At 40.8% G+C, this 144,179-nt stretch overlaps 8 protein-coding genes, 2 non-coding genes and 2 pseudogenes across 20 annotated transcripts; 7 read left to right on the forward strand and 5 right to left on the reverse strand.

Annotated features, from left to right (window-relative positions):
- Positions 1 to 16,837: 16,837 nt before the first annotated feature.
- Positions 16,838 to 20,233, forward strand: LOC106607348 (lysine-specific demethylase 8-like; annotated as a pseudogene).
- A 529-nt stretch (positions 20,234 to 20,762) lies between these two features.
- On the reverse strand, positions 20,763 to 28,607 carry LOC106607347 (non-structural maintenance of chromosomes element 1 homolog). The gene is made up of 8 exons (XR_006770230.1): positions 28,467 to 28,607; positions 22,993 to 23,125; positions 22,644 to 22,765; positions 22,468 to 22,545; positions 22,161 to 22,302; positions 21,936 to 22,052; positions 21,463 to 21,589; positions 20,763 to 21,268 (listed from the first exon to the last, which is right to left on the reverse strand). It is a non-coding gene; the product is annotated as a non-structural maintenance of chromosomes element 1 homolog (transcript).
- A 255-nt stretch (positions 28,608 to 28,862) lies between these two features.
- LOC106607345 (uncharacterized) lies at positions 28,863 to 33,290 on the forward strand (annotated as a pseudogene).
- Positions 33,291 to 36,019: 2,729 nt separating this feature from the next.
- LOC106607346 (UNC93-like protein MFSD11) lies at positions 36,020 to 45,240 on the reverse strand. Its single transcript, XM_014204232.2, has 13 exons — positions 44,750 to 45,240; positions 43,709 to 43,764; positions 43,440 to 43,547; positions 43,216 to 43,295; positions 41,131 to 41,227; positions 40,961 to 41,019; positions 40,622 to 40,769; positions 40,379 to 40,428; positions 40,150 to 40,215; positions 39,941 to 40,066; positions 39,664 to 39,838; positions 39,389 to 39,524; positions 36,020 to 37,371 (listed from the first exon to the last, which is right to left on the reverse strand). Exons 1-13 carry the CDS (start codon positions 44,837 to 44,839, stop codon positions 37,216 to 37,218), a joined length of 1,347 nt encoding a protein of 448 aa, XP_014059707.1. The 5' UTR covers positions 44,840 to 45,240; the 3' UTR covers positions 36,020 to 37,215.
- Positions 45,241 to 45,246: 6 nt separating this feature from the next.
- On the forward strand, positions 45,247 to 48,520 carry LOC100194516 (protein LOC562437-like). 4 transcript variants are annotated; one of them, XM_045719432.1, is made up of 7 exons: positions 45,247 to 45,400; positions 46,203 to 46,490; positions 46,596 to 46,804; positions 46,934 to 46,999; positions 47,720 to 47,825; positions 47,914 to 48,050; positions 48,151 to 48,520. In XM_045719432.1, the coding sequence occupies exons 1-6, from the start codon at positions 45,385 to 45,387 to the stop codon at positions 48,042 to 48,044; spliced, it is 816 nt and encodes a 271-aa protein (XP_045575388.1). In that variant the 5' UTR covers positions 45,247 to 45,384; the 3' UTR covers positions 48,045 to 48,050; positions 48,151 to 48,520.
- Positions 48,521 to 55,331: 6,811 nt separating this feature from the next.
- On the forward strand, positions 55,332 to 75,852 carry mslna (mesothelin a). Of its 4 annotated transcripts, none has more exons than XM_045720534.1 (55): positions 55,332 to 55,438; positions 56,232 to 56,320; positions 56,503 to 56,528; positions 56,809 to 56,837; positions 56,952 to 57,009; positions 57,120 to 57,248; positions 57,381 to 57,580; positions 57,678 to 57,781; positions 57,903 to 58,015; positions 58,152 to 58,367; positions 58,776 to 58,850; positions 58,952 to 59,214; positions 60,554 to 60,650; positions 61,492 to 61,626; positions 61,728 to 61,930; positions 62,079 to 62,182; positions 62,294 to 62,409; positions 62,557 to 62,724; positions 62,819 to 62,850; positions 62,949 to 63,046; positions 63,147 to 63,175; positions 63,322 to 63,346; positions 63,443 to 63,470; positions 63,558 to 63,645; positions 63,792 to 63,938; positions 64,249 to 64,460; positions 64,551 to 64,675; positions 64,820 to 64,938; positions 65,031 to 65,186; positions 65,279 to 65,487; positions 65,642 to 65,727; positions 66,261 to 66,388; positions 66,486 to 66,611; positions 66,745 to 66,935; positions 67,056 to 67,150; positions 67,404 to 67,537; positions 67,632 to 67,756; positions 67,963 to 68,080; positions 68,255 to 68,467; positions 68,612 to 68,782; positions 68,964 to 69,119; positions 69,251 to 69,300; positions 69,480 to 69,612; positions 69,893 to 69,975; positions 70,138 to 70,267; positions 70,354 to 70,544; positions 70,676 to 70,766; positions 73,278 to 73,401; positions 73,501 to 73,694; positions 73,807 to 73,962; positions 74,090 to 74,223; positions 74,447 to 74,598; positions 74,753 to 74,847; positions 74,956 to 75,169; positions 75,422 to 75,852. In XM_045720534.1, exons 2-55 carry the CDS (start codon positions 56,251 to 56,253, stop codon positions 75,493 to 75,495), a joined length of 6,738 nt encoding a protein of 2,245 aa, XP_045576490.1. In that variant the 5' UTR covers positions 55,332 to 55,438; positions 56,232 to 56,250; the 3' UTR covers positions 75,496 to 75,852. The 4 variants fall into 4 exon arrangements, with proteins under 4 accessions (XP_045576490.1, XP_045576491.1, XP_014059706.2 ...); XM_045720535.1 differs by having other exon boundaries at positions 55,349 to 55,433; XM_014204231.2 differs by having other exon boundaries at positions 55,350 to 55,438; positions 56,236 to 56,320.
- A 453-nt stretch (positions 75,853 to 76,305) lies between these two features.
- Positions 76,306 to 77,653, forward strand: LOC106607343 (recQ-mediated genome instability protein 2). The gene is made up of 2 exons (XM_014204229.2): positions 76,306 to 76,670; positions 76,762 to 77,653. The coding sequence occupies exons 1-2, from the start codon at positions 76,379 to 76,381 to the stop codon at positions 76,911 to 76,913; spliced, it is 444 nt and encodes a 147-aa protein (XP_014059704.1). The 5' UTR covers positions 76,306 to 76,378; the 3' UTR covers positions 76,914 to 77,653.
- On the forward strand, positions 76,778 to 85,432 carry snn (stannin). 3 transcript variants are annotated; one of them, XM_045719492.1, is made up of 2 exons: positions 76,778 to 76,928; positions 81,746 to 84,171. In XM_045719492.1, the coding sequence occupies exon 2, from the start codon at positions 81,857 to 81,859 to the stop codon at positions 82,118 to 82,120; it is 264 nt and encodes an 87-aa protein (XP_045575448.1). In that variant the 5' UTR covers positions 76,778 to 76,928; positions 81,746 to 81,856; the 3' UTR covers positions 82,121 to 84,171.
- Positions 77,521 to 80,805, reverse strand: litaf (lipopolysaccharide-induced TNF factor). 3 transcript variants are annotated; one of them, XM_014204227.2, is made up of 4 exons: positions 80,682 to 80,805; positions 79,141 to 79,345; positions 78,658 to 78,814; positions 77,521 to 78,545 (listed from the first exon to the last, which is right to left on the reverse strand). In XM_014204227.2, exons 2-4 carry the CDS (start codon positions 79,337 to 79,339, stop codon positions 78,437 to 78,439), a joined length of 465 nt encoding a protein of 154 aa, XP_014059702.1. In that variant the 5' UTR covers positions 79,340 to 79,345; positions 80,682 to 80,805; the 3' UTR covers positions 77,521 to 78,436. The 3 variants fall into 3 exon arrangements, with proteins under 3 accessions (XP_014059702.1, XP_014059703.1, XP_045576493.1); XM_014204228.2 differs by having other exon boundaries at positions 79,141 to 79,341; positions 80,682 to 80,794; XM_045720537.1 differs by having other exon boundaries at positions 80,526 to 80,701.
- A 17,625-nt stretch (positions 85,433 to 103,057) lies between the features above and the next one.
- LOC106607341 (zinc finger CCCH domain-containing protein 7A) lies at positions 103,058 to 113,993 on the reverse strand. Its single transcript, XM_045720538.1, is given in 24 exon segments — positions 103,058 to 103,826; positions 103,933 to 104,096; positions 104,211 to 104,344; positions 104,460 to 104,568; positions 104,717 to 104,822; positions 104,913 to 105,049; positions 105,178 to 105,251; positions 105,584 to 105,765; positions 106,150 to 106,250; positions 107,031 to 107,236; positions 107,358 to 107,516; positions 107,844 to 107,988; positions 108,119 to 108,150; positions 108,551 to 108,797; positions 108,969 to 109,295; positions 109,297 to 109,340; positions 111,362 to 111,398; positions 111,516 to 111,569; positions 111,658 to 111,738; positions 111,845 to 112,003; positions 112,108 to 112,311; positions 112,412 to 112,451; positions 112,805 to 112,900; positions 113,801 to 113,993. Coding segments are annotated over 23 exon segments (3,000 nt in total). The 5' UTR covers positions 112,873 to 112,900; positions 113,801 to 113,993; the 3' UTR covers positions 103,058 to 103,636.
- A 1,719-nt stretch (positions 113,994 to 115,712) lies between these two features.
- LOC106607234 (phospholipase A2) lies at positions 115,713 to 117,584 on the forward strand. The gene is made up of 4 exons (XM_014203985.2): positions 115,713 to 115,727; positions 115,889 to 116,043; positions 116,785 to 116,891; positions 117,407 to 117,584. The coding sequence occupies exons 1-4, from the start codon at positions 115,713 to 115,715 to the stop codon at positions 117,553 to 117,555; spliced, it is 426 nt and encodes a 141-aa protein (XP_014059460.1). The 3' UTR covers positions 117,556 to 117,584.
- Positions 117,585 to 143,998: 26,414 nt separating this feature from the next.
- On the reverse strand, positions 143,999 to 144,070 carry trnat-cgu (transfer RNA threonine (anticodon CGU)). The gene has a single exon. It is a non-coding gene; the product is annotated as a tRNA-Thr (tRNA).
- Positions 144,071 to 144,179: the final 109 nt, after the last annotated feature.

Genomic DNA, 144,179 nt, shown 5'->3' on the forward strand with positions numbered 1-144,179 from the left:
TGGTGTAGGAGCTGGACGTGGACATCGAGTGGGCATTACGCACAGAGCCAGTCCCCCCCAGTGTCCAGCTGGGCGCCTGTAAGTTCCGTCTGCTGTCCACGACCGTTTGATCTATTGGGCCCACTCGTCACCCTCTGGTCATCCTGGCATCGGTCGGACAGTGCGTTGCCTTAGTGGGAAGTACTGGTGGTCCACCTTGGCCAAGGACGTGAGGGTTTATGTTTCCTTCTGCTCGGTGTGCGCCCAGTGCAAGGCTCCCAGGCACCTGCCCAGAGGGATGTTACAACCCCTACCCGTTCCACAACGGCCGTGGTCGCACCTGTCGGTGGACTTCTTGACGGATCTTCCTCCCTCACAGGGCAACACCACGATCCTGGTCGTTGTGGATCGGTTTTCTAAGTCCTGCCATCTCCTCCCTTTGCCCGGTCTCCCTACGGCCCTACAGACTGTGGAGGCCCTATTCACTCATGTCGTCCGGCACTACGGGGTGCCTGAGGACATAGTCTCTGATCGGGGTCCCCAGTTCACGTCCAGGGTCTGGAGAGCGTTCATGGAACATCTGGGGGTCTCAGTCAGCCTCACCTCAGGTTTTCACCCCGAGAGTAATGGGCAGGTGGAGAGAGTAAACCAGGATGTGGGAAGGTTTCTGCGGTCATATTGCCTGGAATGACTGAGGGAGTGGGCGGCATTCATCCCCTGGGCAGAGATGGCCCAAAACTCACTCCGCCACTCCTCCCCTAACCTCTCTCCCTTCCAGTGCATACTGGGGTATCAGCCGGTTCTGGCACCTTGGCATCAGAGCCAGATCGAAGCTCCTGCGGTGGACGAATGGTTTAAACGCTCGGAGGAGACCTGGGACGCCACCCATGTGCACCTGCAACAGGCCGTGAGGCGGCAGAAGGCGAGCGCCGACCGCCACCGCAGTAAGGCCCCGGTGTTCGCACTGGGGGACCAGGTCTGGTTCTCGACCCGAAACCTGCCCCTTCGCCTGCCCTGCAGGAAGCTGGGTCCACGGTTTGTGGGGCCATTCAAAGTCCTGAGGAGACTGAAAGAGGTATGCTACAGGTTACAGCTTCCCCAAGATTACCGTATTAATCCCTCGTTCCATGTGTCTCTCCTCAGGCCGGTGGTGGTTGGTCCACTCCAGGAGTCTGAGGTGCGGGAGGTTCCTCCGCCCCCTCTGGACATCGAGGGGGCCCCGGTGTATGCTGTTCGAGCCATCCGGGACTCGAGGCGTTGGGCGAGGGGCCTTCAGTACCTCGTGGAGTGGGAGGGGTACAGTCCAGAGGAGATGCTGGGTGCCGGTGGAGGACGTCGTGGACCCTTCGTTGCTGCGGGAGTTCCACCGTCTCCATCCGGATCGCCCTGCACCTCGTCCTCCGGGTCGTCCCCGAGGTCGGTGTTTGCGCGCCAAGGGGGGGGTACTGTCACGACTTCCGCCGAAGTCGGTCCCTCTCCATGTTTGGGCGGCGTTCGGCGGTCGATGTCATCGGCCTTCTAGCCATCGCAGATCCACTTTTCATTTTCCATTTGCTTTGTCTTTGTCTTACACACCTGGTTTCAATCCCCCAATTACTTGTTCATTATTTAATCCTCTGTTCCCCCATGTTTGTTTGTGAGTAATTGTTTGTCTTGTATACGGTCCGTTATTGTGGGCTCGGTATATTGTGTTGTATTTGTGAATACCTGAGTAAATACGTTGATTACTCATATCTGCTGTCCTTCGCCTGACTCTCTACACCAGCTACACACAGGCCGATTACACTCCTACTGCTTTATAGAACCCTTTGTCTGAGAATGAAGCTGTCTCCATTGGTGAACCAGTTACATCACCAATGTCAAAATACCATCTCAATTAAATGTTTCAATGGACAGACAGCCTTGCCGTGTGACTGCCCGAGGCTACTCTCCACTAAAGTAGACAGAAGAAAATAATTAAATGGTTTGGGCTTTGATTTCAGAGGAAGTGTAAGAAGCTTTTGGGCAACTGCAGTTCTTCAGCCAGTTCAATTATGACTCTGCCTCTTTTTCCAGAGACTGTCTAAGATTTGCACAATATTTGTTGCATAATTAGCCATGTAGGCTAATATGACAAAGCATGTTCTTTCATCTCCACTTTTTTATAAAGTTTTTTATAATGGACTGGTTGTTTATATGGATTGGTAAAACATATGGTCTTGCAGATAGATCTAGGAGGGAGAGGAACATCCAATGTTTTGTCATTTTTGGTAAAACGTAGGGGGAAGGAAAGCAAAAGCATGAAGTTCTTAGTCTGACTGATTCATTATTACTGTCCAAATGCCATTTTTCGTAACAGGAAAGTATCATAATTTACAATATGGAAGACTAGATTTAAAACAATTTTCATAACACCTTCAGTTTCCAAGGTTACCACAGAGGCAGCTCTATTATTTAGAGTCCTGTGGGGACACCATTTGTGTTACAGAGGAAAATCCACACATATGGTGTAAGAGAATATGTGCCTTTTACATTTTGGTCTTTACTTCAAAAACATTATTCGCTTTGTCATTTGTTTGTATCGTGTTAAGATGGAGTCGTCCAGAACGCAATATTCAGAGAACAAGTGAAAACAGAGGATAATCAAAGGATCCTTATGCAAACATCTGACTGTAATGTGAAGATCAAAGGTCTCATGAAGTCAGAGGGCCTGAGCAAAATCTTTTACGTTCAATGCCATCTCAGTCCCATATGAGCACTCACTGATCAAGGAAGTATGGGGGAGAGAGATTAAAGACATTTGAAATAAATTACTACTCTGTTTTGTCCAATGCACGTTAAAGCACCTCTCTCTGCCAAAGAAAAATAACAAAAGGGGCTTTTATGTAATGTATTTAAATAATGATCTAGTGGCATGACAGGTGTATGGAAATGATTTATTGTAATGGGAATAAAATGGATGCAAATTATGTTCTTAAAGTCAGGAAGCGTCACTGTCCAACAGGCTTAAGTGAGCAGAGTGGCAATGAGGGGGAGGCTCATTGCTAAGCGAGGATAGAGTAGAAATCATCAAGCTACTCCTTAGATCTCCTAAATCAATAGCAAGCGATGGCATACACTTGTCGGGGTTCTGCACAGCCTTGAACGATGGAAGTGCAGCACCTACAGTATCGCACACGGTTCCAACTGAAAGCTAGACTCTCTTCTGCCACTATGTATCCTCCTCTTTCCCCTCTGAAATGACCTGGCAGTTGGTGGTGGCAGAAACAGAGGCAGGTCACAGGTGCCAGAGAAATTATCAATCTCCTACTCCCATAGAAAACAAGTGTGAACGTTTACCCTCCCACGAGTGCAGAGAGGACTGTGCGTATGCACCCACCCAGGGCATTAGATTGTACTGGTACTGGAGCGAAGAATAGACTCTACACAAGCAAAGGTGACTGCTGACCTAGTTTGAGACTAGGCCCAAGTCTCAAGGTCACACTTCCTCCCACACATCCTGAAGGTTTTGTTTGTTCACAAGCTGCCCAAAGCCATTCTTATACTCAGGTGAACACAAGGAAGTGTGTTTTTCTATACACTTTAGGATCATTCTATATAGATAACAGCAACACCTACAGACTACTTTGGGTTTCTGTTGTGGTAGTCATCTTGAGAAGAATGTACTGCAGTCAAAAGAAGCTCTCAGAATTTAAAAGGGAGCTTCTATTTGTCTGTGCGGATATCTTATCACCTCAAATAATCAGTTAAATTCTGAATGGACCCCAGGACAATTATCTTTCTGACCTCGTATTCAAAATGGAATAAATCCTCTTATCAATGTGAACATTCACTTTGTGTTGCTTTCAAAATAGCTGTTTCCAGCTGCTCAGAGTCCTTCAAGGAACCAAGATCAGTATCCTTTTGATACCAAATATGGTCACAACAATGTGCTGGGAACTTATATAAAGAGCATGTTTTCTCCATGTAGCATGTGACATAGTCAATAAACACAAAAAGCGATCTAAACATGATTTTAAAAACTTTTTTTGGTTTTTGCTTACTAATGTGCTTAGCAGTAATAATACAGTAGACACTCATGGGATGACTAGCAGTTTGCTGCCACACTACTGCCCTCTACTGGAAAAGAAGCCTCTTACAGTGTGAAATACCATTTGGAAATGGTGGGAAAATACTTGAAAGAATTTGTTTTAAAAAATGCTGGTACTGAGAATTTGGAGATAAAACCTTGAGGTTCCTTTGAAACAAACTGACAGAATAACACTCAAGATTTAATGCACAGTGTGCCTTATTCCATCTTGTGTATGAGCTATTCTATATCCACACGATCAGCTATATAAATGCCTTATCATCCCAACACACCAACACAACGGTAGGGAGGGAATCTGAACACGTGTCAACATAATGAACACACAGGAGGTCTCTTCCATTCTGAGGTCTATAAAACAAGAGGCTACTCATTTTAATGAAAGCGTCTCCACGAACGGGAGTCAATTTGTATCCCTGGTTGAGTGCACGTTCCATAATCGAATCATTACTTCATTAATTAAGATATATTAAAGAATATCTAATTGTAACTGCTATCCACAGTCCATTATTCTGATATATGATGAGATATATGATGTCATCAACTTTATTAGAATTTTTACTGTCGGCTGGATCTAGGTCTCGATGTCATTGTCCTTTTGTTTCGGTTTTAGGGTTTTGGTTGTCTCTTTCCAGAGGAACGATGGCTTAAGAGTGCACCGGTGACCCACTTTGTATTTACAAAAACAGAACTAAATACATCTGTGGGTTCCACATTACAAAATGTTTTCGTTTGCACACTTATGTCACATTCTCTTTTTTCTCTCTGTCTAAAAACCAAAGAAAATCAGAATGCTAGATGGTGCCCAGTCTTCATATATACTACGCCTATTATATGAGTAGCATCAAAGCCAGCTTAAACTTTCCCTACCACTCACCACTAACTGTCCCTTGTGGATATGTCCTGCTGTTAGAATGAGTAGGTGAATCCTGCCACTACTTCCATTTCCCTCCCTTCAGGCCTCACTAGCCAATTGCCAGGAGGGCCATTCCCACTTTTCCCCCACACAGACAGCTGTCTAAAAACATTCATCATATCCAATAAGACAAGCAGCCACAAAAACATCATGTTCTATCTCTCTATACGTCCTTGTTAGAAAGAGAAATACATTTCTCTTTGGCAGAAATATTGAATACACTAAATAATCCTATTGACAAGGACTAACCTACAATACCGCCCCATTGGCTTTCGTGTCATTGGCTCATTGGCTTTTTGCATCTCTAACACCATCAGCGACATACAGATGCCACCTATACTTGATCATTCAAACCACTGATTCAGGCTGTAGAGAGACATGAGACGATTGCTCCCTCTGTCTACCCTGAAACAGCTGTTTTAGCTCTAATTAAAGGGAAGTAGCAGGTGTCACCTGAGCCCCTACTGTGGGGCCACACCTGGTTGCATTAATTTGATCCAAAGTGGTTTAGACGGACTGCCTGCACTGTGGCGTCTCACATTAGGCCACGGGAACTGAGCACCTGCCTGGATTGAGCTGAGCAACAGCACTACAGCTCTGCTCTACAGTGTGGAGGCATGCCAAACTGGCGGAAGTGTGTCTTCTCAATGACCCCAGGGACGGTTCAGTCATTTCTGCCACCACAGCTGAGAAGTGGCAACATCTGTAAATTAACAAGCTTTTGATGCGGACCTGTGGTCACTTTGAGATAAGGGCTGGCTGTACCCAAGATAATTGCCTTGTGTTCGGAAAGCGCCTGAGGTTGAACTACCTGCTTGTTTTAGGCCTTCTTATGATTTCACAGGACATTTAACTTTATACCTCTCATTTGTTACATCTTCAAGGCATTTACAAATGTCCATTAAGAGTATCCATGAAGCGTAGGAGGAACCCTAAACCTCAAACGGCTTGATGCATGCATAAATTGTCTTTGTGATGCTCAGAGATACTGCAGTGGTCAGTAGTTATATTGACGTGGCAGCTAGGGAGTAGAACACAGCCCCCTGGGGAGTTGCTTCACTGAGCCAATACATTTTTGTACTGCATGTGCATTACACGAGCCTTAAAGAAATATAAACTACAAACTAGCCCACAGTTTTCAATTTAGCCAGGAACAGACTTATCAATGCTATATTGTACTGTCTCTTTGACAACCCAATCTGCGACGTACAATTTGACATTTACATCATCCAGGTATGCTCCCATTTCAGTTTGATTGGCTGCTGCCTGAGGTAACACTGTGTTTTCTGTTGTACCCGTTTCTTTTTAGCAAAACAATACATTAATTTCATGAGCCAACAGGCTAAGACTGGCAGCTTGTTTAGAGCTAAACAGTGTTTAATTGGATTCTGATCCACGGCAACACCACCGCAGGGTTAATTCATTCCATAATTTTTTTCAGAGAACCAGGAGTGTAATGGGAGGTGATTTCATCCCTACGATGGGGCCTTCGTGGTTTAGTGTTGCAGGCCCCTGGGAATGTTCTGTTGACAGTCACGCTCCACGCTCCACGCTGCCCTGATGCCCTGACTGGCTGGGGTCCTGGCATCCCTCATAATGTCACCAGCATCGCTTATGCTGCTAATGCTGCTGCTGCTGCTGCAATGGAGAGACAAGCCTAGTGTTGCAGGGATTAACCCACAGTGAGTCCAGCAATTGTCCGTAATACTTTCCGGCTCTATGGTGGCAGCTAACATGCTAAAGGGACTGTTCATCACAAAGTCAATGTATGGGATTTGAAATGTGGTGCTATAGTGCTAGTAGCAAGGTCACTTGGTTGACTGTAATCTTGAGGATTATGATGATAATAATCTATGACAAGATTATGTAAATGTAATTACAGTTTAGCTTTTCTGGGGGGGTCTTTTTCTACCCCAAGTTGTTTTCCACAGCTGGTAGAGAGACACTAGAGGTAACTATAAACGATAGTTTTACACTACTACGGAGTGTCCTAACTGCCACTAACAGTTGGAGCAATATTGCATTAGAGATTGGAGGTTGTTTATCAAAATGTGTTGATCCAGAATAGATAAGCAGTGTATGTTGTTGAGTGACACCAGCTAGCGAGTCCCTGGGCATAACAGACACGTTGGGATCTCTCAGCCCTCTCTCTACTGCATGAACCAGGAAAAGGTCAGAGACCCCTGCCGAAAAGGACCTGGCAAAACGGCCAGCAGGTGATGTCAGCTTTGACAGCCCAGGGAGAAATAGTGTTGCTGGGCCTCTGGCATTCACTGCACCCCCCCCCCTCCTCCCCCCCACATACAGTACACACCCCTCACCCCCACAGAGTGATACACATCTGAATAATACATTGCTCTCTCCTGCAGCGACACCCCCACCTCGGACAGACCCAGAGATAAACAAACATGGCATCTACATCACAGTGTGAGCCATGTCTCTCCCACAGCACCTCATGCAAGAATACACACACACACACTCTCACTGCATGCCCAGCTGAGGCCAAGTGTATGTTTCCTCATCATGTTCCAATGATGCATGGACTCACACAGGGACTTTGACCGTGCTACCCCAGCCCATTATCAGCCTGAAAACGTCATGGCACATTTTTGCAAAAAAGTAAAATGTGACCGTAGCTGACGTTTTTCTCAAAGAATTGCAGTCAATTGGAAAACATGAGAGTCAGAGGGTTGACGTTTATCTCAATACATTGGGTTCAATGGGAAAAGATGAGTGTCACCAATTGAATCGTATGTCAATAAATTGCAGTCAATGGGAAAAGATGAGTGTCACAGTGTTGATGACTAATTGAATAAATTGCATTCAATGGGGCAAGATTAGTATCACAATATGGACGCATAGAGAAATGCATCACAGAGATGATACCCTCCTCTCTCTTTTTCTCCCTCCCAACCTCCCTCCCTCCCTCCTTCACCTCTATCCCTTCTTCACAGAAACTAAGAGCCTTGTTATGAATTCTTGAATGAATTCTGAAGAGGATATTGGTCCCCCAAAAATGTATTGACTTGAAACTTGAAACTGTCTGTCTGCCTGTATACCTGCCTAACTGCATGCCTGTCTGTGTCTGCCTGTATGTCTGTCTGTTTACAGGAAGTGACTTAATTGGGGGTCATAGGGGTGGTTTCAGAGAGTAAAAAAGATTTAATCTTCCAACATTTTACATATTTGTGACCGGGGGACTGTCATGATCCGGCATATAAAATTTTAAGTCAATCGACCCAAAAGCATAAAAAAAGCAGTTATAGAAACTAAGAGCCTGTCTGTCTGTGTCTGTTTGTCGGTCTGTGTCTGCCTGTCCGTCTGTCGCCCTGTCTGTGGGAGAGAGGAGGGAGAGAGAGAGATGAGAAGAGACAAGAAGAGAAGAGAAGGGGGAGGCAGGGAAAGAAGGCGGGACAGAAAATGGAGGGGGAGGAGAGAAAGAAAAGGGGGAGAGTGAGAGAAGGGAGGGAAGAGAGTCAAAAGACAGACAGAGGTGGGAGAGAGGAGGAGGATGAGAAGAGCGGGAGGGAGGGAAATAAGGAAGGAGAGAGAATGAAGGGGGAGAGGAGGAGAGAAAAGAGAGTGAGTGAGGGAGGGAGGGAGGGAGGGAGGGAGGGAGGGAGGGAGGGAGGGAGGGAGGGAGGGAGGGAGGGAGGGAGGGAGGGAGGGAGGGAGGGAGGGAGGGAGAGAGAGAGACATAGATAGAGAGGGTGAGAGAGGGTGTAGGGTGGATAAAGAGGCGGTAGAGAGAGAGAGAGAGACATGAGATAAACAAGAAAAGCGTCAACCTTGTGACACTCATCTTTTCCCATTGACTGCAATGTACTGAGAAAAACGTCTACCCTGTGACACTCATCTTTTCCCATTGACTGCAATGTACTGAGAAAAACATCTACCCTATGACACTCATCTTTTCCATTGACTGCAATGTACTGAGAAAAACGTCACTTACTGTGACAAATTACCTTTTTGCAAAAACGTGCCAGTAGGACATTTTCCTATGATATCATGTTGGCTACCCAGCAGCAGATAGCAGCTGATATCTGAGATCAGACTTTCACATCTTTGGAAATAAAAGGTGGGAAATGTGGAATAGGGTATGGGAAATATGCTATCCTTGATTTGTTGAGAATAGAATGTGGTCTATAACTCAGAAGAAGTCATTATTTTATGGAATCCTTTCCAAACAAACCTGTGGTGCATTGGAATGCCCGCACAAAAACCAGGAGAGTGGGGAAACGCAGAGAGCAAAAAGCATTTATGGGGTACTAAAATCTTGCTTCCACTCCAGTAGGTGAATAATGGCGTGAGCTCCCAGAATTCAGGCTGTTTACATAGCGAGCTAGTGAATAGAAATGCGTGAAACATTTCACAGTCCCTTGTGATTCTTAGAAGAACTGGCTGCCTTGTTTTCCATCTGCTTTACATACGGGAACAGCTCCACGGTTTGCTCTGAGATTATTTGAATTTCATGGGGTGTCTGACAGGTAACAACAGTGCTGTGTCTATAGATTATTTTGAGGTCTGTGACAGGAGATTTCCTCTTGTGTTTGTTCAGGTTTCCCCAAAACCATATTATAATGGGATCTGAGAACTCAAATATCCTCGGATCAGATCAAAGAGACATGCCTATAATTATTTTGTAGCTTTTTTCATTAGCCGAACGAACACATACAAAGATACCAACCAAATATCAATCTGACTCTTCTACTGTACACTACATGACCAGATGTATGTGGACATCTGCTTGTCGAACATCTCATTCCAAAATCATGGGCATTAATAGGGAGTTGGTCACCCCTTTGCTGCTATAACAGCCTTCACTCTTCATGGAAGGCTATCCACTAGCATTAGATGGGTCGGACACTGATGTTGGGCGATTAGGCCTGGCTCGCAGTTGGCATTCCAATTCATCCCAAAGGTGTTTGATGGGGTTGAGGTCAGGGCGCTGTGCAGGCCAGTCAAGTTCTTCCACACCGATCTCTGTATGGATCTGATTTTGTGCACGGGGGCATTGTCATGCTGAAACATGAAAGAGCCTTCCCCAAACGGCACATAATTGCCTAGAATATCATTGTATGCTGTAGCATTAAGATTTACCTTCACTGGAACTAAGGGGCCTAGCCCGAACCATGAAAAACCGCCCCAGACCATTATTCCTCCTCCACCAAACTTTATAGTTGGCACTATGCATTCAAACAGGTAGTGTTCTCCTGGCATCAGCCAAACCCAGATTTGTCCGTCAGACTGCCAGATAGTGAGGTGTGATTCATCACTCCAGAGAACGAATTTCCACTGCTCCAGAGTCGAGCTGTACACCACTCCAGCCGACGCTTGGCATTGCGCATGGGGATCTTAGGCTTGTGTGCGGCTGCTCGTCCATGGAAACCCATTTCATGAAGGTCCTGACGAACAGTTCTTGTGACGACATTGCTTCCAGAGGCAGTTTGGAACTCGGTAGTGAGTGTTGCAACCGAGGACAGATGATTTCTACTCGCTACGCGCCTCAGCACTCGGTGGTCCTGTTCTGTGAACTTGTGTGGCCTACCACTTCGCGGCTGAGCCGTTGTTGCTCTTAGACGTTTCCATTTCACAATAACAGCCCTTACAGTTGACCGGGGCAGCTCTAGCAGAGCAGAAATTTGATGGACTGACTTGTTGGAAAGGTGGCATCCTATGACGGCGCCACATTGAAAGTCACTGAGCTCTTCAGTAAGGCCATTCTACTGCCAGTGTTTGTCTATGGAGATTTCATGGCTGTGTGCTCAATTTTATAAACCTGTCAGCAACGGGTGTGGCTGAAATAGCCAAATTCACTCATTTGAAGGAGTGTCCACATACTTTTGTATATATAGTCTATATTTACGTTTATGTTGGAGCACCTGCTGGGATGATCCCCCATTTGGTATAATACCTTGTGTTGTTCTCTACCATGAATTATTTTATACATATTATAATAATCAGAGCATGAAAGAAATCATGTCTGAAGAAAATTGATGCAAAAATATGCATTGCCATTGCATCCAAATAGGTATTGTTGTATTTATCTTCAGCCTATGTTTAGCAAGCAATTGTAATGAAAGAGTGATAGAGGGAAGCGAAAACAAATTGTTCAGCATTTCACGTACTAATGACTTCACCATCAATTCCCATGGGTGAGACTTTCATCCAGCATGTCAAACCAACGAGATGATTCTATGGATGAAATCACGCTGTGCAACACACACCCTGAAGCACAAGCTTTCCCTTTCAAAGACACACAGCGCCATGGAGAAGGAGTTTTAACACACAGGTTGAAGGTGTTCTGTATCTCTACAAGGATTCTGCCTACAGCTACAGGCCCCATAGAGTTGCCGGGATAGAGCTGCATGTTCTGTTTGTCAGTGTGTCCAAAATCCTTGATGGAGTGTCTTGTCCTTTCAATATTGTTAACATGTTTATCATTATGATTGACTCAATCGCTGTGCTTTCGAAACGACAGGACTTTGGCACATATATATTGACCAAGGTCGTCTCAGCAGGTGTGTTGAAGTTCAGCTTGAGGATACAGGGGGAGGGAGAGGCTCTCTGACACACTTCTTTTCTACAATGTGCGTCACTACATTAGAGCTTTTACTCTACTAATATTAGATTGTTTGATTTTCTTGTCATCTGGTGCCCTTTCCACCATAATGAGACCGAACTCTCATTTAGCATGTTTATTCAATAGAGCTACGAAACTATGCTCCTGGCCTCCTCACACACACACAATCCTTCACAGATCATCTAACTGCGTTCCCATCGCCAGTCTCAGGCAGCTGGCCCATTTCCATCTAATAGTCAGACTAATCGCCAAGGGAGGAATTACCACTAAATTAAGGACTAAACAAATGTTCTAATTTATGGAAGGCTGTAAATGGATGAGCCAAGCTGAGGCTATCCTCCCTATTGTGTTGTCAATATTTGTTGAATTTTGTGCTGCTCCATACCAGTTAAATGAGACTTTATGGGCATTGATCGAGGGAGTCTGATGAAATAGCATATTCTGAGGAAATACACTGTGCTTAAAGTCGTCCTCCATTCTAATTTTCACCTCATTTAAAATCTGATTTACTTAACAAAAGGTTGTCCAAGTATGACATAGCACAGCTGGAGGGTCCGGCCTTTCCTCTTTTGTTCTCTATTGCTCTTCTATTGTTCCTTAAGCAAAAGGGAGGCCGATGACATCACATCTGACCATTAAACCAACTCTTTGAATGCCCTACTCCCAGAAGTTTGCAGTTGTGTCTAAAAAATATAGTTTATCTCATTGTTTTTACCCTTTAGTTTGTGTACTTTACTGTATACTTGGGATATCGCTTTTCAACAGAAAATCGCTGGAGGATATATTTAAGCATGGGTCTGTTGACTCAGTCTCTGATGTTAATTGGAATATAATAGCAGTGGGGTAGAGGGGAATTGATCTAATCTGCATCATATTTTTCTGTGTTGTCTTATCATGTACTTTGTACTTGAAGCATTTATGCACATCATTAGATTAAAACAATATTGTGTATTTGTCTCAAACTTCCCTTGTGAATAGAGAATGACATCAACATTTACCTAATCTGCAGATCATTAGCCATCACAAACAATGAAGACATGAACCACACAAAGTTCTATTCATTTCGCTTTTGGAAATTGTATAGTAATTTCAAGGTGTAGTAAAGAAAAGCATGTATTAAATAAACACTGATAATGGTTCTATTTTAGTAGCAGGTCATATAACCTGGGCACAGGAGGTTGGTGGCACCTTAATTGGGGAGGACAGGGTCGTGGTAATGGCTGGAGCAGAAGAGGTGGAATGGTATCAAATACATGGTTTCCATGTGTTTGATGCCATTTCATTCACTCCATTCCAGCCATTATTATAAGCCATCCTCCCTTCAGCAGCCTCCTGTGAATGCCATGACTGGCGTTTCTCCTAAACCAGTCACCCATGCAATGTCGGGCTCTTCGTTTCCTAAACAGTCTGGTAAAGCCAGACAATGAATAATCAATTAACTAACAAAAGTGTTTACGGTGTTAAACTATTTTCAATTTGCTTCAGTCCACTGAACATGCTACAGTTTGCGCAGGCTATCCAGCCAAATCAAGCCTGGCTGCAACAGTCCAAATAAAATCGATGCGACATTGATAGATTGATCTTGTGAGGCTAGAGCTCTGGGAGGTCGTGAGCAGATGTGACGGGGTAAGAGAGCCATGGGTTGGCTGGGTTTACACAGTGTGGGTGTACTGTGACAAGATGTCACCAACAGGACATTTCTTTCATGAAGTTCAGTTTTTGTAAAGGGAAAACCTTCCATTTTTCACTGTCATCCTCGCTTTTATTTGCAAACTATGACACTTGAAATTAAGGAATATTAATATACAATTATATTACTATTGCATGGAATTAAATGGCATTTAAAATAATGCAAAACTAATTCAATTTAAAATCCCAAATGAAATCCCATGCGCGGATGCTCCTCGTCTTCATGAATGACTTGGTCAAAAAAGCAACCAAATAACTAGGGATTTACAATGATGGCAAAATTTGGAGAAAGTTTGGGATTAAGTGTGTTAAAATCTTCCTAGAAGTAATGGGTTGAAGGAGGGATGTGTCAGAATGCTGCCTTTCGTCACTTTAGCAAACCTCTATTCATATTAAAAATGTAATTTAACATGCTTTTAAAATTATATATTGGTGCACAATTTCTACTTAAAATATCAAAGGGCCACAAAAGGCACTCTTTTTGTGGAACGACCCTACTTACTTTTTAAAAACATAATAATTTTCGTTCCTATGTAGAATATAAGGCTTCCACAAGAGCTGTCTTTTTTGGGGATGGTTTTCCATGACATGCCACAGTCCTTCATCTCCTTCTCCACAGTTCATTGTCAGGTATCCTTTGCTTCAGAATAAGAATATGATTTCAACCTATGTCATATAGTCATCAATGAAATTGCCTAAATATTCAGAGTTTTAATACTCATTAAATATTCAGAGATGCTGTTGGATGGGGTGACAAGATAAAGAACCAAGATGCCTTCTGACCTGTCACTTGTCCTGCTGCTGCCAGACGGCGCTATTATTCCTAACGTCTTTTGGCATTTGCCTATGGCCACTCTCCACTGGGCGTAAAAATCAAATGTTTCCGGGTTTAAGCGATTAGTCATGTACAAGTCAGCTGTTTGTTCACCCGCAATTGCTAATAACCCACCTGCAACTGCCTGACTATATGTGATAAAGTGAAAATCTGAAGCCCGCACCAGACCCAAACCCGCAAATATAAAAAATGCTCTGTAGCTTACAGCCAGAGATTTTAGAAAGATTTTTTGACAAGAGGGTGTGTGGGGTAAACAGTGGTGTAAAGTACTTTAAAGTACTACTTGTGTAATTTCATAGTTTTGATGTCTCCACTATTATTCTTCAATGTAGAAAATAGTACAAAATTAAGAAAAACCCTTGAATGAGAATCCCTTGAATGTGTTCAAACCTTTGACTGATACTGTATATTTATTAACTAATTTATACTGAACAAACATATAAATGTAACACGTAAAGTGTTGGTGGCATGTTTCATGAGCTGAAATAAAAGATCCCAGAAATTGTCCATATGTACAAAAAGCTTTTGTGCACAAATGTGTTTACATCCCTGTTAGTGAGCAATTCTCCTTTGCCAAGATAATCCATCCACCTGACAGGTGTGGCATATCAAGAAGCTGATTAAACATTACACAGGTGCACTTTGTGCTGGGGACAGTAAAATGCTACTCTAAAATGTGTAGTTTTGTCACAACACAATGCCACAGATGTCTCAAGTTTTGAGGGATTATGCAATTGGCATGCTGACTGTAGGAATGTCCACCAGAGCAGCTGTTGCCAGAGAATGTAATGTTAATTTCTCTACCATAAAACGCCTCCAATGTCGTATTAGATACGTTGTTTTAGAAAATTTGGCAGTACGTCCAATTGGCCTCACAACCGCAGACCACAACATTTTGGTAGGCTATTTGTTAATAATAAACTTGTCTATAATTAGATGTAGCTTCTCTTCTGTCATTACTTGTTGCCCGCCGTAGAAGACTAAATAAACCCTTGCTCATCAGATACTATGTTCAGATACTATGCCTAGTCCACATCGATAGAATGAATCAGTGGGCATATAATACGAATGTCTAGCAACCCAAAGGTTTCGAGTTCAAATCTCATCAATGCAAACGTCTAGCAACCCAATGGTTTGAAGTTCCAATCTCATCACAGACAACTTTAGCTAATTAGCAACTTTGCAACTACTTACTACTTTTTTGCAAATTTGCAAATTTGTAACATATAATACGATTTGTAATTCTTAAGAGGATAACATATCATACGAAATGGATGATGAACATCCACAAATGAATACATACAATACGAAACGTAACATGTCATACTAATTGGAGTGTGTCAGATTTACGTACAGAATGATACAAAATAATCTGAGACAAGGTTGCTTCTGACTGTTGAATTTGTATAGTGCCTCACAATCATCACACATAACATTGTTCTGGCACACCCGTCTCTTTATTTTAAATTCTCCATTTTGTAGCTTTTCTCTTATTGAATTAATCTCCGACATTGTCCTTTTTGCCTCATTGGATGGACATTAACTATTTGTGCCCAAGTTCCCAAAAGCATTTGGCAATTGATGTGTATTTGGCGATTGCCTACAGTTACGCCCTAAAGCTTGAGCTTAAGCACTAATGCCAGATAAAATTAAAGGAGAGAAAAAATGAAGGCCCTAGATATGAATTGCACAAGAATGATACATTTATGGATTTTTTTATGCATAGTTTTCTCTTTATTCAACCCGCACCTGCATCACCACCAGGGATACAGTCAAATATATTTAAGCAATAAGGCATGAGGTTGTATATGGCCAATATACCACGACTAAGGGCTGTTTTTAGGCACGTTCTTAGCCGTGGTATATTGGCCATATACCACAAAACTGTTAAAGTTGCGTCAATTCGTTTCTGGTATCAGAACAAAATAGTCAGCACATAGTAACTTCTGATTTAGCTGTACTTTAATTAATGCAAACACGTGTATGGTAAATATGTCGTTCGTATACGGTCTCTCTGTGACACCTCGCAGGGCAGACAGAAGAAGAGAGCGTCACATTCTATTGTTCTCTCTTTTATACTCTGACAGAGATAGTTCCCGCTCAATGCTGGCCTGTCAGAGGGAGGAGGAGCGTGGTTTAAACTTGCGCCTCCTATCGTCGGCGTGCAGGCTGGTCCCAGCCTAGTGACGCACTTCCTGTCGCCGGGTGTCGTTCTTCCTGTCTTCAACAGTTGATTTATCCGTATTTTATATACTTAATATTGTAGCATAGCTTCCCCGGTATATTATAAAGGTTATGCATACAAATAGCCAGTTCAACCCTAACAAAACCCAGGGGTGCCTTATTGCTATTATAAACTGGTTACCAACATAATTAGAGCAGTAAAAATAAATGTTTTGTCATACCCATGGTATACTGTCTGATATACAACAGTTGTCAGCCAATCAGCATTCAGGGCTCGAACCACCGAGTTTATAATTATAACTAACCATTGTTCTATGGTGATGGGAGAATCTGGGGTAAGTTACAGTACAGCATTTTCAACCTAAATTTCGTTTCCCCGTAAAAACGAATGCGGGGACAGGCGTCTTTTTATGTATATTTTAAACCTGCTAAATTAGGTTAGCCAATGGCAAATTACAAATACATAAAGAATAATAGCGCCATTTGGCGGCTGCAGGGCTACTATGTCACTAGTCAGCACAGCTGAAGAATACAAATTGTCCACTCTTCAGACAGGAGCTGGCAGGATAGATGTATTTTGCTTAATAACGTTGTTTTTTACGAAAAATGTGCTTCATGTGCAAAATAATGTGATATTACTGTTTGCATGATCGAACCCTATCATTACGTCGACAAGGAACATAAATAATGTATTCGTTTTCTACACGGAGCTCTTTTATTGCAACACCAGCGTCTACACATGTCAACAACGGTAACTAAAAGTGTTTTGTGCAATATCCAAATTACTAGACCGTTTACTATTTATTTGTCCACATTTTATAATCTCATTCTCGGGGTATTAAAGAGAACATGTGCCCAGTGATGATACGTTTGCTTGGGGAAGAGCCAAACAGTATTTCATTAGATATCTGATCCATTGTAACAATATTTGGGGATAGGGGTCTTTTTTTTCTTGCTCTTACCAGACTCGAGGTGCAGGGGTCTCGCTCCCTGAAAATCTCTGTCTCTTCAAATTTAATTCAGTGACATCATGTCACACTTGAGGAAGGATATGGAAAATTGTGGTTTTAATAGAAGTCTTGTGTATTCATTATAGTTAACAGGTAGCAAAGGCTTTGCAGGTAGGCAGCCCCCAGCTAGCTAAGTGTATGGTTATAACATTAGTGGTTTTCAGACCAGATTGATTGTGCACTGTACCTTTTGATTGGGTCTAACAGTTCTCTCTATTCCACAGCACTAGTCTATGGCAGAACTGTGGTCAGCTATCTCTGCTGCTTTGCCCGTGACAGAGGCAGAATTTCCACTTGACTTCAGTGAAAAGGTTGAGCCCTGTGTGGTGGATGTGCTGAAACGTTGCAGGCAGCAGCTGTACACCGGGAGCGGTCGATGGAGGCAAAACGCTCAGATCATCTTGGACTTTTCCTGGGAGAAGCTCAACACAGGAACGTGGCGTGATGTGGACAAGGAGTGGTGTTTGTATTCATATGGCTGCTTGTTCAAAGTAGCTGCCTTATGCCGCGATGATGCCTCACCAGCTACAGTGCAGGAGGTCATACTGACGTGTGACTTGGGCCTGCTCATGGGGGCAGCCATCATGGACAATATTTTACAAACCATTGTAAGGATCCTGCAAAATGAAATTGGGAAGAGGCACTCCAATGAGAAGGATCCTAGTGAAGGAGTTAGTGCCAAGGTGGATTTCATATCTTATACTGTGTATGTTGTGGCCTCTTGCTTTATAACCAGTCTATGTGAGCCTGTGTCATATCCCTTTTGTTTTTTCTCATAATTTTCTTAAAGGCTAGTAGGCTATTTTATTTTGCATATTGCTTATTCTCCAAGTCAAACTGTGTGTTGTTAGTTTATGCTATGTTTAAATTATGCTATGTTTAAATTCTTCCCAACAGAAAATGAAGGTTGACTCTGTGTCAGTGCCTGTGGTCAAGCAGGCTCTGGCAGTACCAAGGATACTCTGTCCATCATTGGAGAGCTTCATGAAAGATTACTTGGATCCCCAAAAGCCAGTCATATTAGGGGGTATCATAGATCACTGGCCAGCCTTCAAAAACCACCCTTGGAGGTACCTTTTTCTTTATTTTGTGTCCTTCTCTAGTCCCTTGCCCTTACCTTCTCATAGTCCCCTAGACACCTCTGTTGATTTTGTTTTCTCCCTTTGCAAAACATAGAATACCTGCAAACTGTTGCTGGTTGTCAGACTACCTGTTGAAGTGGGCTCAAGATATACCGATGAGGAATGGTCACAGACACTCCTTACGGTCAATGAATTCATCGATCGCTATATTGTGAAAGTAAGTACTTCCTCATGAAAAATATTGCCCCAAGGATAGACTCTTTTCACTCAATGCCTAATCCTGCTCTCTCTCACTCACATTAGGACACATCAAGTTTGGGATATCTTGCTCAGCACCAGCTATTTGATCAGGTTGGTCATTGCCCTGTCCTGTTTTGTACATAACAGATTTTGGTGAGGATGTCAGTGTTGATTATATACATAACAAAAATATAAACACAACATGTAAAGTGATGGTTTCATGAGCTGAAACAAAAGATCCCAGAAATGTTTCTCTCAAATGTTCTGCAGCAATTTGTTTACATCCCTCTTAGTGAGCATTTCTCCTTTGCCAAGATAATCCATCCACCTGATAGGTGTGGCATATCAAGAAACTGATTAAACAGCATGATCATTACAGGTGTACCTTGTGCTGGGGACAAAGGGTCACTCTAAAATGTGCAGTTTTGTCACAACACAATGCCACAGATGTCTCATGTTTTGAGGGAACGTGCAATTGGCAATGCTCCCCAGTGGGTGGGCCTATGGCATCCTAGGCCCACCCATGGCTGCACCCCTGCCATCCTAGGCCCACCCATGGCTGCACCCCTGCCCAGTCATGTGAAATCCATAGATTAGGGCCTAATGAATTTATTTCAATTGACTTATTTCCTATATGATCTGTAAATTAGTAAAATCGTTGAAATTGTTGCGGTTATATTTTTGTTCACTATAAGACTAAATTACAACGTATATTTTACTGGAAATGTAGGATACAGGCTTCTATAATCCTTGCCTCCATTGTTGTATTGTACAAAATACATTTAAAGCGTACAAGTTTTTCAGTTACAAAAACAGTATTTTGTTCAATGTACTCTTCTCCAAGGTCCCCGAGCTGAAAGACAACATCCGTATCCCTGACTACTGTTGTCTTGGTGAGGGAGATGACGATGACATCACGATCAATGCTTGGTTTGGGCCAGGAGGTACAGTGTCCCCCTCTTCATCAGGATCCTCAACAGAACTTCCTGGCTCAGGTGAGTCCAACACATCCAGCGAGTAGGATCAGACTCGCAGCAATTTGGACCCTGCATTTTTTCCAATCATAATTTGGTGACTGCATGGTTTCCCTATTGTGTAACAGGTGGTTGGGAGAAAGTACATTTGTCTGTATTCCCCTGAGGACACTGAGAAACTCTACCCTCACCAATTGCAGCTCCCACACAACACGTCAGGTTAAAATTCAATTTTAAATCTCTTCATGCACCAGGTCTATGATCTTAAAAACAATCTAGCATATAAGTGCTCTACCTAAGCTGTTAGTGCTGCATACTTTGAATGGGAGAAATTAGTAAAGTGTTTGCCATTTAAACACAAAGCTTTCTTTAATGCAGGTGGAGAGCCCAGACATGGTGCGATTCCCAGAGTTTGTGAAGGCTTCCTACCTAGAGTGTGTGTTGCAGCCTGGGGAGGTCTTGTTCATCCCAGTCAAGCACTGGCATTACGTGCGTTCTTTGGAGCTGAGCTTTCCTGTGAGCTTCTGGTGGTCATGACCCATGATGAGGGATCCAGATTCAGGTTGCTTTTAGTCAGAATTTTAGTTATTGCAGTGGTCTTGTAAAATGCTAGTCCTGTGCTCACGTATGTTGTGACTTAGGGCTGAATGTTATTTTCTTAAACAATCATTAACATGTCTGTCCTTTCATTGCTTCAGCACTCTGAGCCTCGCCCACCAAATGGCTTTAAAAACACCTGATTCTATGAACAAATTCATGGTTAAGTGTCAATGGTAATTCAAAAAGGAATAAGGTTGGAAACAAGTCTCAATTTACATAGTTCGCAACTTAAAGGCAATTCATATTGAAGAATTATGGGAAATCTGCTCAACTCAATTAACTTGAGTAGAGGAAAATAGCATATCACTATAGCTATTTTACATAATTAAAAGTATCCCACCTCATATCCATGACAAAGGAAAGCCAGTTGTGTTCAATCTGTCAACACTTGAATGTGATTATGGCACACATTGAATGCCAAGCTAGCTGCATGATTGGCGCTTGCTTCCACTCATTACTAAATTAAATGAAGGAGCAGTTAATGTATGCTCATTTCCTACTGCATATAAAATATGGAGTTGTTACCCATTTAATTTGATAGGGTATGCTTTTTCAAATTAGCATATTTAATTGTTCCCAAATTATTCCTGCAGATACTCAAAGATTAGGTAATTTCCATAATTTATTCAAATAAGGCAGTACTATTCTAATTTAACAACCTAATGAACCACAGGCACAAATTATGTAAACACAGCTTTCCATTTAAACTGCCTGAAAGAATGATTGAAGTAGTTGCCACACTTCCCAGAATTGCTCCCCTAGAAAGTAACTTAATAAAATTAAGATAATCAAGTTAGAGTGGAGCTCACGGGAGACCGTTGACGATTCAATGAAAGATGTTCTCCTGAAAGAATCTAACATCTGATATACAATTATAAAAACGGTTTTTCAACATTCAAACTTAACTCAATTTATCTGTACGATAAACTGTACATTTGAATGAAGGCAAAACATTGTACTGAAAGTTCTGACAGCTATACATGCATCCGTGAGGTTATGACCTCTTGGTCCTCCGGGTCTGAGCTGTAGAGCGAGGAGTGGGGGTGGGGGCCGTGTTCTCTTTGGCTGCTGACTGAGTCTCGCTCTGAGAGGACGGAGGTCTATACACATCTATAGGGAAGAGGAGGGAAAATGAAATCATATGAATGACTAGATAAGGTAGGTAAATATGTTTATTCTTCGTCTGAGTCGAAACAGATGAAAGTGATATGTATACACAGACCTTTATACAAACTATGATAGTCTATACAATCTATCATGGTACCACTTGTGTTGCAATTCTTTGATCAGTGTAACATTATTACCTGGGATCTCATGTGGCCAGAAGTCCTCACAGGCAGGGCATCGTGGATCAGTCCTTCCTTTGAAGTATCTGGCGACACAAGGGGTGTGGATTTTGATGCCACATGTAGGATTTTCACACATCTGGCACTGAGAGGTAAAAAAGACCAGATTATTACAAAAATGAAGCATGAAACCAAATGCTTTGCCTAGAAAGCCAGGCTATATCAGTGGTGTCAATCCCATTTAAAATTCAGTCAACATATTTTGAGTAGCAACTACACCATTCACGAGAAGCATATCCAACAAAACATTACACATGCAACATTAAAATCTTCCTTTGAGCAGAGGATTGAGAAAAGGGAGTTTGGGAATCTGACAAAAAGCAGATGTTCCACCAATTTGGATTTGACACGGGGTCCAATTTAGCTAGCAGGAGGAATACATTAGATGCAACTTATTTACTGTAATTTAAATTGAAGTTGTATCACTTTACCTGCAAGGCCACATTGTGACAGATGTGGCAGACCTTGACCTGGTCTTGATACAACAACCGAATATATTGCTCCATCTCCATTATACATCGAGTGGAGAGAGAGTAGTCACCATTTTTCTGAAGAAAAGACAAAACACAGATTGCAAGTCAATCAGTGGCACAAGAAAGTGAGAGCGCACAAGAAGCAATAACTGCATGCCTAGAATGGGTCTTCAGAGACAGCACCTCATTCAGCCACTTATCCTGAACAAGCCTGTTCAGTACATGTTCAGTTTCTCTTTAGCTTCTTTGTCTGGAGGCTGTCGGCACAGTTAAGAATGTCTGTGGAAGAGGCGGTTCCATTGTCAGAGTCCACAATCAGGTCCATCTAAAAAAAAATATATATATATATATATATATATATATATATATATATATATATATATATTACAAAAATAAGAACATGCCAGTTATTACAGAGATATTCAAATGTTATTTAATTCTTAAGTCTTATTGTCAGTCATTTACCATTTACTAAAAACAGCATACTCACTGTTTTTCGGAATAATTCTAACTCGTTGTCTGCGTAATCAGTTGACATCCTGGTCACATCAGTTTCAGCCATGTTCACCTGGACAGGAGAAGATGTCAACAGGAAAAATAAGAGCAGTTCATGATGGTTGTAGTAGTAAAAGAGCTTTGTGAATGAATTTTATTAGTGTCACTGACCAAAGCATGGTACTGAAGACCATCCTCCTCAGACATCCCTTTTCTGATCTGCATGAACATAGGCTGCAGCTGGGCATTGATAACCTCGATGAATTCATCAAGTTTATCATGAGCATAGTGTGCTGTATAAAAAAGGGGTACATGCGAGTGGCCCTCAACAAAAACATTTTGGGCCAGTTTCTCAGACCTATTCCTGGACCTAAAGGCACTTTCAATAGAGAATCTCTATTGTGTCTAAACTGGACCTTTGAGTTTAAGGGTTTACCATACAGAAACTTTGCTGACACAAAATAAACAGTAGAGGACCGGAGGCAAAATAGTTTGAAGTATGCAGCTATGCTGTTCTTACCACCGTGTGTCTCACAGCAATGCCGGTGGAGAGCCCTTGCCTTGGCACCATCAATGATCCCATTGACCATCATGGTTTGCAGGAACCTTTTATGGCTTTCTCCCAGTGGTGGAGCCATAGTGCAAGGAAAGCCCTAGAAAACATTCAACAACTATTTTGAATAAGCAGCATTTGAGAGTGTGAGATTCCATTGGACCTCACACAATGTGGTTGACCAAGAATTGCTAGTGCCTGGGCACACACATCAACAAGCCAATTTGCCTCTGCATTATAGGCTGACATTACCTCACAGATAAGTGGTTAGCTACACTGAACAAAAATATAAAACGCAACATGTAAAGTGTTGGTCCCATGTTTCATGATGAGCTGAAATAAAAGATCCCAGAAATGTTCCATACGCACAAAGCATATTTCTTTCAAATGTTGTGCCAAAATTTGTTTACATCCCTGTTAGTGAGCATTTCTCCTTTGCCAAGACAATCCAACTGACAAGTGTCGCATATCAAAAAGCGGATTAAACAGCATGATCATTACACAGGTGCACCTTCTGCTGGGGACAATAAAAGACTACTCTAAAATATGCAGTTGTGTCACAACACAATGCCACAGATGTCTCAAGTTCTGAGGGAGCGTGCAATTGGCATGTCGCAATGTCCACCTGAGCTTTTGCCAGAGTATTTAATGTTAATTTCTGTACCATAAGCCGCTTACCATGTCGTTTTAGAGAATTTGGCAGTACGTCCAACCGGCCTGACAACTGCAGAGTGCAGACCGTGTGTATGGCATCGTGTGGGTGAGCGGTCAACGTTGTGAACAGAATGCTCCATGGTCGGTTATGGTATGCGCAGGCATAAGCTACTAACAACAAACCAAATTGCTATCAATAAAATGCAATCGTAATGCACAGAGAGATGAGAGCCTGAGGCCCATTGTCGTGCCATTCATCCATCGCCTCATGTTTCAGCATGATAATGCACGGCCCCATGTCGCAAGGATCTGTACACAATTCCTGGAAGCTGGAAATGTCCCAGTTCTTCCATGGCCTGCATACTCAGACATGTCACCCATTGAGCATGTTTGGGATGCTCTGGATCGACATCTACAACAGCTTGTTCCAGTTCCTGCCAATATCCAACAACTTTACACAGCCATTGAGAGTGGGACAACATTCCACAGGCCACAATCAACAGCCTGATCAACTCTATGTGAAGAAGACATGTCACACTACATGAGGCAAAATGGTGGTCCCACCAGATACTAACCGGTTTTCTGATCCACACGCCAACAGATGCACGTGTATTCCCAGTAGAGGTCGACCGATTAATCGGAATGGCCGATTTAATTAGGGCCGATTTCACGCTTTCATAACAATCAGTATTTTTGGCCACCGATTTGCCGATTTTTTTTTACTCCTTTATTTAACTAGGCAAGTCAGATTAAGAACACATTCTTATTTTCAATGACGGCCTAGGAACGGGGGTTAACTGCCTTGTTCAGGGGGGATTCGGGGTAGTCCAACACTAACCACCTGCCTTACATTGCACTTCACGGGAAGCCTGCATGGCAGGCTGACTACCTGTTACGCGAGGGCAGCAAGAAGCCAAGGTAAGTTGCTAGCTAGCATTAAACTTATCTTATAAAAAAGTATCAATCTTAACATAATCACTAGTTAACTACACATGGTTGATATTACTAGTTTATCTAACGTGTCCTGCGTTGCATATAATCGATGCGGTGCCTATAATTTCTCATCGAATCACAGCCTACTTCGACAAACGGGTGATGATTTAACAAGCGCATTTGCAAAAAATGCACTGTCGTTGCACCAATGTACCTAACCATAAACATCAATGCCTTTCTTTAAAATCAATACACAAGTATATATTTTTAAACCTGCATATTTAGTTAATATTGCCTGCTAACATGAAATTGTGTCACTGCTCTTGCGTTCATTGCCTGGCTCGTTGCGAACTAATTTGCCAGAATTTACGTAATTATGACATACCATTGAAGGTTGTGCAATGTAACAGGAATATTTAGACTTAGGGATGCCACCCGTTAGATAAAATACGGACTGATTCCGTATTTCACTGAAAGAAAAAAAAACGTTTTGTTTTTGAGATGATAGTTTCCAGATTCGACCATATTAATGATTTAAGGCTCATATGTGTGTTTATTATATTATAATTAAGTCTATGATTTGATATAGCAGTCTGACTGAGCGGTGGTAGGCAGCAGCAGGCTCGTAAGCCTTCATTCAAACAGCACTTTCGTGCGTTTTGCCAGCAGCTCTTCACAATGCATTGCGCTGTTTATGACTTCAAGCCTGTCAACTCCCAAGATTAGGCTGGTGTAACCGATGTGAAATGGCTAGCTAGTTAGCGCGCTAATAGCGTTTCAAACGTCACTCGCTCTGAGACTTGGAGTAGTTGTTCCCCTTGCTCTACATGGGTAACGCTGCTTCGAGGGTGGCTGGTGACTTTCCACTTTGTTAGGTTACAGCCTTATTCTAAAATAGATTAAATCGTTTTCCCCCCCACTCAATCTACACACAATACCCCATAATGACAATGCAAAAACAGGTTTAGACATTTTTGCTAATTTATTTTTAAAAATTATAATAATAATAATAATATCACATTTGCATAAGTATTCAGATCCTTTACTCAGTACTTTGTTGAAGCACCTTTGGCAGTGATTACGGCCTCAAATCAAATTTTATTTGTCACATGCGCCGAATACAACAGGTGTAGACCTTACAGTTAAATGCTTACTTACAAGCCCTTAACCAACAATGCAGTTTTAAGAAAATAAGTGTCTTCTTGGGTATGACGCTACAAGCTTGGCACATCTGTATTTCTGGAGTTATTCCCATTCTTCTCTGCAGATCCTTTCAAGCTCCATCAGGCTATTTTCAGGTCTCTCCAGAGATGTTCGATCGGGTTCAAGTCCGGGCTCTGACTGGGCCACTTAAGGACATTCAGAAACTTGTCCCGAAGCCACTTCTGCATTGTCTTGGCTGTGTGCTTAGGGTTGTTGTCCTGTTGGAAGGTGAACCTTTGCTCCAGTCTGAGCGCTCTGGAGCCGGTTTTCATTGAGGATCTCTGTACTTTGCTCCATTCACCTTTTCCTCAATCCTGACTAGTCTCCCAGTCCCTGCCACTGAAAAACATCCCCACAGCATGATGCTGCCACCACGCTTCACTGCAGGGATGGTGCCAGGTTTCCTCCAGACTTGAAGCCTGGAATTCAGGCCAAAGAGTTCAATCTTGGTTTCATCAGCCCAGAGAATCTTGTTTCTCATGGTCTGAGTGTCTTTTGGTGCCTTTTTTCAAACTCCAAGCGGGCTGTCATGTGCCTTTTACTGAGGAGTGGCTTCTGTCTGGCCACTCTACCATAAAGGCCTGATCGGTGGAGTGCTGCAGAGATGGTTGTCCTTCTGGAAGGTTCTCCCATCAGAGTGACCATCGGGTTCTTGGTCACCTCCCTGACCAAGGCTCTTCTCCCCCCGATTGCTCAGTTTGGCCAGGCGGCCAGCTCTAGGAAGAGTCTCGGTGGTTCCAAACTTCTTCCATTTAAGAATGATGGAGGCCACTGTGTTCTTGGGGACCTTCAATGCTGCAGAAATCTGTTGGTACCCTTCCCCAGATCTGTGCCTCGACACAATCCTGTCTTGGAGCTCTACGGACAATTCCTTCGACCTCATGGCTTGTTTTTTACTCTGACATGCACTGTCAACTGTGGGACCTTATAGACAGGTGTGTGCCTTTCCAAATCATGTCCAATCAATTGAATTTACCACAGGTGGACTCCAAATTAAGTTGTAGAAACAGCTCAAGGATGTCTCAAGGATGTTTCACCCACCACCCACCAACCCCTCTTTTACGCTACTGCTACTCTCTGTTCATCATATATGCATAGTCAATTTAACCATATCTACATGTACATACTACCTCAAATCAGCACGACTAACCGGTGTCTGTTGGTAGCATCGCTACTTTTATAGCCTCGCTACTGTTGTTTTATTTCTTTACTTACCTGTTGTTCACCTAACACCTTTTTTGCACTATCGGTTAGAGCCTGTAAGTAAGCATTTCACTGTAAGGTCTACGACCTGTTGTATTCGGCGCACGTGACAAATAAACTTTGATTTGATGATCAATGGAAACAGGATGCACAAGCTCAATTTCAAGTCTCATAGCAAAGGGTCTGAATACATGTGTAAATAAGGTATCTGTTTAACTTTAATACATTTGCTAAAATTTCTAAAAACCTGTTTTTGCTGCGTCATTATGAAGTATTGTGTGTAGATTACTAAGGATTTGTATTTATTTAATCTATTGTATAACAAGCCTGTAACGTAACAAAATGTGGAAAAGGTCAAGGGGTCTGAATACTTTCCCATGGCACTTTATGCATAGATTGCATATTGATTACGATGACCATGTTACATGCACACCTATATCCCATTATTATACAGGATACTCAAGTATTCTGTTTTTGAGTTGACGCAGATAAACATCATATCCTGTTTACAATAAACCCCAAAAACCGTGTGTTGCAGTTATGGCAAACCCCGATAAGCATATCACAGGCATGTTATGTTAGACGGGATACTGTGGCATGTAAACATCTTATCCCGTTTACTGTAGTTTTTTTGCGCAAGATAAGTTTTGCATATCATTGGTGTTGTGTGTTGCGATTTATCTGATTGTTAAATAAATCACTTCAAAAAGTACGCTACTTGTGCAGTTCGATCCGCCATAATAATTAATTTAGCTGATACATTGAAATACTGTCTACCTGCATAACAGTGTCGAAGATATCATATTACACATGCATTGCATTTTCTAAAGAGATGAAAGAAATCATTTCTCCACTCCTGTTCGAGACAAAATGAACATTTGTTGTACCATTAAGAAATGCATAATTCTGCCTGAGTTATAATATATTAAGCTATAGTACATGTGAGAGGTTATAGGCCTACAGTCAGTGTCCATATCAGTTACTATTCAATTTAATCCGTGTGAATTTAAAGGAGGAATATATTGAGCGGGATATCAAAGGTGTAACGTTATGTAAACAACTTATCCTGAATAATACTGGGATATGAGCTACTATCCTGAATACTGATAAACGTGCTTATATAGGGGTTGTTAGCAAACTGTCTGGAGACGTTCTGACAGTATTTCTTGTTTTTTTATTATTTGTGTAGTTGTTTGACATTTTTACTTCACTGTTAGGAACTAGTAACACAAGCATATCGCTGCATCCACGATAACATCTGCTACTGTGTACGGCAACGCGACCAATAAAATTTGATTTGGCTAGTCAGTCAACGTTAGCCAACTAGCCAACGATAGCTAACCAGCAGTAACAACAAGTCAGCAAATGTTCCGGCCAAAATAGACCAGCACCAGCGTATAGCAAAAACAAATAGTTAACAACTTTAAAACAACAGCATCCCCACTCACCAGGCAAGTCAGTCCTCGCTCTATGTTGTTATGCTGGTTCTTCTACTTCTGTCAAACGTTAGCTGGCTAGCTTTGTTTACGCGGGTTGTGAGTGAGACTTGCACGGGCATACCTCTTCCTCTGTAGTTACGTTAACGGTGTTTCTGGAAAACCACCTTGAAGCCAAGGTGCTACCGCCCCCAAGCGGACTGGTAGTGTAAACATAGTACAGTAGCTATGGTTTAGATTGGAAACTCAGTGGCTCAGGGTTCCATGTCTTTATCTGCAAACGGACTTCCCGGCAATAGATCAATTTGCAAAAATATTGCAATTTTATTAAGATGTCATTGTTGGAATTTGAAGTTGGTAATCAACCATAAAACAAAAACAAAGCGTGATATGGTCGTACAAGGGGGACGACTTTCCCATGAAAGGTGTGTCCTGTTGGAACTATAATTTCCAGTAAGCAATTCGTAGTCGTTAAAACCGCAGCTATTTCTATTCGTGTAAAGTGACAAATGATTGTTATCACTGTAGATCGTATGAAGATTATATACTGTATTATAGATTCCTTTTTTGTTTGTTTGTTCTTTTAAAGGAATGAGTACTTCCTCAAAATTATAATCTATCATTGTGAGGGTGAGTGACTTTCTATTTGCTATATCTGTATGTAATCAAGGGAATCTAGTGGGAAAGTTAGGTCTATTATCAAAAGCAACAATTGTAGACCCACAAAAGTAAAGTAAAGATACCTTATTAGAAAATGACTCAATTAAAAGTGAAAGTTACCCAGTTAAATACTTCTTGAGCAAAATTCTTAAAGTATTTGGTTTTAAATATACTTAAGTATCAAAATGAAATGTAATTGCTAAAATATACTTAAGTATCAAAAGTTAAAGTTAAAGTACAAATAATACAAAATTCCTTATATTAAACAAACCAGACAGCACAATTTAAATGTATGGATAGCCAGGGGCACACTACAACACTCAGACATAATTTACAAACAAAGCAATTGTGTTTAGTGAGTCCACCAGCTCAGATGCAGTAGGGATAACCAGGGATGTTCTCTTGATAAGTGTGTGAATTGGACCATTTTCTGTCCTGCTAAGCATTTAAAATGTAATGAGTACTTTTGGGTGTAAGGGAAAATGTATGGAGTAAAAAGTACATTATTTTCTTCAGGAATGTAGTGGAGTAAAAGTTTTAAAGAAATGTAAAGTAGAGTACAGACACCCCAAAAAACTACTTAAGTAGTACTTTAAAGTATTTTTACTTAAGTAATTTACACCACTGTTATAATCACTTACTGTTTCACATTTAGGCTAACATGTAGCCTATTGTAATGTGCAGGAATTTAAACACTAACCGTAAACAAGCATTTCGCTACACTCGCATTAACATCTGCATGTGACCAATAAAATTTGATTTGAAACATTTTCTCTTTCTGATTTCAGATTGAACTATACTGTGTGGTTTACTCTCAAGTATTCAGCAACAATGTTTCTATTGCTTATTATAGTCACAAACCTTGGGACTTTGATAGCTGATGATGGTAAGCAGTCTTTTTTATTTAGCCTATAAACATGTAAGTATATTTAACCACAGTATTTTTACCTGATCATGATTAACATTTGACAAGCTTTTTGTTTGTTAATTACTTGTAGCAATGAGTGACGGAAATCTTCAATGCTTCAACGACTATGACAAAAGTATGGTTTGCCATTTTACAACTGACAAGTCTAAGTGTGCTGAATACAACATGACATTGAAATTATTGGGCGCACAAAATAGGTAAGTGTATGATTGTTAAAGTTTTTCTATTGTCGATGTTAATCTCACCAGGAAGTCATATTTTATTTCAAAACTGAATAATTTTTTTACTTATTTCCCAGAGGCAAGAATGATTGTACTTTCAAGGAAAAGGAGCGGTCCAATGATGTTTCCAAATGTGGATGCTCTATTGATCAAATGCACCTTATTATTGGGGAGGAGTTTAAAGCAACACTTTGGAAATCTGGGAAACGCCTAAATTCCAAAGTCCTCTGTATCAAATGCAGCAGTGAGTTGCATCTACATATGCAGATTGCTATTTGAAAATTACTGTTATAAAGAATATTGCATTAAATTAAACCATGCTTTAATTGATTGATATGTCAAACCATACCTATCGTTGCCCTGTACAGTAAAACCCAAAACCCCCACCATCCAAGATGTGAAACCAACAGAAAATGGGAATTTCCTGGTCAAATGGAGGACAAACTACCCTGATAATGCACTGTTTCCTAAGGTCTTGGTTGCCGAATTGAGCTACAGAAAGAAAGGAGAAACAGATGAGGTAAAGGAGGGTGATATGATAAATCCCTCATATTACATCATTCCCCTGTTTGCTATCACATCACAAAGACAACTTTCCCTCTAGCCCTTTCCTTTGTTCCTACAGGTGTCCAGAAATGAATCAACAACTTCCCATGAATTACTTGGCAGAGACTTGGAGCCAAACACCATTTATGCTCTGAAGGTCAGAACCTATACTGACTGGAGCGGCCATTTCAGTGACTGGAGTGAAGAGTTGGAATTCACTAACCGTAAGTGATTAAATGAGATTTATCATCCATGGGTTTTCAAACCTTAATTTCACTTTCACCTTGTAGCTCATTGTATATTCTTCTCTGCTCCACAGCTGCATCATCTCGGAAAGTGCTCCAGATTGTCATTGTTTTCAGCTGCATTGCTGTTATCATCATCACAAGTGCTTTGTTTTGGTGCAGTGTTAGGTAAGTTGTCCTGACATGTCTGTAGGTGACAGTATGTCTGTTTCCTTAAACATTTATCATACAGCTTCAAATTGGCCCTATAGGCTTTCAAATCCTCCTATTTCCCCCCTCTGCAGACTCAAAACCAAGTTGTGGGATAATATTCCTAAATGTTCAAACTCAGACCTTTTGTATATGGTTCCAGGAGTACCTAAGGTGAGGCTCTATCTCCAATTATAAACTGGGTGGTTTGAGCCCTGAATGCTGATTGTCTGTATACCACGTATACCATGGGTATGACAACTAAAATATTTGTACTGTTCTAATTACGTTGCTAACCAGTTTATAATATCAATAAGGCACCTCAGCGGTTTGTGGTATATGGCCAAAATACCACAACTAAGGGCTGTGTCCAGGCACTCCACATTGCGTTGTGCATAAGAACAGCCCTTAGCCATATTGGTCATATACCACACCTCCTCAGGCCTTATTGCTTAAATATTATATGTTTAAATAAACTGTAAACCTTCATAACTTTCCTACTGTAATTCCTTCCATTTGTGTATTTGCATTTAGTGATGTTTGTTCTCCACCACAGGTATTGTCTCCTCCCAAAATACTTTTATCCTCCATCTATGTTGATTCTTTGAAAATGGACACTGAAGGAAAAACACGGTGAGCATATTGATGCAATATAAACATAGCAAAATTAAAAAGATGTCTTCGTGTTCAGTCCTATTCGCGTTGGCATTCAAGTCCTTGCAATGAAAATAAGCTTTAATTCACTGTAAATTGCCCGCTTGTCTTTTCCCTACAGGACAAACCCCTCGACAGTAGATGGGAGCAGTTATGCCCAGACATGTTCAAAGAGCCCGGAGCCTAGTAATGTGCAGATCATTAGTCATCTTCAAGAGGCCCTGAGCAAAGTCTTTCCCAGCCTTGTTCCTTTGGACGGGAATCCTCAGTCATTGCTTTTAGCCCCTCCTATGACAGATGATGGTACAGAAATTAACTGCCCTGAGTCAAATCGAGACATTGGTGTGTGTTCATCTGACTACAATCATCTGACTAAAAAACATTTCATGGGTGAGTCTGGAGGCTCTTGTGGGTTGTTTTGTTTCAACAATATTACCTACTCCCCCTCAGTGCCCCTCAACTCCCTTCAAGAGTTAACAACAAGCAAGACATCCTCATTTCCTATGCAGCCTCTGCTCTTTTGTAACTCCTACCATTCTGGTGAGGCTGAAGTGCTGAAAAATGGCCATCCACAGCTGTTTCTTGGTACTGGTCAACAAGACCTTAACTTGTCCACTAACTGTGCACCCCTCTTGCAAACCGACTTTTCATATCACCCGTGTGATGGCGCCAGTGATGATTCAGAGACTACCACATCAGCAGAGGACACCAGTCTGATCTACGGCTCTAATGACAGCAATGTGTCCAAACCTCACAATGCTATCAGTGTCGTGGCTGGATATCAGAACTTCAGTGAGGCGGTCGGTAAGGACAATGAGAGAGGAACTGATGCCTTCATGGATGTGCCACTGCCACTTAAGGGTTTCCAGGATGTGGACAGTAGCGAGCCACTGATTTACGATGTGGATCCGTTACCACAGCCTGCCTGACCCTGGATGCAGCCTCCCCCCGAGTGATGGCGATTATCAGACTTTACAGAGCCTGGGACAAAATAGCCCAGATCAGTGTGTTTCAGACAAACTGCTGAACAAGTGTCTGGAGACTGAGATCCCTCAAAGCTCCATGGGGAACATGCCTCTAAATGTCATACCCAACTCACAGGGAGGACAATGTCCGATACCTGGAAGTCCCTTTCTTACTGCTTTCTGTTCAGACCAAGCCATGCAAATAGACAATGACAGCGCTTATCATTGTGTGTAATTATAAGACACTTTTGCACTTCACTTTACAATTTATTTTATTTTGGGGACTTGAGCTCATATATATGTTTTTTCTATATTATACAAACAGTTTGAATACCATTCTGCCATGAAAATGCTGTAGCCTCATGTCCAGAAATGTTCCACATTTTTGGATGTACAGCTTCTGTAAATTAACATTTGTGTGTGGGGAACTGCAACAGTTAATTGTTGAAGAGATATAACATGTCTTGTCTTTGCCTCATCTGTCTGAAACAGGTTGTTCAACATCTGGGATGTAAAAAAATAAGGGTGTGTACTTCAGTTGAAATACTGAGCAATAACTGTCACGTCCTGACCATAGTAAGATGTTATTTTCTATGGTAGAGTAGGTCAGGGTGTGACAGGGGGTGTTTTGTGTTTTTCTATGTTTTGTATATCTGTTTAGGTTCTAGTTTTTCTATTTCTATGTTGTTTTTTGGGGGATGATCTCCAATTAGAGGCAGCTGGTCCTCGTTGTCTCTAATTGGAGATCCTACTTAAGTAGTTTTTTTTTTTTTTTCCCACCTGTGTTGGTGAGTAGTTGTCTTCTGTTTAGTTTATATACCTGACAGAACTGTGCGCTTTTGTTTTTCTCTTTGTTATTTTTCCTTTAGTGTTTTGAGTTATAATAAATATTCATCATAAGCAATCAACACGCTGCACTTTGGTCCCCTCTCTACGACAGCCGTTACAATAACATCTAGATTACACATCAAGGTCGTCAAACTAGTCTCCAGCCTCTAAAAGTTACTTCTCTTCTAATGGCTTCCCAAAATAGTCAGACAGTTTCATTGCATCTGATGCTTGATAGACAAAATAGTGATAACTTGCAAACACTGAGGTTGAATTTCTAAAGAAAAGGGGTAGGCCTACTTCCTTATTGCACTGTTTATTGAAACAAGTACATTGCAGCTTCCATGGAAATACACACCCAAAGTAGAGCCAGCCTCTGATGTCATAGATGTGTTGCGAATCAGGTTAAACAAAAAAATTGGCTTGGTTTAGGGTTATTTTCTGAGGATGAAGTTCATGTTTTGTAGTGTTTATTGTAGAAAACATAAACACTTTTTCCCCTTCAAAGCTCTTCGCTTAACTAGTGAAGCTTGAGTAAAGATTACCTGACTAGTGACACACATAGCGATGGTTTATCATGCAGAAACTTGTGAGGCGTTTGCCACAGTTTAATAACCATCAATAATAGTATATGGTTGGAATGACTGAGGCATTCAGCATAATTTCTTTCACAGTATTGTGGTGGTTTTGTGACAGGCTGGTTTTGAACAAAGGCCAAGATAGAAGTGTAGAGACACCGGAGGGGATTGTGAAAGGCCATTTTCACAGAGCCACAGGTCTGCTATGCCAACTTGTCACGCTTATATTGAGCAAGAATGCAGGAATGCATGGTGGCATTCATAGCTATGTCATACTTCAAATGCTTTGGACAGGCAATGCAAGTGATGGAAATTACTTTTCACAGGCTTCATTGCAAAATTGAATTTTGTTGAGGATAAAAAGGCAGCTCAAAGGTTGTCTTGAAAATGTGTCATGGGCACCACTTTCTGTCATTGTCATTTAATAGCTCAAATACCTATGTACTTCTCTGCGTTGCAGGTATGTTAAGCGTCGGTCCAGTTAGTGTTAGAAATACCAGGTGAGCACTTGTAGATTCCAGTAGCTAATGTACATTTCAGGACTTATACCACACATTCTTCTTTATGTTTGTATGCAAAGGATCAAGTTGCACAATTGACTAGGAAATAGCACAAAGGAAGAACACTTTAGAATTCTGATTATAATGCAATCAATACTCAATTACCTGTGAAGTACTGTGGGACCTCTGGTGCCCTCACTGGTCCAACGCTTCTCTAAGGCTCCTCATCCACCTCTATGATTTATGGGCCCTGCTCTTGAACCTTGCTTTGAAAACAAATGAACTGCAGTGATCAACATTAAAATGTCCTTTTTAGAGGGAGAAAATATACATCACTTTTATGGGGTACTAACAATTAAATCACTTTTAGCTTTCTATCTAAATTGTTGCAAGTGTAATAAAATGGTTGACATAGATGCATTTTAAGGTGAGCATTTGTAATGGAACATATTTTAGGCTGAAAGTCTGCATCACCTTTAGCAATATGTACCCAGTGGTGTAAAGTACTACTTTAGTAGTTTTTTGAGGTATCTGTAGTTTACTATTTATATTTTACTATTTATACTTTACTATTTATATTTTTGTCAACTTTTACTTCTACTACACTACATTCCTAAAGAAAATAATGTACTTTCTACTCCATACATTTTCCCTGACACCCAAGAGTACATTTTGAATGCTTAGCAGGACAGGAAAATAGTCTAATTCACACACTTAAAGAGAAAATCCCTGGTCATCCCTACTGCATCTTATCTAGCGGACTCACTAAACACAAATGCTTTGTTTGTAAATTATGTCTGAGTGTTGGAATGTGCCCCTGGCTAACCGTAAAGTTGAAAACCGTGCTGTCTGGTTTGCTTAATATAAGGAATTTGAAATGGTTTATACTTTTATTTTTGATACCTAAATATATTTTAGCAATTACATTTACTTTTGGTGACTTTCACTTGAGTCATTTTATATTAAGGAATCTTTACTTTTACTCAAGTATGACAATTAGGTACTTTTTCCACCACTGTATGTACCACACATTTACTATGATGTACAGGACCAGAAAGGACTTGCAATAGAAAACAGCACACCCAACCTATTGCCATGGTAGGAAAAAAAGAGAAGTGCATTAAAATGCGGATGCTAATGTCTCTGCTTGGACTGAGTTAACATATCGGTTTCCTGCATCTAAGAAAAGGAGAACCGCAACAGTATAGGTGCTACCTGACAGTCTTTAGAAAGGAATAGTTGTAATAGGAGTTGAATTAGAGTGCTTTTTATTGTATGATCAACATAACCGTGTTTCCTTCATTCTAATCTAAATTGAGGCCTACTGTGGTATTTTAGCACCATCTCCTGAGCATAATGTGTATTGCATGTTGATGTCCCACACAATAACCTCTGATATTGAATGTGCAATCTAGAACTTCAATTCCCAGTAAAAAAATCAATTGTTGCACTTGCCCAGTGACGTCTACCAACACTTTGGAAGACACAAACCAAGAAGAGGTACAAGTAAGCGCACTAGTTGATTTACATTTTTAAAATCTGATTGTGTTTGTACCTTCTCATTACCACAGAGGACAGGAACTCATATTGCAAATAGGTTACTTATACCTAATCTTTTTTTTGTTGAAGTTTACAATAGACATTCGCTTTATTTATAACAAATACAAACCACCAAAACATTAACAGGCACTTAGTATGCATGACTGACAACATATTGATATGTAAAATATAAAAAATGGAAGTAAAAGGATACCATAAATGTTAATGCTTATGGATGTATTTTCTAACTACTCTACTACATGCCATGGGTACAGAAAATAAGTTGTACAGTAATTGTATTATTATAAGGCAATATTGGTTTTTTTAAATCACTGGATAGCTCTTGTAAGCTTTGGCATGGTGGATGTTGAGAATTGTCATAGATTAGGTTGGAACAATTTTGTCTGTCTATACACATTTCAACACAGCATTACATTTTCCGGTATACATCAATATCGTTTCCCATACATAGCTAGCGTGTTTTTGTCACTAACAACATATTTTCTCAAACTGTAAGATCATTCAATAAGCCTCAATATGAACATTTCTTCTGTTTCGTATGCATCTTAAATTCTAACAAACATCTAAAAACAATTCCATCAAGTTACGAAATGTATGACGTATTATAACACAACCACAGAATTTGCAACAATGAGACTATCTTAAATAACAACCCTGAGAGCAACGCATAAAGACAGCTAATACATCATGTGAGTGGTTACGACATATTACACATACACAATCCTATTGTAAAAGTTTAAAAATTACATTTAATCATGATATAATTAGTGTGTTGTGCAAGATAAGTTAAAGCTAAGACCTTGAAGGTGCAAAGTATCTTTCCTGTTAAAAAACCTAAAAATGTAAGTCTGACACACATGACTGTGCCAGTGTTGAAATGACAGGTCCTAATACTCTTGTTGTAGGTCTACAGAGAAGTTCTGTATTCTTTCCACCATGAAGAAGCAGAGTGTTCCAGTGAAGCCCAGGATGACCATAATAAGCAGTTGCCATGTCAACAGCAAGTAGCCACTGTAGAAGAAGGCAACTGCTGCAAAAATGGACTGGCAAAGGAAAGAAGAAAACATTGAACATTGAAAGTAATACAAAGAGTTGACTTTGTGTTACTACTGTCACAGTAATGTCTGAATTGTATCTTAGATTGTGAGTTCTTACAGAATTCTAATGTAATAAACTAATGCATGTTTATGTGGCTAAATAGACCGACACAAGAAGGCCTTCAATCGTCCTTCCCTCTAGTTATTCTTACAGTATAACCACACAAGGGATACACTACCGGTCAAAAGTTTTAGAACACCTACTCATTCAAGGGTTTTTCTTTATTTTTACTGTTTTATATATTGTAGAATAATAGTGAAGACATCAAAACTATGAAATAACACATATGGAATCTTGTAGTTACCAAAAAAATGTTAAACAAATCTTAATATATTTTATATTTGAGATTCTTCAAATAGGCACCCTTTTCCTTGATGACAGCTTTGCACACTCTTGGCATTCTCTCAACCAGCTCACCTGGAATACTTTTCGAAAAGTCTTGAAGGAGTTCCCACATATGCTGAGCACTTGTTGGCTGCTTTTCCTTCATTCTGCGGGTTGACTCATCCCAAACCATCTCAATTGGATTGAGGTCAGGGGATTGTGGAGGTCAGGTCATCTAATGTAGCACTCCATCACTCTCCTTTTTGGTAGACTAGCACTTACACAGCCTGGAGGTGTGTTGGGTTATTGTCCTGTTGAAAAATCAATGACAGTCCCACTAAGCCCCAACCAGATGGGATGGCGTACCGCTGCAGAATGCTGTGGTAGCCATGCTGGTTAAGTGTACCTTGAATTCTAAATAAATCACGGACAGTGTCACCAGCAAAGCACCCCCAGACCATAACACTTCCTCCTCCATGCTTTACGATGGGAAATACACATGCGGAGATCATCCGTTCACCCACACCGCGTCTCACAAAGACACGCCTGTTGGAACCAAAAATCTACAATTTGGACTCCAGACCAAAGGACAAATTCCCACTGGTCTAATGTCCATTGCTCATGTTTCTTGGCCCAAGCAAGTCTCTTCTTCTTATTGGTGTCCATTAGTAGTGGTTTCTTTGCAGCAATTCGACCATGAAGGCCTGATTCACAAAGTCTCCTCTGAACTGTTGATGTTGAGGTGTCGGTTACTTGAACTCTGAAGAATTTATTTGGGCTGCAATTTCTGAGGCTGGTAATTCTAATGAACTTATTCTCTGCAGCAGAGGTAACTCTGGGTCTTCTGTTCCTTTGGCGGTCCTCATGAGAGCCAGTTTCATCATAGCACTTGATGGTTTTTGCAACTGCAGTGAAGCAACTTTCAAAGTACTTGAAATGTTCCGTATTGACTGAACTTCATGTCTTAAAGTAATGATGGACAGTTGTTTCTCTTTTGAGCTGTTCTTGCCATAATATGGATTTGGTCTTTTTTTAAATTGTATTTATTTATTTTGATTTCACCTTTATTTAACCAGGTTGAGAACAAGTTCTCTTTTACCAAATAGGGCTATCTTCTGTATACCCACTTACCTTGTCACAACACAAATGATTGGCTCAAACACATTAAGAAGGAAAGAAATTCCACAAATAACTTTTAAGAAGGCAAACCTGTTAATTGAAATGCATTCCAGGTGATTACCTCATGAAGCTGGTTGAGAGAATGCCAAGTGTGTGCGCAAAACTGTCATCACTGCAAAGGGTGGCTATTTGAAGAATCTGAAATATAAACTATATATTTTGATTTGTTTCACACTTTTTTGGTTACTACATGATTCCATGTGTTATTTCATAGTTTTGATGTCTTCACTATTATTCTACAATGTGGAAAATAGTAAAAATAAAGAAAAACCCTTGAATGAGTAGCTGTTCTAAAACTTTTGACCGGTAGTGTACATCAGCCTACGCATACCTAAACAACAGCCATAAGTTATTAATTAACTATACTGCAATGAACTACACCCAGCTCACCACTGAGTCAGTTGCTGGTACATATGTTTTAGTAAACGATCAGCTGTATAAAGCTCTCTCGGGGGTTACCTGGATGAATTTGAAGATGGCAAAAGCAGGCGCGCTTTGCTCAGCATAAACACGCCCCAAGATGCTGTACAGTTGAGTGTTGAAACAGCTGTCACCGAGTCCAAGCAGGAAACTACACAGCAATGCGATGGAGATACTAGGAAACAGATAGGAGACGCTCAACTGTGAGGGGGTTACAACAGGTCGTTTTCAACTGACATGATTTCTGATTAATATAAAAACAATATACAGCCCTGCTTTTATTGTTTTTTAAAACATTTATATTAAAACAATACCTTGGTGTCAGATATGGCTTGTTTAGTGTGCTAGTTTTTAAAACCACAGGGGCATCATCTGGGATGTTGAGGTAGATCAAGTAGAAAGCGACAAAATGGACGACCATCCCTAGGAAGACCACAGATGTCCGTCTGAATCGGTTGTTCTTACATACTAGTCCAAAGACGCCTCCACCTGACAAATCACATCAGATTACTGTCAAACTACTTCCTTGTTAGATAGTAACACCAACATAAGAGTGATGGGTAAAAGTTACACTGGGCAACACAAACCTACCAACTATCTCTCCAATCCCCACCACGATTCCGGAGATCCCAATCAAGCCTTTAGCTGCCGCTCCAAACTCTGTTGTTGCCCCGATACATGTCCCATACACACCACTGTAGAATGATAGCTCCAGACCTACGATGACAACACACTGCTAAAAACACTATTCCTCTGAGGGAAATGTCTGGACTTTTGGTTGTGCAGTACAATCTACTTACCACTGTATGCCATGCAACAGCTCAGGAGCAATATGGTTTTGGTTTTGAGCAGTTGCCGGATTGTCCCTGAAGAGAAGGAGACACACAAGGAATACCTTTGGATGACTAACAGGATAGTAAACAGTGAAACAACATAAACGAAGTAACAGAGGTGTCCTTAAACCCAAAGAAATAGATCAGTGATTGATTGTATAATAACAAATGTGCCTGTGAAGCTACATTAACTTACTGAATTCTGACTTTGCATCTTGTACTGCAGAGTTGGCTCTTTGCTTATACCTGCCAAACATTAAGATGGAAAATTATGAAATTAGCAAGACAAATACATGATTTATTTTCAATACTGTGATATTCAAATTCATAGCAGAATGAATAACCACCATTTAAAACAGAGACACCAACGCAGTGCCATGGATTCCCATCGGAATAAGGGTACAGTGAGAGAGTACTGTCAATAAATTAGAAAACTTACATCATGCGAGATGAGAGCAAAGGCTGGCCTTCCTCCTCATTGAGCATCTCCTCCTCTGTTGGAAGAGTCTTTCTCAGAGCCAGGAAGCTGAGTGTTCCCAGCACTGAGGTAACCAGCAGACCTATAAAGATAGTCTTTCTGCTCCTATCTGAGGGACATCAAGAACAAAGGAAACAGTGTCAAACAGATAACATACACCATTACTAAGTAGGGCGACAATTTTGGAAGGACATATGAGTCATATCCAAAATGAAAACAAAGATGCAATTGCAATTTTCCATTAATGTTAGCTCTATTTTCTCTATATTTTCCCATTGGATGATCTTCACAGGCACATACCTGATATTTCTGTCCTTCCATTCCAATCAAAATAAATGTAAAGATTGCCAAATAACATGCTGAAAAAGAAAACAATGTGTTACAATTACACCTTCTGCTCTAGGCCACCAAATAATGGAAATGACTGCCATTATTATATAGCCTACCATTAATATATACTATTAATATACCTGCACTGTAAAAGGGCCCAAAACATCCCTGTGTTTCTATTGATGGTGGAAGCATCAGAGTTCTCCACAAGGAAGTGTCCTTGGGCTGTCCAAAGCACTGATGAAAGGGATACAAAGAGTGTGTGAGTGAGAGAGGCTGATTAGGAACTGCAGGTGTAATGAATAGAGATGGTTGCTATTTAATGACATTTGAATAGATCAAAATGCATTATCGGGGAACTATTCAGGGAAAATGTGTCCATTTTATTTAGCACAAACTAACATCAAACAATTCAGTTCATCTGCCCTAAGAATTCTCATTTAGCTCTCCCATTTGTAAAATGTTTGCTTTGCTTGCGATCAGAGATAATGAACATAACCCCAGCATTTCCCTTTTATGTAAATCATTAACAAGCTCCATTTCAGACATCATAACCATGGTAACCTTTGTCCAATGCTCAGCAACTGACAAGACAGACTCAATACTCTTTACCATGCATACAGGACATATGCTTCTTCTTGATTTGATCTTCCGTACCCATATTGATAACTGTTTATAATACTGTGTAATTACTATGGCATTTGATCTTCTTACAATTTTCAAATCATTAATCCGACAGCAAAAAAAATGGGTAAACTCAGTTTACAAATTTGTTAGGAATGAATGGCATGCATAAGAGAATAGCAGACTCCAGAGGCATGGAGAGAATTTTGGATTGGATTAGGCATATGCACAAAGAGGTGAAACATACACTACGTGACCAAAAGTATGTAGACACCTGCTCGTTGAACATTTCATTCCAAAATCATGGGCATTAATACGGAGTTGGTCCTTCCTTTGCAGCTATAACAGCCTCCACTCACTAACAGCCTCCACTCAGGGAAGGCTTTCCACTAGATGTTGAGACATTGCTGCGGGGACTTGCTTCCATTCAGCCACAAGAGCATTAGTGAGGTTGGGCGCGATTAGGCCTGGCTAACAGTCAGCATTCCAATTCCTCCCAAAGGTGTTCGTTGCAGTTGAGGTCAGGGCTCTGTGCAGGCCAGTCAAGTTCTTCCACACCGATCTCAACAAACCATTTCTGTATGGACCTCGCTTTGTGCACAGGGGCATTGTCATGCTGAATTAGGAAAGTACCTTCCCCAAACTGTTGCCACAAAGTTGGAAGCACAGAATTGTCTAGAATGTCATTGTATGATGTAGCGTTAAGAATTCTCTTCAAGTAAATGGTCTAGCCAGAACCATGAAAAACAGCCCCAGACCATTATTCCTCCTCCACCAAACTTTGCACTATGCATTCGGGCAGGTAGTGTTCTCTCGGCATCCGCCAAACCCAGATTCGTCCGTCAGACTGTCATATGGTGATGCGTGATTAATCACTCCAGAGAACTCGTTTCCACTGCTTTCCACTGCTGTCCAATGGCAGTGAGCTTTACACCACTCCAGCCGACACTTGGCATTGCACATGGTGATCTTAGGCTTGTGTGTGGCTGCTCGGCCATGGAAACCCATTTCATGAAGCTCCCGAAAGAGCAGTTCTTGTGCTGATGTTGCAACCAGAGTTTGGAAGTCGGTAGTGAGTGTTTCAAGCAAGGATGATTTTTACGCACTACGTGCTTCAGCACTCGGCAGTCCCGTTCTGTGAGCTTGTGTGCCCTACCACTTTGCGGCTGAGCCGTTGTTTCTCGTAGACGTTTCCACTTCAGAATAACAGCACTTACAGGGCAGAAATTTGAAGAACTAACTTGTTGGAAAGGTGGCATCCTATGACGGTGCCATGTTGAGTCACTGAGCTCTTCAGTAATGCGATTCTATTGACAATGTGTCTCTATGGAGACTGCATGGCTGTGTGCTCGATTTTATACACCTGTCAGCAACGGGTGTGGCTGAAATAGACTGATCTACTAATTTGAAGGGGTTTCCAAATACAGTCCTTTGTATATATAGTGTATATGACTTTATACCAAACTAGCATGTAAATCATGAGAGTTCAATGTAAAAACATATCTGTACCAATATGTAATGATGTGAATGATTCTGTAGTCGGGGAATGTTAACCAGATACCAGAGGGAACAAAGGAGAGATCCCATGAAACCGGACTTACTGGCTGCTCCTATGCCGATTAGTACTGAGGTGAAGTAAAAGGACCATGTTGATGGGGTGATGAATACAGCTACGTAACCACTATGAAAAAGAATGGAACCATAACAAACAACAGCACATGACCTTGTTATAACTAGACAACTACTTCAGACAGAAATGTCAATCAACTACTCATCTGCAAATAGGGGGGGGGGGGGTAATTCCTTTAGAATTCTTGATACTCACCTGTAAAGAATTCCACTGAAAAACATTGTAAACTGTGGTCCAATTATTGCAACAACAGTTGGAGCTAACAAATTTGAAAACGAAAAAATTCCATAGATGATTCCAAGGCTGTTGTACAAGGAGAGAAAGAAAACAGTACAGAAGGAAAAAGTTTACTATCTGGTATAAGGGTCAATGATTCTGAAAGACGCACATTATCTCCCCCACTCTTTTCGCTGGGATAATGTGGTTTTCAAATATTTAGCCAATGGTAACACCATCCAACTCACCTGTGATAACCACTTCCAGTGAAGGTATCATTGTCCAGGCCTTTAACTATGGTTTGCTATAAAATAGAGGAGAAATGGGATATTAATATGAGCATTTGAACATAGAAAATATGTTCTCAAAAATTGCTGCCACCACTACCAATGTGCCCTGTAGATATTGACCTTTACATTTATTAACTTGAGTAATTCCTTTGCCATGACAATCTATTGACTGATGAAGAAATTGGAAACACAAGATGCGCCTGGCCCAGGACTCCTCCAACAATGCACCACTGACATGGCTACTGAGGACGTCATGTGAGCTGGAAAATGCACAGGAAAATAAACTGATGCAATTTATCATGGGGTAAAAGTCCTTAAACTTGAGAGTCAAAGGCAATGGACTTGAAAAAAGCAAAGCATAACTGCAAAATGACAACAATTCCAATCAAATTTTAGTGGTCGCATTCCCATATTTAGCAGATGTTATTGTGGGTGTAGCGAAATGCTTGCGTTCCTAGCTCCAGCATTGCAGTAATAACTAACATTTCACAACAATACACACAGATCTAAAAGTAAAAGAATGGGATTAAGACATATATAAATATTGATGTATCATGAATGATAAACAATTATGACATGTCTAATGTAACCAGTTTTTTTTTATATCAAACAGCTACCAACTTTAGATAGCAGTTATCAATGGGTAACTAGTCTCAAGCCCATAGTCTCAAGTTAAATTGACTACTTAGCAAACAAAACAACTGATCAGTCAATATATTACAAACATGTCAAATGACAACAGATATTATATTTCTGATTTATTATGAGTATGTAGCCTACATGACATGTAATTTGAAGGGGAGAGGTCAAACAGCTGTCAATTTCAGATAAATTAGCTAGCTCGGGTAGTTGCTAGTATCTGTAATATTATTTTGTAGGTGTGAATTTTCTCCAGTGATATTGACTCTAGCAAACAAAACAAATTACCAGTCAATATAGTTTGCCTAAGTAACGACTTCAGCTAAGGTCACACAAGTGAAAGTGTGTTCTTTGACTTACTTCAATGTTTCCACAGGTGGTGAAGGCAGTGAAAATGAACAGAAATCCTAGTCCCAGAATGACAACGTTGTAAATCCTGAGGTCTGCCATGATTATATTATTCTTGCACCACCTCTTGGTAGATGTCCCAGGTCGCTACACAGCACTCAATGCAATGAGATAAGATTATTCCAACAGTTACACTTCTTGCGTCGACCAGACATTTCTGAGATGGCTAAGCAAATACAAAAAGCATAGAATATAGCTAGAGACCCCCACGCCTTTGTTGGACAAGCACTTTTCGGCTACTCTTCTTCAAAAGTCCATATGGTAACTTTTCTTCCGCACGCTCTCTCTGTCAATAAGTTATCAGCACGAGCCAATTCAACGTAACCCTACTATTAGCACATTTGGTAGATTGTTGTAGTTAGTAGGCTATGTATCTAATAGCTAGCGAGCAAAGTTTCTCGTGACAGCATACAATACGACCAAGCTTTATGTCGTTGTTGTGAGGGGGGGGCAATGACTTTCATTAGAAACCAAGCATACAGTTGAGATTTATCAAACGCTTTACAGGCAATGGAAGCCCCGTAGGACCAATACACGTCAGCGCGTACGTTTCCCAGCAGTCTCACTTCATATTGTACACAATCATCATGGCGACCCAGGATGGTAGGTTTTGAAAAAAATATAATGCTATGCTTTCCCACATATCTATGCGGTGCAATTTAGCAATTTTCAATTCATTAATTTAGGCATTTAATTGTATTTCTGGCGTTGATGCAAATTCAACATGTCAATGGGATTTAAAATCATATTTTCTTCATAATCCAATGTTCGCCCGGTTATCCTGGTCACTGGCTAGCTGTTAGCCAACCATATTTAGCTAGCTAACGTTAGCTCTTTCGATTTTGTTACATAGCCAAAATAACTAGAGCTACTGTTACATAAGTTGTAATTTGATTCTAGAAACCTAGGGCAAATGTAATAATTGTAGCTATCACTATGTTATTTTGTAGCTATCGACATTAGGTATATTAGGCATTTATAAGCTAGAAAGTTATATTAAATAGCTACCCAACTATCTGACTGCAAATGTAGCTTGGATGTGTCAGCTAACTTAGCTAGCTAGCATGACTAGGTAGCTAGCAAGTTAGCGCTATTTGCAAATAAGCTACAGTAGCTCGCTAACAGCCACGTGAGATGTCAGACTTAGCTAACGTGGCTAAACGACCCACAGAATACCAAATAGGTCAACCAGCCAGTTGCTTGCAGCTGCTTTGTCATAACAAACGAACTGCATGATGCCATACTTGCTAGTTATTACTTGGCTGAGAAGACTTAATGTGACAAACTATTCCCAGACATTGAGTTTTGACCAACTCTATGGCTTTGACATAGCTGTGCCTGGCTGAGAATTCTTGTGGAGTTGAGAATTCTCAGTTAAGCTATGCCTTTCATAATCCTTTCATAGGAAGTGAAGAAGTCGTAATGGAAACTGAAGCCACGTTGAAAGAGCCACAACCACTGTGTGAAAATGTTGGCAAAGGGAATGCTGAAGTATTGGAAACTGTGTCTCGGACAGATAATGCCGGGGAAAGCTCTTCAACTCAGGACCCTACTGTCAGCAATGGAGATGACAGTGATGAAGGAAAGGAGATGGTGGATCTAAAGATTATTTGGAACAAGAATAAGTATGATCTCAAAATTCCGTTAGATGGCACTGGAGCCAAACTGAAAGAGCGAATCCATTCACTCACTGGTAAGTAGTTGTTTAGGCTTGCGTACTAACTACTTGGATATGTATAACAGTCACAGAGTTGATTAATGTCTCTCAACCACTCTCTTTTTCTCTCTCTGTTAATAGGTCTTCCACCTGCTATGCAGAAAGTGATGTACAAAGGCCTGCTACCAGAAGATAAGACGCTACGTGAAATTAAAGTTACAAATGGTGCAAAGATAATGGTGGTTGGATCTACAATAAATGATGTACTAGCTGTAAATACTCCAAAAGAGGTTATTCAGCAGGAAGTTAAAGCTGAAGAAAACAAAAAGGAACCTTTGTGTCGGCAAAAAGTAGGACTTTTCAACGTCTTTTGAGTTCCATATTTGTAAATAAACAACTTATTTGAACAAGGTATAGTCACAGGTTATGATATTTTTTATTCAACTGTGAACTTAAAATAATAATGTATTGAATTTCAGCAACACAGAAAGGTGTTGGACAAAGGCAAACCAGAGGACATAATGCCATCTGTTAAAGGATCAAAGGTGAGTATTTTCAACAAAACCCTAATGATGGTTGGGAAAGTATGCTTTTAATGGTTGTTTTACACTGAGTATACCAAGCATTAGGAACACCTTCCTAATGTTGTTGCAGCCCCCGTCCCTTGCCCCCAGAACACCCTCAATTCCTTGGGGAATGGACTCTCAAGGTGTCCACAGGGATGCTGGCCCATGTTGACTCCAATGATTCCCACAGTTGTCAAGTTGGTTGGATGTCCTTTGGGTAGTGGAATATTCTTGATACACACGGGAAACTGAGTGTGAAAAACCCAGCAGCGTTGCAGTTCTTTACACAAACCGGTGCGCCTGGCACCTACTACCATACCCCATTCAAAGGCACTTCAATCTTTTGTCTTGCCTATTCACCCTCTGAATGGCACACACACAATCCATTTCTCAATTGTCTCAAGACATAAAAATCCTTCTTTAACCTGTCCTCCCTTTCATCTACACTGAATTTAAGTAGATTTAACAAGTGACATCATTAAGGGATCTTAGCTTTCACCTGGTCATTATATGTCATGGAAAAAGCAGGTGTTCCTAATGTTTTGTATACTCAGTGTATATTGCCCTGTTTATGTATTTTTCTCACAGATATTTCCACTGGAACACTATCACGGTCAGGAGCTTGGAGATGGGTCATTGTGAATTACTTCCTTGTTCTTCCACTAATGATCAGCAAGTGATCTCTCATTTGTTACACAGGAACGCTTACCAACAGTGCCTCTAGCCGGAATGTACAACAAATCTGGTGGAAAAGTTCGTCTCACCTTCAAACTGGAACAAGATCAACTGTGGATTGGAACTAAAGGTGAGCTGACCCCCTGGTTTGGTTGGATTGTGTATAAGGAAAACGTGTTATGGCAATCACCCTTATCTGTGTATATTCTCTCCTACAGAGAGGACAGAGAAAATCCCAATGGGCTCCATCAAACATGTGGTGACTGAACCCATTGAAGGCCATGAGGATTATCACATGATGGTAACACGTTTCCTTACTACAAACTGCACAAGCCAGATTGGCAGTTGATGTAATGTATGTTTTTTTTTCCATAAACACATACATTAATTTGTCAAAAGTAGCTATCTTACTCTCATTTATGGTGCAATTAATTTTCTGTCATTCACTTTCCTAGGCGTTTCAGTTGGGTCCAACAGAAGCCTCTCAGTATTGGGTCTACTGGGTGCCAGTTCAGTTTGTTGATGCAATCAAAGACACAGTCCTTGGAAAGTGGCAGTATTTCTAATGTTCCTCTATTATTGACATTGAAGAACTGTGATCTAGAACAGGAACATATGAAAATGAGGATCTGGAGACGACAAGAAGTCCTAAGGAACTTAACATTGAAGCATATTAGAGAAGAAAACTGAAGGATGCCTAAGGACTAATCATATTATTTGGGGTTTCAAGTGCACTATGAGGCAGCATCATATTCCTCAGCCCAGTTCATCATTCATTTTTTTGCGCAAACCCAAGGGAAAACAATAAAACTAAATGTACATAGATTGCTGATGCATTTCTCAGTTATTCTTAAAGTAATAAAATGTGTTTTAAAAAAAACAAAAAGCTGCACTAGTATGGTAGCCTATGTTTATTTATTCTATGGATCAACATAAGCAAACTTGCCAAAGTTGAATACAGTTTCTAATGGTCTCAAGATATTGGTTTACCTGTAGTCATGATAAATGTTCACGTTAACAGAAATTATTGAAACATCTAATGGAATTTATGAAGATTCCCTCAGCAGAAATAGATCACTATATAACTTAAAGTAGTAAGCAACTTACTCATGTAAGTTTTGCTATTTACAATCATCATTTATAGTTGGGGGATTTCTGTTGATTATTTTAAAAGAAGGGTGGGCGCTGTGGTATGGTGTGGAATAGTCTCACAAATGATTCAGAACATGTTTCTATTCAGCATCAGGCCAGACATTGAGCATTACTGCAATCCAGTGTCATGCTATCATGAAGCCTCTGTCACATGCAAAGGGAATTAGTATAATCACATCGTTTAGATCAGGGATGGGCAACTGATGGGGGCCACAAAAAATCTGAACTCATGAGGGGCCGCAGTTGCTCATGAGTCCCCCCATCACCACATTAGCAGCCTCCCTCTTGACAGCGGATATGTCATTTTGCTTTAGAGTTTATTTAGTACAATTCTACACATTTTGCGATGGGGTATAGAGAAAGTGTTGCTGTTTTAAAGCAAGTTTGCTGTAATTCTACACATTTTGTCATGTTTCAGAGAGAAGATCTTGCAATTATATAACACATTTTATATAATTATACAGATTTTGCCCTGGGGCAAAGAGGAAAACTTGCTGTAATGTTCTGTAATTCTACACATTTGCCATAGGGTGGACAGAGATAAATGTTTTTAAAATGATATCTGAGTAAGACTGACTAACAAAATCAATGGGGGCCTCCCGGACGGTAAATCGACCATGATTACTAAGTTTAGATACTGTAGCTGGCCGCTAGACTAATTTACCAATCCAAAGATGTTTCGCTGAAATGGGCTATGTGAGTGACTATCAGTGACTGACATAACAAGAGAAAAACTGCTAATACTCAACCAAATTTTAAAATTGTACTTTGTGTATTCTACTATTCTAGCTTGCAACAGTAACTGAGACATCCACTGAATCAAAAATTAAAAATACATTTGATCCGAGGGCCCATCCCTGGTTTAGATGCACTATGATGTTCCTACAGGAGAGGGCCACAATGTCATACTTTTACATTTCTTGTTCATTGCAATATCAACTGCCATGGGTATAATTTTTCAGAAATGCAAAGGCCTTAATGTATTTATATACAGGTAAGAACTAGTAACTGCAACATTCATATACATTGTTTTATTAATTTAAAGTATTTAATAAGTATACAAACACTGAAAAGCATACAAAGTCCAAAGCCTAAAAATTTATTTTTTTCAAATCTGCAAAAAATGTACAAACACTTTAAAAGCAAATAACTGAAATAGGTTGTTTGGGACTGGCATTGTAGTGATATTAACTGGTTATACCTTTGCCACTAATAAGGTCATCAACTGAGCAGATATTGAACTAAATGTCAATTAAGCAACCAGCTCATAAGAACATATCAGTGTTGTCTGGCATTAAAATATATATCATATTGCAACCATCTCTTGGAGTAGTCAGAGAACCGTCAATTCAAACATTGTACTCGACATACAATTATGATGCGTATAATGATAATATTACAATGGTTACAGTTGTTATAATAATACTTCCGTTTCCAGTCTATGAATATAAAGTAATTTTTATTGACATCGACATGGCTAGAGAAAGACCTGACCCTTTAACCCAGGTGGCTCCAAGTTTCCAGTAAAGATCATCACCCTTTGGTATACTCTGTAATTTTAGTGACATTTTGCTGGCCTCTCAATGGGTTATTATTCATCCTTGGTTGTATCTCCTCAGACCTTATTAATATAAAAAATCACCTAAGTGGTCAACAAATGCAGTCCAGTAGTCTTACACATTTTTGTAATAATGGTTAAATCTGATTGCGCAAACAGCCCTCTCTTGTCAGTATATTTGCGACATCGTACACCCTGGTTTAATGGCTCTTTCAAACTACCAAACATTGTAATGTAGAATCTCTGAAACATGGTCAATGATGTTTTGTTATATTAGCTATACAGTAGTGAATAAATGATACTGAAAAAATATATCAACGCAACATGCAACAATTTCAAATATTTTACTGAGTTACAGGTTGAAATAAATTGAAATTGAAATTGAAATAAATTCATAGATTTCACATGACTGGGGAATACAGATATGCATCTGTTGGATGTCTTAAAGGCATGACTATGGGCCTCAAGATCTCGGCACAGTATCTCTGTGCATTCAAATTGCCATCAATAGAATGCAATTTTGTTTGTTGTCTGTAGCGTATGCCTGCCCGTACCATAACCCCACCGTCACCATGGGGCACTCTGTTCACAACATTGACATCCGCAAACCGCTCGCCAACACGACACCATACACGTCGTCTGCGGTTCTGAGGCCGGTTGGATGTACTGCAAAATTCTCTAAAACAATGTTGGAGGCGTCTTATGGTAGAGAAATGAACATACAATTCTCTGGCAACAGCTCTGGTGGACATTTCTGCAGTCAGCATGCCAATTCCATCCTCCCTCAAAACGTGAGACGTGTGGCATTGTATTGTGTAACAAAACTGCACATTTTACAGTGGGTTTTTAATGTCCCCAGCACAAGGTGCACTTGTGTAATGTTCATGCTGTTTAAACAGCTTCTTGATGTGCCACACCTGTCAGGTGGATTGATTATCTTGTCAAGAGAGAAATGCTTACTAACAGGGATGTAAACAAATACGTGCACAAAATTTGAGAGAAATACGCTTTTTGTGTGTATGGAAAATTTCGGAGATCTTTTATTTCAGCCCATGAAACATATGACCAACACTTTACATGTTGCGCTTATATTTTTGTTCAGTGTAGTTAAAAAATGGCCCCAAACCACTACAGGCAGCAGTGTTAGCAGCACGTATTCGACAGTCAATGGTTGCCTAACTAGTGTGTACCATAATCCATTATCAATAGTCTCCCTCTTTTTACAGGCCAAAGAGTACCATCCAATATGCCACGTTACAAACCTCGTATGTTGTCTAAGTGAGAGACTCTGTACCAGGTTTTTTTTAATGTGTTATGAGGAAAAAGCTACAACAATTTTGAGCATGTTGATTTTCCTCAGGTAAACCAATATTTTTTTTTTTACAAAGGAAATGTACTTCTGTTCGTGTTATTCATTTATGGTTACTACTTAAAGTATGTTGATTGAGCTTCACTGCTTGAAATGTAAAGGAATAAAAACGATAATTGTTTACATTTATGATGTTTTGTAATTCTTAGTTTAAAAATGGTCTAAGTGGGATGCCATTGGCTAGGGGCATTTCTTATGCCATGTCCTATAGAGATCATGCACACTGAAAGGTGATCTAATCAGTATTTCAAAAAGTTTATTGTAAGACTTTCACCACAAAGATACGCTTGTTCAAGTTAATATGAGACAGTAGAGCAGTGGCCTTTAATGGGTAACGTCTAGACATAAAATATTTAAAAGTTTAACATTAGATGCAACGTCTTTTATAACAGGTTTTTGTTTGTCACTGGTTTCCACCCTAAAGAAGAATGTTGTTTAAGGACACGGTCGGGTCAGGAAGTGACCTCATGAAACATTCTTTCCATCTCGTTACCTGACAGGACACACCCTTGTTTCCTTTTCTTAACCAAAAAGAATGAAGATTTGATTTGATGATATGATCGACTACTGTAGCTACATCTGGCTTGACTAGTTTGAAAGGCACTATTATATACCAAATTGAATGCTCAAGTGTTTATTTTACAACACTCTTCTCAGACCACATACTTTCACATGATAAATGGAAACCAGCCAGCCCAATGTCTATTTTGTATGTAACTATGTTTCAGCATGAGGTGTTTTACCATTGCACATTTTGTTATGGAGACTGCACATACTCAATGATAGTTACAGTGTCATAGAAAGTATCCACCCTTCTTACCCAGTTGTCACATGTTCAGTGGCTTACAGCCTGGGCTTTCAATGCATTTCAATTATATACATTTCCCAATGAACTACTCAACCTAGAAATGATTGAAAATGTGTTGTTTTTTTAAACAAACTTGCATGGTAGTGGTTAATTCAGATTTTTACTTAATCATCACGTTCACCAGTCTCATTACAATAAGTAAATGTTTTTTTTGTGTTTAATAATCATTTCTAAGGAGACTGTAATGCATAACAACAACAAAAATGTTTTACGCATAACCTTGACTATCAGTGAGACAGTCTTGCATTTCTCATGAAGATTGTTATGAGATTATCACAATGTCCTAGACCTACACCAAGTAGCATGACCTCTCCTCCTAGATGCACATTTTCTGATAGCTTCATCAGAGACACCTTACCTAACCTAACCCACTTTTGTCTAAGGACGTAATCCTTCTCAACCAACAAACATACAGCAGTAGCCTATTGTATTTTGTGAATGTTGTCAACCATTTAAATCTATGTCAACCTTTTTAATGAATATCCTTCTAGCTTTTGGAACTGCCACCTTGACAGAATACACTTTTACTAATGTCTAGGTCCCTAGACTGATGTGTTGCGCATAACTTGAAATTCCAACAGTTAGAACATTGGAAGATGTTTGAGGCACGATATTGTGTAACCAAAGTGGTGACATTAATGACTATCTAGTCTAAATCGTTTTGCGATAAACATATTACTGTAAAATAGTGTAATCGTTCATCCCAATAAGGGTCTTAGTGCATATGTCCTATTCAAGCTCCATGGGTCCTAAATCATGTTCTCTGGTACTGTAACTTGAGTTTTAGTGTCACATTCTTGTGTGACGTTCACAACCTGCATGGTATTGTTCATAGTTTTATAAAGTACAAGAACTTGATAATCTGTAATCACTTACTTAACAACCCTCTTACAAATAGGGTCTTGCAATGCATTGTTTTCTCTCACCAAGGATAAAGCATTGTTTGATTGTGTTTCTTGATCCAGTTTGTTCAAGTTTATTCCTATAATTGTCATTCACAATCACATTGTTTTCATTTCAAGTACCTACTGGAACTTAGTGTACTGTACACATTACCTACACATTACCTTGGATTGACATAGTTTTCTATTTACTTATAAGTTCCCAGTATATTTGTCACGCTCTGACCTAGGAGAGCTGTGTTTTCTCTGTTTAGCTAGGCCAGGGTGTGATAGGTGGGTGGGCATTCTATGTTTTGTTTTCTATGTTTTGGCCGGGTATGGTTTCCAATCAGAGGCAGGTGTCTATCGTTGTCTCTGATTGGAAGCCATACTTAGGCAGCCTGTTTTTCCTTTGTGTTTTGTGGGTAGTTATTTTCCGTTTAGTTGTAAAGTACCTGACGGAACTGTCTGCTGTCATTTTTTGGTTTAATTTGTAAGTGTTCATTCTTCTTTAAAACTACAAGATGAACATATTCCACGCTGCACCTTGGTCTACTCATTATGACGCCTGTGACAATATTTGTTACAGAATGCCCCTTGAAACCGCCCAAGTTAACCCACTAAACCACCTTCGGCAAAAGAAGGCAAAGAAGATTAGCGGGAAAATGACATGTCAATAATGAGCAGTAAAGCAGTGTCAATTCAAAGTGATGTTGGCTCTGTATTTATTATGTAGAAGCTGAAGACGAACACTCAACAAATGTTAATGAGGTACACAATAACAGATCATCAACTTAGAAAAATGTTAAGAAAGTAACACAATCTATAATATTCCTAGATGTTCTGTCTATTACATAACTGAACCACTGTTTTGGCACAGAGTGCCTTCGGCAGTGTCATAAAGGGCCAGTCATACAATTAAATAAAAACTAGGCTTTATAGAGTGTACACATGTCTTTATTTTTGGCCTTGTATTTGTTTCGTATAAATATACCCTAGCCTAGAGAGAAAAGAGATGCTGTGTTGTTGGATCAATATTTACATTTTATTTACATATTACAAATTCATTATCATTTTATTGTATTATACTGTATTCACTGAGTGTACAAAATATTAGGAACATCTTCTTAATATTAAGTTGCACCCCCTTTTGCACTCAAAACAGCCTCAATTTGTCGGGGCATGGACTCTACAAAGTGTTGAAAGCATTCCACAGGGATGCTGGCCCATTTTGACAATGCTTCCTACAGTTGTGTCAAGTTAGCTTGATGTCCTTTCGGTGGTGGACAATTCTTGATACACACCGGAAACTGTTGATTATGAAAAACCCAGCAGTGTTGCAGTTCTTGACACACTCAAACCGGTGCCTGGCACCTACTACCATACCCCATTCAAAGACACTTAAATATTTTGTCTTGCCCATTCACCCTCTGAATGGCACACATACACAATCCATGTCTCAATTGTCTCAAGACTTAAAACTACTTCCTTAACATGTCTCTTCCCCTTCATCTACACTGATTGAAGTGGATTTAACAAGTGACATCAATAAGGGATCATAGCTTTCACCTGGATTCACCTGGTCAGTCTATGTCATGAAAAAAGCAGGTGTTCCTAATGTTTTGTACACTCAGTGTACATGTATGCAAAAACATGTACTGGAAGAATTACTTTTTGAATCCTTTTGTCAGTTTATTTATCCAGATTTATATAACTTTATATTGGTATAGCTTGTTTGTCAACTTTGGTTGTCCTTAAATCCAAGTGAAATCTCATCTTAATCTGTGTTTTATGTTGCTTGTTGTTCACACCCTTCCCCACCCTTTTTGAGAAATGTTCCCTGTGGGTGTCTCATATGTCACCACTTATCCATTCTCGCTCAGTGGTACCTCACATCGTCAGCCAGTTAGGTCAGGTGAGCCCTTCATTGTCCTTTTACTATTGTGAATAAGATAAAATGTTTATTAAAAACTTAAAGGATTCAGTTTTCACTTTGCAAATGATGAATAGATGGATGAACATAAGGATTTATTCTTGAAAGAGATTAGTATTGCCAAATGATTGTATGTAATTTATTTTGACATATTTTCCATACCTATAATAATGTTTCATATTAGCTGTAACTGATAGTCAAAGGCTTTTCCCCTGGATATGATTAATGAGAATACATGCCTGGAGATGGAGATGGAGTTACCCTGTCGTTACAGTGAACTCTTATTACTGTCATCTTTATATAGGAATACTTCAAATCATTTTCGGTCTCAGGAAATTGTCTTTGAATTATTAAATAACTTTTAGACAAAGCTTTGGTTACTTATTTGTTTTTGAACACACACAAGATGCCCTTGAAAACAGATTACTGTTTTAGAGGCTGCATGGGTGGCATTGTACTGTTATCACAACAGGTGACCATACTATCGCTAAGTGGGTGAAAAAGGACAAAAAGACAATGAGAATAGAAATAGCTAGCAAAGCTTCTTTTCAATGACTTGCACAAATCAAGAGATTCTCATGTAAGATCTATGTCAATATTCAGCAACAGTACAACAATTTAACATGTATTTAATCTCTGTAAGGTGTCCGTTTTATTACGGCTTTTTGAATCTCTCTGCGCCTCTATCATTGGTTGTGGTATAGTATGGGAAGAAACACGGTGAATTAGGTGTGAATCTGTTGTGACATTATCATGACTGTCTTTTTACATAAAGGTAGTTCTTGGATGAACCAATGACTTGTGGTGCCAAAATGAGGCATCATGGGTATTGTCTTGCCCTCACCTTAGCTGTCCTGGGATCAGGTGGGTAAACGTCCTTCTCTCCCATTGTTAACTTTGTTCTTAATTGATCTAAAACATGCATACAAGACTTTTTCTGACACGCTTAACATCAGAATCAAAGGCTAGCACTCAATGTTACACTTAAAACAGAGCCATGTTGCCTACTGTTTCATGCTTTCATTTGAATGTTCTGTTTATTTTAGGTTTCTTCACCGTTGGGTCAGCCCAGGTAACATACATTATTTTCTAGACACAATAACAGGATTTTCAAGATCTTAAACAGTTGGTAATGGAAAAATACACTAGCTCTTGTTCCTAAAAATAAAACAGGTTTTGCTAAGAGCCTCTCAATTGATGAATGATGGGGTCAGTTGTCAAGAATGTGCTTATTGTGGTGTACTTAGTCATCGAAAACCAGTTTGATTGTGACATTTTGATTCAATCCATGTGATAAGGTCAATATGTTTCAAGCTATGCTAATATCACAATGTCTTTTTTTTTTACTCAAGTGTATTACATTGTGCGATGGGGGAAATAGGTAAGTTAAATAAAATTGGGAATGATTCTTGTTTCATTGCCACTGTGGTCATGTAACACTGATTAGACAGGGGGCTAAGAGATTGATTTAACTTGCTATCTATGTAATCAATAGCACCCATGGAAACTCCACCGGTGGAATGTGTAACAGGACTGAGGGTTCGTGTGCTCCCGTGAGTTTCCCCCCTAAATGTTACACTTCAATATAAATCCCCAAATACCTCACTGAAAATTGCTAAACAAGAGATTAATATTTGCATCTCTGTATCTATATATTTTTTAGTTTTCAAATGCTACATTTGACAGCTTCCTAAGCTGTGCTGGGCTGAGGAGGATTAACAACACCCAGGAGCACATTGACAGGCTCAAAGAAGTTATGGACGTGGCCTTTCAATTCTACTCAGACTCCACGGTATAGTACAACAAGAGAGACACATTTGATCAACAGTTTCATGGGGAAATTGACAAAATACCTTGAATGTGTAATGAAAGCATGAAGTGGACTTTGTGCTTTATGCTGACATCACTGTTATTTCCCATACAGAGTTTGAGCAGGGATCTGCAGCCCATCCTGGAGCTGATCAACGGGCTCAGCTTCAATGCTTCAAAGCCCAGGTTCCACGACGTCAACTTCACCAGAGTGTGGTTCCAGCTCAAGCTCAGGCCACGCCTGGCCTCTGTCACCGAAAGCCTCCTCGCCTGTCTCAGCACCAGCGACCTCACCTGCCAGACCTACCAGGCTCTGTGAGTTTCCCATTTTCCCAGTGATCCTTTGGTGTGTTTCCGATACTAACCACCGTTATGGAGGATGTTGATTTGTTGTTGTTTTGATCATTTTTAGTGTGAATGAATTGGATATGAATATCCTGAGTATGGACCCTCAACGCCAACGGATAGTCTACACGTCCTTCATGCGCAGGTTTCTAGAGAGAAATGATACAGCAGGTAAGCTATTTATTTAATTATGAATAGATATTGTCACTGAATATATTGGAATTGCTGACATTTTGATGAATGTGGTAATCTGTAGGATGTGATTGAGAGTTCTGTTTGTGTTCTGAAAAAGGATGCCTCGTCCATGGGAACAGCAGTGAGCAGTGGCTGATGCGGAACTTCGGATCCTTCTCTACGTTGGTTGACTATGAAGACTTCTTTGCACTGAATATTCATTTCAGTGGTGTAAGTGTTTAACGTTATGGGGGCTCTTAATAAAGCAGGGACTGTAATGTCGGGAAGATACAAGATGTCATTAAGATGTTATAGGATGGTACAGGAAGTTCATGACCAATCAAGACCAATGTTCTCTCTCCCACAGCTATCAGTCCTGGCACTGCTGAGCCCGGAACAGAAGGCTGAGTTGGTTCTTCACCCCAGAAATGGAGACCTGGACATTGGCACCATCAGCCTGGTCTTCCAGAGTCTGCTTGGGCCTCTAATAAACAATGCTTACCTGAATCAGTCAATGTACAATGCAACAATGATGTCCAACATGACTGCTGGCAATGCCACAGGACCACATGAACTTGATAGAGTGGGTTATGTGTTTTTTTAAAGTTATTTTTTTTTAAACTTGGATCCCCATTAGCTTTTGCAGAAGCATCAGCTACCCTCCCTGGGGTCCACAAAAAAAAAACACAAAACATGACAAGTAACAAAACACTGATAGACAAGGACAGTCACACATATTTCAAATACGAGGATATAGAAACAATACAACAAAAAAATAATGTGTGTGTTAGTGAGTCTCTGTGCGTGTGTTTATCGGTCTCTTTTCTGGGGTGGCAGGTAGCCTAGCGGCCTTTGAGCAAGGCACTTAACCCTAATTGTTCTGAATAAGAGCGTCTGCTAAATGTTAATGTCAAACATGGCTATTTATTTTGCTGTCATCAACTCCATGTACAGTATGAGCCAACTAATGATTACAAATCTGTGGTTGCAGACTCTAAACGACTTCCTGTCATTCCTGAGGCCCTTGGGTAGTTTCATCACGACTTTGGTGGGCAGCATTCAAGCGGTATGTGTTGTCTTTTACAATCTCACAAGTATGAACAAATGATTTCCTTTCCTTTTCCTTTTCCAATCTGAAACTATGTACTATGTACTGTCTCCCCACAGAGGAATGTGAGCTCTGAGAGACAGCATGTTCTGGCCCAGGCAGTAGTGAACTGGATCCTGGGAGAGCTGGCTGGACACATCTCACCCAACTTCACACTGACAAATGAGACCATCCCTAGCCAGACTCCCTCTCTCAGCAACTTCAACATCACCAGCCTTAAGGACTGGTTTCAGCATGTGGTCCTCCCTGCCCTGAACCGCTTCCAGCTCAACAACCAGACTCAGATCCCACACAACCTTACTGCTGTCTTCAACCAAGTCTTGTGAGTTGAATAAATATTTTACGTTATTAGCCTTGTGGACTTTGTAGACTTTGTCTAGTTCAGGTATTCCCAAACTGGGGTACACATACCCCCAGGGGTACGCACAATGCCGTCAGGGGTACGCCAAATAAAAATGTGATTCACCTTTAAAAAAAAAATGTTTTTTTTTCCAACGGGGCTATACATTTGGGTGAATTTTTTTCTCTCGTCTGAGTTTCCTCGTTTCACTGCCGAAAATAAAATGAAGCCATCTAGTGTTCAGCAAAATAACAACACAATGTTAAATACAGGTAGCCTAGTCAAATAATTAACATCCAATCACATTAACTGTTACACTCTCATTCCATTAACGGTCCGTATGTAGCCAAACTTAGCTGATGTTCATGCTGGTATCTGTACTGATGGCGCAAAAGCCATGACAGGGAGACATAGGGGAGTGGTAACGCACGTGCAAGCAGTTGCTCCCTACGCTACTTGGGTACACTGCAGCATCCACCGAGAGGCTCTTGCTGCCAAGGGAACGCCTGACAGCTTGAAAGACGTTTTGGACACTACAGTGAAAATGGTTAACTTTGTTAAAGCAAGGCCCGTGAACGCTCGTGTATTTTCTGCACTATGCAATGATATGGGCAGCGACCATGTAACACTTTTACAACATATAGAAGTGCGCTGGTTATCAAGGGGCAAAGTATTGACACGTTTTTTTGAATTGAGAGACGAGCTTAAAGTTTTCTTTACTGACCATAATTTTCACTTGTCTGACCGCTTGCATGATGACAAGTTTTTCACACGACTGGCCTATCTGGGTGATGTTTTTTCTCGGCTGAATGATCTGAATCTGGGATTACAGGGACTCTCCGCAACTATATTCAATGTGTGGGACAGAATTGAAGCTATGATTAAGAAGTTGGAGCTCTTTTCTGTCTGCATTAACAAGGACAACACACATGTCTTTCCATCATTGTATGATTTTTATTGTGCAAATGAACTCAAGCTTACGGACAATGTCAAATGTGAAATAGCGAAGCACCTGAGTGAGTTAAGAGCTCTTTGTCACTTCCCATGAGCCGGGTTGTGACAAAAACTCACACTCATTCTTATGTTTAATAAATGTATCGTATAGTTTGTGTGTGGCAGGCTTACAATGATGGCAAAAAACAACATTTGAGAGTGCACTGACCCTGGTGCTAGAGGGGGTACGCAGCTGGAGGTTGAATGTTTGAAGGGGTACGGGACTATAAAACATTTGGGAACCACTGGTCTAGTTGATTGCGATCATTTGAATATGATCATTTGTAATATTTTGCACTAAATGTTATGCCTCTATATTATTTTTCAGCTCATTAAATCCTCCAATGGGTTCTAACTCTTCCATGTATTCAATGGTTGGTCCCATGGATGTCTGTCACATTGGCAACAATGATGATATGTGCTCGGTGAGTTTTATTTGCCACTATGTTCACCTTGGTTAAGTCCTCATGATCTCTTATTCAATATGGGATCACTATCTAGAGAAGGCTTTGTGGTGCATAGCCAAAGTATTTCAACAATCTAGACTGTTCCGACAAAAACATTTCAACCGAATACACTGACGTCAAGTAGGCCACTCCTAGATGATAAGCATCATTTTTCCTAATGCTATGATTATGGGTTTTTGTTCTTTCATTGTTGCTTATTATCTTAAAGGTAGTCTCAGCGATATGACGTAGGTGCACAAATTAAACAGCATAGACTCTTCAAAAAAAGGTGCTATCTAGAACCTAATAGGGTTATTCTGCTGTCCCCATAGGAGAACCCTTTGAAGAACTTTTTTTGATTCCAGGTAGAAAGCTTTTGGTTCCAGGTAGAAGCCTTTTGGGTTCATTGTGGAACCCTTTCCACAGAACACAAAATACTTCTACCTGGAACCAAAAAGAGCTATCATATGGGGAGAGCCAAATAACCCTTTTGGAACCCTTTTTTCTAAGAGTGTAGTAGGTCAATTTGCACAACAACTAAGGGTGTTGAAGCGCAAAGCTCAACTCCCCACATGTTTTGGTCCCGTACCTACGGGGCTCTAACAGCGTGAAGCAAATCCATGTACATGCAAAGACACTGTGTGAGACTGTGTGGGAGCGAAGTCTTGCATCTCACTCATCATCTGCAGTACTGCTCGTAGCAACATCATTTTGCTGAGTCTAACTTTAACTTTAAAATGTTCTTGCACTGGGGACTTCCAATTCCAAAATCCTTTTAAATTGTATTGACTTCATGATGACATGTCTTCTTCTGTCACAGGTATCCCATGCAGCAGAAAACCTGGCTGTGGTCCTGAGATGTGTGCCCCATTCTAACCTGAGCCTCACTGGAGAAAATCTGAAACTATTGGTCACAGAGCTATCCAAGACACTGACAGGACCACAAACAATGATGGTAAGAATACTTTATTTTCAATCATCAGAGATTCAATTAAAGTCAAGACAAATGTCATGTTACTGTGACATTTGACTCATTGTGAAATCCTTCCCTTTTAGAATGGCAGTTTGAGTTGGCCCAACCGCACAGACTTGTTTGGCCAGCTATCGACAGATGGCTTCAGTGCTGAGAACCTTGGTGATGAGAACTTCATCCGCTTCTGGTTCCTGATCAGACTGCGGCCCCTCCTACCTTCAGTGTCAGAGGAGTACCTATCCTGCCTCAGCACTAGAGACTTCAGCTGTCAAGCCTACCAAGCCCTGTATGTACAACACAAAGACAACTACAAATACATTTTTCAGTTCATAGACATACATGTTTCATAATTTTCTTCAATAGGAATGTTACATATCCTATTGATAATACCAAAAGTGTGTATTCTGAAATCCTGATTTTCTCATTACTTACAGTGTCATGGGGCTGAGTGATCACATCTCATCAATGGATGAGATGAGACAGAAACTGGTCTACACACGCTTCATTCACCCATTCCTCTCACAACACAGATATTCAGGTTTTTATTTTGATATGGCAATTTGTTTAATTTAGGACTGATTTTGTATGTCTTTTTTCAAATAATGCATTGGACTCAGCTAATACGATACATTGCATACTTTTCTTTCAGATATGATGGGATGTCCTTCAAATGGGAGTTTGGATTCAATTAAGAGATATTTTGGGAGTTTTTCAATTTTCGCACCGCTACAGCACTTCTTTGATTTGCACAGAAACTTTTCTGCAGTAAGCATTTACATGACATTCTGCCAAATCAGAATATTTCTAGAACTGGACGTCTTTAAGGGATCAGGAACATGCTACGTGATTAGGTCTTTGTAGCACAATATTCATCAGTATTACAATGACATGTGTGTCTCCTCTCTCTATCAGCTGGAGGCCCTGCCAGCTCTCTCTCCAAAGCAGATAGCAGAACTGGTGCTGATGCCCCACACTCCACCTCCACAGAGAGATGACATCATCAACAGAGTCTTTGACCACCTCCACAACGACACCAGACTCAGAGACTTCCTCCATGACCTGCAGATGCTAATAAGAGGGGTACTGTCGCTACTTTAAGCACACTTTAAATGATATATTTGTTTGGGCATATTTAAGTTTTACTAAACTCCTTCTGATTTTTGTTTTCTCACAGGCTAACCTTGAGTGTGAGTCTTTCACAAGCATGTAAGTATCAGGAATGTTTGTGACAAAAATAACACCCACAATGTCCACGTTTGCATGTTAGCAGAGTTAATATCATCTGTTTTTATTGCTCATCAAAGATTCAACAGGCTGGACAGGGCTGCTACATCTGCCCCATCTGATTTGGGACCAGTCATCCGAGACACACAGGACTCCGTAATGGATGCTGCTCCTCCGGGTGAGTCAGAATTTAGATATGATTATGTGATTGTGAGCTGTGACTCAATGTAGTATTTTTCCATGTCCTGACATCTATTGTTGGTTTTGTCTTACATCAGGTTGCAACGTCGTTCCCTTTAAGTCTGGGGTGAGAAATGTCAACGATCTCATTATATTATCATTATGTTTCAATGAAATAATTTGTATTCTTCAACAATAAATGTACTATGGTCCAAATGAAATATACATAATTGAATTCTATGAGATTGACATTATTCCTGTTCTTTCCACCAGTGCTCTATGACCCCCCCGGTCAATGGTGAGGCAGTGTTTTGAACACCATATCAGATTTTGTTTGATTATTAACTTACAACTCAGAACGTTGATAGTAATTCATATTAATCTCCTATTGCAGAGAGCCACATCTGTGCTGGAGTGAATACGTGAGTGCTACCGCTTACCCTATAGAATAGCCGTAACAAATTTAAAGACACAGTTTATTCATGCATGTCTTGTTTCCCTTCTCACAGAACTAATCTGGAAAACTGCATTGCTGGCACGAATATGACCCATATGCTCTGCAACTTTACCATCCAACATTATGCTTGCCTACCTCAGGTTTGACACTAGTCTACGTTGTGTGTCAACATTCTACATGCAACATGCAACATGCTTGATTTGATTGATTACATTTTTGAGGTGGTGATTGAATTGATTTCCAAAAATGAATGTCCTAATGTATGTGTTTCTTTGTGGCCTCTCAGCGTACCCAGCTAAAACCAGAGCAACTCTCTGAGATCCTGCAATGCAAACTGTCAGGCAACATGACCTATCCCAAAAAAATGTGGAAGTTGTTCTTCACCAAATATTCTGCAATTCTTGATGAGGCTCTTCACAGGTTTTCAAACATGGTAAAAAAAAACTCAAAAAGAAAGGAGGACCATGGCACTCTTCATATACTTAATTAAAATGCCTTTATTTGTATCCATGTTCAATGGAAACAAAGTTTAAAAACTCTGATGTGTTTCGGCTGCATGGCCTTTGTCAGGGAGTACAAAGATATGATAACACTTTTGAACAGCTTCTTTTGAAACATATTCTTTAAGAGTTTCTTGAATTTGTACTCTTTAAAAAAAATATATAATGTCAGAAGATTGTGGGTAAAAGTCTTTATCCAAGAGAACATCTTGTGAGTTGTCTTTGTGTTGTCTTTATGTTCAGTCTTACCAGCCAAGCAGCCCATCCATCTCTCTGGTGCTAGATGTATTTGGGGAGGTAGTAGTTGACCAGTTTAGTCAGCACGACCTGAGAAGCCCAAACCACACCCGCAAGTGGTTCCTGACGAATCTCCGACCCTTCCTCCTGCAAGCCTCCAGAGAGTTCCTGTCCTGTCTTAGCACCAAGAACTTCACTTGTGGGACCTACCAGATTTTGTATGTGAAAACATACATTTTATTTCAGTGTGGTTGACTATTTGCCCTCTCTTGATCTAGTACTTCAATGTGGTGTCTTTGCCTTCGCAGAGTGGAAGCTCTAGGTCGTCAACCAGCTAACCCTAACCCAGCTAACTCAGCTATGGACAGACAAAGACAGCTTCTGATCTACACTGATTTTATTGAGCCCTTCTTGAAGCGCAATGACACTGAAGGTACATTTAAATAATTCGGTAACGTCAATGATACCTGAAAATGTAATTTTACTAAGCATGGCGAAGACAAAGGAATTGTAATCAGTTAGGATAGAAAGACTGCTATTTTTCTCCAACCTTTGAAAATATTTTTTATTGTTTCAGACCCCAACTGTGTCAACAACTCAAACAACAGCACTGACTGGCTTAAAAAGTACTTTGGGCTGTTTGTTGGTTTTGCACCCCTAGAAGAACTCAAACGACTGCATGGAAACTTCTCAGTGGTTGGTTCATGATCTTGACCTTTTGAACTTACTGATTCATCTAAGAGTCATTTGTAACCAGTTTGAATCCATGTTCTTATTTCACTGTGTAGGTGGATGTCCTGCCTATGCTGAGCCCCAGGCAGCTGGGGGAGGTGGCCTCCACCCCTGGTCAGCTCAGAAACCCTGGAGATGTCCACATGATACTGATTCATGTGCTTCCCAGAGATCTGGGCGAGTTCTTTGACATCGTTTCTCCAGCTGTTGAGGTATGGATGAGTGATGGTCAATTCTTATACCACTGTCTTATTCCCTATATACCTTTGCTTAGTGCAATCCCTTCATTTGCTTCTGTCTTCAGGGTCTTCACCTTCCGGTGGATGTGCGTCAGGTGCTCCTCCAGCAGGTGTTTGACAATGCCAACCTATCAGATCCCTCCATCAAAGACCCTGAGGTGCTGGTATGGCTGGGCCAGAGACTCCGCCCACTTTTACCCAACCTGACAGAGGAGCATGTGGCCCCCCTCTTCAACATCGTCAGACACAGAGACTGCAACATCAGCCAAAAAACGTAAGATCAACACAGTGTATTATAGAAACACTAATAATTCCCAATAATGTGATGCATGTTTGCAACTGACCGTCGTGTACAGTACATTACTGCTCTTAGTTGTGCTTGACAATGCATATCAATGGGTGCTCTTTCTGGTTTCTGTCACCTACAGAGTGGCGTTGCTGAACTCTATCCTACCATCGCTGTCCAATGGCACACAGGCTGCTGTCCAGCATCAAATAATGATGTCTCTCAGAGGTATTCACCTAGTCATCATCTCCAATGGTGTAAAGTACTTAAGTAAAAATACTTGAAAGTACTACTTATGTCGTTTTTTGGGGTAACTGTACTTGACTTCACTATTTTTCTAAAGAAAATTATGTACTTTTTTTATGTCATCATATCATGCAAAACTCATCATGTTTGCCTGCTTGAACGGCAATAGCTCAGATGCACACGAAAACATGAAATGATCCCAGGAATCAATAAACAAAGTTCAAGAGATGCACAAAAATGATATAACATTTAAAATGGGTGAATCTTTTCAGACAGCTGGGTGATACAACAACATATTACAATCGTAGCAAGTACATCTTTCCTCAACAAAGTACGGGTTACCAGTAACAGTAGTAGTATCTCACTTTACTTTTCATGATCCTTCTCTATAATTTTAAATGCATGATAATATAGAATAATGGGTTTTATATACCATGGTCTGAGGGCTGCAGTTTTGGGCTTAGTGCTGGACCAAATGAGGAATGAGTTAATTTACAGTATCTCATTGTTTGCAGAATCAACTCCACTACGTTGCTATAGGAACAACAGCTTCTTCATGTTCCTGAGACAATCCTTCCTCAACTTTACATTCCCAAAGTTGACCAACTTCCTCTCCCTTATCCCACCACACCGGGAATCTGAGGTACAGTACATTGAACTTGTTTCAGCTACACTTCAACCTTTGGAAAGTGTGTTCTGGCCTAGAGTCACTGTGTATCCTATGCTATCTGTGTTTCCAGCTGCTCAACACCATGCATCCCTCAGAGCTCGGCACCTTCCTCAGGAAGCCAGAGGTGGTGGACAACAAGACTAAGCTCTGCACAATCTTCCGAAACTACAAAAAAACTCCTGAGTTCTTGGAAACCGTAAGGATTGCTGATTGTGGTCACCATTTTCAAGCACTCACTGAGTATCCCTTTCTTAGGATTTACTGAAAGAAAAACCTCTTAAATGGTGCGTTCTCTCAGTCCTTTGACTTTGATCATTATCTGTCTATAGGAGAATCTTCCGGATGATGTGAAGCGTCCAGTCCTGCCCTGCGTCTGGCCTTTGGCTCTGGCCACTGATGACAAGGCTGAGGTTGACCGCTGGTTTGACAACAGACTGAGTAACTACTTGAAGTTCCTCAACAGAGACCTGCTCCAGTCCTCTGACACACTCAACGCCTCCTGCTTACCCTTCAGGAGACTGTAAGCTACCACACTGGAAACACCTTACATTTGCTGATGCTATTACACAGAAATATCTACATCATTTAACGTCAATAAAAGGAAGAAAAGTTTGATGACTGTCTGCTGTGGTTTTCACAGTGTGTCTCTACTGGGATTCAATCTCACTTTCAATGGCTCAGCCATAACTCAAGATGATGCGTACAACACCATAAAGACCTACCTCAACACAGGAAGTGAGTGTTTTAGTACTGACTACTGATTACTCCAGTTTACATTATACATATATTTATTATTGCACTTTACACATTGTATGAATGGATATTTTTCAACATAAGGTCTGTTACCAAAGAATATGCATAAATTATGCTTCATGACAGATATTCTCCAAGGATGTATGCCTTTTATTAAAGCGGCATACAATGGCAGCATAAATTATTTCTCACATCAAATACATTAAACACATATTTATTGATTTCTGACTTGTAGGTTCAGCAGCACCCAAGTGTTATAGTCCCACTGACCCAAATCTCAACTCCACCGCCTGGTTCCTTAACTACATTGGTGTGTTCATCACCTTTGTGACCATTGAAGACTTCAACACGTTTGGCTCAGAGTCAACGGTAAGCCCATGCACCTGCCTGTTTTGATGAAGGGGCATCATATATTACCAAAAATATATAACCAAAGGTTTATCTTATTGTTTGTTTTTTACAGCTACAACTATTTGCCGTGAACCCTGTCAACATTGAGTTGTTCAATTTCGCTGGAGCTCCTCAAAATCTGACTAAACGCTTTACTGAGCTTATCTTCCTGCAGAACTCCAACTTCCTCGCACAAACGTGAGTTTTGAACAGTAGCCACTAAAATCATTGGTTTTATGTTACTAACTTACTTTATTTCTTGCATTTATGTCAAGGGAATGATAACAGACAACATTCTACATTGACTGAATGACACTATGGGGAAATTGGGCATGGCATTCTAATCCAAGATAGTGTTACTAAGTGTTTTATTTCATATTTTTGTTTTATTCCCCTATCTTTAGGCTTCCACCACACTTACAATGTTTTGTCCCAGCCTCAGCTTACTCTAAACTCAATGAATCAGAGAGTGTGGTTGTCCTGGGCAACCTGAAGCAATCCTGTACTAACGTGGACTCTGAGGTGAGCACCATCAGGATTTATCTCCATTTTTTTTACATCTTAACCTTAGACCTGTGTTTTGAACACATGGAAATGAAATGTTACAGTATGAGCCATTATTTCCATGTGATCACAATCCATTGATTGGTTAAATGATACTGTTACCTAATCTTCGCTGATGTCATTTCCTTCCAGATTTCTTCCGCACTGGCATCGAATATCCAAATTGTCAGTCTGGGATCAATCACGGCCTTGGGCCCGCAGGTCACAAGTCTGACCACTGGACAGATCACTAAAGCCCCACCCAGTGTGATTTTACAATCCCTGAGTACTCTGAGCAGTGTTTCTGGATGGAACTTTGGACAGTCCTTGTCCATCATACAAATTCTCATCACCCAAAACTTCCAGGTTATTCACTTCTTAATAGGTTTATTGCTGGTGGCCTATTGGTTGTGAGCATCATTCACAACCATGATTCATGCTTTTAACCATTCCATCCTCTCTACTTCCAATGTAGAGGATATTTCATCATTTAATGTTCTCTTTCTTCAGATAAGCAATAGCAACAGTCTAATAAACCTGGGCTCTTTAGTGGGAGGTCTTCCTACCCAAACACTCACCGCAATACCCGCGCAGCAGGTTCTAACAACATCCGCCAACCCAACATTTGTTACCAACATGCTGACTGCTCCAACAATTGTGCAACAGATCTATGTTAATAAGGTTTGTACTTGGCTAGCTAACAGTAGCTAGACTAACTGATGTGAAAGTAGGCGTTATGAATTTCCCTCCCAATATTTCTACACGCCTCATTTAAATGTGTCATGAAAAAAATCAAGGGTAATCGATCATAATAACAGTATTCATTTTGAAATGTTGACACGTTTTTGTATTACTTATTCAGATCATCGCAATCAACATGAAACCAACAGAGCTGATAGTCAATGTCCCAGATGAAATGGCAACCGAAATTCCCAGGAATCTACTGAATTTCCCAACTACTGGAAATCAAACACTCACTGCTCTGAACATCAACAAGAAAAAATGGAAACCTCAGCAGGTATTGAGGGGTTTGTAGTATTCTAAAGCTGTGTAGACCTTCAACATTTATACGATTATACAGTGGTGAACATGTGTATTATACGTCTATAAATGTTTCTGCACCTCTGTTTCTCTCTGTTTCATTTATAGGCTGTGCTGTTCTTTGATACAGTAGTAAATGGATTGAATAACCCTGATGAGTAAGTGTAACAGTGTTTAGAGAATGTTGGTCCTGACCAATAGTTGAGCAGAAATCATACATGTATCATTTTCACATGGGGATACATTTTTATTATGTACTTGAACAAAAAGTGGTTATGATGACATTTATAGTTCATGTATTAACTCTAATGAATGTACTGCATTGATTTCTTTGTAGCCTTTCTGAGTATGTGCTTCAAGGATTCACTTGCTCTCGTGTCCAGACTTTCACCAAAACAAAAATTCAACGTCTCATCGGAGCTTGCAGACGTAGGGCCGGTCGAAGAAAGGTGGTTCTCAAGGAGACACAGGTGAATATTAAAAATACAACTTTTTCTACATAAACTAAAGGGCCCTACTCAATCAAAACCGGTAGCCAGACCTCCAGATTACATTGTTAATGTGCCTGTATGAATTATAACTGTTTCTATTTATTTTTCATGGCTACATGAATCCAAGCATGTATTCTCTCAGCACAAGAATGACTATATTTTCTGGAAACCTAGTAACAAGTTGTGATTGAATATGTTTCTCTGTTTTCAAGGAGCTTATTTTACAGACATATGAGAAAGTAACATTTTTTTTTTACAGCTAACTTGCATGTGGAACAACATCAAAGGTGAAAGTCCTCAAGATTTTGACAACTATCCATCAGATATGTTGCTGTATTACAGGTAAGTTGGTCCTGTCACTGACATTGTAAAATACATTGTAAATGACGGTAACTAATGTTAGATTAACTATTTACTGTTAGTTTATTACGCTGACATAACCAAATGAAAATGCCATATAAATGAACCATAAAGACAATCTAAACTGTTTGTATCTTTCTCCAGCTACACCAACATACAACAGACCAACTGCAGATCCTACTTCATTGAAACAGGAAGAGCAGACTTCTCTGTCCTGTCCAGCACATTGGATGGAAGAAAGGTTGATCTACTGAACAATGCCAAAAAGTGCCTGGTGAGTTATGTATTCAAGACGAAAGACACAAGTTTCTGACTGAATGTTTAAAAGCAGTGATTATGACGACATTTGATTTATTCCAGAACATCAAAGGGACACAGCTCAGTCGAGATAATGTTGAGGTCCTGGGCAACATGGCATGTACTCTGGATGAGAACTACATTCAGAGCTCTGACTCTTACATCCTGGAGAAACTAAAGAACTGCAATGACTTCTCAGATCAGCAGATTACAGCTATGGAGACTGTTATCTGCAGTGGCAACACCACATATGGGTATGTCACATTGCTGATATCGGCGCTGTGCTGATTTGTATTCGTGTAGATACACAAAAAAAGGAAAAATCAATGCATTTTTGTCTATTGATTTTTTCTTAATCAGTCTGTCTTTATTCTTATCTTTTCAGAAACCCAAGCACATGGACTGAAAAAACTCTAGAGCAGCTTGACATTCTTCCACTGTACTTAACAGAGAACTTCTGGAAACACATCAGCACGGTATACTATACATGACAATTGCGTAGCACTTTGACAATGTGTTGTATTCAAATCAAATCAAATTGTATGTGTCACAAGCGCAGAATATAAAATCAATCACATTTATTTATAAAGCCCTTCTTACATCAGCTGATGTCACAAAGTGCTGTACCTGAAACCCAGCCTAAAACCCCAAACAGCAAGCAATGCAGGTGTAGAAGCACGGTGGCTAGGAAAAACTCCCTAGAATACAACAGGTGTAGAAGCACGGTGGCTAGGAAAAACTCCCTAGAATACAACATGTGTAGAAGCACGGTGGCTAGGAAAAACTCCCTAGAATACAATAGGTACCTTACCGTGAAATGCTTACTTACAAGCCCTTAACCAATAATGCAGTTTTAAGAAAATAGAGTTAAGAAAATGTTTACTAAATAACTAAAGAAATTAAAAAAATGTATGTAACACAAAATAACAATAATGAATATACATGGGGTACCAGTACCGAGTCAATGTGCGGGGGTACAGATTAGTCGAGGTAATTTTTACATGTACAGTAGGGGGGGGAAGTATTTGATCCCCTGCTGATTTTGTACGTTTGCCCACTGACAAGGAAAGGATCAGTCTATAATTTTAATGGTAGGTTTATTTGAACAGTGAGAGACAGAATAACAACAAGAATATCCAGAAAAACGCATGTCAAAAATGTTATAAATTCATTTGCATTTTAATGAGGGAAATAAGTATTTGACCCCCTCTCAATCAAAAAGATTTCTGGCTCCCAGGTGTCTTTTATACAGGAAACGAGCTGAGATTAGGAGCACACTCTCAAAGGGAGTGCTCCTAACCGCAGCTTGTTACCTGTAAAAAAGACACCTGTCCACAGAAGCAATCAATCAGATTCCAAACTCTCGACCATGGCCAAGACCAAAGAGCTCTCCAAGGATGTCAGGGACAAGATTGTAGACCTACACAAGGCTGGAATGGGCTACAAGACCATCGCCAAGCAGCTTGGTGAGAAGGTGACAACAGTTGGTGCGATTATTCGCAAATGGAAGAAACACAAAAGAACTGTCAATCTCCCTCGGCCTGGGGCTCCATGCAAGATCTCACCTCGTGGAGTTGCAATGATCATGAGAACGGTGAGGAATCAGCCAAGAACTACACGGGAGGATCTTGTCAATGATCTCAAGGCAGCTGGGACCATAGTCACCAAGAAAACAATTGGTAACACACTACGCCGTGAAGGACTGAAATCCTGCAGCGCCCGCAAGGTCCCCCTGCTCAAGAATACATATACAGGCCTGTCTGAAGTCTGCCAATGAATATCTGAATGACTCAGAGGACAACTGGTGAAAGTGTTGTGGTCAGATGAGACCAAAATGGAGCTCTTTGACATCAACTCAACTCGCCGTGTTTGGAGGAGGAGGAATGTTGCCTATGACCCCAAGAACACCATCTCCACCGTCAAACATGGAGGTGGAAACATTATGCTTTGGGGGTGTTTTTCTGCTAAGGGGACAGGACAACTTCACCGCATCAAAGGGACGATGGACGGGGCCATGTACCGTCAAATCTTGGGTGAAAACCTCCTTCCCTCAGCCAGGGCATTGAAAATGGGTCGCATGACAATGACCCCAAACACATAGCCAAGGCAACAAAGGAGTGGCTCAAGAAGGAGCACATTAAGGTCCTGGAGTGGCCTAGCCAGTCTCTAGACCTTAATCCCATAGAAAATCTGTGGAGGGAGCTGAAGGTTTGAGTTGCCAAATGTCAGCCTCGAAACCTTAATGACTTGGAGAAGATCTGCAAAGAGGAGTGGGACAAAATCCCTCCTGAGATGTGTGCAAACCAGGTGGCCAACTACAAGAAACGTCTGACCTCTGTGACTGCCAACAAGGGTTTTGCCACCAAGTACTAAGTCATGTTTTGCAGAGTGGTCAAATACTTATTTCCCTCATTAAAATGCAAATCATTTTATAACATTTTTTACATGCGTTTTTCTGGATTTTTTTGTTGTTATTCTGTCTCTCACTGTTCAAATAAACCTACTATTAAAATTATAGACTGATCATTTCTTTGTAAGTGGGCAAACGTACAAAATCAGCAGGGGATCAAATACTTTCCCCCCCACTGTAGGTAGGGGTAAAGTGACTATGCATAGATAATAAACAGAGAGTAGCAGCAGTGTAGTCCGGGTGGCCATTTGATTAATTGTTCAGCAGACTTATGGCTTGGGGGTAGAAGCTGGTAAGGAGCCTTTTGGACCTAGACTTGGCTCTCCGGTACCGCTTGCCGTGCGGTAGCAGAGAGAACAGTCTATAACTTGGGTGACTGGAGTCTTTGACAATTTTTGGGGCCTTCGTCTGACACCGCCTAGTATATAGGCCCTGGATGGCAGGAAGCTCCCCTATCTTTTAAATGACATAATTTGAGTGACATCATTTGAGATTGTTACCCATCAAAATTGGAAAAGCTCTCATTTACCTAATATGCGTTTCTTATTCTTAATGTGTTCTCTTTTGACTGAAACAGAGGAATAAAAGCACGTTCCTGAAGAAATTCATGAAAAGACTACGTGCAAACAAGACAATGAAGAGGAAACTGAAGAAGCTGTTCAAAGAATGCACCATGTCTTTGAGATCCAAACGAAGCACTGGTAGGTTTAAATAATATCTGGTCAATTCTGTGGTTTTAATAGTGGAGGCTCCTTTATGACATGAATGATCACATTTCTTTTCAATACTTGTCTATTTAGTAAATGCATGTCCAGACTCCCTTGGCAACATTACTCAAGTGACCATAAGCAATGACGCGTTCCCCTTTGGGTATGAGACCACCACGTTCAACCACTGTCTGAGCGCCCAAGTAGTAATGGACAATCTGGCCAGCCTGACTGAGAAGGTAGATGATGATGACATGCAAAAGGTCATTTTGGAGAAGCTACACCAGGTATAAAACTTTACTGACACAAAACAGGAAATCACAACGGATTTCAAACTCACAGGTTGCCAAGAGGTGGTCATTCAGTAACAGCTCTTTATGGTGTGGTCTTGTCCACTAGGCGTACCCCAAAGGTCTCTCAGACCAGCAGGTTCAGGTGCTTGGGTCGGTGTCTCGCGTGGCTTCCATGGAGCAGATTAACAAGTGGAACATCACTACAGTGGACACACTAGCAGCACTGATGGACAATGGCAATGGAGAATGGGACTCCGCCAAAGTAGGGATATTTAACTTTACATCAACAATGTCTTAAAATGGTGTTTAAAAAAAACAACATGATAAACATTTTGCTTCTAAAAGGTGTGCATGTAAATGTATCTTTCATCTTCCTTTTTCCATTTCAGGCCAAAGTTATTGTCACCAAGTTCTTAAGTGCTGGCAATTCGCTTGGTGCCTCTGAACTGAATTCAATTGGAGGGCCTAATCTGTGCGCACTGGACCTCAGTGTGTTGCAAGGCATCAGAAATGACAGTCTCCGGTAAGATCATCTACAGATCTTGCTGTGTGAGAGAGTTACCTTGTGGTCGAGTCATGCAAGTCACTCCACTTCACATGTATCTTTGTTGTGCTCTTGCAGTGGTTGACTTCAACAGAGTATCCAGGCCTAAACGCTCCTTAAATCATGTTGGAACATTTTCATCTGCTTTTTTTGTTTGCGTGTTCATAGTTAGTGTTTTTCTTGTGCCTTCTGAACACAACAGAGATGCAGATGCTCTGGAAATCACTAGCTGTTCCTCAGCGCATAAGAAGGCCTTCTTTGCAGTAGCTGAGATCGCCTTTCCTATCAACTTCGTCCAAACCCGCGCCACTGCAGATCAACTAACATCCTACCAGCTCATTCAGACATACCTGGGTAAGGGTTCCATTTTCTGCATACATACAGAAAAACTATGGACATCCTGTAATAAATGTGATTTAAAAGATTTAGTTCACTCGGGTTGTGACATTAGAGAACACTTGTGCCACCCCAGTCCTCATTCTCACCAAGTTTGTTGCCCTTTTTTTAGGAGGTGCCAATATCACCTACATACGGAGTCTGTCTAGGGTCAATATTAGCATGGACATCAACACTTTTATTGGTTTGGATTCAGCTGTCGTCCAGGTATGTGCTCATCCCGTAACCATACCATTCATCAATGACCTGTGATGGCAGTGACTCATATTCATTGTCATCTATCATTTTTTTCTGTAATTCTCTGCCTCTAAATAGGCTCTTAGTGTGAGTGAAGTGTCTGGACTCCTCGGCTCCAACCTAAATGACCTGAAAACCTTTGAGAATAACACTGTAGTGCAGAACTGGGTCTCAAAGCAGTTACAGTCTGAGCTTGACAAGCTGGGTATCGGTCTGACCGGAGGAAGGGTGGATTCAAACACCACCCCCATGATAATAAATACTGCCACCACCATCACCAATACAACTTCCGGTAAGGTGTCAAACGCTGCATTAATGGTTAGCATGCTTCGCCAGTGCTAAATCCATTTTAAAATGTGATTCCATTAGAACGTGTACAAATAATTTGGTTGCAAGGAGGGAAATTAGTTATCTGTAATGTACCGTAAACATAATTTTACTTATAATGTATAGGAATGTGTTTGGGAACAGACAGTAACAGTAATGACAGAAGACATGCAGATCTTAACCTTGTTTTTCTGTTCTCTCTCTCCTTATCTTTTAGGCCAGAGCAGAGGCACATATCCAGCTCCTCTGCTTTTCCTGTTTGGTCTCTTGTTCATTGCAGTGCAAATGTAGATTCTAACATTGCAATAGAAGCATTATAATGTAGACCAGGTTACATAACTTTCATATCAAGTTATAATATTACATCTATTTTTGTAATATATTTTTAAAGAAGACATTAAAGCTGACATTATATTTGACAGCCAAATGAGTGCAGTATGCAATAAATATGCCATATAATATAGTGTTTTATCAACTCCATTGCTCCAATTGTATTTTCTATTGGTTAATCATTAATATGAATATATCTACTGTAGGTTATTTATCAACTACTTAATTTTTTTTATTTTTACATATATATATATGATTTTTGGTTATTTCATTTTGTATGTTGGGAATGTGAAAGAAATACACATTAATATGAGGGTGTTCTGTTGTTTTTTTTATTTTATTTTTTATTTCACCTTTATTTAACCAGGTAGGCCAGTTGAGAACAAGTTCTCATTTACAACTGCGACCTGGCCAAGATAAAGCAAATCAGTGCGACACAAACAACAACACAGAGTTACACATGGAATAAACAAACATACAGTCAATAACATAATAGAAAAAGTCTATATACAGTGTGTGCAAATGGCGTAAGGAGGTAAGGCAATAAATAGGCCACAGTAGCGAAGTGTGTTTTACTAAGGGCCACTTTAACCTGTCAGAAATGCTTTTCTCAAAGAAAGGGAGAAAGATGTGACTTTTCAATTCAAATGAAAAAGTGTCCAATTTGATTTTCTAGTTTTATATTTGCATTTATATTTGTCATTATTATTTACACAAGTCTATATATAAACAATATACAAAAGACAAATGTTGAAATCAACATCCCGGATATTGGTCACAATTACGTCAGACGAAATATTTTTTTTATAACGAACTCGTTTGAAAGTGTTCACTCGCAGATGGCATGGACACCGGACAAATTTCCGTAGAAAATAAGAAAAGTCCTCCTATCAAAGTTCTTTCTAGCCAACTCCGAGAGGGAAAAGATAACCGATTGAATGGCAAGCTCGAATTTAATATAAAAAGACTAGGACAATGGAAAAACACTGCACTTGTAGGCTCTGTGGTTTGGATGCAAGGGACAATACTGGAAGTTCGGTCTGATCACAACACGGTGCTTCTTTTGGACGAGACAGGGACATTCGTTGTCAATGGCGTCAACAACATTCCTAAGGGCAAACCATGCCTACTTCAGGGTGAGATTCACTTTTATTTTCCTTCTAGCTGCAGCTAAAATATGTACAACATTTAACAAAACCCTTGATTTGTTACCCCGATTTTACACAGGTAACTATGTAATGGTGATGGGGATGATCCAGGCCCTCTCTCCAGAACCTGTCCTGCGCGCGGTAAAGATGGCAGACCTCTCTGAACGCGCTGCGATTCACAGAAGAATGTGGAAGTTGGAGGTGGAAGACCTTCAGCAAACGCTCACGTAGAAAGAAGCATAAGCAGTATGTTGCCATCAATGCCTGTTTGTTTTCATTCATAATTTTTTGTAAAATGTAAATACTGCTACTGGTTTTTAGCGGTTTCTGGCCTGCCTGATATTTCATTGCCAAAGGTAATGGATCATAGCATAGAAGTACGTGCCCAACACCGTTTATGATAGAAAGTGCATTATATTGTAATGAAACTGCAGGGAGCAGGTGTCGACCCTCGACCTTCTAAGCCCGAAGTCTGGCGCGCTATCGACTGTGCAGCAAAAGCATGCTCAAGCGGCAGAGTCGATTTCCGCGCTTATAAACCCAGGGTCGTCACACTATGCATATATTATAGCCTAACACGGTTTATAGTAGGCTATAATTAAGCAATAATGCACGAGGGGGTGTGGTAGATGGCCAATATACCATGGCTAAGGGCTGTTTTGTCATTCGTGTGGTATACTGTCGGCCAATCAGCATTCAGGGCTCGAACCACCCAGTTTATAATATATGCATATAATACACTAAACATGTCAGAAGTGCTGGAAGAGGGGGTATGATGGGAAAAAATCTTGTCCTGGCAAAAATGCAAACAAAAGACAAAGAATGAACAACGATCTCATTTGGTGGTAAAATAATCTCATTTATTTGTGCTTATGTCATGCATACACATTGAAAAAGTGCCATTAAGTAAATTCTACAGAAGCACACAATTGTATGTGATAAATGAAAATAAACAAATAGGGCCTATACAATCAATGACACCCTTGTGAATCCATGGACTTGGGAATGCTCAAAGGTGCCTGGATTTCAATCAAAACATCCTGAAATAAGACTTCTTCCACAGCATAACTTACAGCAAAACCACTCATTCATTCAACCTAAAGACATTTAGGCCTAAGACAACAAGTGGATCTACTTAGGGCAGTTTGTACGATGAGCTTGCTTACTTACCAGTAACCATCACAATAAGACTGTATTAAAAGGTAGTCTTAACAGGTAGTCATGTTGCAGTTTGATTACATAAAGATCCTATGAAAATGTACAATCACAATATCGACCAGTCTTACCTCTAACCCCACCAACATTGTGTGCACATTACTATTCAAACTGACATATATATACAATTATATAATAATATTCTTCATTTGAAAGTGCAATATTGACAAGTTATCTAGTGGACAAAGCTCTTAATAAAGGTAATATGTTTACATAGATCACTCAAACTCAACTCTGGACTTCAAAGACAGTTCCATTGCATTTTTTTGAAATGGTTCCCCTCTAATCAGGGACTGATTTAGACCTGGGACACCAGGTGTGCAATTCATTATCAGGTAGAACAGAACCAGCAGGCTCCGGACCTCATAGCATAAAGAGTTGAGTACCCCTGATATAGACTACATGATGACCATCATCAAAATATGCATGTTTAACATGATTATTTAGCCTCTGAAAGTATTTGTATTTAGACAATTCAAGATAGAGACAGGCTGCAAGGTTGCATGCTCAATAGAGACTACTCTTTTCAAAAGACAAAATCAAAGCCGTTTGTGTTCTCCAAGGACGTTGTTGCAGTTCGGACATCGATGGGTCACATCCTTCAAACCATCCACACAAAAAGGAAGCAGGCAACAGCCATAGATGCAACTACAAAAAACAAAAGATCAGATAATGCATTATGCAGCCCATACAAAACAGGACTTTTCAGGACTATGAACAACCATGCACTGCAGGGGGACTCTTGATAAATGTATCTTACCCGAAAATGAACAGGCCAGCACATGTTAACCAGGCCATTGTTCCAGAGGTGTGCTCCAGCCGAGTGATCACCATCTGGGCACATGCAGGGCAATGAGTCTGCACTGGAAGATCCCCAAATACCACACCCGGCTGGACGTAAATGGTCTGAACTGACACTGAAGAACAAAGAATGTTAAACACCAAACAGGAAATGAAAAGCTAACGTTCATTACGTAGCCTCCTAGAGATTAGCTAGGTCCCTTGCACAAGACACTGTTAATCCATCAAGACCTATCAAATTCCAAAACTATTATGTTAAGAGTGCAAAGCAAACCAATAGTCTAAAATAGGGAATAGGCTACTTGAGATGGTTTGAAACCAAAAGAGTGCATTCTGGATGGACCAGTTTGAGCTGTCTCAAGCCAAGTAGGTCAAGAGAGTTCGACCTAAGAGGGAACAGCATAGTGAAAAGTGAAAACAATGTGATGAAGATTTTATTTACCTATTGGACTGGTAGTACTGTGAGCCGTTGGTTGATATATTTGACTATATGGCTGTGTTGGGTATGGATACTGTGCAGATTTGGTGTAGGCAGGAGGAAGCACCGCCCCCTGGTACTGAGGACCCACTGATTCTTCATAGGAAGGTGGCTGAGGGAGCCCGACAAATCCACCTGTCTCCATTGGAGGTGCACTTGCCATGTCTTGCTTATCGATCATCAACAACAAAAAATCATAATTTACATTTATATTGCAATGACTGGGAGTCGATAGATTAATCATTTCTTAGCACATTTTGTAAATAAACTACAATCAGATAGCCAGGTCTACATGGCTTCAGTCACAGCTGTAACGGGCTGTAAGGTTAGCTAATAATACCTTAATCCTATTACATGGCTTTTTTAAAACCAACGTTATACAAGAGTCATGAAACATGATAACATTATTAATCCTTGTGCTCTGCTGAATTTTTTTTTGCATCCATTGTGGTATGGGTCAGATTGACCCACACAGTTTAAAACACACTATAGACAGTCAAAGAATAAAGTAAAAACAGCTAAAACTTTATTTTGACCTGTCAGACCTTTCAGAAAGAAGAAATACAAGAACATTTGATTTCAAAAACTCTATATTTAAGAACTATTTTGTTAAACATATTTCCTTGCTCAAAAACAAGCATTTTCTGTTTGGAGCTAATTTTTTAGTGTCTGTGTCAGAGATCTACTGATCTCGCGCTGAGAATAAGCTTGGGAAAGCTCCTTTTCACCCAAACACAATTATAGAAGTGCCACCAGAACCAGTCAAAACGAAATACACAAAAGACGCTTGTTTATTTTGGACCTGTGCAAATATCTCTACACATGAAAGCCTCAGGGTCAAAATGACCCACAACATCATGTTCGTATATAAAATCGACTCAAGACATTCCACAACACACCAGTGTCCACATTTTGAAGTTAGGTTCATGACCCTAAATGAGGAAAAGTAATTTAATTTAATGGAGAAAAAGAGGTTAACTAGTATTTTAAATAACTCAAAAGTGGAAATGGGTCAAATTGAACCGCGACATAATAGGAAGGTTAATGACATTACTATGCTAGTCAGGTAACGTTAGTCATGTAACGTTAACTCAAGACTCTAGTCTGGCTAGTCTAGATTATAGCTAGCTAATCTAGCTAGTACGGTAGGAAACTAATTTAGCTACAATACTAAACAAACTTGTCAGGACAAGACCGAACTTCGAAAGCTAGTCAAAACATCTGTGGCCAGTGGCACCTGTGAAATACTATAACGTTAGGCCCACGGGCCCATGTTACTGCAATTACTCAACTGGCTTGCTAGCTAGGCAAATAACAGTAGCTACAACTCCGTTATCTAACTAAATTACCATCAGTCGAGACGAGACAGAGGCGTCGTCGATGGCTGTCAAAAACATAACGGCTTGCTAGCTAATACTAATATTTACGGGAGCTCAAGGCGTCAGTGTACTGTAGTTACATACTTTTTAGAAGACAAACACTTAAACTAACTAGCTTTTCCTTACCTAGCAACAGTAAAGTTGGCTGATTAACCTGCTTCTTTGACGTCCAAACAAAATTCTACTTTACAGTAGCTCGAGCCAATTTCCAGGAACAAGCGGCCTGTATGTATCACGTGATATTTTCGAGTCAGGGGGGTCTACCAGTATTTGCATGACGCCACCACCACATAACATTGAACTATGACTGATATGAGACCGAGAAGGTAACACATTAGCAAATCTATGAGCTCCTATAACTATTTAACCTTTCAAAATTATGTCCATAGACGTACATTAAGTGATATATATATTTTAAATGTGCATGTTGCCAGTGAAGATGATCTAGCTGCTACTGTTGCTTTAAAATAGAGATTGACAGCACAAATAACGTTTGTTTCGATATATTGTGCATCACATGGTCTCATTTCCTGCACTGAAACAGGGGCCTTGAAGTTCGGTTCTTACGTGGGTGGCTACTAGTGTATTTAATGCACTGCATGAGCAAATTTTACGAATGAAATCGGTTCCGTTAGGAAGAGCCATGGATCTTATATATTGATACAGGCAGGGCTGTTGCTGCATAGCACATCGATGAAGACACGCGATCGCGTCGTCTGTTTCAATGGAATGGTAAGGAATCCCATCTAGTGCGTCTTGATTCTCGTTAGGACCCGATGTATCATGCATGTACATACATAAGTGCGTATTAATGTGCAATGATTCGGCGTGCACAGTTAAAACATGCGTTAGCATTGATGGCATAAAGGCGTTCCGTTCATAGTTCATTATTGCATACGCTGTTATGCAGAATATAGTGTATAGATAATATATGATTACCTACAGGGTGGTAGGCTATAAACTTAATTTTGTATCAATACATTATTTCAAGCCTTTTGCTTCTTTGGTGGATTTGGAGGTTAGATTCTGTGTTGAGTCCTATTACATAGGTCTGGTTGAGTCAGCAGATGTCTGCCGAAAATTCAGATGTGCAGATTCAGATGTGCAGATACAAGCACTGACAACAGGGTTTATTTGGTTATTTTTTGTTAGTTAAATATTCAACATTATTTGCTTTTTGTGACCCCCAGGTCTCCCAAGCAGAACCGTAAGACACCAAAATCAGCAAGGGATCATACCACGCAGTCCTTGTCAAGTTCCCTGTTCTGTGACAATGCTCTGAGTCACCTTCCTGTTGCAACATGTACATCACAGACCACAGCCCCACTACTGGGGTGGTGACAATCGTAGTGATCCTCATTGCTGTTGCTGCCCTCGGTGTTCTCATCTGCGGATGTTGGTGCTACCTGCTCCTGCAGCGGATTGGCCAGTCTGAAGATGAGGAGAGTATTGTAGGAGAGGGCGAGACCAAGGAGCCCTTCCTGATGGTACAGTACTCCACCAGGGGCCCTCACGTCGAGCACAAAACCAAGCTCACCCATAACGGCACTGAGAATCACACTTAACTGAGTCATTAAGAAACCGTGGTCATCACCTAATATTAACCAAGAGGATCAACTCACCCACATTTCCTGCTGATCATCATCTTTCATCACGCCTTTGAAGGATGTTAAACGGACTGCAGCGCAATGTCAATGTCTTAGGAAATTTGATATTTTTGTTTCTCATTCCACTGTGTGGATCTCAGTCAGGATGTGAGGTTGTGAACAGTTCATTGTTGTTTCTTAAGTGTACATATTTTGAACACAAAAATGTACATCTGATTGATGTTGATAGTTTTTGTTAACTCAGCAATCCAGTACTGAATTGTGACGGTAGACACTAGACAGCGCTCTGAACAAATGAGTGGGCAAAACCTTCTTCGGAGCTTGTTGGAAGAATGTATGACAAATTGATGACAAAACAATTGACTTAATATCAAGTTGCTCAAAGTATTTGAAATTAGCTTAATTTGTTTGTTTATTTTGCATAGTTGAACTTGGTTTTGTTTACCTTCAGTATTCAAATGTGAGTTAATAGCCATTTTATAATAATTTGCTAAATGCCACATTTGCCCAAAGATACAAAGTGTGATTCACTGCCTAATTTATGTCTCTTGTTGCGGCTACTTACTAAATAATCTAGTGTACAAAATACTGTTTCTTTTCTCCTGTGGTTGCACAGGCAACTACTCAACTAAAACCAGTCATTGAAAGGGCAATTGTCCTTTGATAAACCATCATATTTCACAAGCACAACAGGGTCCAGGGTCTGAGTTTTAGTGAGGTCCGCACTCTAAAATACTATTTGGAGAACAGCAAAAATTTGCCCATGATTACTACACCTTTAGATAGCTGGCTAGACTAATTTAACAATCTAATAAAATGTATTTGACATGGGCTAATTGAGTGACAGTCAGTGAGTGGCATATAAGAAGAGGGAAACTGCTGATGCACAACCAAGTTCGAAATTGCACCTTGTGTATTCTACTATTCTAACTCTCAACAGTAAGTTCCTGTTCCTAAAAAAATTCTAGATTATTATATATTTTTTTAATGTTGGCAAGGTCCGTACCTCGGTGTCCTCATATGTAGCTACAACACTGAGTAGCTGCTTCAACTGACATGGGTTGAGAAGTCCTGCCAAGAAGCTACCAAGAGCCAGTTACATATTTTCTATATTCAGTTGCAACATAGGAAATCCTGATGGACAGATTCTATGGTAGCTGAGCAGGTTGATATTTGATGAAACAATGTTATAAAGTATTATGAAATGTAAATAACATTATGAAGACTATTGTTCTCTTTGTCATTTGATGTACCATTGTATCATTTCCAAATCAACTGTAAATGTTTTATCGGTCCATAGGCCTTATGATTACTTTTAGATGTATTGTTGATAGTTATTCTTATTGTTTTTTATAAGGTGGCAAAATATCAAACTAATGTGACAATTTGTAGATTTTTATATGATTACACAAATGGTAATAGTATTGGTTCCAATAAGTTTCCTTTCAAACTTGAGATGACTGTTACCCAACTTCTGTCTTGAGAGTTCAGCAGCTTGTGAAATACAGTATACATTTAAAAGTACTACTAAAAGTATGACCACCTGTATAAGTAATATGCAGTATGCATAGACTTAATTGGAAGGCTCAATGCCTAGTGTCATACCGGTGCAGAGAGATGATTCACCATCTCCCACATAGCCTGAAGGCAGTTAGAGTTAGGACCTACCCAAAACAGGGTGCATTCCTCAGCCCAGGCATTGCTGACATGCCAGATCTTACAATGCCAGAATAGGTATTTTACATTTCAGCTAACGACATCATATGTTATAGCAATCTGTCAGTCGATGACACAGTCGATGAAGTGGCACGAAACCATTGGTTGATGCATGCAACGTCTGAGCAGGGGAACGCTACCTGCTACAGTGCCTATAGAAAGTCTACACCCCATTGAACTTTTTTCAAATGTTGATTTAATTGTAATTGGTCATTAATCTACATAAAATAATCCCTGATGTCAGTGAAAATAAAATTCTACACATTTTTACAAAATTAAATAACTGAAATATAGTAATTGCATAAGTATTCACCCCCTTTGTTTAGGCAAGTCTAAATTAGTTCAAAGTAAAATGTGGCTTAACAAATCACATAATTTATATTGACCCACACTCTGTGTGAAATTACAGGGTTTGACATGATTTTTTAATGACTAACCCTTCCTCTGTCCCCGATAAAAACATCTGTAAGGTCCTTCAGTCAGGTATTGAATTTCAAGCACAGATTCAACGACAAAGACCAGGGAGCTTTTCAAAAGCCTCATAAAGAAGGGCAGTGATTGGTAGATGGATAATGTTACGTTCCCTAGTTTCTGGGTTGTGGGTTGTGTATTTTCATGTATGTATTTCAGGAAATGGAGTCCTGAAATTCCCCAAGCAGCTGATTGGTCAGCCCCATTGCTGATTGGAGAGCTGACCCCGCCCCCTCGTCAGGACGCAGCTGTTTCCATTAACAACTCCCCAAAGCTATATAAGCCAGTGTTCTGTTGCTCAGAAGGAGAGATGATTGCAGGGAGATAGATGATTGCAGGGAGATAGATGATTGCAGGGAGATAGATGATTGCAGGGAGATAGATGATTGCAGGGAGATAGATGATTGCAGGGAGATAGATGATTGCAGGGAGATAGATGATTGCAGGGAGATAGATGATTGCAGGGAGATAGATGATTGCAGGGAGATAGATGATTGCAGGGAGATAGATGATTGCAGGGAGATATTTGCTGAGAGAGGAGGTTGATGGCAGAGGTTATATATATGTGTATATATATATATATATGTATATATATATATATGTGTATATATATATATATATGTATATATATATATGTGTATATATATGTGTATGTTGGTTGTTTCTCAGAAAGAGAATTGGGTATGTACTGAGTTGTTGCTGAGAAAGCTTGTTATGTTTGGTGCTTGTGAGTTTTCTTTAATGTCCTGGGTTAGTGTTTTGTTGTGAAGTAGTTGTACATTTGTGTTATTCTGTTTCATTTGTTCCCAGGGGGGAAGGGGAAGGCACCTAGGGAGTGTTTAGGCAAGAGGTCCGCGGGCATACATTACCCGTAGTAGTTTGTCTATGCACACTAGGAAAGACCTGGGTGGACCATCCCCTGTATTTTGGTTAGTGCACCAGGTGGTGCTAGTTAGTTAAGTAGTGGGTAGGCAGGTAAGGTAGGAGAGGGGGCTTTGATATTGACTTTCTTTGCTTTGGTTCTGTCCAGCCCCTTTTCCCCAAACTTGCCGTGCGAAGGAATAAATTCCCTGTAAAACGGTATTCTCTGCCTTTTTGTCATCCTTACTCACACCTACAGTCCATACCTCTTTCACACAACGGAGAGTTGAGTTGTAGCAGAGTGTTGCGTTCCCTCTTATTAGAGGCGTGTGTAACAGATAACAAATCAGACATTGAATATATATCTTTAAGCATGGTCAAGTTAATAATTATACTGTGGATGATGTACAAAACCACCCAGACACATCAAAGATGCAGTTGTCCTTCTGAACTGAGCTGCAGGACAGGAAGGATGCCACCCATTAGTGATTTTAAAACTACAGCAAACTGGTCTCAGACTAGATGTAACATAGTAAATGTAAATCTGGGACAATCAAATTAGTATAATATGTTATGTTTGGTATAGTTACATAAGATAGGTTACTTTAAGGCGAACACGAAAGGCGTGTGGTTGTGTACCAAAAAAACGTCTAGCAACGAAAAGGTTGCGTGTTCGAATCTCAACACGGACAATTTTAACTAATTAGCATATTTGCAACTACTTACTACTTTTGAGCTACTTTGCAATTACTTAGCAAATTATCTAACCCTTCCCCTAAACTTAACTATTTTAGCTAACCTTAACCCTTTAACCTAACCTTAACCCCTAGCTAATGTTAGCCACCTAGCTAATGTTAGCCACAACAAATTGGAATTCGTAACAAAAGTTTTGCAAATTCATAATATATATTGACAATTTGCAATTGGTAAAATATCATACAAATTGTAATTCGTAACATCATACTAAATTGAGTTTTTCGGGATGAAAGAAAAAACAGGGTGGACCTAAAGGGAAACCTGCTTCAGTCTGCTTTACACCAGACACTGGGAGAGGAATTCACCTTTAAGCAGGACAATAACCTACAACACAAACCCAGATCTACACTGGAGTTGCTTACCAAGAAGACAGTGAATGCACCTGAGTGGCCAAGTTACAGTCAGACTTAAATCTGTTTAATAATCTATGGCAAGACTTGAAAATTGCTGTCTGACCATGATCCCCAACACCTTGACAGAGCTTGAAGAACTTTAAAAAGAATAATGGCCAAATATTGCACAATACAGGTGTGCAAAGCTCTTATGAGACTTTACCAAGTAGACTCAAAGCTGTAATCGCTGCCAAAGGTGTTTGTAAAATGTATTGACTAAGGTTGGTGAATATTTACTGTGCATTTGAAAAGTATTCGAGCCCCTTGACATTTTCCACATTTTGTTACGTTACAGCCTTATTCTAAAATTGAATTAAAAAAATTCATCAATCAACACACAATACCCCATGATGCCAAAGCGAAAACAGGTTTGTAGAATTTTTTGGCAAATTTATTACAAATAAAAAACAGAAATAACTTATTTACATAAGTTGTTCAGACCCTTTGCTACGAGACTTGAAATTGAGCTCAGGTACATCCTGTTTCTATTGATCATACCTTGAGATGTTTCTACAAATTGATTGGAGTCTACCTGTGCTAAATTCAATTGATTGGACATGATTTGGAAAGGCACACACCTGTCTATATAAGGTCCCACAGTTGAAAGTGCATGTCAGAGATTTTCTCTCTGGATTGAATAGTTTATCATCTGGTAAATCTAACAGGAGTGACTTACTATTGGAGGTATTAATGTTATTATGGAGAATTGAGAGAAGGGGTGTATTAGTAAGATTCTGCTGTGTCCCAGCACATTCCCATTCAGGTGTGGAAGGGGATGTAATTGTAGACCAGTTAGCTAAAAGAGCTTTGAACGAGATATAATTGATATTAATGTGCCACTGGGTCGAGGTGAGGCCAAATGTAAGATCAGAGCCATTTTGATAGACGTGTCAGAAGAGATGGGACTCTGAGCACACGGGGCAGCATTTATATGTCCTCCAAAGAAAGGTCGGTGGACCAAGATTCAAAGGTCAGATTAGGAAGGAAGGTGGTGTTTGCTCGATTACGCTTAGGACATTGAACTCGTCATTACATCTGGTTGGCAACCATATGAATGGTTAGTGTCTGGAGTGTATGGTGGATGAAACAGTGGCGTATGTGTTGTTATATTGTTGTAAGTATGTTGAAGAGAGGGAAAGATTGAAGTGTAGGGTCATTGAGGTTGAACGGGTTGGAAGGAAATTTGGGGATAGGGGAGGGTCTATTACAAGTTAGTAGGGCTCTTTTTTATTTTCTCAAAGTAGTGAGTTAAATCAAATCGAATGTTATTTGTCACATGCGCCGAATACAACAGGTATTTCACCTTACAGTGAAATGCTTACTTACAAGCCCTTAACCAACAATACCGTTTTAAGAAAATACCCCCCAAAAAGTAAGAGATAAGAATAACAAATGATTATAGAGCAGCAGTAAATAACAATAGCGAGGCCATATACAGGGGGTACCGGTACAGAGTCAATGTGCGGGGGCACCGGTGTTGAGGTAATTGAGGTAATATGTACATGTAGGTAGAGTTATTAAAGTGAAATTAAAGAGGCGACTCTGGGATGTTGGCCTTCTAGGCAGTGTGCAAAGAAAAATCCATATCTCAGACTGGCCAATAAAAATTTTAATATTTAGATGGGCAAAAGAACACAGACACTGAACAGAGGAACTCTGCCTAGAAGGCCAGCATCCCGGAGTCTCCTCTTCACTGTTGACGTTGAGACTGGTGTTTTGCGGGTACTATTTAATGAAGCTGTCATTTGAGGACTTGTGAGGCATTTGTTTCTCAGACACTAATGTGCCACGCTCAAGGTCCTAAACGATATCGTAACCGCCATCGATAAAAAACAATACTGTGCTGCCGTATTCATTGACCTGGCCAAGGCTTTCGACTCTGTCAATCACCACATGCTCATCGGCAGACTCGATAGCCTTGGTTTCTCAAATGATTGCCTCGCCTGGTTCACCAACTACTTCTCTGATAGAGTTCAATGTGTCAAATCGGATGGCCTGTTGTCCGGGCCTCTGGTAGTCTCTATGGGGGTGCCACAGGGTTCAATTCTTGGGCCAACTCTTTTCTCTGTATACATCAATGATGTCACTCTTGCTGCTGGTAAGTCTCTGATCCACCTCTACACAGACGACACTGTCGTGTCTTTGGCTATGCCGGATTAAGTGATATGACAAGCTATTCTATAAAATCCTTTCTCTGTAATTAATATCACCTGATTCGCTAATCATGTAAATGTAATTAACTAGAAAGTCGGGACACCACGGAGGAGTGTTTATAGAGCCGTTATCTTCCGAATAAACTCTTAAAAACATAGTAATATTTTACATCGATAGCCGTCATCTTAATCGTCACCTTATTTTCAGTCTCATAATGAAAGTGGTAAATTCTTGGTTATCTTCACGAACCCTGGCTAACAAGTTGAATCAGCAATACAAAATTGGGTTTAATTATTTATTTACTAAATACCTAAACTAATCACACAGAATTACATATACACAGAATACAAATGATGTCATACAGAAAACGTCCCTGGTGGACGAAGCCGACATGGCGGCTTGTTACACATAGAAAGGGGGTTGGGCTTGAATGAAAGAGCGGGAAGACTTAGGAACAAAGAAACAGCAGCTATGCTATCGTAAATACAGAATGTTATGCATTCTAAATTACCACCCATTTGGAAAAGGAAAATGCAATAAATATTTACTCTGAGCTGCGCTTCGGTAGATTGGTCGTAGATGCTGGCCGGGTTGGCCAACAGATCTTCCGGTCCTCGGAAGAATGTCAATGGTGGTAAAGTGGATACGTGGTGGTATCTTCGTCTGTGGTAGACTGGATCCGTCGTCCGTCCTTTCCTAGCCCACGTCTACAGTGGCCGCTGCTAACTCAACGGCTAGGAAGTATCACTTCTGTAGTGAATAAGTTCAAAATTCATACCATTCACAACCAAAGCTCACGCCGAGGTTGGCTTAGTTCTGTACTTGACATGTGTGTCCTTATAACGCAGAGGCTGCAGACCTCACGTAGTGGAACTCACTGGTTACATTGTGTCATTGTCTTATATAGTAGAGAGGGGGAAGGATGTGTTTCAAGGTTTATGACCCCTGTCTCTTCACAGGGGCAGGCCACTGATCAAGCAGGGCACTTTCCTTATGAAAACCCAATTCTCTCAATTGGAAGCTAAAATTACCTTTAATCTCCAAACAAACAATTTCAATATCAAACATTTCAATTGCATAACAATTCCATGTGAATCTGATAACTAGAGGGTGTATACTTTCCCAGGTACAGTTTATGTCATCCTGTCATCAGTCATAATGTCTCAGATGACAACCGAACTGTCATCCATACTCATTAAGTTTCAAAGCATATTTCCAACTGGTTTTATTACCAAAATATGGTTCCTTTTCCCCATTTGTTTGATGTTCCCAGACTCGCTATATTTAACACAGGCTATTCAACAGTCCTTCAGTAGGGTCAGAAAGAGAGGAGAAGGGAGAAAGGTATTTATGGGGGGGGGGGGGTCATAAACCTTACCCACAGGCCAACGTCATGGCAACACCATTCTGTATACTTCTGGCCCTTCTTTGGACACTGTGTTAACAACCCTCCAGACGAGCTTCAATGCCATACAACTCTCCTTCCGTGGCCTCCAACTGCTCTTAAATACAAGTAAAACTAAATGCATGCTCTTCAACCAATCGCTGCCTGCACCTGCCCGCCCGTCCAGCATCACTACTCTGGACGGTTCTGACTTAGAATATGTGGACAACTACAAATACCTAGGTGTCTAGTTAGACTGTAAGCTCTCCTTCCAGACTCACATCAAACATCTCCAATCCAAAGTTAAATCTAGAATTGGCTTCCTATTTAGCAACAAAGCATCCTTATCTCATGCTGCCAAACATACCCTCGTAAAACTGACCATCCTACCGATCCTCGACTTCGGCGATGTCATTTACAAAATAGCCTCCAATACCCTACTCAATAAACTGGATGCAGTCTATCACAGTGCCATCTGTTTTGTCACCAAAGCCCCATATACTACCCACCACTGCGACCTGTACGCTCTTGTTGACTGGCCCTCGCTTCATACTAGTTGCCAGACCCACTGGCTCCAGGTCATCTACAAGACCCTGCTAGGTAAAGTCCCCCCTTATCTCCGCTCACTGGTCACCATAGCAACACCCATCTGTAGCACGCGCTCCAGCAGGTATATCTCTCTGGTCACCCCCAAAGCCAATTCCTCCTTTGGCCGTCTCTCCTTCCAGTTCTCTGCTGCCAATGACCGGAACGAACTACAAAAATCTCTGAAACTGGAAACACTTATTTCCCTCACTAGCTTTAAGCACCATCTGTCAGAGCAGCTCACAGATCACTGCACCTGTACATAGCCCATCTATAATTTAGCCCAAACAACTACCTCTTCCCCTACTGTATTTATTTATTTATTTATTTATTTTGCTCGTTTGCACCCCATTATTTCTATTTCTACTTTGCACTTTCTTCCAATACAAATCTACCATTCCAGTGTTTTACTTGCCATATTGTATTTACTTTGCCACCATGGCCTTTTTTTGCCTTTACCTCCCTTATCTCACCTCATTTGCTCACATTGTATATAGACTTATTTTTCTACTGTATTATTGACTGTATGTTTGTTTTACTCCATGTGTAACTCTGTGTTGTTGTATGTGTCGAACTGCTTTGCTTTATCTTGGCCAGGTCGCAATTGTAAATGAGAACTTGTTCTGAACTTGCGTACCTGGTTAAATAAAGGTGAAATAAAATAAATAAATAAAAATGTACTTGTCCTTGTTTCAATATGCTTTGTGTTGTAGTCACGACAGACAAAGATATATAGTTAAGCAAACTTTACTAGGCATGTTGTCAACCCGCACATTAATAAAGTAAATAACAACTGGTTTCCGTTTCCTGTGTAACATCAATATGAGTAACATCAATATTGCAACATGTTCTCTTGCTCAGTTGTGCACTGGGGCTTTTTTACAAAAGGCAGACTTCACCTAACTTTGGCTTGTAGTCCATGTCTGCAATAAACTGGAATGTGAACTGAATGTTTGTTTACTGTCTCTGACTGTCCATTAATTATTATTATTTTTTTACCTTCACACAAATTCTTTCAGGTGTATAGGTCTTCGGATGGCCCTACCAGACCTTGTGTGGGGAGTGTTGATTACATCAGGAGGTGCATGACCTGAGATGTTTGGATCTTCTTGTTGAGGTCCAGCGTCCACCTCTGGGTTGTGTTCCGCACCCTGCTGGGCGTCAGCTGTTGCTCTGTTTACTGGCTCTGTGTCAGGCTCCTCAACAGTGGGGAAATCCTCTATTTCTCTGCTCTTCCTCAGGTGTCACCGGTTCCTCCTAAAGACTTGTCCCTGTTCTATCTTCACCTCGTAGGACTTTTGCTCCACAGGTCTGACTACTGTGGCCCTCTGCCACCACTGTTTCTGTCCTGTGAGTGGCTGAACTCTCACCCTGTCATCTCGTTGCAGCTCTGTGAGATCCTTAGCAGAGGCGTCATAGTACTTTGCCTGTTTCTGCTATCTTTCTTTGAACTTCTCCAGCTGACAGTTTGCCATACCTGGTCTCAGAAGATTTTCACTCATTATAAGTAGTGTCTTTGTACGTCTTCCCATGACCACCATTGCAGGGCTGCTGTCTGTTCCTTGCGATGGGGTATTTCTGTGATCCAGCATGGCCAGGTATGGGTCAGCACCTGCTCTCTTTGCTTTTGCCATCAGTCTTTTGGCTGTTTTCACTGCCGATTCCACTTTCCCATTACTTTGTGGGTATCCTGGAGACAATGTTTTGTGTGTAAAGTCCCAAGCCTTGCTGAAACTTCGGAACTCGTCTGAAGAGTACTGGGGACCATTGTCTGAGTAAAGGATGTCAGGTATCCCATAGCGTGCAAAGTGTGTCTTCAGTTTTCGAATGACCGTTTTCGACTGTGTGTTCTCCAAATGGTCCACTTCCCAGAAGTTGGAGAGATAATAAACTGATAATCAACTGCTTCATACCCCATGCAGTGCAGGTGCTACATTGTGCCATGTATGCTCTCAGCTGTGCATTCATGCCTGGCCAGTAGACACACTCGCGAGCTCTTCTCAGACATCCCTCTGTTCCTATGTGTGAGGAATGGATTCTCTGCATTATCTCTGACCTGAGGGCAGTAGGCACAACGACTCGCTCACCTCTGAAGATAACTCCATTATGCACACTCAGCTCATCTCTGTTGTGAAAATACATGACTACTTCCAAGGGTGCATGTCCTTTCACTTCAGGCCACCCCTGCAGGATCACATTTTTCAGTGTCTGGAGCTCCCGGTCCAGCTCAGTGGCTCTCTGGATGGCCTTTAGTCTCTCGCTTGACACAGGGGGGTAGTGTATCATATTTAGTGATTCCACTTCGACCTCCACAGGGCCTCTTTTGTCTTGTTCTGTGAGGTACACCCTGCTCAGGGTGTCGGCCAGCACCACATGTTTTCCCGGAACGTATCGGAGACTGACCTCGTAGTTTTGGAGTCTCATGAGCATGCGTTGTAGTCTTTTTGGTGCGCTGAGGAGAGGCTTTGTCATGATGCTCTCTAGAGGCTTGTGATCTGACTGCACTGCCACAGTTCGTCCATATGTGAATTGATGGAACCCCTCCATGCCAAACACCACTGCAAGCAGCTCCTTCTCTATTTGTGCATACCCTTTTTCAGTCTCTGTCAGGGCTCTGCTGGCATATGCTATTGGTTGTCCTCCCTGCATCAGGGCTGCTCCTAACCCACTCTCTGAAGCATCACACTGTAGTACGAGCTGCTCTGTTGGGTTGTAGTATTTCAGCACAGGATTCTGTGCAATGGTATCCCTGATTTTATTGAAAGCCTGCTCATGTCTCTCTGACCACTCCCACATTGAGTCCTTGTGTGTTAGCTGTCGCAGTGGCTCGCAGAGCTCCGTGGCGGGGCTGCAGAACTTGGCTAGGTAATTTACCATGCCCAGGAAGCACTGCACCCCCTGCACATCTGTAGGCCTCGGCATCTGTCTGATGGCTGTCACTTTTCCTGGGTCCACTTTCAACCCCTCTGATGTTAGCAGGTGGCCAATGTAGGGCACTTCCTTCAGCCTGAGCTGCAGCTTCTCCGAATTCAGCTTGATATTGAGCTTCCTGCATCTATCCAGGAGCATTTTCAGGTTTTTGTCATGGTCCAGAGTTGCCGCTTCATCGTTGTCTCCTTCTCCCACAATCAGGATGTCATCTGCAATGATTTTGACTCCTGGAAGACCTTCCATTGCCTGGTTCAACTTCCTCTGAAAGATCTCTGGGGCTGGACTGATTCCCATTGGCATGCACAGCCATCTGTAGCGTCCCATGGGAGTAGAGAACGTGGTGAAATAGCTGGATTCCTCCTCCAGTTCCACATGCCAAAATCCATTTTTTACATCACAAACAGAGAACACGCGTGCTCTGTTCAGATCTGGCAGCACGTCTTCAATAGTGGGAAGTGGGTAATGGCTCCTCTTTAGCGGCTTGTTGAGAGGTTTCGGATCAATACACACTCTTAGTTTTCCAGACGGTTTCTTCACTACGATCAGGCTGCTAATCCAATCTGTACTTTTCTAAACTATCATCCTTCTTTTCTCTAGACCACTGAGCTCCTCTTTGAGTGGTTTATATAGTGCTACTGGCACTCTTCTCTTTGGCAGCTGGACAGGCTCCACTCGCTCATCCACTTCCAGCTTCAGTTTGCCGGGTAAGCATCCATCTCCCTGGAATACATCAGAGTATTCCTGTTTAATTTGCTCTTGAGTCCAGGATCCTGTTGTTTTCTCGATGGCCAGGATGTTGCACAGTAATCATCTCCATTGCCTGGATAGCCTTACTGCCTAGAATGGGCCTGTGCACATTCTTGTTGACTACGATGAACTCAACTCGGTAGGTTTTCTTATTGTGTGGATTGATCATTTTAAGTGTGCACTTCCCCAGTGACGTCAGAGTACTCTTGTTATACATCACCAATACCTGACTGCAGGGCTCTAGGTGACTGGCTTTTGTGAGGTTTGCAGGGATAACATTACAACTAGCACCACAATATAGTTCAAATCTGACAGAATTTTTGTTGACCAGCATGGTTGCAAAGAGAGCTGCATTGGGGTCTGTGCTTTTCTCCTGCACCACGTTGATGCTCTCTGACCTTGGCCCTAGTGTGATTCAGAAAACATCCTCACCGCTCTCTGAGTCAGCTAACGCATTTTCCATTGCCAGGACTCTGTTTCTCTTGCTGGTCCCTGCACTTTTGCAAACCGTAGAGAAGTGATTGATTTTTCCACAGGATTTACATTTTTGTCCATATGCAGGGCATTTTTCCTTTTTTCTCTCATGTGTCTGTCCACAGTATCTGCATTGTATAATGCTCTGTCCCTCTGTAGGGTCTCCTCTCCCTCTCGGTCTTTCTTTCTGTGTTACTGCATGCACTGCTACAGGGCGCTGCACATTTAAGACTTTAGCTCTCTGTCTGGACAGTTCTGCAGCTCTTCCAATCTGTATGCATTTCTCTAAACTGAGATCAGTCTCTCTGAGTAAGCGCTCTCCTAAGTGTGGGTCACACGTGCCACACAAAATCCTGTCCCTGATAAGAGAATCTGCGATTACTCAAGTTGCAGGTGGCCACAAGAGTCCTCAATTCAGTGAGATATTTGTCTAAACTCTCATCTTGGCCCTGACTTCACATGAAAAAATTCTCTCTCAATTGTTTCATTTTTCTTGGGATCACAAAATGCATCCAGTGCTGCAATTACTTCATCAACAGATGTTTTTTTGTACTGCCCACACATAGGGTCTCACAAATCTCTCTGCCTTTCCCCCCAATGAGATAATACAGTAGATTCACTTTGTAATCCTCAGATTTTTCTCTCATTGTAAGAGCCATGTACAAATGTAATTCCTCTTTCCATCTTCTCTAGGTCAGTGCTAAATTACAATCATCAAAGTCTATTTTCCCCGGAGGTTTCAGTGCATTTTCATGGTGATTTATTTGTAGAATGGAATGTTAGCTACTCACGAATCTGCTTGTATCCAATAGCCAGCTAGCTTTTAGCAAGTTAGCTTTAAGCAAACTTTACTAGGCATGTTGTCATCCCGCACATGAATAAAGTAAGTAACAACTGGTTTCCGTTTCCTGTGTAACATCATGAGTAACATCAATATTGCTACAGTCCTCTTGCTCAGTTGTGCACTGAGGCCTCCCACTCCTCTTTCTATTCTGGTTAGAGACAGTTGTTCACAGCTGTTCTGTGAAGGGAGTAGTACACAGTGTTGTACGAGATCTTCAGTTTCTTGGCAATTTCTTGCATGGAATAGCCTTAATTTCTCAGAACAAGAATAGACTGATGAGTTTCAGAAGAAAGTCTTTGTTTCTGGCCATTTTGAGCCTGTAATTGAACCCACAAATGCTGATGCTCCAGATACTCTACTAGTCTAAAGAAGGCCAGTTTTATTGCTTCTTTAATTAGAACAGTTTTCAGATTTGCTAACATAATTGCAAAAGGGTTTAAACTGTGATGACGCCGGAGGGTAGGGCTGCCGTCTTATCGGCTCTCAACCAATCATGCTATTTTGTTAGTTTTTTTGCGGTGTTCGTAACTTGTTTTGTACATGTTCTGCTACCGTCTCCTATGACCGAAAAGAGCTTCTGGACATCAGAACTGGGATTACTCACCTCAAATTGGACGAGTAGTTCTTCTTCAATGAGTCGGACGCAAGGGATATACTGCAGACACCCGACCACGCCCCGATCCCCGTGATTCGCTGGAAAAGGAAACTGAGATTTTGAGGAAAAAGATCAGGGTGCCTTGCAAGGATCAGGCGACGAGTGGCTAATCTGCCCTTGCCTTCCATTCTGCTAGCTAATGTTCAATCGCTGGAAAATAAATGGGACGAACTGAAAGAACGTAAACTCAGCAAAAAAAGAAATGTCCCTTTTTCAGGACACTGTCTTTCAGATAATTCAAATAACTTCACAGATCTTCATTGTAAAGGGTTTAAACACTGTTTCCCATACTTGTTCAACGAACCATAAACAATTAATGAACATGCACCTGTGGAACGGTCGTAAAGACACTAACAGCTTACAAAAGGTAGGCAATTAAGGTCACAGTTATGAAAACTTAGAACAATAAAGAGGCCTTTCTACTGACTCTGAAAAACACCAAAAGAAAGATGCCCAGGGTCCCAGCTCATCTGCGTGAACGTGCCTTAGGCATTCTGCAAGGAGGCATGAGGACTGCAGATGTGGCCAGGGCAATAAATTGCAATGTCCGCACTGTGAGATGCCTAAGACAGCGCTACAGGGAGACAGGACGAACAGCTGATCGTCCTTGCAGTGGCAGACCACGTGTAACAACACCTGCACAGGATCGGTACATCCTAACATCACACCTGCGGGACAGGTACAGGATGGCAACAACTGCTCGAGTTACACCAGGAACGCACAATCTCTTCATCAGTGCTCAGACTGTCCACAATAAACTGAGAGAGGCTGGACTGAGGGCTTGTAGGCCTGTTGTAAGGCAGGTCCTCACCAGACATCACCAGAAACAACATCGCCTATGGGCACAAACCCACCGTCGCTGGACCAGACAGGCAAAAAGTGCTCTTCACTGACGAGTCGCGGTTTTGTCTCACCAGGGGTGATGGTCGGATTCGTGTTTATCATCGAAGGAATGAGCGTTACACCGAGGCCTGTACTCTTTGGAGGTGGAGGGTCCGTCATGGTCTGGGGCAGTGTGTCACAGCATCATCGGACTGAGCTTGTTGTCATTGCAGGCAATCTCAACGCTGTGCATTACAGGGAAGACATCCTCCTCCCTCATGTGGTACCCTTCCTGCAGGCTCATCCTGACATAACCCTCCAGCATGACAATGCCACCAGCCATACTGGTCGTTCTGTGCGTGATTTCCTGCAAGACAGGAATGTCAGTGTTCTGCCATGGCCAGCGAAGAGCCCGAATCTCAATCCCATTGAGCACATCTGGGACCTGTTGGATCGGAGGGTGAGGGCTAGGGCCATTCCCCCCAGAAATGTCCGGGAACTTGCAAGTGCCTTGGTGGAAGAGTGGAGAGTAACATCTCACAGCAAGAACTGGCAAATCTGGTGCAGTCCATGAGGAGGAGATGCACTGCAGTAACTAATGCAGCTGGTGGCCACACCAGATACTGACTGTTACTTTTGATTTTGACCCCCCTTTGTTCAGGGACACATTATTCGATTTCTGTTAGTCACATGTCTGTGAAACTTGTTCAGTTTATGTCTCAGTTGTTCAATCTTGTTATGTTCATACAAATATTTACACATGTTAAGTTTGCTGAAAATAAACGCAGTTGACAGTGAGAGGACGTGTCTTTTATATCCTACCAACGGGACATTAAGTCCTGGCTGAACGACAACATTAAGAACATACAGTTGGCGGGTTATACACTATCGGCAAGACAGAACAGCAACCTCTGGTAAGACACGGGGCGGGTGCCTATGCATTTATCTAAACAAAAGCTGGAGCACAATATCTAAGGAAGTCTCAAAGTTTTGCCCGCCTAAGGTAGAGTATCTCATGATAAGCTGTAGACCACACTATCTACCTAGAGTTTTCATCTGTATTTTTCGTAGCTGTCTACATACCACCACAGAGTGAAGTTGGCACTAAAACTGCACTCAATGAGCTGTATTCTGCCATAAGCAAACAGGAAAATGCTCATCCAGAGGTTTCGCTCCTGGTGGCCGGTGACTTTAATGCAGGGAAACTTAAATCAGTTTAACCAAATTTCTATCAGCATGTTAAATGTGCAACCAGAGGGGAAAAAATTCTAGACCACCTTTACTCCACACACAGAGACGCGTACAAAGCTCTCCTTCGCCCTCCATTTGGCAAATCTGACCATAACTCTATCCTTCTGATTACAAGCTAAAATTAAAGCAGGAAGTAAGTACCTGTGACTTGGTCAATAAAAAAGTGGTCAGATGAAGCAGATGCTAAACTACAGGACTGTCTGCGAGCACAGACTGGAATATGTTTTGGGATTATTCCGATGGCATTGAGAACACCACATCAGTCACAGGCTTTATCAATAAGTGCATCGAGGACGTCGTCCCCATAGTGACTGTACGTCCATACCCCAACCAGAAGCCATGGATTACAGGCAACATTCACACCGAGCTAAAAGGTAGAGCTGCCGCTTTCAAGGAGCGGGACTCTAACCCAGAAGCTTATAAGAAATCCCGCTATGCCCTCCGATGAACCATCAAACAGGCAAAGCATCAATACAGGACTAAGATCGAATTGTACAACACCGGCTCTGACGCTCGTCGGATGTGGCAGGGCTTGCAAACTATTACAGACTACAAAGGGAAGCACAGCCGAGAGCTGCCCAGTGACACAAGCCTACCAGATGAGCTAAATAACTTCTATGTTCACTTCGAGGCAAGTAACACTGAAACATGCATGAGAGTGTCATCTGGTCCGGATGACTGTGTGATCATGCTCTCCGCAGCCGATGTAAGACCTTTAAACAGGTCAACATTGACAAGGCCGCTGGGCTTCATGGATTACCAGGACGTGTACTCCGAGCATGCCCTGACCAACTGGCAAGTGTCTTCACTGACATTTTCAACCTCTTCTTGTCTGAGTCTGTAATACCAACATATTTCAAGCAGACCACCATCGTCCCTGTGCCCAAGAACACTAAGGTAACCTACCTAAATGACTATCGACCCGTAGCACTCTGTAGCCATGAAATGCTTTGAAAGGCTGGTCATGGCTCACATCAACACCACTATCCCAGAAACCCTAGACTCACTTCAATTGGCATACCGCACCAACAGATCCACAGATGATGCAATCTCTATTACACTCCACACCGCCCTTTCCCACCTGGACAAAAGGAACACCTACAGTTGAAGTCGGAAGTTTACATACACCTTAGCCAAATACATTTAAACTCATACACTTAGTTTGGAGTCATTAAACCTTGTTTTTCAACCACTCCACAAATTTCTTTTAAAACAAACTATAGTTTTGGTAAGTCAGTTAGGACATCTACTTTGTGCATGACACAAGTAACAATTGTTTACCGACAGATTATTTCACTCATAATTCACTGTATCACAATTCAAGTGGGTCAGAAGTTTACATACACTAAGTTGACTGTGCCTTTAAACAGCTTGGAAAATTCCAGAAAATGTCATGGCTTTATAAGCTTCTGATAGGCTAATTGACATAATTTGAGTCAATTGGAGGTGGCCTTGTGGATGTATTTCAAAGACTACCTTCAAACTCAGTGCCTCTTTGCTTGACATCATGGTAAAATCAAAATAAATCAGCCAAGACCTCAGAAAAAAAGTGTAGATCTCCACAAGTCTGGTTCATCTTTGTGAGCAATTTTCAAACGCCTAAAGGTACTACGGTCATCTGTACAAACAATAGTATGCAAGTATAAACACCATAGGACCACGCAGCCATCATACCACTCAGGAAGGAGACGCGTTCTGTCTCCTAGAGATTAACGTACTTTGGTGCAAAAATTGCAAATCAATCCTAGAACAACATCAAAGGACCTTGTGAAGATGCTGGAGGAAACAGGTACAAAAGTATCTATATCCACAGAAAAACGAGTCCTATATCAACATAACCTGAATGGCCACTCAGCAAGGAAGAAGCTACTGCTCCAAAACCGTCATAAAAAAGCCAGACTACGGTTTGCAACCGCACATGGGGACAAAGATTGTACTTTTTGGAGAAATGTCCTCTGGTCTGATGAAACAAAAATAGAACTGTTTGGCCATAATGACCATCGTTATGTTTGGAGGTAAAAGGGGGAGGCCTGCAAGCCGAAGAATACCATCCCAACCATGAAGCACGGGGGTGAGAGCATCATGTTGTGGGGGTGCTTTGCTGCAAGAGGGAATGGTGCACTTCACAAAATAGATGGCATCATGAGGTAGGAAAATGATGTGGATATATTGAAGCAACATCTCAAGACATCAGTCAGGAAGTTAAAGCTTGGTCGCAAATGGGTCTTCCAAATGGACAATGATCCCAAGCATAGGCCCACAAACCTGATTCAGTTACACCAGCTCTCTTAGGAGGAATGGGACAAAATTCATCCAACTTATTGTGGGAAGCTTGTGGAAGGCTACCTGAAATGTTAAACAACCCAAGTTAAACAATTTAAAGGCAATGCTACCAAATACTAATTGAGTGTATGTAAACTTCTGACCCACTGGGAATGTGATGAAAGAAATTTCAAGCTGAAATAAATAATTCTCTCTATTATTATTCTGACATTTCACATTCTTCAAATAAAGTGGTGATTCTAACTGACCTATGACAGGGAATTTCTACTAGGATTAAAACTGAGTTTAAATGTATTTGGCTAAGGTGTATGTTAACTTCTGACTTCAACTGTATGTAAGAATGCTAATCATTGATTACAGCTCAGCATTCAAAACCATAGTGACCTCAAAGCTCATCACTAAGCTAAGGACTCTGGGACTAAACACCTCCCTCTGCAACTGGATCCTAGACTTCCTGACGGGCCGCCCCCAGGTGGTAAGGGTAGGTAACAACACATCCACCACGCTGATCCTCAACACAGGGGCCCCTCAGGGGTGCGTGCTCAAATCCCTCCTGTACTCCCTGTTCACTCATGACTGCACGGCCAGGCACAACTCCAACACACCATCATTAAGTTTGCTGATGACACAACAGTCACCGACAACGATGAGACAGCCTATAGGGAGGAGGTCAGAGACCTGACCGTGTGGTGCAAGGACAACAACCTCTCCCTCAATGTGATCAAGACAAAGGAGATGATTGTGGAGTACAGGAAAGGAGGACCGAGCACGTCGCCATTCTCATCGACGGGGCTGTAGTGGAGCAGGTTGAGAGCTTCAAGTTCCTTGGCGTCCACATCACCAACAAACTAACATAGTCCAAGCCCATCAAGACAGTCATGAAGAGGGCACGACAAAACCTATTCCCCCTCAGGGGACTGAAAGGATTTGGCATGGGGTCCTCAGAACCTCAAAAGGTTGTACAGCTGCACCATCAAGAGCATCCTGACGGGTTGCATCACTGCCTGGTATGGCAACTGCTCAGCCTCCGACCGCAAGGCACTACAGAGGGTAGTGCATACGGCCCAGTACATTACCAGGGCCAAGCTTCCTGCCATCCAGGACCTCTATACCAGGCGGTGTCAGAGGAAGGTCAAAGACTCCAGCCACCCTAGTCATAGACTGTTCTCTCTGCTTCATAACGGCAAGCGGCACCAGAGCGCCAAGTCTAGGTCCAAGAGTCTTCTAAACAGCTTCTACCCCCAAGCCATAAGACTCCTGAACAGCTAATCAAATGGCTACCCAGACTATTTGCACCCCTCCCCACACTGCTGCTACCTTCAGTTACTATCTATGCATAGCCACTTTAATAACCCTACCTGCATGTACATAATTACCTCAACACCGTTTCCCCCGCACATTGACACATTATCTCGACAAACCATGGACCTCGCTTTGTGCATGGGGGCAATGTCATGCTGAAACAGGGAAAGGCCTTCCCCAAACTGTTGCCACAGTCAGAAGCAACGAATCGCCTAGAATGTCATTGTATGCTTTAGCGTTAAGATTCCCCTTCACTGGAACTAAGGGGCCTAACCTGAACCATGAAAACAGCCACAGACGATTATTCCTCCTCCACCAAGATTTACAGTTGGCACTATGTATTCGGGCAGGTAGTGTTCTCCTGGGATCTGCCAAGTCCAGATTTGTCAGTCGGACTCTTAGGTGGTGAAGAGTGATTCATCACTCCAGAGAACGCATTTACACTGCTCCAGAGACCAATGGCGGCAGGCTTTACACCACTCCAACCGACGCTTGGCATCGTGCATAGTGATCTTAGGCTTGTGTGCGGCTGCTCGGCCATGGAAACCCATTTCACGAAGCTCCCGGCGAACAGTTCTTGTGCTGACGTTGCTTCCAGAGGCAGTTTGGAACTTGGTAGTGAGCGTTGGAGGCCAGGACAGATTCTTTTTTACACACTATGCGCTTCAGCACTCGTTGTTCCCATTCTGTGAGCTTGTGTGACCTACCACTTTGGGGCTGAGCTGTTGTTGCTCCTAGACGTTTCCACTTCACAATAACAGCACTTACAGTTGACCGGGGCAGCTCTAGCAGGGCAGAAATTTGACTGACTGACTTGTTGGAAAGGTGGCAGGTAGCCTGCCACGTTGAAAGTCACTGAGCTCTTCAGTAAGGCCATTCTACTGCCAATGTTTACCTATGTAGATTACATGGCTGTGTGCTCAATTTTACACACCTGTCAGCAACGGGTGTGGCTGAAATAGTCAAATACACTAATCTGATGGAGTGTCCAAACTTTTGTGTATATAGTGTGTGGTTAGCTGATATGTAAAATACCTTTCCAGGAGTTGTAAAATCTGGCATGCATCTGCAATGTAGTCAGGCAGGAACTCGACTATTCGTCATCCCACAAACCATGGTATTCTTCCTACCACATGCAACCACTGATGAAACTTTTCCACTGATGAAAAGTTCTTCCATTTTAGACTTCATGACAACTAAGCACATTGCATAGAATGTCAACCTACATTTTTTAGGCTGCTACATTAATGAACAAGTACAAAATCAATACTTGCAACGAGAAATCAAGATTTTATTTTGGTTGGTCGGCATCTTCCAAAACCAACAGGGATAAATGCAACAAATTATGGAAATAATGAAAAAGACCTACGTGAACATAATTTGTGAAAGGACGCAGAATTCCATTTGAAACATTCCAATCTTCAGACTTCTGAATCGTATAAAACAAAAAGGAGACGTCATAAGAACCTTTCTTAAAAACTCATACAAAACAAGCCTTTTAAGTCACCTTTTGACATAAAAGCTGTTCTGATAGTGTCTACCCATGCTTTGGCTTCTCTGAACAGGTCATCAATCCATTTATGACAAGCAATCTGTGACGCGTCAATGATTGCTACGTTACGTAAAAGGCAATGGTGCATCTCTTTATCTGTGATAAAAGGAACACAGCTCTGATCATTTGGAACACATGACCAACTGTGTAGTTTCCATTAAAATCAAGCTGTGATCTGCATCTCTCCTCTTAATGGTAGACTAGAGCCTCCCAAAGGTTAACCTGAACCTGTACCTCTTTTACTTAACACTGCAAAATATATTGCATCCCAACATAATCATGGTCATCAAATCATTACTTTATGTCTTTAAGCAGAAAACTATATTTTCCAAAGTCATTGTCATTTGGGGCTATAAGATGGTCTTTTCTTGCTTTGGCCAGTTTCATCAAAAGGAACTCCCTGCGCTCCGTCCATTCCTTTAGTTCCTCGTTTCCATGAGCCAGTTTACACAACTCCTCCTCTGTGCAAGTGCCTTTAAGGTATCTGTGGAAATGGATGCCGTATCAGAAATGTCAGTCACCAATAACACCATTTCCAGTAATCAAATTAGGCACCAGTGACCTAAATAAACGTTGAATTAGCATATTACCTCTCGCAAACTCTGAAGGTGCCAGTGGGGAAGCGATACTGCCAGCAGTTCTGATCGTCTTCAGAGTTAAACACTTTCTCTCTGTGTTTTTCTGAGGTGATGTGCTGCTGCCACTGCCTGTCACTGTTGCAGTTCTTACCACAAAGCCAACAATGGTTGCCAGCCTAGCATAACAGACGTCATCAAGATGATATTAGCATGTTGATGGTTTGTGGTCACTTACAGCATGTTGACGGTTATATATCCATCTGGGCGTGGTTAAAACAGAGATCGCTTACCACCTCCTCAGCATAGTCTGTGGGCATGTGGATCTGCTTCCCGTTCTCCTTGATGGTGCTGTTGGAGGCCTCCTCGCTCCAGCCAGGCTTCTGAGACTGCAGCCAGTGCTCATACAGCTGTTCCATGTCTGGAACTAAATGGACACACACAGTTTAGTATCTGATTAAGTTTGTATTACTCATCATAATACATCACACAGGCATGAACTGCTGTACAAATACTACAGTCTATTTGTAACATGAACTCACTGTTGTTCTCTTTCATGTATGTCCACAGGTCCCTTTCCTCTGTGCTGTGTGCAAATGTGCAGTTTCCGATGTACTGGCACTTTTTGCCAGTAGACACGTGCATACAAATCTGTAAGTAAAACACACACACACACACACACACAAGCACTTTACACGAGGACAAAACATGATCCTCTCTGGGAGATTCCCATACGTGTCAGCTGAGTATGTGGTCAGACCAGTTGTTCTGGGAGCATTTTCAGCCCTCCTAGGCCTACCTCAAACTGAGATGGGATGGGCTTCTTTGTTGGGAGAGGGCGGATCGTTGTCCACTTCTTGCGTTCAATAGAACTCACCAGCACCACTCGTTTGTCTTTTGACCACCTGCAGCACAGGTCAGATGAAATTCACTATGCTGACCAGGCTCATTATTCAAATTGTCCCGAAATGGTTTCAGGGGAGAGAACTACTCACGAATGCCTGGCTTTGGCAGTGCAGTACTTCTTGTTCTTGTCTGCCTCACTAACTTGGCCGTTTCTCCAACACTGCCCACACACAAACTGCATCTTCAGATTTGGGGGTCCAAACCTCTTCAGTGGTGTGGTGAATTGCTGGAATGACACAAAATAAATGGTTTGTGTTAGGTCATGTGGAAAATCTGCAGTCAAATGAACATTAGAAATACATTTAGGAAATAATGCATTTGCTGAATATAGTGTTGTGTACAATGACTGTTTACCAGGGATCCTTGGGAGCCTGCCTCCATGTTCCAAAACCTATTGGCCTCATGGAATATATTTTCAGGAGTGATGCCTATATGATCATAAACAGATTGCAAAGAGTTTTAAAAGGGATGTTCACTTAGAAATCCCACAAAAGTTACAAGAAGGCCATAAAAATAAAAATAAATACTCTTTCCGGCTGTATGTAATAACACCCCCCAAAATTCTGGGCTAATAATGTAAGAAATAACACAAACAAAAACAAAATACTGAAAAGTTGCTTAGGATCTAGAAGCAGAGCTGCCATGGCTGTGTGCTACGGCACCATCTTACAACTGGGAAAAGTCATCTTGATGAATTACCAATAACATTCTTTGATTAGATGCTATTTGAAGGCACCTTTAATAGGTGATAACAGCTTACCTAGCTGGTGCTGCATCATCCACACCTTCAGCTCGATCAGGCTGTGGGCATAGAAGCACTCGTCCTCCCGTACGCAGCCGTAGCGCACCTCATGCCGACAGATGTCCATCTGGTTCTGCGGACTGTACGGACGGATTTTGGAGTAGCGCACAGTGTTCTCCCTCAGAATGTGGACCAGGCACCTGAAAAGCACAACAACTTCTATCAAGTTCACAACCCCCACTGTGCAGAACATAGAATCATGTTACAATATACACAGGTGGGCTTAACGCAATAAAAAAAACTGTAGTTGCCAAAACAAAAAAACCACCTACATTCTTCACAAAATTAAGATTCAGAGAAAAGGTCTGTTTGAATTCACATGCAATTATGCTACAAAACTATACACAATGTTTAGTCGAGTTCGTGTTTCCAAAATGAACATTCTTACAGTATAAGAAAGTTTTTAATTACTAAAGGAACCAGAGCGGTCAGCCACAAACCATCACTTACAAGGTAGACCGCTGCTTAATTCACTTAAAAACCTCTGCATCTCTCAGCATGTGTAAACAAGTGAAATGGCTTACTTTTGATCTTCAAAGGCATGTTTTGTCACAGGGTGAGAGCAAAGAGATGGGTTGTCCTTATTGGTTTTGCTGATTATTCTGGGTTTGTGATCAAAACACACCTGGAGATCAGACCAGATACATTAGAGGGATGAACAACTCTTACAGGACACTACACACAGTACAGGTTTTAATAAAGGGCACAGCTCCCACTCACAAAACACACGCTGAAGGTTATACCAGAGGCAGTAATATGACAGTCAACGTTAGTGTTGTATTAGTGTAATTCCACGGTAACAGAATGACAGCAAAAACAACAAACCGTAATTCTGTTACCAAACTTTGTATCTGCACTGCTCTTCAAGTAAATGTTTAATTTTATATCAGTGGAAATTGTTAAAAGTTGTCCTAGTGCATGGCTTTGTATGGTTTAACTTGGCAATAATAGTTTTTTGTTTGGCATACTTTTAAAAACAGAAAAAAATCGTAGTCTCAGCATCATTGTTACCGTGGAATTCTATTGCTCGTGAGAAGAATGAGGATACAGGATGTGGTTAAAGTCAGGTTATATCAGGGGAACTTCAAGTCAAACTTTCTCTCTATAACACAGTGGTGCTCCACTCCAGTCAGATGTCCTCAGTCCTGCTGGTTTTCATTTCTCCCTGACACTTAATATAATTGATTGTCTAGAGTCCACACACTATTATTCTGGACTGATTAAAAGGCACAACCAAGCATCCACTGCAGCACTCAAGAACCAGAGTTGTGCACCCTTGCTGCTCTAGCACAACAATGGCAATGCAATAAGACAGTCTCAGCAACTTATGAATGAAGACACCCCATTACAGAAGGAACATATCACTTTTTTTATTTTTTTTTACACATTAAAAAACCCAACTTACCCCGCAGAGGAACATGAATATCCCGTGATGCTCCTGTAGGATCTTCGGGACAGTCAGATTGATCTTACTGGTGGGCCCAAATGGATCAAAGAGAAAGTCTCTGCAGATGAAGCCTTTGCGCTCCAGGGACCAAACATCAATCTCCTCTTGGCAGTAGGCAAATGTGCAGTGACCAGGGTACCTGCACCCCTCTCCAATGGCGACATCTACAAGGTCATCGTTTTAGTTAATAATCTCCATAGGCAGCTGAACACTGGCACAGACGGACCATGAAGCGTATTGGAGTAGTAGTAGTATTATTATAGTAGTAGTATTTTCAAGGCTTACCTTTGCAGATGTAGTATGGCCCAACATACTGGGATTTTGTCGGTCTGGGTCTGATCAACTTCCATGACTTGTCTGGTTGATTTTTTATCCTTCCAAGTAATATGTCCTTCTTGCATTTGTGCTCTTCGGTATAGAGTGTAAAATCCAACACTCCAAGCCCTAGTGATAGGATATCAACATGAGCTTTCACATCCAATAATTATCATCATGTCCCATACCCATTTATCAACCCAGTTTCATACTCTTAGATATCGCACAATAAGCAAAACAGACTTATTCATGTACAAAAATATAAAACGCAACATGTAAAGTGTTGGTCCCATGTTTCATGAGCTGAAATAAAACACTGCCCAGTTATGTGAAATCCATAGATTAGGGCCTAAATCATTTATTTTCATTGACTGATTTCCTTGAATGAACTGAAACTCAGTAAAATCTTTGAAATTGTTGCATGTTGCGTTCATATTACATAAAGCATGTTCTTACCAGTTTTGACATAACAGTTTGAGCATGCCTGTTTGAATTCATGAGTATCAGCCAGGGGATTTTTGGCCAGATCCACAATAGCAGGGAGGGGGGTTACATCTGGCATCCCCAGGGCCATTCCCATTGGCTTATCATGGTCAGTCAACTGGAGGGGGAACAAAGATCATGATTTTTTATTTTTTTAAATAAACAAGAAAAACTAAAACGACATATGAACACAAGGTACTGTTGTGAAAATATCAGTGGAACATGAAGACTAGACTAGCTAGACTCACCTGCATGAATGGATGCTGACTATATCCTAGATCTGGGGGGGGGGAAGAAAAATACAATCAGAGACAACATTGACAAAGAGTTTATGAAAAGTAAACAACCAAAAAATCTATTTTCAGTTGATTGGTTTGTCAAAATCCAAATTTGTTAGCAATTGAGATTCCACTATTCAATAAGAAGTTATTTACATTTTAGTCATCTAGCAGACGCTCTTATCCAGAGCGACTTACAGGAGCAATTAAGGTTAAGTGCTTTGCTCAAGGGCATATGGACAGATTTTTCACCTAGTCGTCTTGGGATTCGAACCAGCTTACTGGTTACTGGCTCCCAAGCGCTAGGCTACGTGCCACCCCAGATATAAGGATAGTAACAAAATGTTCAACACATTCGAGAGGTATTACCGTTAAACTGGCTGTATGCAACTCCTTGCATACCTGTCTGAGGCTCTGACATGGAGAGACTATCCAGTGAATCCAATGGAGAGGAGACCCCGAAGGTGTCCAGACCTAAAGAGTACCCGCTGGCTTGTGGCTTGTGGTAGGGAGGAGGCAGAGTCACTGTGCACTGTGATGCCACATGCATAAAGGGGTTCATGTGAGATGGCATAAGGAAAGGACTAGACATGGAATTTGAGGGGGCACTGGTTGGAAAAGGGATAGGGCCTTTCATGGTGGGAATGACCTAGAGGAGAGAGAACAATACACTCTACATTAGATATTGTTTTAACATGATAGTGAAAAGGCCACATTTAAAACAAAAACAGATAAAGAAATATAATTGAATGTGCAAAAAATAAAAAATAAATAAAAAATAAGGTTTTCCTACATTAGCAGCAAACTCCCATGAACGTACCATGGGAGATTCTGTGGGCCCGGGGCCAGCTTGGTCCAGCAGATCATCCAGGTCATCTCCAATAATTTCCGCATCGAAGTCCGGGCGAGACTTTTGCATTGGCAAATGGTAAGACTGGGTAGGGCTGGCTCTGGCACCATTGACCAACGTAGGCATGGGCTTGGAAATGGGCATAGGCAGGGGCACCGGAACATGAATGGGCTCTGGGGTGTGAACCTCAACAGGCGAGACCGAAGGGATGATGCTGACAGGGGGGGATTCAGCTTCTATTCTCTCATTCCGAGGGGGGTGCACCTTCATGGCTGCCAATGGGTCTAGGCTTGGGGGGGGCTGGGTCTGGACCATCAGTTTCCTGAGGGGGCTGATTCACTTCTACAACACAGATGGGAATTTGGAAAGTGCAAACATGATTTTTTGCAACAAGACCTTCCCCCTTTAAAAAAGGTCCAATGCAGACGTTTTTCTCTCATCAAATAATTTACGGGTAACAACTCAGTAACTTACTGTGATTAATTTTAATTGAAAACAGTTACACAATTTTAAAATAACTTCTTCGCAAACAGCAATTTCTCAACTAAGAATTTTGCTAGGACTGTCTGGGAGTGGTCTGAGTGGGGAGTGGAAATGTGGAAAAAAAGCTGTTATTGGCAGAGGTTTGGAAATCTCTCTTATGGATGGGTTGGTTGTTTATCAACAAAAGTGATGCGTGTGCAACTATGGGGCAAAACAGACAGGGTTGGCTTATTTTGTCACAAAATGTTAATTGAAAACAAATACATTTGCACAATGAGCAACTGTCTCAAGCACACTGAACAAATATATAAAATGCAACATGTAAAGTGTTGGTCCCATGTTTCATGAGCTGAAATATAAAATCCCAGAAATGTTCCATATGCACAAAAAGCTTCTCACAAATTTGTTTACATCCTTGTTAGTGAGCATTTCTTCTTTGTCAAGATATTCCATCCACCTGACAGGTGTGGCATATCAAGAAGCTGATTACACAGCATGATCATTACACAGGTGCACCTTGTGCTGGGGACAATAAAAGGCCATGTGTCACACAACACAAAGCCACAGATGTCTCAAGTTTTGAGGGAGTGTGCAATTGGCATGCTGACTGCATTAATGTCCACTGGGGGAGGGGGGGCTGAGGAGTATTTATTTCTGTGATAAAGCCCTTTTGTGGGTAAAAGATTCACTCATTGGCTGGGCCTGGCTCCCCAGTGGGTGGGCCTACGCCCTCCCAGACCCACCCATGGCTGCACCCCTGGCCAGTCACGTGAAATCCATAGATTAGGATCCATATTTATTTATTTCAATTGACTGATTTCCTTTATATGAACTGTAACTCCGTAAAATCTTTGAAATTGTTGTACGATGCGTTTATATTTTTGTTCAGTATACATTGTTACAGTTGTTGGTTAGCTAGCTAGGACATTTTTGCCATATCAGCATAGACATGACAGTCAAAACAAGACATGGTATCAATAACAATATACAACGAGTTGAAGCGAGCTTACTATAATTCCACACATGGCAGCTTCTTGTCATTGTTACTAGCTATCTGACCGTTCAGAATCATAACAACTCACCCCTTCCAGCCACGTCAATGCACGTGCATCATTTACGTGATGTCAGCCAACCCATCTATTGGTCTATTAACTAATTTAGCAAGGCAGGCCAAAATTCCATCCCACCAAAACAGCCTGAAATTTCAGGCAGCTTTTTCAAACAGCTCTTACACTAAAAGGGCATTATAATTTTTATAATAATTTCACAGTATTATTCCAACCTCATGGTAGAAATATACACTGAGTATACCAAACATTAGGAACACCTTCCTAATATTGAGTTGCGCACCCCGCCTTTTGTCCTCAGAACAGCCTCAATTCGTCGGGCCATGGACTCTACAAGGTGTCGAAAGCGTTCCACAGGGATGCTGGTCCATGTTGACTCCAATGATTCCCACAGTTGTGTCAAGTTGGCTGGATGTCCTTTGGGTGGTGGACCATTCTTGATACACACGGGAAACCATTGAGCGTGAAAGACCCAGCAGCGTTGTAGTTCTTCACACAAACCGGTGAGCCTGCCACCTACTACCATACCCCCTTCAAAAGGGACTTAAATATTTTGTCTTGCCCAGTCACCCTCTGAAATGGCACACATTCACAATCCATGTCTCAATAGTCTCAAGGCTTAAAAACAGTGGCGGCTGCTGAGGGGAGGACGGCTCATAATAATGGCTGGAAAGGCGCTAATGGAATGGGATCAGACACATATCAAACCTGGTTTCTACCATTCTACTCAGTGTAAACAAAACACAGGAAAAACACATTTGACTGCACTGGGCCTTGAGTAAATTACTCAAACTAAATCACAGAATGTCTTACCAATTTCTATATCTTCCACAGACGTAGATCCATGAGACTGAAACAAATAAAAAGAACGCTCTTAAAATCTTTACTTGCTGGTACACCACGTTCACTTGGTGCAAGTAATCTGTATTGTGTGCGGATTCCCACAAAGAAATGGAATGCCCTTTACCTTGTCATTGGATGCACCTGAATAACTTGATCCAGGCAAAACATTTAAGGCAGGCTGTTGAAAGGAATGTCTCAAGGTTAGATACTAAGCCACATACTGAAGTAGCCCATGTGCCATAATTCATACTCACACATACTCTCACCTTATTCCTGACATAGGCTTTACGGATTTTCAATCCCAACATTTTGGCCAGGTCCTGAGTCAATCGTATGACATTGGGATCCTGAAAAAAACAATCACATATTAACAATAAGGATTATGAACTTAGGACAATAAAACAAACAATCTACAAAACCTTATCACATGGTATATTTTCTCTGCGGTCTCACCTGAGGAACTGCAAGGGAGCACTTCGCTACAGCCTCATAGGCCTCTTTATGCCTGCCCATCTCTTTCAAGGCTCTGGCTTTCCTATAAAGAGCTCTATGGTTTCCCTCATTCAATTGAAGAGCTTTCTCACAGTCTACTAATGCTTCATCATGCAGACCCTGAAATTAAATTCCCAAATTATACCACTTTTTGAACAGAAAATAAATAATACTTCATTCATAAATGTAAGACAAAACACACCACTTTCTTATACCTGACTTACCGGTACTATGTTCAAGTAAGCAGCAGCTCGATTGGCATACAGCTTTTCCAACGTTCCAGTAGGTACACTGATGTCTTCCGAATCTGCATATTCTGCTATGCTCAAGGCCTCAGTGTACATTTCTATAGATCGCATCCATTCCCCTTCATTGAACACATCATTTCCTTCACAAAACAGATTCCTCACAAGGTCCTGAATGAACACCTGAAAAAACAAATTCAACTTCTAAATACCTAGATATGAGGTGCATTCTGAGCTTCATATGTCAGTAATGTAGGTGCTGCCATTTGGGTTGCAAAGTCACCTCATATCGTTCCTGAGTTCCAGGATAGGGCAGAGTTGACCTAGAAACAAACAAGTTCAAACTTAGATCTCCTTCCGTTGACACTGAAAACATGAGCTTATTCAAGTGTTACACCATTCAAGGACATCGTGGAGTAATCTTTTCCCAAATAATACAATTCCAATATTACTCACATTGAGGCACAAGATCCAGAAATTGCTAAACATCTGACTTGTTGTACAGTTCCAGGCAGTTACCACCATGCAAACACTTAGGCTGTACTGTAATTCTCTTCCCCCAAGACCATCCCTTGGTGGCTGACAACAGCTCTGTAGCCTGATTTCCCTATGCGCTCAACCAATCAGCATTCCCTAGGTACACTGACTTGGACTGGGGAGTCCTGATCATACTCACTGGATGAACTGCAGCCCATTCTGAATATCCTGCCAGCGACTGCTTCGGTCCTGACACAGGATTGACATGTTCACCTGTTACTTTAGGTCCTGGTCTCTGTCAACACAATATGTCATTTTAAAAGTTAGTTAGCTTGCTACTTAACATGTTTTAGGCCTACTCGGAGTATAATTGTATCATTGTCAAAACCGTTTTGTCGTAGGTTTTGCATACAGTAAGAATACGTCCAAACATACATGTTCATTAAGTTACTCACTCATTAACTACTCATATAAAGATGAGACAATTCCCATCCTGAATTTGTATAAACGTTAAACAGGTGAAAATTTAACAAAGCATACGACAGCCTCGAAAACCCACAGCTTTAAATTCGCCATGCCTTGAACTTCCTGTCTGTCGTCTTCACAAGCTAGTTAGTTAAAAGTAATCGGTCAATATTTCGAGAAGATAAAAATCTAACTAGCTAAAGTGAGTCTGCTTACGACTGACAACGAGTTTGGCTATACAAATCTACAGTACAGTAGTTGGAAGAGTTGATCCTGGACGAACGTTATGAAGTGTACATTATCACAAGTCAGCCCCATAACGTCAGGAAATGTTCGATACCCACTGACTTGTAGCTAACTAGTTAGCGTCTAAGTCGAACAAATACCTCAACCTAGGTAGGCTAGCTTAACTAAATTAGACTAACCGATCTGGCACGAGAAAGATATTGATATTCTAAACACAAACAGTATGCAATGTGATTGCTAGATAGCCATGGCTATAGCGTTTACAGTTACATGCTTGTCAAAGATAACGTTCACTAGTAGAGTACCTGTAAATTTTTCTACAGTAACGTTAGCTAGCTTCCTACCTAGCTAGTTATCAATATGTCGGGCGGGAGATGCAAGTGAGCTAGCTACAGTACATGGCTGTTAGCGGTGTAGCTAACAGCTAGATAGCAAACTAGCTAGTTAGCCATCTTACAAATAATGACATTTAAAATATGCTCACCCTTAAGAAATATTTAGGTGTAAAAAAAAAAGTCCACACCTAAATGAGTACAGCTTAAGATGTATGATCTGTTCCCTGGCCAGCATTAGTGATTTCTTGAGTGTTGGGGACACGAATCATAATGTGGCCTGATCTCTGGCCTGACGTTTTTCATGTTTGCTAGATTCCATACTTATTCGAGGAAACAGGGCCCCCTGTTGACCACAAACGGTGTTCTGACTTTTTACTTTAGTAAACTATGAAATTACAGTGCTATCTATGTACATGATGAGATCTTGAAATGTCAACAAATAAATATAATTTCATATTAATTATTAACGGAAATATAGCATGCTATACAACCTTTTGACACAGTTGACTTGCTGAGCCTTTATGAACATGTTTTCTGTGAGGAATTGCAATGCAATAAGGCTGTTGACATGATAAAACAATGACCACAGACATTAATTTATTGATCAATTAGACCTACGTCTAGTATTCTACATGGCATTAGTCCTGAACTGAAGTCCTTGGTCTTTCAGAATCTGAACAAAAGTCATTTAGCAATTGGCTTTAAGTAATGCTAAATGATGGACTCTGGGGTGATTCTAACAGAGAGGGAACTCAAACCAAATTCAGACAAGTGTTCAAGGATTAGTTTACAGCAGATTATTACCGAGAGGAGGAGGGGATGATGCTCAGGAGATTATTCAAACCAGACTATAAAAAAAACTCTCCACTGCACTGAATGCCTATGTCCACCAGAGTGTAAATAAGCAGCAGTACATGCAGACTCCCTCTTGCACACCATGCCTGCGCTTTATCGGATACCTCTACTGTTCTCTGGTAAATTGCTGCTGGAATTTCTTTAACTTTTTAACACATTTTGCAGGGAATGATTAAGAGGGAGTGAGGGGAGTGAAGTAATGTTAAAGGACAATTTTATGAGTGCCTTCAGAGATCTAACATGAAGGAACTTAGATCTGTTATAGTCTGATGATTCAACTCCTTAATTTCATACAACAATACAACTGTATCATCTTGAAATGGTTGAATCTTTTATTTCAATAATCTTGAGATCTTTATATAGAGCTCATTTTATGGTATAATTTTTACTTTAACACATGTTTAATGATTTAACAAATCAGTACCAATGTCAATTGCCATGTCTTGTATGTTGACAACTAATATGCACATTACAAATTCATGTTAATTTGATCTGGGAAAAGAGGTTATAGAACTAGACCAGAGTATAAGAGTGTAAAGGGAAATTCCAGCTGAACAAAAAGGAGAGCAGTCCCATAAAAAAGTGTGAAGTTGTTTTGTATTGTGGGAAAGGGGTTTCATTTCATAAGCTATGGTTGTCTAAAAATATCAGTATCAGAGAAATTATATTCAATCATAAACATATTTGGTTTAATACAAGTTGCAAAAAGGAGACACCCCAGCATAGAAGCACAGAAAACGAAGTCAAAACAAAAGACAGTGACTTTGCCAGCTGCTACAGAATCACGGTGTTCCTAATGTCCTTGTACCTTCAGTAGCTCTGGCGTCAATCACTATCAAACGATATGAGAACAATCCATAACATTCAGTGACAAGTCTAGTGACCATCAACCCGTACACAAATGAGTGTCACAAATAGAACACTGGAAATCATGTGTCTGACAGAAAGGGAAAACATTAACATTTGCTAAGCATTGTGTTTATTACTCTTAACTGAATATGAACTTCATTCGTCTTAAATATTCCCCATTACAAAGAGCATCTTTCTTGGAAAATGTGAGGGACTTCTCCAGGCTTGCAATATAGACTTGTAATAATACAGCATGTCCATTCAGACACTTTGAACACTTAGACATTCAGAATCATTTTCATATGAGAGACTAATCACAGCGCTACACTTCTAAATATTCACTTGATGACAGGAAATATGACTAAAGAGATAGTATGAAGCAAATGGCACATACTAAGCAAGGCTGCTACATACAGACAAGCATAAGCAAGTGCACATTTTGAACAAGATGTATGTATATGTAATTGGTGTACATGTGATGCGCTGAGTTTCATGTTCTTCTTCTGTTGTTGTTGTTGTTGCAGTGGTGATAGCCTCTATGGCACTGGCCCCCACGAACTAAGAGAGGGCTACTGGAGCTGGCAGGAGTCATCAAGTGCAGCACAGGCAGATCAGCCCTGGCTTATATGATGTATGGCTGCTACTGTGGACTGGGGGGGCAGGGCTGGCCCAGGGATAAAGCAGACTGGTGAGGCAGTAGGACAGAGGCGCGATGAGATGTTCTAGCATGTAAAAGTCTGGCATGTTCTGTGAAGCTGATGATGTATTACTGAGCTATATAGTTGTAATGATGCGTTATAAACATGTTAGAAAAATATATATTTTTGGGGGGAGTGCCATTTCATAACAAACTCAGATCATTTAGAGTACCACTGAAAGAAAACCCCCTCAATCAACTGTTCAGTCTGGTAGGCCACAATAACAACCTGCATTATGCGATGCAGTTCAAACTGCAAAGTGTATCATTTTGGGTTTTGTTTTGAGGTTTTGCCCTCCTGTCAATTGGATATTTGGAAATAGACATGCACAACCAGCGCTCCCACACCCAAAATCCTAACCATAACTTCCTTCTGTCCACTAATCACAGACATGAACGCCCACAACACCGTTAAACTACAGAACCTCCAGCCTCCAGATCTCTCACAGGCCTGCCTACTAACAATAGTTGAGCCCATCCTCTTTCATTTCCTTTTGTTTTAAATAGAGCTGCTGTTGGTCCAAGCTACAATAATATGGAAAAACGCCCAGTCTCTGCCTTTTCAGTTAATAGTTTCTCAAACATTATTTATACAATTATGGTTTTAATTGGGTATTTTTTAAACGAGAAAAAGGGACTCTATTACTAATGTAGTGCATCACTGAGACAGCAAATAGTTGTTATAATGCTCTGTTTTAAGTGTTACGGTAGTGTATTTTTTCCTTCATTAAGGTGCTGTCACAAACATGACTGCTGCTACAGAGATGCAGAAACTGCTGGTTGCCAAACCAAGACAGGAAAGTATCAATGGACATGTGAAGACAGGACTGCAGAATGTGGTAAGCCATCTCAGTTTTATGCACATGAATGAGACATAATGATTAAATCAAGCTGAGTAAGCCTATCCCTCCCCTTACAGAGGTGTGGTCATTTAGAGAATGAAAATACTGCATGCTATGACCTTGTCATTTTTGTATAGTTTTGCTGTTGGAAATGAATGGGTATTTTCAGTGCATGGAAAATAACAGATATGTCATCAACAAACATCTGAGTAGTTTACAAACACTGCAGACATTATAGGGGACGGGAGGGCTAGGAGGGAATGGGCACGAAAGGAATAATTTCTCACCCACATTTTCAGGTATTTTAAGCTCTCACCATAATTGCTAATCGCAAAAGCACATCGGACAAGCAACACAGTTCAGGATGTTTACGGTGTTTAATTGAGCATCAGACATTTTCTAACATTTCTAAAACTCAGAGTGTTTCCTTCATATCCTCCACAGACCACTCCTTTCACATCAACTGTCATTTAAGGAAACTACTCACCCACCTAACCCTCTTTTCATTCCAGATGATCTCAAGGACAAATGTGAGAAGATTCTCTGCAAATGTTACAGGGAGGCAGCCAAATGCTTGAGAAAGGCACCTTTCATACGGAAATATGCTATGTGGCCAGACTTTCTCTGTGGGTGTACACTGCCGACATGTAATATCTACTGATTCAATAAATGTACACTTGTTGATTTTTACATTTGCTGTGTGTCTATTTATGTTAATAGAATATCAGAAGGATCTCCTTCACAACATTATAATGACATGTAACAGCAGTAATACTTCAGGGAATTTTGTATTGGTATCTCCTTTTTTCCATTTATATGAAAAGGAGAAATATGCTTAAACCACTATCACAGTGTGACTATGTCATTAGATAAACAAACTGTGCGATGAGGCTCTCCAAATTGAGTATAAGGACCAGAAATTACAAGCACAGGTAACAAACTAGTGTACAAAACAGAGAGAGCTCAGTAGTGGTTACATAACATCCCAGGGTTTATTCTTAGGGGGTGAAATGATGCAGCCAAGGTGAGATCAGGTTGCCTAAGTCAACAATAGTGTACTTATGCCCGGGTGTGTTGTGCCTTACCTTATACTCCCTGAGGTTCTACCGAGGTCTCTTTTCCACTGCTCTAATCCTCTCTAATTAACCCAGCATGATATTTCACCTCTTAAAAGGATTCTAAAAGCATCCTGAGGTTTTCACCTGATTTACGTTATCAACTTAATGTTTACTTTGCTGGAGCTCAGTAGCCGTAAAGTATAATGTACAGCACGTGACCAACAGATGGGGATGTTGAATGTTTACTGCAAAGCTAAGATGCATGTTCATGTTACAGTTTACAGCAAAGATGCAAACACATTCATACACTATTAGTAGCATACTGTATACTTAGATCTAGCCTAATGAATTTCTATCTAAGGCAGACCTGGGTGCAAATACTATTTAGGGTATTTCAATTACTTACAAAAACACGAAGTGAGTATTTTGATATTTTTTACTTGAAAATACAAGTAGTTGAATATTGCAATGTACTTGGAAATACACTTTAAAAGTATTGACATGTATTTGAAAATGCTTCAATACACAGACAAGTATATTTTCGAATACAAATATTAAAATACTCGTTGCATTTGTCCCCAGGTCCATTTTGGTCCTAGGGGTATTTGAAGTAACTGAGGATGGCTATTTATATAATTATTCAAAAATACTTTCAAATACTTAAAATTAAAGTAGCTGATTTGGCGAAATCATTTGAAAATACTCAAATACACAGAAATATGCACGTATTGAACCCAGGTCGGCCCCGAGGTAGATCAATTTCTTGTCTACCTTTGTGGCAGGTGACATATGACCAGCATAGGGAATGTCAAATTTGAGGCAACTGAAGTCTGTCTTATACTTTATTTGGCCATGTTTTGTCCTGCGACGGTGCATCTGAAATGAATTCCTAACTTGAAATGATTGAGCTGTTTGGAATGTTTTGGTATTTCTGTTTTTGGGCATGGCTCTTTGAAATGCTTAACGACAACAATAGCCTTAAAGAGATACATTTCATTAGAAACCCAAACTCCTGTAATAAGCTGGATATATCATACAGATGCTATGACTATAAGTAGTCTGTATAGAAGTCCTGCTTTAGTCTAATCTACAGCGGTATGTGTTCGTATTCTGGGAATGTTGTGCATTCTCCTTTGGCAGTGCAGATGCAGCTCCACAGATGCTCATGAAAGGAATCTGGCTCCCCCTCTGGGCACAGGAAACACAGGCTGCTTCGTAATCTGCTGTAGGTAGTGTCAGCGAGTACTCAGCACCAGTAGGTGGTGTCATACACATAGTTAACTAGACCTGAAGGGAGAAGGGACAAGACAACACAGATGTTTATTGTGTCTGAATCATATTTCAATTCAATTGATAAGAAATAAATAGTTGTACTTTAGTTTGGCTGAACATTGTGTCTACTGTTGTACCTCATGTAAGGCACAAGGACCCAAAATGAATTCAAATAGCTTCCCAATAAGTGTGAGCAGTAGGGTCAAGAGATAATTATTATGTCTGACTCCTATTTTGAACCCCAACTATATTGCACATAAATTCCTTTCCACTTATATGACCCGATGATGCTCTCTGTTGCTATATACTGTATTACACTACTGACCAGTAAACTCAGAAGTACAACGGTCTTCATCATGAGAACTAATGTAAACAACCATATTAGTGTAATCTGATTACTTCAGTAAGTGCATCCACTTTTCACAGAGCACAGTGAAGTAGCTAAGCCTGTGTGTCCCATTTTCTAGCTCACACTGGACACTCCCCATACGGAAAAAAAAGAACATTAAAATATAATTTTTTAGCTACATTTTGGGGGATATATGTCAAATATTTGAAATTGGCCCCCCAAAATATTTAATAACTTTTAAATACATTACAACATATATTACGGAATGTATAAATATAATGTATATATAAACATTTGCATCACAATATATGTTAAATGCATCAGAAAATCTATTTAATGTATTTCAAAATACATTCTGAAATACATTAAAGAGTGTATTTATTGATGTACTTGGTAAATATATTTTTTTATGTATTTGGAAATGTTTTGTCAAATATATTCCAACATGCATTTAAATGTATTTGTAAGAAATACATTCTTAAATTAAAATGTTGTCACGTCCTGACCAGTAAAAGGGGTTATTTGTTATTGTAGTTTGGTCAGGGCGTGGCAGGGGGTGTTTGGTTTGTGTGTTTCGGGGTTTTTGGTTTATGTTCTAGATTATCTATTTCTATGTGTTTATCTAGCTTGTCTATTTCTATGTTAGTTTTGTCAATGACCTCCAATTAGAGCCAGCTGGTTGTTATCTCTGATTGGAGTCCATATTTAGTTGTGTGTGTTTTCACTTGTGTTTGTGGGTGGTTGTTTCCAGTATAGTCTGTGCACCTTATTGGACTGTTTTCGTCGTTTGTTTTGTTTAAGTGTTTTTCCTTTAATAAATAAGAAGATGAGCACTTTACCCGCTGCATTTTGGTCTACTCCTTACGACGTCCATGACAAATGTATGGCAAATATTTAAAAAAAACTGCCAAATCATATTGTAATGAAATGGTGAGTGTCTTAACAATGAAACTTCAGTAGGCTCTTTAGTATCACATGCACTTTTGTCAGTGTCATTAAGACTGTAGAACTAGCACTGTACAAGCTTAACCTTTCTTCTTTGGTATTATGGCGGTCAGCAAACAAATGTTATAGGTGCATGCCGCCACCAACTGTATTGGCTCTAAATAAGCCTACTATTCTGTAGTATAAATTCATTACACATTGTGAAGAAATTGCCCTACCAACCATTAAAACCTCATCACTATTCCACTACTTTGGCCCTATCTGATTCTACACCAGGCCAACAGCCTATGAGGACAGGACACTATCATTCAAAACACCTTGTAACTCTTTTTCAGTAAAATCTTGTACACCCAAGTATTTCTCTGCAGCTGCAACCACAACATCTATCTTCTGTGATTTCCGTTTCATTCCTACTGTACAGGTGACAACCATGGCCATGAACGGCAAGAAAACAACCTTACTGAAGCACGTTATTCCTATCACTCTCTATTGACCTCTGCCTACTCACAGGGATCCTCTTAGGACCCCTCACCCTGGACCCATCTTCATCTACTACTCTCTTCACTGCTTCAGCATATGACACCTTCTGTACTACTCTGATCCTGGTAACCTAAACCTGCCTTTCTCTCACCTGACCCATCTGAGACAAAGCAATGTGTACCCCTACTATGGGTACCCCTACAGTTTACACACACAACTTTTTCCAACGACACTAAATGTTCCTTCTGCACACTTCTCACATCTAGGAATCTCCATCATACTCACAGCTGCCACATGACCATAACTTGACTTTATCTGGTAAAAACTCTGCATCAAAGCTCAGTAGTACAGAGAGTGTCTTCTCTGTTTCACCACGCTCTCCACCGGGTCTGCATCGCACCAAACGGCGGGTGTCACAGACACCGGGAATCTTCACCTTCAGTTGGCCCTCCTCAGCACTTAACGCCACTCATCACTCCTTTCAACGGCGCCCTGCACCGGAGAGGAAAGCAAGTCACAGTTCTTGTCCTTCTGGATGGCAGAAACGCAAAAAATAAACATGATTCCACTTCGAGTCACTCTCACCGACCCAACATTCTCCAACCTCTTCTCCACTCAACCCCGACACCACATATGGATCAGCCAGAAGGCAAGGACACATTCTCTCCAAAACTCTCACGTACACTTAGCAAAAAAAACAATTTATCCTCATCGGACGAGGCTCAAACTCGGCAGTCTTCCTGACACCTGCCACCGCAGTTAATTCATCCTCAGTCTCGTCATGTTCAATTTCCTTCTCTATCACTCTATATTTACTCTTAATATGTTCCACTTTATTCCTTTTTTTCCTACCCACCTCAATGGGTTCCCCTGACTCCATCCCCAAGTCCAACAACCATTCAGGTGTACCCACCATCTTGCGACTCCCCAGCAGCTTAACCTTTACAGAACACAATTTAACACATTAACTGGCATGACAAACCATCTCATGGGAAACTACACTCCCAACAAGCCATGCCTCCAAACATTCTAATAGGCTGCCGCCAATTATTGTACTTGACACATACCAAAAGTGTACCAAAAGCACTAAGAAGCATTTAAATGACTACATAAATGACGACACACGATACATTATCGGTCATGTAGTGACAGTGTGTGACAAATAAACAAACTTAACGAGAGCATTGCAACCAACGTCCAACTTAACGTGTACTGGGTAGCTTTTGCATTCAATTGGTCCTCCCTGTTGCACACAACAAGCTTCCATTCCTCCGGTCATGGCAGATCTAACTAGTAATTACCAATGACTAATAGGGGGTGCTGTTTTGAAGCCACCGTGTCTCCATCTTGGCAATCCCCCACTGTTGTAATAAATATTGACGAGTGCATTGCAATCAACTTCCAACTGGCAGAACTTAACATGTACTGGGTCGTTCCACGAAATGAGTGCCTTTTAAATGCATTTGATATGTTAAGTTGAAATGATGCAGCAATATTGCATTTTAAAAGGCTGTTATATGAAATGAAGTGCCCTTTAATATAGGTCACGTGGAGAATTCAATAAATCAAATTTTCAATATGAATATAGACTTGCTAAAGTGCCAACATTGAGCATTTTGACATATTCCAATGTGCACCCTCTGACTTCTAGTAACATTTTAACCTACTAACCCCAGAAAATACATAAACATGACATAATACGGAACATTAATAGACAATAACAGCTCAAGGACAGAACTACATACATAATATGGTGAAACTAGTTATTTTTTTAAATATTTATTTCACAAGTCAAATCATAGTGTAAAAGCAGGTGGACTGGTTCTTCTCTTTTTGGCCATTTTATGTTTTTTTTATTGTGAAAAACTGAGCGGGTCGAGCATAACACGTCAACCCTGCTCTACCTGTCACGGTTGTCATTGGGAATGGATGACCAAAACGCAGCCGGGATATGAATGCTCATCTTATTATTTATTTGAATAAAGCGAACACTGAAAACAAGAAAACAAATAAAGACAAGGTGACAGTTTCACAGGCTATACGGATACTAGCAGTGCAAAATACAACAACCCACAAACCCCAGATGAAAAACACACTCCTAATATATGACTCCCAATCAGGAACAACGAAATACAGCTGTTCCTGATCGGGAGCCACACAGACTAACAAAGAAATAGAATACCTAGAAAACACATACAACACAAACCTTCTGCCACGTCCTGACCAAAACTAATTACAATTACTCCCTCTGCTGGTCAGGACGTGACAGTACCCCCCCAAAGGTGCAGACCCCGGATGCACCTAAAAAGAAAACACAAAAAACAACAACCAACAAAACAAAATTCCCCCTAAACTAAAGGGAGGGAAGGGAGGGTGGCAGGTGCAACACCCCCCTCCCCAACCCACCTATACTGGAGGTGGCTCTGGTTCTGGCCTACTATCCTCCAGACTATAGACAGAGTCTCTTAGCTCCGGGCTGTAGGCAGACTCACTCAGTTCCGGGTCGTAGGCAGACTCATTCGGTTCCAAGCTGTAGACAGACTCACACAGTTCACAGTTAATTTCACCCTCATTCTGTTCCGGATCACAGGCAGACTCACTCGGTTCCGGATCACAGGCAAACTCACCCGGTTCCGGGTCGCAGGCAGACTCACCTGGTTCCGGACAGTGGGCCGTCTCACCTGGTTCCGGACAGTGGGCCGTCTCACCTGGTTCCGGACAGTTACAACGGGGATTAATGGCTGATTTAACTAGTAATTACCAATCATTTATATTCAGTGCCTTCAGAAAGTATTCACACCCCTTGACTTTTTCCACATTTTGTTGTGTTACAACCTTAATTTAAAATGGATTAAATGTAGATTATTTTGTCATTGGCCAACACACGGTACTCCATAATGTGGAATTATGTTTTTTGACATTTTTACAAATTAATTAAAGCTGAAAAGCTGAAATGTCTTCAGTCAATAAGAATTAAATTCCTTTGTTATGGCAAGCCTAAATAAGTTCAGGAGTGAAAATGTGCTCAACAAGTCATATACTAAGTTGCATGGACTCACTCTGTGTACAATAAGAGTGTTTAATATGATTTTTAAAGGACTACCTCATCTCTGTACCCCACACATGCAATAATCAGTCAAGCAGTGAATTTCCAACACAGATTCAACCACAAAGACCAGGGACGTTTTCAAATGCCTCGCAAAGAAGGGCACCTATTGGTAGATGGGTACAAAAAGCAAAAATACATTGAATATCCCTTTGAGCATGGTGAAGTTATTAATTACACTTTGGTGGGTGTATCAGTACACCCAGTCACTATACAAAGGTACAGGCGTCCTTCCTAACTAAACCGCTCCGGGATTTCACCGTGAGGCCAATGGTGACTTTAAAATAGTTACAGAGTCTAATGGCTGTGATAGGAGAAAACTGAGGATGGATCAACAGCATTGTAGTTACTCCACAATACTAACCTTATTGATAGAGTGAAAAGAAGGAAGCCTGTACAACAACAAAAAATATCCCAAAACATGCATCCTGTTTGCAACAAGGCACTAAAGTAATACTGCAAAACTAACTTGTTGCCCTAAATACAGTGTTATGGATTGGACAAATCCAATAGAACACATTACTGAGTACCACTCTCAATTTTTTAAGCATAGTCGTGACAGCATCATGTTATGGGTATACTTGTAATTGTTAAGGACTGAGGAGTTTTTCAGGATAAAAAATTAACTGAATGGAGCTAAGCACTGGCAAAATCCTAGAGGAAAACCTGCTTCAGTCTGCTTTCCACCAGACACTGGGAAATGAATTCACCTTTCAGCAGGACAATAAACTAAAACATAAGGCCAAATATACACTGGAGTTGCTTACCAAGACAGTGAATGTTCTGAGTTACAGGATTGTCTTAAATCTGCTTAAAAATCTATGACAAGACCTGCAAATGGATGTTTAGCAATGCTCAGCAACCAATTTGACAGAGTGTGAAGTATTTTGAAAACAATAACAGGCAAATGTTGCACAATTCTGGTGTGGAAAGCTCTTAGAGACTTACCCAGAAAGACTCACAGCTGTATTCACTGCCAAAGGTGATTCTAACATGTGTTGACTCAGGGGGTTGAATACTTATCTAATGAAGATATATTAGTATTTTATTTTTCATTAAAAAAATGTAATGTTAGAGTATTTTGTGTAGATCAGTGACTCAAAATTCCAATTAAATACATTTTTATCCCACTTTGTTACACAACAAAAATGTGGGAAAAGTCCAGGGGTGTGAATACTTTCTGAAGGCACTGTATACACTTGGTGACTGATAGGGGGAGCTGTGTTGAAGCCACTGTGTCTCAATCTTGCAACTCCCCCACCATTGTAGAAAATATTTTAGAAAGTATAGAAATGCATTTATTAATGTCTAAATTCGGGTTTGCCGTATGTATTATATTAGAGACAACTTGATGCATAGTTTTACAGTGTACTATGTGAGCTAAACATAAAAATAAAAAATATATAAAAACATTTTCCTTAAAGTACAATTTATAGATGTTATATAGATGTTACTGTCCCCACGACAACAACAAAAATACTTAAATACATGTTATATTGTCCTTAAAACATTTAATCGAAATACTGTAGAATTACATTAATTAATATGGAGGAGTGCTCCGATGAGCCAATATGGCCGACTGGTGACTTCAAAGCCTCTCAATGGCCAATACATAGCATCAACAATCCAGGGTTTGTATACATCATTGGTAATTACCAGTTGAAGGGCTGTACAAGTGGATTTTTCCCAGATGTGGTAAATTCCCACTTCCCACTTGGCTATGAACGCACCAAAACATCACAAACCATCCACTGTAGAGCTGTATAATATAACTCATTGGAAGCACAACACATAGATCTACATTTTGACATATTATGGAGCGTTGTACAATGTATTTTTGTTTTGTTTAAATCATTAAAAACTAAAACTATACAAAAAGTATAGTTTTTTTATTATTTAATTACGCTGAAGAGAGGCACTTACTATATATTTTGGGGGGTGAGATAGGAAAATATGTTTTTTATGAAGTTGAACATGTGCTTTTTATTAAAGAATGTTACAATTCGGTGAAATCCTACATTTCTTTTACTTACCATCACAATTTAAATGATATCACTGCCAAAGTTTTGGGTTGGTGGCCCAACAAATTATCTCTATTGATCATTATGTAAAGAGTAATTTAAGAAGCCGAATTAGGAACCACTTTGGCCACCCTTAAGTCTAGATGTCATAGCCATGCATTTCTGGAATATTGTCAGGCATTACATGCATTTGAGCAAAGATGCAAATGTATCTACATGTACTTGAAATACGTACATTTTGTGTGACATTAAATATATTAAAATGTATTTGTTTCCCGGGTATGGGTCATCATGTAAAGCCCCTTGTAGCCTGCAGACATTGTGACCAGTGGAGAGTTGGCCTGAAATGGTAGTGGCTGCTTCTGCACAGTGGCCAGATAGAGCTGAGGACTGGGAGAAACAAGTATCTAGGGCATGGCCCAAACAACACTCACTCAATTGTGTCTAGCCCTTCACTAGGTAATGAGCGATGAAGTTATGGAAGTCATATGCTGTGGTCGTCACATGGCAAGGCAGGAGGAGAGAGGGAGCTTTTAATTCCTCATTTTCATGTTGGCCTGTTAACTTCCTTTAAGAAGCTCCTCACTTTCATTTGACTAAGAGGACATAATGTGGTGCGTCATTTACATAATTTAACTCTCTATCCTTTTGCTTTGCAACACAAATGTTGAGTTTACTCTACTGCTACAATTTCTCCATTACATTATACAATATGTATATTCATATTACATACAATATGTCAAATAACATTATTAGCTTTAAGATCTCTTACCTGTAATTCAAGATGGCACTGGTTCGTAAGACATTTTAACAAGACAGGAGCAAGTATGAGGAACCACAGTAGTTAAAATCGACTAGATTTTCTAAGAGTGGGCTGCTGCCTTGTGGGCCTCCTGTTCTACCATTTCCCACCTCACAGGCCATGCCAAGAAAAGAGCCTCTGACTGCCAAGGAGTTCATTTCTTGGAGCGGAGCAGCCCTTTGTGGGAAATGTGGTGTTGCATCACAACACCTATTGTCACATGACCAAAGACAGGCTGAACTGGAAAACATTTCTCATGTGCTTCAATGTTTTGAATATTACTGTAGCTGTTTGGCAGGCTCTGTTGTTTCTCATAAAAGTGAACACAACAAGGTTTCACTGTCTTGAAAAGCTGTTTACATCTGACATTCTTCAAACGAAAGCTTACCTTGACTTGGAAGAGTTCCAGTGTTGGATAGCCAGCTAGCTAACATAGCATCCCTCTCTGTCAATGTACCCAGAGGAAGACGGAAACTCGATATCCTCAGGCTACACCATGATGCTGCCCTACAGAATGCTGTTGAGGGTACTGTAGACCTTCATTGCAAAACAGTGTGTTTTAATCAATTATTTGGTGACATGAATATATTTAGTATAGGTCTATCTAAAAACAATCACTTTTTTAATGTTTCACTATTTTTATTTTTAAGGATGGTCCTCCCCTTCCTCCTTTGAGGAGACTCCATTGATGTAGACATGATGAGGAGCAGCTGTGATCATTAATGCTACCATCACCCAACAAAACCTACCACTCAGGTCCACTCAGCCTGCTGAGTCACCATGTTGACCATCATTCACATGGCAACTTACAGGCCTGTAATCAACCGATGACTGGAGTGTGTGTAATCTGATAATGAAGTTAGAGGGATCCGTCTCCTCTCTTTCATGACTTGGAGAGGAAGTAGCTCTCTTGTAGATACCTATACAATGATTATGAAAATCATTCAGTGAACTGTAGTTCTAATCACCAGTGGGTCAAACCTAATGAGGGACAGGAAGGGCTTTTATCTTCACTTCTTTTGTGAGAAAAGACAAAGGGGAATGTGTGATGACTCACAAGGAAATGTCCTGACTTGCAGCAGAAGAAGGTGAAAACGCTTTGCATCAACTGAGGGTTTTGCTATGTGCAGTGAAACATGTATTAACCTGTCTTGTGGGATATGACTTTAGCTAAATAGGAGAGAAATGTAAGTTCTTTTGATTAATTGAGGTTTGGTTAGAAGAGTATTTCTCATTAAAATACAGAGGGATGGAGCCATGCAATTCAGCTCAGTATAACCTGTATGTGGATACAGGGGCGTCGTGCACCCATTATTTTAGAGGGTTCACAAAGTACGTGATGATGGAGGGAGAGGGCATTGGGACCCTATCTAGCTGGCTAGCTAAAGCAGAGCTATAGCTAAACTCAGCAAAAACAGAAACGTCCCTTTTTCAGGACCCTGTTTTTCAAAGATAATTTGTAAAAATCCAAATAACTTAGGCAATTAACGTCCCAGTTATGAAAACTTAGGACACTAAAGAGGCCTTTCTACTTATTCTGAAAAACACCAAAAGAAAGATGCCCAGGGTCCCTGCTCATCTGCGTGAAAGTGCCTTAGGCATTCTGCAAGGAGACATGAGGACTGCAGATGTGGCCAGGGCAATAAATTGCAATGTCCGTACTGTGAGACGCCTAAGACAGCGCTACAGGGAAACAGGACGGACAGCTGATCGTCCTCGCAGTGGCAGACGACGTGTAACAACACCTGCACAGGATCGGTACATCCGAACATCACCCTTGCGGGACAGGTACAGGATGGCAACAACAACTGCCCAAGTTACACCAGGAACGCACAATCACTCCATCAGTGCTTAGACTGTTCGCAATAGGCTGAGAGAGGCTGGACTGAGGGCTTGTAGGCCTGTTGTAAGGCAGGTCCTCACCAGACATCACCGGCAACAACATCGCCTATTGGCACAAACCCACCGTCGCTGGACCAGACAGGACTGGCAAAAAGTGTTCTTCACTGACGAGTCGCGGTTTTGTCTCACAAGGGGTGATGGTCGGATTCACGTTTATTGTCGAAGGAATGAGCGTTACACCGAGGCCTGTACTCTGGAGTGGGATCGATTTGGAGGTGGAGGGTCCGTCATGGTCTGGGGTGGTGTGTCACAGCATCATCAGACTCAGCTTGTTGTCATCAGCCCGGATCTCCATCCCATTGAGCACATCTGGGACCTGTTGGATCGGAGGGTGAGGGCTAGGGCTAGGGCTAGGGCTATTCCCCCCAGAAATGTCCTGGAATTTGCAGGTGCCTTGGTGGAAGAGTGGGGCAGCATCTCACAGCAAGAACTGGCAAATCTGGTGCAGTCCATGAGGAGGAGATGCACTGCAGTACTTAATGCAGCTGGTTGCCACACCAGATACTGACTGTTACTTTTGACCCCCCCGCCTTTGTTCAGGGACACATTATTCTATTTCTGTTAGTCACATGTCTGTGGAACTTGTTCAGTTTATGTCTCAGTTGTCGAATCTTGTTATATTCATAGAAATATTTACACATGTTAAGTTTGCTGAAAATAAACGCAGTTGACAGTGAGAGGGCATTTTTTTGTTACTGAGTGCAGAGAAACAACAAAACATTTTTTGTCTTATGTATTCATCAAGAAGGAATCAATAGGCTACATAGCTTGTTCAAATTCATTTACAAACATACCTCCTGCAAGTCCTGCTCATCACCTACAGCTAAAATCGAATCAAATGCTGTGTGTCAATCAACACTCTCTCTCCTCCTTCACTGGCGATACTGTCTGCACATACTAGAGTATCTAACGTCCTGCCTAGCATATCTTTGCTCATGATGCACCTTGGAAGGAATCACTTACTAGGGAGGATGCACTCTTTGCCTGGTCCATTCAGTGTGCCCGCTCTGCAAGATACTGCTGACAGGTCTTTTTTAGAAATAATTCATGCATAATAATAAAATATTTTAACAAAAACAGGAAAAATATGAGGTTCCTAATGGCCATGACGCCTCTAAGTGGATATAGCATCCTTTTTTATCATGTGTTCACCATGAGAATGCATTTTGGCTCTATTTTATTGCACTTTTAATTAGAGACACTATAGACGCAAACATAGATGGCCCAAACAGATTCTGCCAAACAAGAGACCATGCAACAAAGTTGTTTGTCTAAACATTTTCTCTGTTGTTCTGTCCCCGTCTCATAATAGACATTCATTCATTTGGTTTGGCTGCAAAAGGCCTGCATGTGCTTCTGGTTAGAGGCTGTGCTGCACTGCATTAATCAGCAGAGGAGGCGTGGTTCAGCTCAGCCCGGCCTTTCTCCCCATCCCTTGACCCCATGACTCATGAAAATTAGGAGTATGGTTCTGTGTGGACTAGCAATGATCTTCTCTCAGTCAGGCAATACTAAAACAAAGAATGCAGACTACTAGGTCACCACGCAATTATCCCATAACAGAAAAAGAGGGAGCGAGAGAAAAAAACACTTGGCCATTGTTCATGAAATGTCCCACTGGGCACAGATGTCAATTCAAATACAAATCAAATTGTATTGGTCACATACACATATTTAGCAGATGTTATTGCGGGTGTAGTGAAATGCATGTGTTTCTAGAACCAACAGTGCAGTAATATCTAACAATTCACAACAATACACACAAATCTAAATTAAAAGAATGGAGTTAAGAAATGTATAAATATTAGGATGAGCAATGTCGGAGTGGCATTGACTAAAATACAGTAGAATAGAATACAGTATATACATATGAAATGAGTAAAGCATTATGTTAACATTATTAAAATGACTAGTATTCCATTATTAAAGTGACCAGTGATTCCATGTCAATGTATATAGGGCAGCAGCCTCTAAGGTGCAGGGTTGTGTAACCGGGTGGTAGCCGGCTAGTGATGGCTATTTAACAGTCTGATGGCCTTGAGATAGAAGCTGTTTTTTAGTCTCTCAGTCCCAGCTTTGATGCACCTGTACTGACCTTGCCTTCTGGATGATAGGGGTGAACAGGCAGTGGCTCGGGTGTCCTTGATGATCGGGTGTCCATGCTCAGCCTCCTCCTGTACTCCCTGTTCACCCATGACTGCGTGGCCATGCACGCCTCCAACTCAATCATCAAGTTTGCAGATGACACAACAGTAGTGGGCTTGATTACCAACAACGACGAGACAGCCTACAGGAAGGAGGTGAGGGCACCCGGAGTGTGGTGTCAGGAAAACAACATCTCACTCAACATCAACAAAACAAAGGAGATGATCGTGGACTTCAGGAAACAGCAGAGGGAGCACTGCCTTATCCACATCGAAGGGACAGCAGTGGAGAAGGTGGAAAGTTAAGTTTCTCGGCGTACAGATCACAGACAAACTGAAATGGTCCACCCACACAGACAGTGTCGTGAAGAAGGCGCAACAGCGCCTCTTCAACCTCAGGAGGCTGAAGAAATTTGGCTTGTCACCTAAAACCCTGACAAACTTTTACAGATGCACAATTGAGAGTATCCTGTCGGGCTGTATCACAACCTGGTATGGCAACTGCACCGCCCTCAACCGCAAGGCTCTCCAGAGGGTGGTGCGGTTTGCAAAACGCATCACCGGGGGCAAACTATCTGCCCGAAATGACACCCACAGCCCCCGATGTCACAGGAAGGCCAAAAAGACGTTCAAAGGACAACAACCACCCAAGCCACTGCCGGTTCACGCTTCTACCACCCAGATGGCGAGGTCAGTAGAGGTGCGTCAAAACTGGGACCGAGAGACTGAAAAACAGCTTTTTTCTCAAGGCTATCAGACTGCTAAACAGCAATCACTAACTCAGAGAGGCTGCTGCCTACATTGAGACCCAATCACTGGCCGCTTTAATAAATGGATCACTAGTCATTTTAAACAATGCACCTTTAAATAATGCCTCTTTAAAAATGTTTACATATCTTACATTACTCATATCATATGTATATACTGTATTTTATAACATCTATCCTGCCTGTTTGGCCCTGTCCGGGGGTATCATCGGATGGGGCCACAGTGTCTTCTGATCCCTCCTGTCTCAGCCTCCAGTATTTATGCTGCAGTAGTTTATGTGTCGGGGGGCTAGGGTCAGTCTGTTACATCTGGAGTATTTCTCTTGTCTTATCCGGTGTCCTGTGTGAATTTAAATATGCTCTCTCTAATTCTCTTTTTCTCTCTTTCTGTCTTTCTCTAGGAGGACCTGAGCCCTAGGACCATGCCTCAGGACTACCTGGTATGATGACTCCTTGCTGTCCCCAGTCCACCTGGCCGTGCTGCTGCTCCAGTTTCAACTGTTCTGCCTGCGGCTATGGAACCCTGACCTGTTCACCGGACGTGCTTGTTGCACCCTCGACAACTACTATGATTATTATTATTTGACCATGCTGGTCATTTATGAACATTTTAACATCTTGACCATGTTCTGTTATAATATCCACCCTGCACAGCCAGAAGAGGACTGGCCACCCCTCATAGCCTGGTTCCTCTCTAGGTTTCTTCCTAGGTTTTTGGCCTTTCTAGGGAGTTTTTCCTAGGGAGTTTTTCCTAGCCACCGTGCTTCTTTCACATGCTTTGCTTGCTGTTTGGGGTTTTAGGCTGGGTTTCTGTACAGCACTTTGAGATATCAGCTGATGTACGAAGGGCTATATAAAAATAAATTTGATTTGATTTGATTTGCCTGTGCCGCTCATCCATATATTTGTATGTACATATTCTCATTCTTCCCTTTAGATTTGTGTGTATTAGGTAGTTGTTGGGGAATTGTTAGATTACTTGTTAGATATTACTGCACTGTCAGAACTAGAAGCACAAGCATTTCGCTACACTCGCATTAACATCTGCCAACCATGTGTATGTGACCAATAAAATTTTATTTGATGATTTGATTTGATATGTTTGGCCTTCCTGTGACATCGGGTGCTGAAGGTGTCCTGGAGGGCAGGCAGTGTACCCCCGGTGATGCGTTGGGCAGACCACACCACCCTCTGGAGAGCCCTGCAGTTGCGGGCAGTGCAGCGGTGATACAGCCAAACAGGATGCTCTCAAATGTGCATCTGTAAAAGTTTGTGAGGGTCTTAGGAGCCAAGCCAGATTTCTTCAGCCTCCTGAGGTTGAAGAGACGCTGTTGCGCCTTCTTACACTGTCTGTGTGGGTGGACGATTTGAGATCGTCGGTGATGTGTACACAGAGGAATTTGAAGCTTTCAATTGAACGTCTATGCCACGTCGATTCATAGTAATTTCATTGAAATGACGTGGAAACAACGTTGATTCAACCAGTGTGTGCCTGTCCAGTGGAGTAGGTCTTGCACGATATTCTGTGTAAGTTGTGCCAGTCAGCATTTTAAATCCTATTTGATCTTTTCAACTGGGAGGAGAGAATGCACTCCATATGGTTTTATATTGAACTTACAGTAACATTTCCCTTAGACAAATGACTATTTGTCACCATTTGATGTAAGAAAAAAGTAAAATAAGCACCATTGTGCAGAGTTAGGGCTAGATGACAAAGCACAGATCCTGGTGGAAATGGAGCATGTCTGTCATGAGAATAGTCGTCATTTTTCCGAACCCTGTCAATACAGCATCCTTGAAACACTGTCAAGGGGTTTGTTGACATTCTGCCAGAGGGCCGAAGCATAGAGACATATTACCTGCCTCTTTTCCACAAAGTTCAGACTATGGTGGACTCATAATAGCTGGCAGTGCAGCTTGTCATTGACCCACAACAACATGGCTACATCCCAAAGTCATAACCCAACCAGCCAAAATATCTCTGAGTGATTTCTTAACCACTGAATCAACAGGAGGATCTTATTTTGCCTGTGTTTTTACCTGCCTATTTAAAGACAATAACAACACTACCTGCATTTCTTTTCTGGCAGCTTTGCCTAATGTAGATTTATCTTTAAGTACAGTACATGTCTATCGTGGTTGTTAATTAAGCTGTTACTCCTGGGTCTGCATGCTAGAGAGCACTGGACCAGAATGCAGTCAGCAGGGCCTGATACTGATTAATTTGGGGGCTTCTCTCCAAGGCCTGGCAGTCATATGAGGAAGCTGAGCTCTACTGCACAGAGCTGGTCTCCAGGGATGCCTGTCAAGGATTCTGGATTTAACAAGAATCATAGATTCAGTTAATGTAAATCCTACTTATTGCTCAGTGAGGAAAATGTGCTATGCTGTGAATTGGAACTTTTAACCCCCCCCCCCAAAGTTCTGTTTGGGAATTGTACATGCACTTAGATTTTCAATAACCTTGTCCAATTGGGTGGTTTGTCCATGCACTTGAGTGTGGTTAAAAACCGTGCTTAGCAGCATGACTGAAATAAAGCAGTCCACATCCCCATATGTCTAGTAATTGGTCCACTTTTGATGACCACCCTGAGTGTTCACATCGGTCACAGGACAACGTTCAAGTATGGTTTATAGATGTGATTACTACAATGAATGTTTTCCAAATAGGCTCAATGCTAAACACATTTTGCCTTCACAAAGCAGTCTTAGAAAACGAGACATGTGAGATGAGTCATATGATCCGCACTCCCCAAAGGCATATTCAGTGGTGTAAAGTACTTAAGTAAAGTCGTTTTTTGGGGTATCTGTACTTCACTTCACTATTTATATTCTTGACAACTTTTACACAGCTTTCCCTACATTCCTGAAGAAAGTAATGTACTTCTTACTCCATACATTTTCCCTGACACCCAAAAGTACTCATTACATTTTAAATGCTTAGCAGGACAGAAAATGGTCCAATTCACACACTTATCAAGAGAACATCCCTGGTCATCCCTACTGCCTCTGATCTGATGGACTCACTAAACACAAATGCTTTGTTTGTAAATGACATCTAAGTATTGGAGTGTGACCCTGGCTATCCGTAAATAAAAAAAACAAGAAAATTGTGCTGTCTGGTTTGCTTAATATAAGTCATTTTCTATTATTCGTGCTTTTACTTTTGATGCTTAAGTGTATTTGAAAACCAAATACTTGTAGACTTTTACTCAAGTATAATTTTACTGGGTGACTTTCACTATTACTTGAGTCATTTTATATTAAGGTATTTTTTATTTTACTCAAGTATGAGAATTGAGTACTTTTTCCAACACTGGGCATATTATAATTTCTCATGATTCAAATGGGACCTCGGCACGGTAGTTACACAAATGTATATTGTCACAAACCCAATAACTGGCCTACTGAAGCTACTTGTTAGATATTACTGCATGGTCGGAACTAGAAGCACAAGCATTTCGCTACACTCGCATTAACATCTGCTAACCATGTGTATGTGACCAATAACATTCGATTCGACTAATAATGTTTCACTTGTTTTATCAAGGGGTTCTAGGTGTAGTTACATGGTCTGTAACCTGAATCAATGTGTGCATTTATGTGACAAATCAGCGTTTGATGACAGTGTTGGATGCACATGTGCCAAGGAGACAGCTACTTACCGAGTTCAGGGCCAGCTCCATCTTGACATATTGGATGGCCATATATGAATTTTGTTTAAGTGAGAGCGACAACTTGGTAATATTTGTCTGGACAAATTTCTATTGTCATTATTACATTGTCATACCAAGAGAGCACAGCCTACATTCATTAATCTTACTGTGTTAATCATGTTTGGTGTCTGATTCGAGCATAAGAATCAAGAGAATCATCTAAATTCCTTCCCATTTAGCTTCAAATGCATCATGATGTCCTCTGTTCGCCGGTTCTACTGAAGCTCTAAATATAACTGCTGAGGCAGAAAGGGTAAAAGTATCCCCCGTCGCTGTGTGAGGGTGGCTTGTCATGTGAGATTTTTCAATATACTTTACCCTGCAGAGTTCCCCTGCAAGGTCTCTGTGTGTGTCCCTCTCTGTCTAAGTAGTCCTGCTTCAAAATGGGACTTCAACATTATGTGCAGCTCAGCGTGAATGTTAAAGGAATCTGACATCAGCAACAGTAGAGCACTCAATATGGCCATATCTACAATAGGATTAGATGTGGGTGGGAGTCTTGGCTGTAAGGGTTTCATACCGTGCCTATTGCTTCACACATGTCTTGATGTTTTGGACAAGGAAATATATATTTTTCCTGACTAACATTGTTATAAAGCATTCCCAAATGGAACAATTCCAAACTTTTTTATCTTCAGAATGTGTAACACTTACATTGTAACAAGTGTTGTTATGACATTGTTCTTACGCTGTATTTAGGGTCAGGATTACTGTAATTACAGTAATTACAATACTTGTTGTATTACTTACAAGTAAGATCAGCATCTGATGTATGCTGAAGGACTGAAACTAAATGTGTCATCCCATCTTGTGGTCCTGTTCAAGTATTATGTGCATTGACAAGAAAAGGCACATTTCATTTTGCTATGCCACCTGGTATTTTGTTTAAAAGCTGTGTGTGTGTGTGTGTGTGTGTGTGTGTGTGTGTGTGTGTGTGTGTGTGTGTGTGTGTGTGTGTGTGTGTGTGTGTGTGTGTGTGTGTGTGTGTGTGTGTGTGTGTGTGTGTGTGTGTGTGTGTGTGTGTGTGTGTGCCTGCGTGCTCTTGGCTTGCTAACTATCACACCCTCAGCTTGTTGTATCTGGCAGGCTGTCAGTGTGGAGACCTGCGAGCAGAGATTATTAAACAGTAAACTCTGCTCTGCCTTGTCTGAAGACCACTAAATAACACTAGGAGGACTCATGTGCATGAGCGTAGTGAAAGAATACATGCCACCATCTTCTATTCACTCATACATACAGATCCATTCATCCTATGAGGAATAGAGGGAAGGTTCTTGAAGACAGACACATACACTAAGTGTACAAAACATGAAGAACACCTTCTGAATGGCACACATACACAACCACGTCTCAATTGTATCAAGGCTTACAAATCTGTCTTTAACCTGTCTCCTCCCCTTCATCTACACTGATTGAAGTGGATTTAACAAGTGACATCAATAAGGGATCATAGCTTTCACTTGGATTCACCTGGTCAGTCTATGTCATGGAAAGAGCCGATGTTCTTAATGTTTTGTGTACTCAGTGTAGTAGAGTACTCTACGTTGATGTAGAAGAAGCCTCTATAGAGGAAGGTTATACAATTAGAAACACAACAGTCTAAGGACTGCAAGGACCAGGAAATATTGGTCACATCTGGCATCTTAACGGTGGTTGTGACAGTCCAAACCATTTTGTAGGTCATTGTGAATGTACTTTGCTAATTCAACAAAAAATGATGTTCTCCAGTGCATTCCTCTCCTCTGACGTCGGTTTGTCATAGCAAGAGGCTTTTGGGGATTCATTTTTGCAAAGTTTACTAGTTTATCACAGAATCTAATCAACATAGTTTTGGTTTATGCACAGCAATGCGTCAGAAAACGTTCTATGTCGTTAGGATTTGAGGGATCATTTAATAGAGATTACTCAAAGGATTACATCCATTGGAAAAAAGTCAAAGAAGCTTATGTTATTATCTCATTATATTGAACATCAAATGTCTCAGATGAATATCTTGCAGTCCCTTTTAAAGATATCTCAACTATGACAGTCATTCACTTCATCATCTACTTCCTGAGGCACCAGGAACCACATGATGCAGAAATTATACCAACAATTAGAATTTCTACTATCATTATTAATCAGTCTATTAATAGTTTCTGTTGTTTTCTCATCTTGTCATTCACAGTTTAATATTTTAAATACTCATATTGCAATATTCATATTTCAATATTATTACCATAGGCATTCGCTGTGATGTTTTATTTAAAATCAATAAAGGCACAGATCCTTTCTGCCATGTCATTTAGACTGGAACGTTCCGTTGAAGGTATAGGGTGTCAATAATGACTTCCCCAGCTGTAACTGCCTCCCTCACGATAAGCAAAGACAAACCTGTCTGGAAAGCCAGCAAATGCTCTGTGATTCAACACAGCCTGACCATATTCTTCACACACAGCGCCTTCACAGCAAAGGAAGGTGTTTACGACTCCACAATCACATCTCACGATGCAAATTATTACAGTTTTGATTCCATAGGAATATAGGATATGTTTACAATGATATAGATGTGTTTATTCACTGATATTTTGAGAGTTTATTTAGATGGGCTTAGTTATAGAGGGTTCTCCTCCACTGATATTCTTATATGAATACAAATACAACAATGATACTTTTGTTTCATATCCCATTCTGTAAAAATCATTCTGAATCCGTCATCAGTTACAAGGTAAAGGTGAAGAGAGCTAAATATCTATTCTGCTCACTCACAGTATATCCCACATAGAAGGAAGTGCTCTCCTGATAGCAGTAGCTACAGGCTTGTGGACATACAGAGAGCTTGATGGGTGTGAATGACCACTAATCACCTGTTTTATGTCTTAGCCCGCTTGCTGTGCAGCATATTTCATGAAGATGAGCAGAATTGCAAATGGCCTACTGAAAGTGTTCCTTTTAATCAAAATGTCTTTGGTCTTCATCTGTTCACCCTCATCTAATTTACAAAAAATGTTGGTAATCAAACTAAACCATCAGTTTGGTATTTCAATTAGTTGATCATGAATCCACAGCTGCTGTGACTGCACTACACTGTAAAATATTATTCAGGGACTTAGTAAATATTATCCACAAAAATATTTGATTTTCACATACATATTCAGGTTTCAGGTTTTTCTTCAATATTTGTAATACCTTACTTCATTTGTATGTGTTCAAAAACATTAAATTTAAAAATGCCAATTCAATTTAATATACAGTGTATAATTTACTACATTTTCATAATATTTACTCTCAGCTTAATAATTAAAACATTTTGCAACAACTTTCCGTGTGGCCTCGTTTTTAGAGGATTGTGGGTAATTCAAAATTGTTTGACTTTATAATACTTTTACACAACTTTATATATATATTTTTTTATTTCACCTTTATTTAACCAGGTAGGCAAGTTGAGAACAAGTTCTCATTTACAATTGCGACCTGGCCAAGATAAAGCAAAGCAGTTCGACAACATACAAAAACACAGAGTTACACATGGAGTAAAACAACATACAATCAATGATACAGTAGAAAAAAAAATAAGACTATATACAATGTGAGCAAATGATGTGAGATAAGGGAGGTAAAGGCAAAAAAGGCCATGGTGGCAAAGTAAATAAAGTATAGCAAGTAAAACACTGGAATGGTAGAAATGTAATTTGAAGAAAGTTCAAAGTTCAAATATAAATAATATGGTGCAAAGGAGCAAAATAAATAAAATAAATAAATACAGTAGGGGAAGAGGTAGTAGTTTGGGTTAAATTATAGATGGGCTATGTACAGGTACAGTGATCTGGGAGCTGCTCAGATAGCTGGTGGTTAAAGCTAGTGAGGGAGATATGTGTTTCCAGTTTCAGAGATTTTTGTAGTTCGTTCCAGTCATTGGCAGCAGAGAACTGGAAGGAGAGACGACCAAAGGAGGATGCATGCTTCTGTGCTATGAGTTATAATGGATTATGCTGAACTGATATGAAAACCATCGGGCAAATTGATGTTCAACAATGAGACCACCCATTCAACAAGGTTACACAACCCTTAATGCCAGAGACACATGCAGCATCTTACAATGCCTGCAGTTCTACCCCCACTGACTGCTACTGGAATGCGCACTGTGTTCAACAATGGGTTAAAATGGCAAATAATCAAAGACATAAACAAATATTTGACATGATCACTGAAAGTAACTGATCAAAAAGATGAAGTAGATCTAACTGCTTTGGAATTATATATTATACATAGTAATACCTCATGTTGTAAATACTCAAAAAGCTGAGGCAAACAGTTAATTTAAAAAAAGTAGAACTATCACCTTTTTTTTTTTACAGTGTATTCAGTGATTCCAGTCAGCTGGAATTTAACAGGAAAGTGATACACACACAGGGGCTGTGAGCGGACCTTGGTGCAAAACAACTTAATTGTGCACTCAAGGCCATCTGTGAGAAGCACAAATTGTAGGCATGACATTATGTGAACTCCCTACCAAAGGGCTTGTTCAAGCCAAGGAGATACATTGGTAATGTTAACACAAACAAATATTGAGCAGTGGCTTGTGTTTGTGTCACATGCTCTGAGCACTGAAAGAGTGTGTTCTGGCCTTTGCCTCAGGACTAGGATGGAACAATCTGGGCTTTGAAAGAAGACACGGCTCCTTTCTTCACAGGGAAATTCGAAGAAGTCAAAACTCCCCTGCGTTAATATTTTGAGGAATTTGAACGCCTCCTTACATGTTGTAATTGACGCAAACCTCTCACAATTGATATAAAGCCAATAACCATACTGAATTAGGATTTATGCAATGCAATCATTATTTATTCATCATTAGAAGTGATAACAATCTATAAAATTATAATTTGTCTCCTACCTACAGTACATGTAATACTATTTATAAACATTACACTGTGGACCTAATTGCATATATGACCAATAAACAAAATACAGGTATAACCCTTTCTTTATCCTTAGGCATGAAATTAACAATTTGACAGAGATGTACACTCCCGTTCTAAAGTTTGGGGTCACTTAGAACTTTCCTTGATTTTTAAAGAAAAGCAATTTTTTGGTCCATTAAAATAACATCAAATTGATCAGAAATACAGTGTAGACATTGTTAATGTTGTAAATTACTATTGTAGCTGGAAACGGCTGATTTTTAATGGAATTTCTACATAGGCGTACAGAGGCCCATTATCAGCAATCATCACTCCTGTGTTCCAGTGGCACGTTGTGTTAGCTACCCCAAGTTTATCATTTTAAAAGGCTAATAAATCGTTAGAAAACCTTTTTGGAATTATGTTAGCACAGCTGAAAACTGTTGTTCTGTTTAAAGAAGCAATAAAACAGGCCTTCTTTAGACTACTTGAGCATCAGCATTTGTGGGTTCGATTACAGGCTCAAAATGGCCAGAAACAAAGAACTTTCTTCTGAAACTCATCAGTCTATTCTTGTTCTGAGAAATGAAGGCTATTCCATGCGAGAAATTGGCAAGAAATTGAAGATCTCGTACAATGCTGTGTACTACTCCCTTCACAGAACAGCGCCAACAGGCTCTAACCACAATAGAAAGAGGAGTGGCAGGCCCCGGTGCACAACTGAGCAAGAGGACAAGTACATTAGAGCGTCTAGTTTGAGAAACAGATGCCTCACAAGTCCTCAACTGGCAGCTTCATTAAATAGTACCCGCAAAACACCAGTCTCAACATCAACAGTGAAGAGGCGACTCCGGGATGCTGGCCTTCTAGGCAGAGTTCCTCTCTCCAGTGTCTGTGTTCTTTTACCCATCTTAATATTTTCTTTTTATTGGCCATCAATATAAATATATCAATATTAATGATCAACATTAGCACCAGCAATAGTACAAAGTAAAACCTAGATAGAAGTTAAGTACCGTATCAAATACATCAAGTCAACACCATCATCATCAAAAATATGCTGACCTAAAACTAAACATAAAAAATTATGATTACATTATCATCATCATCAACATCATCATCACCATCATCATGAGCCCATGTAATGGAATCCAAGACAATAAAGCTAGTTAGGACATTAATCCAAGGGCACTGTGAAATGTATAGAGGGGAAAGAGTTGGGTTAGTTTAATCTGATATATATTTTAGTTTAATCTGATATGTATTTTGGTTTAATCTGATATGTATTTTAGTTTAATCTGATATATATTTTAGTTTAATCTGATATGTATTTTGGTTTAATCTGATAAATATTTTAGTTTAATCTGATATATATTTTAGTTTAATCTGATATGTATTTTAGTTTAATCTGATATGTGTTTTAGTTTAATCTGATATGTATTTTATACACCCCCATAAGCACAACGATAGGAGATCAGTGCAAGAGCAATAAGGATTTTTAGGGGCATTATGATGGTGAAACTGAAACACAAGTGCCCCCAAAAGCCCCTCATTCTCCCTGCGGCGTTACATTTCAACTTCACTGGGCACCATTGCCTGCCACTAGTTTCACTATTTATTCTGTCCCAACATAATCACAGTATCATACAAACAAACATAAAGTTGGGCTAATTGGTTTTAAGATGAGAGGGTGAGTCACAGAAGCGGGACTTTGCGGGCCAGTTGGATTCTGATCAAACTCATCTCGCCCCCAAGATCCCGTGACTGAGATCACACTAAGGCCACCTGACATTCTCATACACATTACAATTACTTATGGATACAATATTACATCATCCTCAGCTTTTGTCCTGAGTTCCTTTTCAAAGAGTGCAGTTTGTGTGTAGGTTATTGCATAACTGACATTGGGTCTAGGTAGGGGTTTTGTCTGGCTATAAAACAGATAACACACTTCCACTCACTGTTACTGAGAACGTGTCAGTGTCAGCCTGCTATAATAATTAGTTAATCTAGCTACATCCTGCATGACCTACAATAAGGCTGATTTCATAAGAACAACGGCTTTACAGTAGCCTGTGTATTTTATACAAATGATGTGATTACTGATTATGCAATCCTTGAACATGTCCTTTCATAAACTACACACTTGATTAGCATCAAGCTGACATTTTTTGTACAATAACTGGATTATAACGTGCACATTAATATCATATTGCTGCAATATACCCCTCTGTATAGAATGTAAAACAGCATGTTTTAATATACAGCTCGTGGTGCCTTTAGTGAATTCAGTGGGCGTTAGTTGAGTCCCAGACAGTGTCTGGTGGCCCCTAGAGAGTTCAGGTACTCTCAGACACAATCTGTCTGTTACTCTGAGAGACCACCCCTTGAAAAAAACAGCACATTTAACACAACTAATCATGCATACCTAATATCAAAACAATAGCATTATCTAAACATTCACAGACAAGTTTAGCGTTCATTGTGCTATTCAAAATGATCAATAACATAGGCCTATCATTATTAGATCATCGGAGTGACAGCAATAAGAATTCCCCTCACACCTGCTGGCCCTCCCTGCCCTGGTAGACAGACGACATGACAGCCGCTCCGACCTCTCAAGCAAAACATCTTCCGTGTATCATGGATATAACGTCGCTTTAAACTTACCATGATAATATCAGACCAGTCAGCAGGATAGGAAGGAACGACTGTCTGATTTTATCTGTTGTTGTTTCTTTAAGTATCCGTGCTCCTAGTGGTGAGCTCAGCAGTGTCTGGCGGACTTGACTCAATGCATTAAAATAAAATCTCGATCCCAGCGCCTCAAACATTGCTTCATGGTCACGCCACGAGGTAAGAGAGGCTGTGAAGGGGGTTATGCAGTCTCAAAAACAGACAACAGCAATATGGCATTTATCCAAATATATTTGTTTTTGTTGTTAATTATAGGCTGTTGGAATTCAGAAAACCATTCTAGGGGGGGGTCGTATCATAATCAGATATGGCGTTGTCCTGCGTTGTTTTCTGCAGCTATTGGGGGGATAGTTTGCCATATGCTAGGCCTACTGTCAATGGGATTATGAGTTTTATTTTCCTAAAAGTATTATACAAATATTGAAACTGGGAAATGCATTCCTCGAAATCCATGGAGCGTCACACTGTTTTGTGCGTTTATGGTGCCCAGAACAGGGCTCCGCGCGCGCCAAAAGGTTTTCACAATAAGATTAATGATGAAAGGGTTTGAAAATGCAGATGAAATGGTATTTAACAAAAACAAAACATTGCGTTGTTTTGTAAAATTCTTACAAAAGTCCCCATGTCTCTTTTAAAATATGAATATATTGCGCAATTTAGCACACTAATTTAGTCAGTTGCTGCCTATATGTCACGTTTCACTTTAAAGTAGCTACAATGTTATGTACTCATTAAAGGAAAGATTGTATGGACGCATTAAAAACATTAGTCTTTGCTGCCCCCTATTGATGATAAAGTAGTCCCACACAATGTTTCAAAAGTCATATATGCAGTCGAAGTGAAAATCAACACAAATTGGACTGTTGCTGTGGCTAATCACACTTTCTATTATAAATTCTATTGGGAGTAGGGAAATTGTACATCGATTTTTGATTTAGCAGAAATGCTATTTATAATCTCCTAAAAGGCACGGACGGGGTTCGAACCCGCGATCTTCGGTTTACGAGACCGACGCCTTACCACTTGGCCACCGCGCCTGCGCTGGTTAGCGCATGAAAAAGTTATCCATATCTAATGTAGACGAAGTAGTATGTGTTACACAGCTATTTCGTGGTGGCCTTATGCAGTTAAATTCCCCTGAAAAGG

The sequence above is a fragment of the Salmo salar genome, chromosome ssa06, assembly GCF_905237065.1.
Source record: "Salmo salar chromosome ssa06, Ssal_v3.1, whole genome shotgun sequence".
NCBI classification, from domain to species: Eukaryota; Metazoa; Chordata; class Actinopteri; order Salmoniformes; family Salmonidae; genus Salmo; species Salmo salar.

Coding starts and splice junctions, on each gene's coding strand:
- LOC106607346 (XM_014204232.2), bottom strand. CDS start 44,839: ATGGCAGACCTCAGGATTTACAACGTTGTCATTCTGGGACTAGGATTT. Junction 40,216..40,378: donor AGATGCAAAGTCAGAATTCA/GTAAGTTAATGT, acceptor CCTTCTCTTCAG/GGACAATCCGGCAACTGCTC. Junction 37,372..39,388: donor CCATCTTCAAATTCATCCAG/GTAACCCCCGAG, acceptor TTCCTTTGCCAG/TCCATTTTTGCAGCAGTTGC.
- LOC100194516 (XM_014203973.2), top strand. Junction 46,491..46,595: donor GCGAATCCATTCACTCACTG/GTAAGTAGTTGT, acceptor CTCTGTTAATAG/GTCTTCCACCTGCTATGCAG. Junction 46,805..46,933: donor AACCTTTGTGTCGGCAAAAA/GTAGGACTTTTC, acceptor ATTGAATTTCAG/CAACACAGAAAGGTGTTGGA.
- mslna (XM_014204231.2), top strand. CDS start 55,379: ATGTCACCACTTATCCATTCTCGCTCAGTGGTACCTCACATCGTCAGC. Junction 64,939..65,030: donor TGCATGGAAACTTCTCAGTG/GTTGGTTCATGA, acceptor TTCACTGTGTAG/GTGGATGTCCTGCCTATGCT. Junction 73,963..74,089: donor GAGAATGGGACTCCGCCAAA/GTAGGGATATTT, acceptor TTTCCATTTCAG/GCCAAAGTTATTGTCACCAA.
- LOC106607343 (XM_014204229.2), top strand. CDS start 76,379: ATGGACACCGGACAAATTTCCGTAGAAAATAAGAAAAGTCCTCCTATC. Junction 76,671..76,761: donor CAAACCATGCCTACTTCAGG/GTGAGATTCACT, acceptor GATTTTACACAG/GTAACTATGTAATGGTGATG.
- litaf (XM_045720537.1), bottom strand. CDS start 80,573: ATGTTTTTGACAGCCATCGACGACGCCTCTGTCTCGTCTCGACTGATG. Junction 78,815..79,140: donor CAGTACTACCAGTCCAATAG/GTAAATAAAATC, acceptor TTTGTTCTTCAG/TGTCAGTTCAGACCATTTAC. Junction 78,546..78,657: donor GCTGGCCTGTTCATTTTCGG/GTAAGATACATT, acceptor TGTTTTTTGTAG/TTGCATCTATGGCTGTTGCC.
- snn (XM_045719492.1), top strand. CDS start 81,857: ATGTACATCACAGACCACAGCCCCACTACTGGGGTGGTGACAATCGTA.
- LOC106607234 (XM_014203985.2), top strand. Junction 116,044..116,784: donor CCCAGGGATAAAGCAGACTG/GTGAGGCAGTAG, acceptor TCCTTCATTAAG/GTGCTGTCACAAACATGACT. Junction 116,892..117,406: donor AGACAGGACTGCAGAATGTG/GTAAGCCATCTC, acceptor TTTTCATTCCAG/ATGATCTCAAGGACAAATGT.